Consider the following 144,179-nt stretch of genomic DNA (forward strand, 5'->3'; position numbering starts at 1 on the left):
ACTGGAGTGGATTGGGATGAAAAGTACTGGGAGTACTTACTACAAAGATTCACTAAGGTGCAAGTTCAGCATTGACTTAGACACTTCAAGCAACACAGTGACTCTAAATGGACAAAATATGGAGCCTGAAGACACTGCTGTTATTGTCCTCCAGAGGCACAAGGCAAAGACCCAATCCTTTCATAACTTGTTAGATCTGTTTTATTATTATTTTATTAATTTTCTTTTATTATGTATTATGAAAAAACCAATTTCAGTCTAATGATACAGTAATCTGTTCCTTTATATTCAATGAAAGAGAAAAAAACTGAATTAAAAAATTTGAAAAATCGGCTATTTTATATAACTACAAACTGTGTTCTGTTACATTGTGCCGTCTGCAGCAGAGACACCCTACAGTAAATGGACAGAATATTCAGCCTGAAAACTGTGTATTACAGGGCCAGCGTCAGAAAAAAAAGCTCTAAGACTGCTAACAAATTCCTGTTTTTTTGTGTCTCTTTATTTATTTTTTTATAAATACTTGGCAATGACTCTATTGTGAGTTTGTAAGTATTGATAAAGCCCTAAAATAAAATGCCAGTACATGAAACTGAATTCAGTTATCAATCATGTTATAAAGTGATTAATTTATGACATAAAATGATTTCATTAAAATAATATTTTAGTTTTGGAGCTTGTATTTATTTATTATTTCGTACATTTTAATCTATAAACCAATAAAATGCAAATTATGCAAAGTACTTATTTATATACAGAAATATAGAACATAACATTTACATGTACAGTAAATGTTATAACATTTTTTTCAAATGAAAAAAAGTGTTTTTTTTCTTTCAGTTTTATTAGCAATTAAATCAAACTTTGTCACGTTGTATGGATTCAACATACAGAGTCGAGCAAGATCATAACCTCTGAAGTTCTCCTCTTCCTCTCATATTGATGTCTGCACTGTAGACTGGGCAGAAACAAATGGCTTCCACAATGTTTAGAAATTATATTTGGCTTGCTTTTCTCATTTTTATTTATTCCAGCCTGCATAAGCCAAAGAGGCAGAGTTCAGGACATGTCAATAACTTGTCACAAGGACAAGTTTAAATTTTTCTTTTAAAATTCAGTTTTTAATGAGCCTCAGAGTTATTTTTTAAGATTGTTTTTGTTTTTCATCTATAAAAAATGTTAAAAACACAGTCTCTATTACTGCTTGAACAATCAGTATATCTCTAATAATGTATCAGCGTCCATCTGTATGCAAAGTAAGCTCCCCCACAGGCTTGATATAATGCTGCAGGTTGCAAAAGAAGAACAGAAGCTCCTGGGAGATCACCTTCAGCACCAACATGTTCTCTGTAGCTCTTCTGCTGCTGCTGGCTGCTGGATCCTGTGAGTCTCACTGAACACAAACACTGACAGCATGAACACTACACACTTTTAATTTAAATGCATTCAACACATTTTCTTCACAGGTGTAAACTGCGAGCAGCTGACACAGTCACCCTCTGTTATACTGCAGCCAGGTCAGCGTCTGACCATCACCTGTCAGGTCTCTTATTCTCTTAGCTGGTGGACAGGCTGGATCAGACAGCCTGCAGGGAAAGGACTGGAGTGGATTGGTGTGAAAAGTACTGGGAGCTCTTACTATAAAGATTCACTAAAGAGCAAGTTCAGCATTGACTTAGACACTTCAAGCAACACAGTGACTCTAAATGGTCAGAACATGCAGCCTGAAGACTCTGCTGTGTATTACTGTGCCAGAGACTCACAGTAACACAAACTGTTAGGAACCCTGAACAAAAACCTGTCAGGGCCTGAACAACTGTAGCATGAAGCCACCAGAGGTGGAGTTCTAAGACCATGAATGAAACTTAACTTCATCTTCTAAGAAACTTCTTCTGCTTGTTGTCTCATAACTGTTAAAATATGATGGGTTTAAATTACGCCTAACGGATCAAGTGCTTTTATTGTCATTTCAACCATGTGCGGTGGTACAGTACACAGTGAAGTGAGACAGTGATCCTTCAAGGCCATGGTGCCACATATAACAGACACGCAGCACATGACTACGTGAAATGCAAGTGTGCAAAAATTGCAAAAAAGAAACAAAAACATGAATAAAATAATTGAAAAACAAAGCTCAGAGACTCATTTTCTTTACTTCTGTAATTCAAGATACAATCAGTTCTCAGATACAATTTGAGATTATAGCACCAACTACTGTATAGTCCAATAACATCACACTACATACAATACTTTCAGCAGTCACTTTATTAGGTACACCTGTTCAACTGTCGTGACGGTCCTGGGTCGGTGACCCAGTGTTTTCTGTTTTGTGTTATTAATCCTTGATTTCATGATGTGTTATTGTTAGTCTGTTGGTTTTGGTTTCTGTCTCAAGTATTCCTAGCTCCTCGGTGCTTTAGTATTTTCCGAGTTCTAGTTCTTAGGGTTTGGTTCTGTGTTCCCTCTGTTCAGTGTTGAGACTGTGTCTCTGTCCCTCTCATATCCTTCCTGTTTTATTTTAATAGTCCTGCTCTGTGTCAGCTTCGGTCCCCCATCTTGTCTGCCTAATTAGTTCTAAAATGCACTTTTAGTTGAAAAGTGCATTTTTGAGGAATCATAAACAGTGACACTGTGTGTGTCATGTCTGAGTGTATTTTATTATGGGACAGCAGTGAAAGAGTTCAGGGGGATTTTGACACTGTTACAAGAACTGTCTGCATTCCCACCACATTATACGATATATAACTGTCACCTCCCTGCTCTCTGAAACAGGGTAATCAACCATTTATTAATGTCAGATAGGCTATTTGTGCATTCAAAATATATCTGTAGCTCAGTATGGTGGAAAAACCTATTATGAGAGGGAATTCCTGGGCCTGGCAAAATTGACAAATAGGTGAGTTTGTGTAATGAAAAATGCCTTAACTGTTTTGACGACTGCATTAAGAGCAGTGAGAATGACATGATGCAGAATATAAGACAGGGAATACATGATTAACCACCACTGTACACGGAGCAGAGACAAATGGCCTTGACAATGAATCATCCTGAATTCGTGGCTGATTTTCTTATCATTTATATTTACTAGGCCGGTAAGGGAAGTGCAGTTGTTTTACTAACATTGTTGTGAAAGTGAAATGATAAGCTTGGAAAACAGTCACTAGTTATTCTTGTTTGACTGCAGGTACTGAGAGCCAAACACTGACTGAGTCTGAATCTGTGATTAAAAGGCCTGGAGAACCACACAGACTGAGCTGTACATACTCAGGGTTTAGCAGCGATATTCATGTTGTTTGGATCAGACAGGCAGCTGGGAAAGGACTGGAATGGATTGTTTTCATCTGGAGCGACAATAGTGGAAGCTTCTATTGTGAGTCAGTCAGAGGCCGGTTTAGCATCTCCAGAGACAACAGCAGAAAGCAGGTGTATCTGCAGATGAACAGCCTGACAACTGAGGATTCAGCTGTTTATTACTGTGCTCGAGAGTCACAGTGACACAAGAGAAAGAAATTTTGCACAAAAGCTAATCACACTAAGTCAAACACTGCTTGATTGCTGCTCAAGTTATAGACAATACATTTAACTCAATTCTCACACTCAGAAATACAGTAAAGCTGGTTTTGTGAAGCCTTTGTGTTGTAAAGTTTTACAATAAATAGTTTTTTGGTGGATGTTTACATTTAAATATTGTTATCTGCCATGTCTGAATTTTTCCAGAAAAATAAATCCAACACTATGTGTTTTTAAATAATATTTCCTTTTAATTGTACTAACATTGTTTCTTACTACTATACTGAATGCCACAGTGTGATCTTTTTCCTCTTATAATCTGTCAGCATCCATCTGTATGCAAATCAAACTTCCTCACAGGCTGATATAAAGTCTGATATCATGCTGTCAGTCACAGAAGAAGATGAGAAGCTCCCGTCAGATCATATTTAGTACCAACATGTTCTCTGTAGCTCTGCTGCTGCTGCTGGCTGCTCGATCCTGTGAGTCTCACTGAACAGAAACACTATGATCACAGCAGACTGATTCTTACTGTTACTACATTAAACATGTTTTCTCCACAGGTGTGAAGTGTGCACAGCTGACACAGCCAGCCTCTGTGATTGTGCAGCCAGGTCAGCGTCTGACCATCACCTGTCAGGTCTCTTATTCTCTGAGTGGCGACTGGACAGCTTGGATCAGACAGCCTGCAGGGAAAGGACTGGAGTGGATTGGGATGAAATACACTGGGGACTCTCGCTATAAAGATTCACTAAAGAGCAAGTTCAGCATTCAGTTAGATACTTCAAGCAAGACAGTTACTCTAAATGGACAGAATATGCAACCTGAAGACACTGCTGTGTATTACTGTGCCAGAGAGTCACAGTAACACAAAGCATCACCAAACCTGAACAAAAACCTCTCAGTGGCTGAGTAGTTGTAGCATGAAGCCACCAGAGGAGGAGCTGTAAGACCACTAAAGAATTGATGGGTGATTTTACTCAAAAAAAATAAATTGGGAAATTCCTTACTGGTCACTTTTTTTTCTTTTTTTTTTGCCTGTCCCGTTTGGCTCTTTTGCCATCAGAATTATTGTCTAAAGGCGAAGAAAGATGCCCAACGGATTACTTGAAGTAACCAAGATGAGTGTTGAAGGCTGTCTTCCATTCATCTTCCTCCCTTATCCTCACCAGATGATAAGCATTGCACAGGTCCAGCTTAGTGAAGACGGAGACTCTCTGAAGCAGTTCAAAGGCAGATGTTAGCAAAGACAGTGGGTACTTGTTTCTCACATTTATCTTATTAAGACCCCGATAGTCAATACAAGGCCTTAAACTCTTATCTTTCTTTTCTACAAAGAAAAACCCAGCCACAAGAGGAGAGGAAGATGTATCTTTCCATTGCCTCACGTTCAGGTTGAGAAATACTGTATAAACGGCTTGTAGGAAGAGTGCCGGGGAGGAGGTCAATACCACAGTCATAAGGTCTGTGAGGGGGCAACAAAGATGCACGGTCTTTACTAAACACCTCCAGGAGATCATGATAGGGCTTTGGAGTTGACGTCACGCCGCAATGCATTGTGGGAGCGCAGCTCCATTTTCGGGGTCTACGAATCAAAACAAACACACTGTGTTGGAACGACGACGACAAGAAACATGCTTATGGGTGGCTGTAGCTCAGGTGGCAGAGCAGGTCAGCCACTAATCAGAAGGTCGGTGGTTCGATCCCAGGCTGCATCCTGGCTGCATGCCAAATATCCTTGGGCAAGATACTAACCCCGTGTTTGCCTACTGGTGGTGGTCAGAGGGCCCGGTGGCACCTGTGTCCGGCAGCCTCGCCTCTGTCAGTGCGCCCCAGGGCAGCTGTGGCTACAATGTAGCTTGCCATCGCCAGTGTGTGAATGTGTGTGTGAATGGGTGAATGACTGAATGTAGTGTAAAGCGCTTTGGGGTCCTATGGACTAGAAAAGTGCTATACAAATGCAGGCCATTTACCATTTACCATTTAAAAGCAGCTCAAAAGAAAACGGACGGTATAGAGACCGATTGCGTCCAGAGGCGAAGCAGCGGTACTTGAAAAAAAATAGAGTGCATCGCAAATCTGGACCCATATGAAATACGGCAGTGGAGTAAAGACCCAGACGACTTACCGCCACTGTCCTACCCCGATATCTTCACGTATCTTGTTTGTGGAGTAAGCGCTTACACAGCGAACCAGTTTCGTAATTACAAGTCACTGGAGGCGCACATCCAATTTACAAATGGCTGGGTGCAAGATTTGGCTATTTTCAAGCCGCCAAACTCTGAGTACGTCGTCAAAGTAAGTCAGCTGGAGTGCATCGAGTGAAATAGCCATTTTCCACCCCCCACCATAATTAATGTTACACATTTATCATTGAACTGCTAAAATATCGTTATCATATTATATGCCCATAATTGTAAAGTACATGCAAATTAACACATTGATAATCGGGTAAATTATTAACGCCAATTTGTGTCCTTCCTGTCTCATTTCATTTATTGTCTTTACATCAACCAATCAAGTCACTCCATTCTATGTTTGATCGCAATTTCTATAACTTCCGAGACCACCAACGATAATATTATTCAGCTATAAAGTGTGATGTGAACATATTTAGAACTTACTGGAATGAAAATGTCTTGAGCACACCAACTGATATCTGGAGACGTAACAGAACTTGATATCAGCTCGTCTCACGGCTTCTATCCAGGCTAGACGCCTTCGTTTGGTAATATCCGATACATGAGCTCCTTCATGTTGCTTCCAGGTTGGGAAAGCATAAAAAGACAATCGAAACTTATTCCCGTGCCGGTCGTAAGATCGAACATTGCAGCCGACCACACAGCAAGTACGAACCATGGCTATGCTTTCGCTCCTTACTTAGACCCCCAAAATGGCAGATCGGGCCAAAATCCTTTCCACGCCCACCCCCGTGACATCACGCTCCAAAGCCCTATAGATGGGAGGGGCGGAGGAGAGATCAGGAGAATCAGGGGCAGAGCCTGGATCTGAAGAACTTATAGGCGATATAGCGACCTTTAAGCAGGTCATGTGAAACCCCTCCCCCCACCCCGAAACCTTAGCTGTCTTCCAATCTAGTGTGGGATTGTGTTGTTGCAACCAAGGAAATCCTAATACCAATGGCGTGAGCGGAGCTTTAAACACAAACAAGTGCAGGGTCTTGGAATGATTGCCGGAGAGTGTTAAAGAAATAGGCTCAGTGATATGGGTGACGTCAGGGAGGCGTTGCCCATTGAGTGCCGTAACTTTAAGTCTGTGAGGAAGGAGCTCAGTTGGAAGGTTTAATCGGCGGGCTAAAGCTGCATCAATAAAACTTTGCTCTGCTCCGGAGTCAATTAAGGCACGGAGCGCGTGAGAAGTCGAACACACAGTGATTTTTGCGGGGATTAAAAGGTGTGAGGGAGAATCTCTACAAGAAAGTTTGCCCACCTGTACTCCCCTCTCTACTGGCGGGCAGAGAGAGTTGAGTTAAAAAGCCTGTACACTTTTCCAATCCACCAGAAAAAGGCTCGGGGGTTGGGAACGGTTGTGCAGGAAGCGCCGGTGGTGCTGGTTGTGAAAGATTTGCAAAAGAGAAGATTGCGGGATGTACTTAGCAACGTTGTGCCCTGGGCCAGTGCCGGAGTGAGAGCTGCCAGCTGTTGGTTGATATGCTGCAACATTTGCTCGTGCTGTACCAGCATGACTTCAGGCGAAACGGCAGGCTGATCTGGCTGTGGCATGAATTCCAAGTCCGCTGAGTCCATACTGGCTGGATCGTTCTGTTACGGTCACCGGGGGGACTCAAACGCAGGACTCCTTGCTTAAAGGAAGAACAGAGGGTTTTTATTTACAAACACCAGGTGAAATGTGTAACAGTGACTCAGTGCTATATACAAGCGTGCGGGGATCAAGCCTCCAGGGAATCCACGGGGAAAAGCAGGGGAACACTCTCACTCCTCTTCAGTCTCTCTTGGCATCTCACCAGTCATTTACTCCTCTCTCGCACCAGAAACTCCGTAGGGAACAAGGGCAGGTCCAGAGGTCTGTACACAGGGAAACAAAAGTGTTAGCACAAAAAGCTGAAACGCGGGAACTAGACTGTAGTGTCTAAGCCAGGATTTCACTGACACAGGTCAAGCAATGATCCAGCGAAGAGCAGTCTCGCTTCTTCCCTTTAGTAGAGGCCAGTTAATGAGACGCAGGTGTTGATCATCTCCCAGGTATGTAGGCCAAAGGTGGGAGCCCACAATGAACTCCGCCCAGGCAACAGAGGGAGAGAGGGAGAAAGGGAGAAAGAGAGGGAGAGGAGGAAAAAAAAAGAACACAAAGCAAAACTTCTCAGGCAGATCTGTCGGACCGTGACACTTTTATACTCAGCTCTCTCTTCACCACAACAGACTGGTGCAGCGTCCGCTTCACTGCGGCCGCTGCACCAATCTGTCTGTCGATCTCCGGCTCCCTTCTCCCATCACTCATGAACAAGACCCCGAGATACTTAAACTCCTCCACTTGGGGCAGGAACTCATTCCTGAATCAGAGTGGGCACTCCACCCTAAGCTGTTTAAGTTCCTTAAACAGCTGTACAAAATCCAGTAGTCTTTATCCTGTCTACATGTATCTGATAATCAGTTGTATATTTTAGTTTTTCTCATTTTCTGAATTTTTGTACAAAATAATACACAATAAATTATTTGTCCCAATTTTTAGTCAGTGTAAAAATGACATATTTAAAAACATTCAACATTGTAGATTGTTGTTGCGTGAGTTATCTACTGAGGGATGTATTTGTGTTACATCGTCTCCTTTTATAACCTGTAGAGTGACAAATTTCCAAAGACAAGAAGAGAGAGCAGCTAAATTGGGTCTTAATGGTACTGCAAACTGTGTAACTCAAAAAACTTTCAGGCAGTGTTTTAAAACTCACACATGATTCAGAAAAATAAACTGCATGTGGCATAAACGCTAATCACACTTGGCAATCTTTCTTCTGTAAAAAACTTCACATCAGATTTACAGAATAATTTATCAGAGCAGATATTAGATCAGATACTGACAGTGGCTGCTAGAATTACACTAAGAAAAGAGCAACAGTGAATAATTCATATGCTTTACACACCTGCTTAAAATATAGTAAACAAAAAAAAAGCATTAAAAGTTCTTATTATTAGATAAATACAGGCCAATCCACATCCACAGCGCTGGGATCAGCAGCTTATGTGATACCAAAAATGCAAAATGTTAGCTTTTAAAACTGGTTGCATTTTAGTCTATTATAGCAAGATTTGAGAACTAAAATATTTGGAAAATTGATAAGAAAATATGGATGTGGTGCACATGCAAACTGATATGAGAAATTTAAATCTGCACTTTGTTTCTCTTACTGGCATAACCACACCTCACACCTGCTGTTTGTGATGCTCCGTTGCTCTTTGCATTCTTTCACTTCTGTGTTTTGGTACTTTTTTGAGACCTGGTTGTTACTCAATGCTTCCGCTTGCTGCTTGCCCTGATCACTCTGCCTTATCATGCATAACAACTGTGCAACAGACTTCCTGCCCTATTTTCGCCTTGCTGAACAACACTAAACAATGTAAAAGTACAACTCTAACATAACTTAATAACAACTGAAAGAGTTCTGCATTTACCAGAATCTGAAGGTATGTATAACTTAGATAAGATTAATGTTTTTCCTTGTTGTGTTCACACATGATATTTATAATGAGTTATGTAAATCAAACTAATCTCTTCTTTATTTCAGTGCCATGGATTGTGTCGCCAAACATCACATTGTACCCAGTCTCGGACTGGGAATTTGGAATCTCACCAGTAAGGCTCATCTGCTAAATGGCTTTTTTCCAGACAAACTGGGTTTGGAGTGGTTTTGGGACAAATCACCACTGAGTCAAAACAAGAAGCCAAGCAGAACGAAGCTACAAAGTGAAGGGACAGAGCAGAAAACCTTCAGCCTGAGCAGCAAACTCTCAGTGTGGGGACAAGGATCAACTTTTACCTGCAAAGCTAATCACAATTATACTGAATATAAGAAGACAATAAGCATTTGTCACAGTGAGTATGTACAGCTACTGTCTCAAAGCCCATATTCAACATGCACATTTGCAGGAATATGTAAAGCAAATTAAAAACAGTCTTAAGATAAAGTTTATTAATTAGCATGTTTTTCTTTAATTCCACAGAAATTCACCTTTCATTCATGTGGAGATTCCCAAGTTTAAGACTTTAGCGTCAGACTCTAATGTGCAAGGAACATGTTGGGTCCACACTAATTTTGATGCCATGATTTCCTGGCTGATTAATGGAGCGCCACAAACAGCTAATAAGAGTAAAACACAACTCTTATTATAAGTTAAAAAAAAATTTGAGTTGGTGGAAGAAAGTAAAGCATTTAACATGCAGAGGAGAGTAAACGTGTGTCACATCTGCTGAGAAGACTATAAATATTGCAGGTAAAATGATATTAAGATCACAGGAAATTCAGGCATCTTATGACCAAAGAGGACCTAATTAATATTTTTGCTTTTTTTTTAAAATTATCCTCCAGTTCAAACTCCATAGAAATCAGGATCTTGCCCAGATCTGCTGAAGGGAAAAACTGTCCTCATGTGACCTCTACATCACCTTACAAGTCAATGGTGATTAAAGTTAAAAAAAAAAGAAAAAAAAAAGATTTTCCTGAAGGCTGAAGGCGCTGGCCTCCTTTTAATCAGCAGTCAATTCACAGTCCCTCAGACGTACTGGAAGAAAGACAGAAACTTTACCTGCAAAGTCAATAAGTTTATAGTCAAACTCTACCAGCTATATTTTTGGTAACAAGCTACTCTTGCTTCCCTTTTAGGCAGCTGATTTAACTTTGTTGATTTATACTTTAATAGTTTCTGTTAAATAGATTAATTGATGCCCTGATTTGTCTCACTTTAGTGCAGCTTCTTCTGGTCCAAAGTACTAAAAATCAAGAATGTGGGATACTGTTTGTCCACGATTTGCACAGCCCAGCGCGCGCTCCCGACCAGTGTTGGTCAAGTTACTTGAAAAAAGTAATCAGTAACTAATTACTGATTACTTCCCCCAAAAAGTAATCCCGTTACTTTACTGATTACTTATTTTCAAAAGTAATTAATTACTTAGTTACTTAGTTACTTTTTAAAAACACGATTTACAACCTGAAGAGGTGATAAAGCGATAGATCTGTCAGCCCAATTCTACTTTTTCTGCATAATCCATCATACAAAATGTAATCAAATGGAAAAGTCTCTTTTTTTTTAAACTTATTTTATCAGTTTTAATCTTTTAACTTTATGCATCAAGCAAAAATTTAATTATATGCAACATTCTCTGACTTGAATAAATTAGTTTAACATTGAAACCTATTTTCTACACATTCCAGCACATAAAATAAAATATTTTTTGTGTTTACACTCACTCTTTCAAATAGATGCAAGTAAAACACAGCAGAAAATAAATAAAGTCAAAGACTCAGCGGTCCTGTTGCTCTATTTTCACCTGTAAAGCAGGAGTAGGGTAGGCGGAGGGTTACCCTGGTGCAGGTGTGCCGCGGTCAGTTGAAGAATCCGCGAGTTTCTCTGTGAGTTTCCCATTATGTCGTAGTGCACTTGGTGCTTGCTTGGAAGTTTAGGGGTTTTTTTCGCTGTAAAAAGAAGTTTTCTTCCCACGCACGTGGATGCTAATGTTTTTGTCACTTTTTATGGAATCAAACTTAAAGTAAGGTCAGTACTTCCACGCTTTAAACGCTGCACGCTCATACTCTCTCCCACACGCCATATATTATCCATTGTTGATCTGCATACAGCTGTTGTCACTAACGGCGCACTCGCTTACGTCACTGTCGTGAGACATTCTCGCAAAAAATCACGGTTTTAGTAACGCAGTAACGCAGCGTTCCTACGGGAAAGTAACGGTAATCTAATTACCGTTTTTGAATAGTAATCCCTTACTTTACTCGTTACTTGAAAAAAGTAATCAGATTACAGTAACGCGTTACAAGTAACACGTTACTGTAATCTGATTACTTTTTTACAAGTACAAGTTACAAGTACAAGTTACAAGTAACGCGTTACTGCCCATCTCTGCTCCCGACACAGGGAAAACCAATTCTGCAGGGGAGACCTACCTTGGCACTTGTGCAGGTGAAACCAAAGGGAAGATATGCTTCACCCTCATTGTTTTTTTTTTTTTATCATCACCACCTTATATGGTATAATAGTTGCATTGATTAAGATAAGTGCCTGTCATTTGATTGTTTAAAAGTAAGATTCCAGTCCAATTTTTAAATTATACTGGCCATTTTTACTATAATAATAATAATAATAATAATAATAATAATAATAATAAACACCATGTTTATCCTTCAGAAAATTGCTTCGTGCTCCAAGATATTGTAATTCTCAGATTTTCCACAAGAGTGAGACAAAGCTCCATGTGCAGAAGCAGCAATATAGTTTCCACCTCTAAGTAAAAAAAAACTACTCATGTAGTGATTTCAAGATGCCGATAAATGTGTTGGTATGCCAGCGGTGTTATGAAGAGGTGCAGTCATTTGAAAGCACAAAGACTGTTGTTGTAACTCTTCTTCTTTGCAAACACATGTAGTGTCCTTGTAAATCTGTACACTCCCTGTCTTTGAATGAATTGCATTTGTGTACTTTGGGGGTTTAGAGGAATTCACAACTGGCAGGGAGAGCACTAAACACACTAAAGCTTACTATTGGCAACCTCTGAAGTGATCTGTTGTGCATTCAGACTATCCCATATTTTCACGTTAACAAAAACACATTTATTAACATCGGAAATATCAGTATTTAATACACTACCAGGACACACCTTCTCATTTAATGCTTTTTCTTTATTTTCATGACTATTCACATTGTAGATTCTCACTGAAGGCATCATAACTATGAATGAACACATATGAATGACCTGACGTCCTGCCTCGTCCTTGCCGTAGCATTTGTGCTGTACCTCATCGATTGCTTTTTTGCTTCCCCCTGAGTTCCTGTGCTGCTCACTATTTCACCATGTACCAGGACACACTGATTGATGGTGAGTTAATGATACTTAACATTTTATCTGTCTCACTCGTTCCTCTCTGTTATCATCTCATCAAATGTTACAGGTCAGAGTATGGAGTCCATTCCTTCCAGTCAGAGAAAAGGCCTGGGGAGACTCTCAGTTTCTCCTGTAGAGGATCAGGCTTCAGTTTTCATTGCTGTGTTATCTGGTCTTATCTGATCTGGGACAGAGAACCTGCAGGAAAACCACTGGAATTGATTGTGAGCATCTTTTTCAACTTCCAGCAGAAATAGTTATGCAAGCAGCTTGAGAGGACGTATAGAAATCAGCAGAGATGATAGCAACAGCATGGTGTATTTGATTTGGTTTGATTCCAATTTGAGGCCAGAGGATTCTGCTATTTATTACTGTGCTAAAGAGAAACACAGTGGTTAAAGCAGCTGAAGAGGCTTTACAAAAACATCCTGCCATCTACTTTTAGAAGATCCCAAAGGAAGCTGTTGTTCCTCAAAAACAGGGACACCGGCTGATGAGATAATTGTAAGAAATTTCTTTAATAAAAGAGATGATAATGGTAATAAGAAACATTATTTAGAAAAAAAGCAAATATTGAAAATAATGGACATGGATTAAAAAAAAAAAGATTGCCACCTATCAGACGTTTATTAAAAGTTTTAAATAAAAATATTTTTAATAACAACAGAAGCTCCCATGCTATCACCTTGAGTGCCAACCTGTTGTCTGTAGCTCTGCTGCTGCTGGATCCTGTGACTCTCACTGAAGTCGAGACACTAACAGCAAGATCACAGCACATTAAGTGTTACTGTTATTACAGTGATATTCAATGTTTTTTCAAAAACATTTAAATGTGAAAAGTTGCCACAGCTTGCCTCTTCAAATGTGCAACTCACTGAATACTGAAAACAACATTTACTGAAAAAAAAGGGAACTTTTTTGGCACGGGTCTAACTGTATATCTTTGTGAATTTAGAATAAGATTTGAAATGTCAGTTTTATCTTTTATTTCCTGTTTATGTTTATTTTCTGTTTATTTTTTGAATACAAGAAATCAATTAAAGAATGTCTGAACTGATTTGACAAAACCACTTTTTTTTTACAATTCTTTATATCTCTTCAGATCTCTTATAATCTGTCAGCATGCATCTATATGCAAAGCAAACCTCCTGACAGTCGACTATAAAGACTTGAAATCATGCCACCCGTTAAAACAGAAGAAGAAAGGTTCCCATCAGATTATCTTGAGTACCAAAATGTTCTCTGTGGCTCTGCTGCTCCTGCTGGCTGCTGGATCCTGTGAGTCTCACTGATAAAAAATCACTGACAGAATGATCACAGCATACTGACTGTTACTGTTAAATAAAACATGTTTTCTCCACAGGTGTGAAGTGTGAACAGCTGACACAGCCAGAGTTTGTGACTGTGCAGCCAGGTCAGCATCTGACCATCACCTGTCAGGTCTCTTATTCTCTAAGCAGCTGGAGGACAGCTTGGATCAGACAGCCTGCAGGGAAAGGACTGGAGTGGATTGGAGGTGCACATTATGGACACAACACACATTACAAAGATTCACTAAAGAACAAGTTCACCATCAACTTAGACACTTCAAGCAAGACAGTGACTCTAAATGGACAGAATATGCAGCCTGGAGACACTGCTGTGTATTACTGTGCCAGAGGGTCACAGTAATACAAAACATCAGTGGAGCTGAACACAAACCCCTCAGAGCTTCAACATGTGTAACATCCTCCACCAGTACAGGAGCCCCCAGACTACAGAACACTGTTATCTGCTGCATGTCTCTGTTTAGCACTGGAGATTGCCATGATAATATATATTTTTTGAAGTTATAGTTATGAATAAAGTTTTACATTTTCAACCTTAGTAACTTGCTCAATTTGACATTTTTTTCTGTAATTAAGTGACAATAATATATTTTGATACTCATTTATATGATAAGTTTTTCCAGCTAAACCTTTGTGTAAAACCACCTGTAATGAAGGTTAGAATTTGTTGGTTTTCATTATTTGCAAAACTAAAATAATACAAATATGTAATGATCACTAAGCAGGCAGGACTCATGCTAAAGTTCACTGAATTTATTTAAAGTGAATTAAAATACAAACTAAAGCTTGGCCCTAATGAAGGTCCCAGTAGGACAGGGCTGACTTTTCCACAAATCCACACTGATACAGATTCTCTCATAAAAACACCAAATAGCTCTCCTCTCCTTAGCAGAAATTTTGAGGAGGACAAAGGTCTAGGAGCCAAGTTTTGCTAACCGATGCAATGCAATGATCCAGCAAAGACTGATGATCTGACGTTACATCAAGTAGTGGCTGCAGAGAAGTACATGAGGAACAGGTGTGTGCACGGATAACCTGAGATGTGTCCCACCTCCACACAAAAGCAGCACAAAGGATAGAAAGAGAGAAAATAGAGCGAACTGAGGACAAAGCAATATTCATGAAATATGCACATTATCTAAGTCATCACAGGGGTACATGTGAGAAGCCTACTGTTTATTGTTTAAGATAAGATAAGATAAAATAAGACTTTATTTATCCCACAACGGGGAAATTTTTGCGTCACCTCAGCTCAGGTACAGATATCAGATGGAAATACAAAAATACAAATACGTACACTCAATGAAAAAAAGTAAGATAATACACTATATACAATGGTAGCATACACAGTATGTGATTATGGATATAGTTGGAAATATGGAAGACATAAACTATATAGCTTGATATAGCTATTGTACCACTACTATTCCTATTTATAGACATGTACACACACACATGTATACACTAAATAGACATATGTATACATATACATACATATATACCTGCACATGTCCATACACATAGAAGGTCCATTATGCATGAAGTGGTGACCGTGGATGTTCACAGTGTCCAGTGACTTATGACATTGTGATTGAGGAGTTATAGAGTCTAACTGCTGTTGGGATGAATGATCTGCGAAAGCGCTCCTTCCTGCAGCGAGGGTGTTTCAGTCTCTGACTAAAGGAGCTGCTCAGCCCACTCACATACTCATGCAGTGGGTGATGTGGGTTGTTCATGATGGATGTCAGCTTTACTAACATCCTCCCCTCACCAAAGTTTAGTCAAAGTTTTACAAATAAAAACATGTTTTTAATTTAATTTAAAAAAAAACTATAAAATATACAGTAAAATTATATCTGTCACTTCCCATATATTTGTCCTCCCATTGATATCCTGATATTAATCTTCAGGCTTTGCAGTTTGCATGTTTTCTCTGTTTCAATCATCAGAAAAGATGCAAAAGTTAATGACCCTGTGTTTCTGGCTGCCTGGAAATTAGGTTGGGCCATCTGGCTTTTTAAAAGAAATCTTAAGGGCACTTCAGATACAATGTGACGACAGCACTGTTGTGCCCAGAAACCCATTATGTCCAGTGGCTTGCTCCTCATCATTCTACTTATCCTAGTAGAAAAAAGGAATGACAGGGACCGGCTGAAGATCATAGCAGAAAAAACCCCAAAATAAATTATGTACTACATGCTGAACAGGGCAGCTAGTGCAACAAACATTTCAGGTCATTTACTCAAACTAGCAGTCTGGGCAGCACGCTCTACTTTTTATATAAAGCTATTATAACATATCATTCTATTCATCTGTTAGTAGCTAAAAATATTTACTAAGTTCTTTATATACGGCTGAGTTTACTTTGTAGGAGGAGTCTATGTAAAACTGATACCTTCAGTAGATTTATATATCTTGGTTCTCAATCTACCAGAGACACTGCAGACTAGACAAAGACATTTGACCTTAACAATGATCAGAAAAGTTTATTTTGCTATTTTACTGATTTTGTTTTTTTTCTTGACTGGTAAGGACGTTTTTACATTTTTTGTTCAAATTAATTGTTATGAAGTAAACTTTTTGGAATAATAAGCCATTAACATTTCTGTAGGTTCTGAGGGTCAAACACTGACTGAGTCTGAATCAGTGATTAAAAGGCCTGGAGACTCCCACAGACTGACCTGTACATACTCAGGGTTCAGTGGTGATTATAGTAATGCTTGGATCAGACAGGCTGCTGGAAAAGGACTGGAGTGGATTGCTTGGATCAGCAGTGGCAGCAGCAGCTGGTACTCTCAGTCATTCAGAGGCCGCTTTACCATCTCCAGAGACAACAGCAGAAAGCAGGTGTATCTGCAGATGAACAGCTTGACGATTGAAGATTCAGCTGTTTATTATTGTACTCGAGAGTCACAGTGACACAAGAGGAAGAAATGCTCTACAAAAAGTCAGCCCATCAAAAGATGGAACAATTTGTTGCCAGCTGTTTTTCCCCTTAAAGTTACAGAAATTACAGTTAAGTTATCGAAAGATGTAATAACACTGCCTCAATGGGAAATGCTTTTATGATGTCTTGTCTTAATTTAATTTTTTATCAATTAAAAAAAAACAAAGACAAAGACATATTAAAATCTAAATTTCTGTTTTAAATAATTGTCTTTTAATTATGCCCAAACCAATACTACAGTACAACCACAAGGCCATTCATTCTCTCTTATAATCGGTCATTGTCCTTCTGTACAGAAAGCAAAGCTCCTCACACACTGATATAAAGATTAATATCAGCCTGGTGCAGGAGAAAATGAGAAGTTTTGGGTTATCACCCTCAGTACAAGTTCTCTGTAGCTCTGATGGCACTGTTGGATCCAAAGAGTCTCACTGAGGCAATGACAGTATGATAAAAATACATGGTTTTATTGTATTGTTTTATTATATTAGGGATCCTGCAGGGACAGAACTGGATTGATAATACAAATTATACTGCACAAGGACAAGTTGACTATCATCTTAGACACTTAAACCAGGACGTGTATTACTGTGCCAGAGAGTCACAGTAATACAAACCATCAGTATAGCTGAATGAAAAATCCCTCAGAGCCTCAACACTGGTAAGTGTTAATAACTCAATAGGTCAGTCATGACAAAACAAGAAAATGTCCATAACTAGGTCACAATAATTTATGACAATGACAAAAAATAATTCAATGTCACATCCCTAATCAAATTCCCACTCCCTCACTGTGATATCCTGATACAAATCTTCATGCAGTTTATAGCAGCACAAAACATCCAAACTCCACTTGTTGTTTGCAGGTTAATCCATATTTCTATTTCATCCTGTCCCTTGTAATCTGTATTAAAAATGAGCTTCCTCACAGACACATATAAGAACTTGACATGGTGAATTTTGTTGAACCAGAACAAGAGAAGCTTCCAGAAGATCACTTTCAGCACCAACATGTTCTCTGTAGCTCTGCTGCTGGATCCTGTGAGTCTCACTGAAAAGAACCACTGACATCATGGATGCTACGCACTGTTACTTTATGTACAATTAACTACAGTGTGAACAGTTGACACAGCCAGCCTCTGTGACTCTGCAGCCAGGTCAGCGTCTGACCATCACCTGTCAGGTCTCTTATTTGCTGAGCTACCACACAGCTTGGATAAAAAAAAAAAAAAAACCCTGCAGGGACAGGACTGGATATTCTGCAGACTGCAGATTCATACTACAAAGATCCACTGAAGAATAATTTCAGTATCGAATTTAAAAACTTCAAACAAGAAAGTGACTTGAAAATTAACCAGATTTGCAGACTGAAGTCACTGGTGTGTATTACCATAGCGCCAGAGAGACACAGCCCATCAGCTTAACAAACCCCCTCAGTTGTAGCATCAAACTACCAGAGGAGGAGCCCTCAGATCATGAATGAATTCAAGATTATTTTTCTCTGGAAGTCAGTTTGTTGATAAATTCTCCAAGGTGAGTCTGTAAGCACATCTTATAATAATAATGATAATGACGATAAAATGTCACAAAATTAAAATAATTTCAATGAGAAATTTAAATATAGTGAGATTAAATGATGCTTGTTGATTTGAGGTTTTGTTTGAAATCTCACCATCTTCACTTTTTCAAAGAATTTGTCTCTTTTGAAAGACAGATAACTTGTTTTTAGGTTGAGATAGAAATTATTTAATGAATTAATATAATATATCTGTAAAGAGAAATCATCATCATCCACAGACCTCCAAAAACCTGTGCAGATACTCAAAATGCAGACCAAAGTTTTTCATGAAATACTTCATCATCCTTTTTTTTTTGCTTCCACAGAAATCATTAAAATATCTATAATATTAATTACAAAACTGGAGCACTGCAGTTAATGTTCCCATGACTCTTCATTTATGTGTTATCCAATATTTTTATTACTCATATGATCATGTTTGTGTTTTATAAGTATTAATCAATAATCGTCATTAATCTTCACCTTGACCTGTTCTATTGATATAATCAGTGGCTGACTTTAAAACAGATTTATATATTACATATCCTAACTACATGGCTAATTGTGACTGGTCTTAAAAATTGTGAGGTGAATGCAAAACCACAATATTTTTGCATGCTGCTCCTCCTCTATAAATCTGACTTCAGAGAAGATGACAGGAAGCTAAGGACACACAGTTTGACAGTATGGACTACAGCACCGGTCCCCAACCTTTTTTGCGCCACGGACCGGTTTATGTCCGACAATATTTTCACGGACCGGCCTTTAAGGTGTCGCGGATAAATACAACAAAATAAAACTAGCACCGGTACCGAAAAAAAGAAGATTTATTCATAACACACGTGAAAAGAACCAGGAAAACCGAGTTAACGATAAAAATGATAACAAAATAACGCTAAAAACCGATAAAAACCCTGAAAACCATGCATTTCACACCCGAGCCTCAACTCTCGCGGCCCGGAACCAAACAACTGGGGGTTGGGGACCGCTGGACTACAGGACAGGACTGCTGCTGTTAACTATCTGCTGGGCAGGTGAAAATACTCATAGACCTGATATTACACAACATTTGTTTCTCTCAACAAACTATTTAACTCAGTGTGATTTGGTGCTGTTGACAGGTGTTGTTGGTCAGACTCTGATTGAGTCTAAACCAGTCATTAAAAGGCCTGGTGAATCCCACAGACTGACCTGTACAGGCTCTGGATTCACATTCAGCAGCTACCCTATGAACTGGGTCAGACAGGCTCCTGGAAAAGGCCAGGAGTGGATCGCTTTTGTACACACAAGCAGTTCTCATTTCTATTACTCCCAGTCAGTCCAGGGTCGATTTACTATTTCCAGAGATGACTCCAGCAGTAAAGTCTATCTACAGATGAACAATCTGAAGACTGAGGACACAGCAGTTTATTACTGTGCCCGACAGACACAGTGAGAAACAATAACAGGAGAGTCATACAAAAACTACTTCCTCTATTTACCAATAACGTGGAATACTGAATTTTATCAAAAAAGGTGGCATTTTCTTTAGAAATGCGAGATGAAATTTTCCTCAATGTACTCTGATGCTAAGTGGTAATACACATGTCGCATACAATGCTATTCTGTATTAAACAACATTTTCAGAATCAAAAAGTTATTAATGAGCAGCTATGGCAAAACTCTAACTGTGTATCTTCATGAATGTGCAAAGAGTTTTGAAATTTTCCAGTTAAAAATAAAGTAAAATACTGTCCACTTCTGTTTTGCAGTATTTATATATTAAATAAATATTTTTTTAAAACTTTATTTAAAGTCAAATTGATATAAAATTCAGGGAAAGCACAAAAATTTAAATTTTTTAGATTGAATTGCAAAATGTTTCAAGGGGAGTGTTTTTTTGTTCTTCTAATCCAGGGGTGTCAAACTCAAATACACAGTGGGCCAAAATTCAAAACTGGAACAAAGTCGCGGGCTAACATTAATATTTATTGAAAAAAAAAAATCTTCCTCCAGATACAAGAATGAATCTTTTCTTATGGACTCAAATACGTTTTGCTGGAAAACTGAATATGGAACAAGCAAAGCTTAATACTAAACAATATATATATTAGCTGTATAATACCGGTAGGCCAGCTCTAATAGTAATTTGGTATGGCTTCGCGGGCCAAATGTAATTAGGCTGCGGGCCAAATTTGGCCCGCGGGCCAGAGTTTGACACCTATGTTCTAATCCATTGCAGGTTTATAGAAACCTGGCCTGTATTAATACACCAAGACAATGAAACACTCTTGATATATAAAACATTTTCTAGAAACATTTTTTAGAAAGATAAACTGAAATTAAAGGACAAAAAACATTGCATTAGATAAAATGTATTTCATATGAGGAAGCTGCAGATTAATTTACATTTTTAAGTTATTTTATATAAAACAAGATGTTAAAATAGATCCACTTCTTAGAAAACATCTCATTTGATTAATTGCACATTCAGGATTACCATTTTTAACAATAATTCATTTGAAGTTGTGTGTGTGGCTTTCTGATAAATAGGTCCCTCCCTGGCAATGTGATAGTGACACAGTTTGTTGCTGAGAAAAGCAAGTTATAGCCAGGCCATCTGGTGTGCACTTATGCCTGTGGTGTGCTATCAAATACTGTACATTTGTGTGTTCAATAGAAATAAAGAATAATAAAGCAAATCATTGAAAAAAATGACAAAGTGCATGAAGAGCACATTGGAAAGCACTACTAGCTGTATAAAACACAATGGTATGAAAATTGTGTATGAATGATTGTCTTGAAAAAATGGTCAGTTTTATATTTGAAAATTAGAATTTGCTTTAAAATTACAAACAATATATATAAAACTCACAGAAAACTGGCAAAGTGTACATGTTCAATTTTTAAATTTTTTTACTTTGTCAAACAGGAGTATTTTTTCCAGGGAGGAGGAGTCAATGCAAAACTCATATATTAACTAACTTTATAAGTGTTCAAGCCTAAGTCAGGGACCCAACCTCATATAGACACACCAGACTGGGCAAAGACAACTGACTTTAACAATGACCAAACCTGTTCATTTAGTTATTTTCCTGATTCTGTTTTGTTTCTTGGCTGGTAAGGACATATAAGGACATACATTTTGCTGAGCAAATTATATGATATTAAGAAATGTGAAAACTAATGAGTTGTTGACATTTGTGTAGGTACTGAGGGTCAAACACTGACAGAGTCTGAACCAGTGGTTAAAAGGCCTGGACAATCCCACAGACTGACCTGTACATACTCAGGGTTCAGTGGTGATGACAGTTATGCTTGGATCAGACAGGCTGCTGGAAAAAGACTGGAATGGATTGCTTTTATCAACCCTAGCAGTGACACTGCCCACTCTCAGTCATTGAGAGGCCGCTTTACCATCTCCAGAGACAACAGCAGAAAGCAGGTGTATCTGCAGATGAACAGCTTGACAACTGGGGACTCTGCTGTTTATTATTGTGCTAGATACGCAGTGACACAAGAGGAAGAAACTCTGTACAAAAACTCAGCACATCACAAAAGGAACAATTTACTTTATGCTGTTCACAATGACAGTAATGAACTGCAGTTCAACATCATTAACACAAGAAGAAACAACAAAGGCACAAGGATCTGCAAAATATTTAACAGTATCAATTGGGATTAGTAATCAGTTTAATAATCTATTTCAAATATTTACTGAAATTACAGTCTTATTTAGTTTTCAGTCCACATGTTCTAATCTTTAATAGTATCTTTTTTAATGATATTTCTGAATTACGCCAAAATACAACAGAGAAAAGAGTATGTTGTTTTTCAGACTCTCCAACTTTAAACCAGAGGACTATTCTGTGCACAGTATTACTATGTCTGATACACACATTTGTAAGAGGAAATGTTGAAGATATACAAAAACTCAATCAGTTCCTTTGTTGTTTAAAAAGTACGGCTCTAAATATGAATGTACAAATGCAAACTAAGAGGGAGCAGCTGGTGTTGTGGTTTGTGGTCTTCTGTTCCTTATTGTCAATACAATGTTATTTTCTTTAATATGCATACAGGTACACACAACAACAGCTCATCATATAGTTTATGAATTCCTGTTTCCATCACTCTGAACGGTCCTACATACTCAAAAGAGTCAAAAGAGATTCAGAATCTCAAGAGTTTCTTTTCCTGGTTAATATCAGTACAAAAATTCTTTCTGAGCAGAAAAAACAGACAAAAAACCCCATAAATGCTTTAATAAATGTAATAGACCACCACCCAGTGTAAGGTTTATGACACAGCTACCCTAAAGTACTTATAATAATATATATTTTTTAAATGTTGTTAATTACTGATCTTATCCATGTAGTTTTTAAATTATGTTTTATTTAAAAATAGCAAAAAAAAGAAATCACATTATTATATTTTATTAAGATGTTAAATTACAGATATTTATTTCCTAAATTGAAAAAAAAAACAAAACTTTTTTTGGTTGACTGTTAAGCTTGATTAATTTCTGACATTTCTGACAGAGGAGTCATGTGTACCAGCTATTTCCAAAAAACAGGTTTTTGACAGATTTATAATTTTTTTTTATGACAAGTGCTGTAATAAATATTTTAAGCACTGTAGTATTGATTTCTTTATAATGATAGCCTGAATACTTGCTGAATGCTAAATTTCTGTGACCTGGAGTGTGGTTCTCTTTGAGGAGGAACACATGCAAAATTATATCTTCCATCTTTGAATATGTGTCACAGGATAAAAAAACAAGGACTACATGATTGAATCACACCAATGTGGACTGGGCAGAGACAAATGGCTCCTACAATGAACCGTTTGATGGCTGTTTTTCTTATCCTGTCAGTTTACTGGGTTGGTAAGGACAGAAGTATTTCTTTTACAAACATTATGACTCAATGACAAATTATATGCTTGAAATACAAAGGCTAATTATGTTTTTATCTGCAGGTACTGAGGGTCAAACATTGACTGAGTCTGAATCAGTGATTAAACAGCCTGGACAATCCCACAGACTGACCTGTACATACTCAGGGTTCAGTGGTGATAACAGTTATGCTTGGATCAGACAGGCTGCTGGAAAAGGACTAGAATGGATTGCTTGGATCCGATATGATGGTGGTAGCATCTACTACTCTCAGTCATTCAGAGGCCGGTTTACCATCTCCAGAGACAACAGCAGAAAGCAGGTGTATCTGCAGATGAACAGCCTGACAACTGAGGATTCAGCTGTTTATTATTGTGCTCGAGAGCCACAGTGATACAAGAGGAAGAAACTCTGTACAAAAACTCAGCACATCACAAAAGGAACAATTTACTTTCTTCTGTTCACATTTATAGTAATGAACTGCAGTTCAATCTCATTAACACAAGAAGAAACAACAAAGGCACAAGAATCTCCAAAATATTTAACAATATCTGTTGGGATTAGTCATCAATTTGATAATCTATTTCAAATATTTACTATAAATTGCATTCAGCATCTTGTTTAGTTTTCAGACCACATGCATTAATCTTTAATAGTATCTTTCTTAAACATACACTTATTTATCATTACTTATTGCTGCCTGCAGGGAAAGGACTGGTATGGATCTGAATATAATCCTGGTGATTCATTCAGCAAAGATTTAGCAAAAATAAGTTTAGCCTCAACTTAGACTCTTCCAGCAAAGCACTGACTGCAAGTGGACAGATTGTGCAGACTGAAGACACTGCTGTGTATTACTGTGGAAGAGAACCACAGCATCAAAACATCCATAGAGTTGAACAAAAACCCCCTCAGTGCCTAAACAGTTATAACATGAAGCCACCAGAGGAGGAGCCCTCAGACAACTGATGAATTTAAGATATTACATTAATCAAGTGATTTTATCATGTAACTCAATGTGAGTTACATAATGCTAGAAGAATGACTGATGTGAAAATACGTGAGTCAGTAGATATTCCTTTATTATATTTCACTTTGACATCTACAAACTAAAACTCTGCACAGATACTTTGGGGCTACTGTGTTTACCTCTGATTGTTATTAAATAAGCAAACTCAGAATATGTCTGCGGGTGTTTTTATTGTTGTTGTTATTGTTTACTAGCTGTCAGAAATCCCATTTAAAGATAATTTTAACAGACTTTGCACTGTTTAGAAAACAGGTTAAATAACATAGTTAAGACTAAAATTATTGACATTTTAACAAGTTTATTGTACCTTTGCTGTTACACCCTATCTTGATTGTGATGATCCATTTATAAGCAGTATGTTTGTCACTGTTATGTTGTCATGTTATATTACAGTCATAGCTGGACTGGCCATCGGGCATACCGGCGATTTTTTGTTTTTATGGGCCGATGGATTTTTTTTTTAGGAAGGGTATATATAATGAAAGGTGTTGGATTGGCCAATTGGTCATGATCGACTCTGGGCTGGACCAATTACAGCCGAGGAGGCTGGATGCACCCTCCCCCTTGTTTAGCAATCACGTGATTTTCGCGCATTGCATGCCGGGAACTCGTGGCAAAACAATTCAAGTACCGCATCAAATGCATTTGCAGCACCGCAAAACGTTCATTCTCCGGTTCCAATACCTTCTTGTTTTTTCTTTGCCGCACAAAAAAGGAATGTACTAAACAAAAGGAGAACAATGCCGGTCCGTACAAAGACAGACTCGACGAAAAGACAAAGAAAAGATACGAGGAAAAAATCCAAGGAGTGAAAGTGTCAGACCCTTACGAGCACACAGAGTGGACAAAAGACGTCAGTGTGCTGCCCAACTTTCACCACGCTCAGATTTATAATCATACGGTTCTTGGAGTGAGTGCATGCACTCTTGAAGTTTAGTAACTTCAGGTCACTGCAACAAGCCCAGGTACAGTTTACCGATGGATGGGTACAGGACCTTGAAATGCACCGTGTAGAACGAAAGACCATCGTACGAACAAAGGTAAGTTTACCAGTCTCACAAATCGTCGTCATAAATACACATTCGTTAACCGTTTATTAATATAACCTTTGAGCTCAACGGTAATTAATTAGTAGTGGAAATAATTTCTGGTAGCATTACAGAAATGTAGCAATGACAATAATATTGTATGTTGTAATCGTACTGGGCAATTAGTGATACAAAAAACCTGTTTTATCCTGTGAATAAAAGTATATGGTTTTGTCAATGTACCATGGTAATAACAGAAGCGAAACGCAATATTGTGTCAGGACAATTCACTATTTATGCACAATAAATAAAGGAGCATAGCGCGACAATTTCTGTTCAGCGCCAGACTTGCTTGTAACCTATATCACCAATTATGTTAAGAAAAATGACGTATTAACTACTACAAAACTCTGACCTTTGTGGGAATGCTTGGAGCAGACTAACATGTGAGCTGAAGTGTTCTGAGACGTTATATTTGGTATATCCAGACCATCCGTCGGCTCTTACTTCGGAAACATGGCTTAAAAAAATTCTCTTCAACAACGTAATCCGATAAAAAAAAAAAAGATCTCTTTACCCGTCGGCTTCCCGTGGCTGTCATGCGACCGGCTATTGCAGTTAATAATACAACAGCTTCTTGCCATTTTTTGGGGGTTTTTTTTATCGCTGTGTAACTGAGTTTAATTGAACGCCTGCGTGCGCTAGTACCTCTTGCCACAAGTTCCCAGAATCCTTTGCGGTTTTACCCCTGAATGACGTCACATTTTCAATCTTTATCCTGGTGGGCCGGTCTGTAGTCAAAATGCCCGGGCCGATTTTTTGTCCCAGTCCAGCCCTGATTACAGTTCAAACAAGTGTGTATCACATGCCTGTAGTGTGAAGTGGAAGTCTAGTTGTGTAATTATGCAATATTGAGAAAATATAGATGTTTGTTTAAAGAACAGTTTTTGTTTCTTGTTTTGGCGCTTTTAACATTTTAGATATTTTTAGTAAAATTTTAAAGATTTTCAAAATGCACATATCATTGACAGTCGCTGAGAGCAGGTTAACCAGCGAATATTTATAAGAGTAATTTGATTAAATGACAAACAGTTTAAACTGTTTAAATCTAAACATAAAAATAAACACTGTGTGATAAATTAAGATCTGATAACTGTAAAGATTTCAGGAACTGAAAATATAACTTTATTGCATGCAACCAATGTACATATTTTTTCATGTTCTTGATAACTTGATAGCAGAGGATTTTATTGTTTATTACTGTGCTGGAGACTCACAGCGTCACAGGAGTGAGAAACACCATTTTCTCACAGAAGTTACAGAGATTACATTTAACTCATCAACATACTGGACGATTCAGAAAAGCTGCTTTACTGGAAGATTGTTTTTGTGAAGACTGTCTTCTCCAGTTTTACATTAAATATTTTGTCTGTCCATGTGTACATGCAAATGTGACTATTTTCATCGGCCTTGTCTAAACAGAGTTTTTAAGGAATGAAAAACACATCAAACTTTATATTTGTGTTATAAATAATATTTTTATTGGAATTATCTCCATTTTTAAATTGTTAATACTGATTGCCACAGTGTGATCTCTTATAATCTATGTGTAAAGCAAACGTCCTGACACTCTGCTATAAAGACTTGAAATCATGGTGTCAGTTAAAGCATAAGAAAAGTTCTCATCAGATTATCTTGAGTACCAAAATGTTCTCTGTGGCTCTGCTGCTCCTGCTGGCTGCTGGATCCTGTGGGTCTCACTGGAAAAAATCACTGACAGAATGATCACAGCAAACTGACTGTTGCTGTTACATAAAACATGTTTTCTCTACAGGTGTGAAGTGTGAGCAGCTGACACAGCCAGCCTCTGTAAATGTGCAGCCAGGTCAGCATCTGACCATCACCTGTCAGGTGTCTTATTCTTTTAGCAGCTATTGGACAGCTTGGATCAGACAGCCTGCAGGGAAAGGACTGGAGTGGATTGGGGTGAAAAGTACTGGGAGCTCTCACTACAAAGATTCACTAAAGAGCAAGTTCAGCATTGACTTGGACACTTCAAGCAACACAGTGACTGTAAATGGACAGAATATAGAGCCTGAAGACACTGCTGTATTACTGTGCCAGAGAGTCACAGTAACACATAACATCAGCAGACCTGAACAAAAGCCCCTCACTGCATGCACACATTTGAAACATGAAGCCACCGGAGAAGGAGCTCCAAGACCAATAATGAATTGAAGGGTCTATTTACTCAAAACAAAAAAAGAAAAAAAATTGGAAATTCCTTATTGTGTTGCTATTCTTGATCGAGGTAGTCGTAGCAACAAACATTTTATTTATTTTGTTTTATTATTTGTTATGAAAAACAAATTTTACAATCTAATGATACAGTAATTTTCTTTTCCTTCAGATTCAATGCAATACAAAAACAGAATAGAAAAATGATTCAAAAGAATCTGTGCTATTTTATATAAATGCAAACTGTGTTCTGTTATGTTGTGTATTTATGGAGTCTGCAGCAGAGAGACCCTACAGTAAATGGACAGAATATTCAGCCCGAATACACTGCTGTGTATTACAGGGCCACAGTCACATTCACAGAAAGAAAAATCTCTAAGACTCTAATAAATTCCTGTTGTTTCTGTTTATTTTTTAAAACTCCTTAGCAAGAACCTTTTTGTGAGTTTGTAAGTATCGATAAAGCTCTGAAATAAAAGGCCTGTACATGAAACTGAATTCACTGATCAATGTTGTTATAAACTGATTAATTTATGACATAAAATACTTTTGTTAAAAAAATATTTTGGTTTGCGAGCTTGTATTTATTTATTATATTGTACACTTTAATCTATAAACCAATAAGTTGTGCAAAGTACTTGTTTATATACAGAGATATAGAACGTAACATTTACATGTACATTAAATATTATAACATTTTTTTAAATAACAAAAAGTGTTTTTTTCTTTCAATTTTATTAGCAATCAAATCAGACTTTGTCATGTTGTATGGATTCAACGTACAGAGTCAAGCAAGGTCGTAACTACTGAAGTTCTCCTCTTCCTCTAATATTGATGTCTGCACTGTAGACTGGGCAGAGACAAATGGCTTAAACAATGATCAGAAATTATATTTGGCTTGCTTTTCTCATTCTTATTCCAGCAGCCAAAAGGCAAAGAGGCAGAGTTCACCCTGGAGAGGTCAATAATCTGTCACGGGGCAAGTTGTAATTCTCCTTTTAAAATTCAGGTTTTGATGAATGAAATACCCTTCAACCTCAGAGTTATTTTTTAAGATTGTTTTTGTTTTTCTTCTTTTAAAAATGTTAAAAACACAGTCTCTATTACTGCTTGAACAATCAATGTATCTCTAATCATGTATCAGCGTCCATCTGTATGCAAAGTAAGCTCCCCCACAGACTTGATATAATGCTGCAGGTTGCAAAAGAAGAATAGAAGCTCCTGGAAGATCACCTTCAGCACCAACATGTTCTCTGTAGCTCTGCTGCTGCTGCTGGCTGCTGGATCCTGTGAGTCTTACTGAACACAAACACTGACAGCATGAAAACTACACACTTTTAATTTGACTGCATTCAATGCGTTTTTTTCCACAGGTGTAAACTGTGAGCAGCTGACACAGTCACCCTCTGTTATACTGCAGCCAGGTCAGCGCCTGACCATCACCTGTCAGGTCTCTTATTCTCTTGGCTCCTGGACAGCTTGGATCAGACAGCCTGCAGGGAAAGGACTGGAGTGGATTGGGATGAAAGGTACTGGGAGCTCTTACTATAAAGATTCACTAAAGAGCAAGTTCAGCATTGACTTGGACACATCAAGCAAGACAGTGACTGTAAATGGTCAGAACATGCAGCCTGAAGACTCTGCTGTGTATTACTGTGCCAGAGTCTCACAGTAACACAAACTGTTAAGACCCCTGAACAAAAACCTCTCAGGGCCTGAACAACTGTAGCATGAAGCCACCAGAGGAGGAGCTCTAAGACCATGAATGAATTTAAGATGTTTTTCTAAGAAACTTACTCTTGTTGTGGTCTCATAACTGTTTAAATATGGTGGGTTTAAATGATGAGTAACAAACACTTGAATAAAATAATTGGGTGAACAAAACTTAAAGACTCCTTGTCTTTACTTCTGTTATTCAAGGTAATCAATAATTAATCAATGCTCAGATATAATGTGAGATTATAGCAACAGCTACGGTTTAGTCCAATAACATCACATAAAGTGCATTAAGCAGCCATTTTATTAGGTGTTTTAGAAACTGCTGATCTGCCATGAATGGTCTGAAAAAGAGAAAATATTCAGTGAGTGGCAGGAGAAAAGGCCTCGCTGATGTCAGAGGTCAGAGGAAAATTTCCAGACATCTTTGAGCCGAAATCAACAGTAACTCAAATAACCACTCAATACAACCAAGATATGCAGAAGAACATCTGAACCTTTCAGCAGATGAGCAACAGCAGAAGATTTGTTGCAGTTAAACCTGTTCTGAGAACATCTGTTTATATTTGCTTTAAATTGAAGAGCAATTTCACTGCTGCTGTTGACTGTGTGTTATTGTATATACTCTCTCATACATATTTGAAAATAGTTTGAAGTAATTTGACTGAAAACATTAAAAATGCTGGACAGGAAAGTGAGAGCTCTAGAGTTCTAACTGATAAAAGTACAGCTGTTTTGATGAGTTGTGCGAGCAGTATGAACAGAAACAAAAGGAGTGTGTCTAAAAGCACTCTGATGTTACTTCTACTAATAAAGAGTATTGAGAATGTTTTTGTTCTTTTCTGGGTCAAATGCGACTGTTATCTGTTCAGATGGATTTTAGATCTATGATTTTGGGTCAAACAAAGGAAATCTGCATCTGTAAGGAATATTAAGCAGTGTGCGAGTCATGTCTGAGTGTGCGTACACAAATACAGCTTTGTGTACGTAGCTGAATGTTTAGTGAAAATTATAAATAAAAAAAACAAATGAAAATAAGATCATGTAGTTTTATTTCATATTTAAAAAAAATGTTTAAAGAGACGTAGCCACATAAAAATAAATTAAAAATAACTGGTATAACTGGGTACAGTATTCTGTGTTTGTCTGATATCAGACAAACACTGAAAAACAATCTCTCAGAAGAGATCCTTGATCTTAAGGTTTTTATTTTCTCGTTAAGCCAGCTTATTAAAAATTTTATGAATGGTTGACCTGAGGAAAAAGTATAGTTTCTGCAGTCAGAAGGTTGGCCTGAATAATTCAAAATGTGGAGTGTTGACTTGAAGGAGAGGATGTGTGTTTGTCTTTGAGGAGGAGGAGCTGATGCAAACTATGATCTCTACCATGTTTAAAGACATGATGCAGAATATAAGACAGGGAATACATGATTAACCACCACTGTACACGGAGCAGAGACAAATGGCCTTGGCAATGAATCATCCGATGTTTATGGTTGTTTTTCTGATCCTTTCAATTTACTGGGCTGGTAAGGAAAGTGCAGTCGTTTTATTAACATTGTTGTGAAAGTGAAATGATATGCTTGGAAAACAGTCACTAATTATTCTTGTTTGTCTGCAGGTACTGAGAGCCAAACACTGACAGAGTCTGAATCAGTGGTTAAAAGGCCTGGAGACTCCCACAGACTGACCTGTACATACTCAGGGTTTGGTGGTGATATTCATGCTGCTTGGATCAGACAGGCTGCTGGAAAAGGACTAGAATGGATTGCTTGGATCTACTCTGATGGTAGTGACATCTCCTACTCTCAGTCAGTCAGAGGCCGGTTTACCATCTCCAGAGACAACAGCAGAAAGCAGCTGTATCTGCAGATGAACAGCCTGACAACTGAGGATTCAGCTGTTTATTATTGTGCTGGAGAGTCACAGTGACACAAGAGGAAGAAACGCTGTACAAAAACTCAGCACATCAAACCAAGTTAGAAAAACAAAACAATGCTCAGTTTGCTTTCTGCAGTTCACTTTGAAAAATTATTAAAGATCAGCGCACCGAAAGAAAGAAATAATACGGGATTATCAGGACCTCATATCATTAAATATTGTATCTTGTGTGTGCTCATTTGATCTATGTTATTTTATAACATAATAATAATAATATAATCAGAACTAATGTTGGGAGTTACAATTTTCTTTTGCATACACCAAAACATTTTTAGAACTGCCAGTTTTAAAATTTGAATTTGAAATTTGTCAGCAAACTTCCTCACTCACTGTTATATTTATCCTAAACAAGTGTTGTTAAACCTAAATAAATTCTCCCTGTTCACTGAAACATTTATTAATGATTTCTTGATAAATGTTCAATCATCCAGGTTAGGAAATCCCCAAAAGTTGTTTCTGTTCATCTGGACGTAACATTTTCAGTGGGAGAAACTCATCAGAGTGACATCTTCAGTCTCAGCTGACTGCAGGTTTTCCCAACCTTATAAACAGTACATTTGCACAATGACTCAAACTAGCACCACTGATAAACAATGAGCTCTGAGATCAGTTTCTTCATCATTTATATGGAAATAGTCATTCACTTTGACCAACAACCACTGACCAAAGACCATGGATGAGTGACGAAACGTTTGTCATCCATGGTCCACTGAAAACGCAATGTCCAGATGAACAGAATCAACTTTTTGGGATTTATAATGATTAATCATTATTTATTAATGTCAGAGGTCAGACTATTTACACCGTTTTAACAGATATGTAGATCAAAATCAGGTAGACATTTTGTAATAACAGAAACTTATTATGGGACCTTGGTCAAAGTTTGAATGGTATGAACAGTTTATAAGGGTTTAAACTAATATTTACTTGAACATTTTATAGCATATTAGAATAATTCATTTCTGTTTCCTGTGGAATTGATGCAAAAGCCTGATTTATTTCTTTTCTACTTATCTGACTTCAGTAAAGTTGACAGCGAGTTAAGGACATGCAGTTTAACAGTATGGACTACAGGACAGGACTGCTGCTGTTAACTATCTGCTGGGCTGGTGGTTAAGAATACGTAGCCACATAAATATCAATAATGTTAAAGATCCATGCTACATATTTTCTGAAATCAAAAGTGTTGTTTTTATGAAAAAAAAAAATCAAACTCAGTCATACTGTGCGAGTTTAATTACAGGACTTTGTTTTATCACATCCAGTGATTCTTTTCCTTCTCCCTTTTAGGAGAAAGTGAATGATTAATCTTAATGATATTTTATACTGGGACTGTCAAGCAGTGTGTCTGTAGTGCTGTTAGGTTTTCTTTGCAAATCCTTACAGCACTTGGGTGATACAGTGTGTGTGTACTAATACCCTGCTCCAGTCCTGCTGCTGGTGAGCCCGATGGTTGTTCCTTACTCACACTCACCTCAGAGGAGGCTCATAGGTCCACATGTTTCCAATAGGATAGCAACTCAGTTGGATTTGTTTAAGTTTTGATACATTTCTGTTTTAACACTCAAATTCTTAACCCCTTAATGCCCAGTGTATCATATTCGATTCATACAGTTTTTGTGTTTTTGTGTTTTTGAGACATGTACATCATCAGTGCGTTTCCTCCCCCAAATAAAAATCTAAATAAATTTCACATTTTAAAGCAAAAAACTGCACAAAACAACGCTGGATGTAGCAAATATGATACAAAATAAAATTCATATGTTTTTTTTAAATATATTTATTTTTTTATTGCAAATTCTGTAGTCATGAATGCAAAGTTTCTTTTTGTGTTGAAACTATGACGTCTCTTACTGTGATAGTCATCAAACCTGTAGTTTCCTGTGTGCCCAGGTGTCACTGTTGCAACAAAGGTTCACAGTTCTCCTGCTTCTTTCAGTTTTAACTCTGGACCAAAACACTCGGATGTAACAGAAAACGTCCATCTAACTTCTCAGTGTGGGATTTCTTGGAGGCGAAAGTAATTGATCATCAATCACCAGCCACAGAGAGCTTTCACTTCATATATATTTCAAACTTTTGCATCTGAAATCCAAATGATCTTACTTAGCTAATGTACTTTAAGATTTTGTTTATTTATTTACAGGACAATGAAAAAATGAAAATACTGCAAATGGACTTAAATATATGATATTCAGTAACTGAACTTAACTAGTTGCTTTTGTCGTAGATTTTTGTGTTAATAAAGTCTGCAACCAGTTGTGGTGAAGCTATTTTATTACTGCATGCAGCAGAGCAAACACACACATCAAAACATCACGGTTATACAGTCATAAGAGCGCTAACCTTGGGGCGTCACAGTGTCCCTTTTATAACATCACACAAACTCTCTGTATGTCTCACCCAGGCTGCTGCTGGACAGGGAAGACTCCCACTATCATTTCCCAGATGCTGGCCTTCCTGAGAGTTCATCATTCTGAGTGATAGTGAAACATCCTTAGGCTTTGCTAAGCTGTTTTTCAGCAGGTCATACTGACACATACTTCATGTAAGCAAACAAAGGTTATGCAAAAATCCTACAGTGAAGTTATTGTAACGATGGTTAAGTGTTATTGTACATGTTGGTTATCTTTGCACACTGTTGTTGTTCTTTTAAGATTCATGTTTGGTTGTGCTGCAGGAAGTAGGGAGGGTGGTGTGGAGGAAGGGGAGGGGGGACCTGGGTTCTGTTGTTGTGTGGGTGCCAGGCTGAAGAGAGGTGTAACACGAGGGCGCTCTCCCCTGAGTTAGCAACCCGCTTGCTTGTGCCGAATAAACGGACAAACTGAGACCCAACCGTCTGGTTCTTGAGAACGTTACATTGGTGTCAGAAGTGAAGGAAGAAAAAAGAACCCCTGAACGCCCGACACCCTGTTGCTGGCGACGCTTGCCGTTACGAGACGAGGATGTTGCCGGGCAAGATTAAGAAGGAGACGGAGGAGAGGGAGGTTCGTCCGCGCTCGCCCGCCCATGGAGTGAGGGAAACGGCGCTGCGGCTGTCTGCCGAGGCTGGATTTTCTCCAGGTTTGACTAGGCTCGGGAACTGTTCGCACAGCGGCCGCGATTCCGGCGGGAAGGAGTCGACCTCGCTTGGCGCGCCGTCACGTGATGTAAACAAACATGGCGGCGCCCAGCAAGCTGCAGCGAATATAAAAACGCCTAAGTTCAGCGGCAAGACGCCATGGGAAGTGTTTATCGCACAGTTCGAGCTGTTAGCTGTTGCAGCTGGCTGGTCTGAGGAACATAAAGCTCTCCAGTTGGCTTTGTGCCTGTGTGAGGATGCAGCTGCATGCCTGCTGCTGCTAACCGGGGAGCAGAGGGGAGATTATAATGCTCTGGTCGGAGCACTTCAGAGGCGCTTCGGGCAGTATAACCAACCAGTGCTGCTGAGGTCGGAGTTCCACAACAGACGCAGATTGCCAGGTGAGCCCCTCCGCATTTTGGCCCATGAAGTCGAGTGCCTTTGCCGGAGGGCGTATGACAGCATGCCACCATCAGTGCAGGCGGAGTTAGCTCGGGACCAGTTCCTGCAGGCCCTGAGCCCTAAAGAGCTCCGTATGCAAACTCAGCTTGCTCGTCCGGCCACACTCAGTGCAGCCCTAGAGCTAGCGTTGGAGAGGGAGATGCTTGCGGGATCCTCTGGGGGCGCTGATGACGCACACGTGGTGAGGGCTGTGTCAGCACCTGTGGAACAGACGGAGACGCCAGCGGGCCTGTGCAGTTTGGTGCAGGCGGCTTCGCTGCAGTCGCCTTCCCCTCGGGCTGGCCCACACCGCCGACCGCAGAGCTGCTGGGGATGTGGACAAGTCGGACACCTCATCAGGCAGTGCCCCAAGCTTGCAACGGTTCAGGGAAACGCCCATGGGCCCGTGTAGGCGGGAGTACACGGGCCTGGGAGAACGACATCCCCACTCCACCGCCACCCCCACCTGTTGCGGCCATCGCTGTGGGCTGGACCCAGGTTGGCGGCTTTTGCCATGTTCCAGTGACGATTGCGGGGGTGTCCTGTACGGCCCTGCTGGACACGGGGTCCAATGCAACGCTGGTCCGACCCGATGTTGTCCCACCCGGAGCTGCTGTGCAACCGACTAATGTGCAACTTAAGACTGTGACCGGTGATCTGGCCCCAATGAGAGGGAGGGGAGTGTTCCAGTTCAAGGTGGGGGACCTCGGTGTGTCTTATGCTGCCTGGGTGGCTGACGTGCAGGACGCCTGCATCCTTGGGCTGGATTTTTTACGAGCCATTGGTGGTGTACTGGACTTAGGCAAAGGCTTCCTCGCACTCCCTGATGGGAAGAAGGTGCCGCTTATTCCCCCCCCGGTCTGCACAGCATCTGCCGCGGCGTCCACCTCCACCGCAGAGACCCCTGCATACCCGCCAGCAGAACAGCGAGCGGAGGAGGAGGAGAGGCTCTCAGCAGTGAGGAGTATCTGGTCAAAGAACTGTGAGGGGCTGACTCCACAGCAGCAAGAGAGTCTATGGCAGGTACTAAAAGAGTTTAGTGACATTTTTGCCCTGAAAGAAAGTGATGTTGGCTTGACACACTTGGTAGAGCACGTCATTGAGACCGGGGATGCCCAGCCTATTAAAGTGCGCCCCCGCCGCCTGCCCCTGGCTCATCAGGAGGCTGCAGACAGAGAGTTGTGTGAAATGATGAAGGCGGGCATCATAGAGCCATCTGATAGCCCGTGGGCCTCCGCGGTGGTGATGGTGCCTAAGAAAAAAAGTCCTAGGATGCGTTTCTGTGTGGACTACAGACCACTCAACAAAGTGACGAAGAAGGACTCTTACCCCCTTCCCAGGATTGATGAGTCTCTCGACTTAGTAGCCGGGTCCTCCTGGTTCTCCACCCTGGACCTGCGGAGTGGCTACTGGCAGGTGCCACTGTCCCCGGAATCCAGACCGAAGACAGCCTTCTGCACTAACAGGGGACTATGGCAGTTCAAAGTCCTGAGCTTTGGTCTTTGCAATGCTCCTGCGACCTTCGAGAGGCTTATGGACAGTGTGCTGGCTGGCGTCCCACGGCAACGGTGTCTGGTTTACCTGGATGACCTTCTAGTGCACGGGAGCTCCTTTGATGCTGCCCTGGATGCCCTGAGACAAGTGTTGGAGAGGGTGGCAGCTGCAGGCCTGAAGCTGCACCCCGACAAGTGCCACTTCATGAGGAGGGAGGTGGAGTTTCTGGGCCACAAGCTGGGTCGTGAGGGCATCAGCACGTTGGAGGAAAAAATTCACACCATTACCGAGTGGCCCACACCAGCAGACCAGAAACAGCTCAAAAGCTTCCTAGGGCTGGCGTCTTATTACAGGAGGTTTGTGAAGGGCTTTTCCTCCATAGCCGCACCACTCTTCCACCTGCTGCAGAAGGACCGTGACTTCATCTGGACCCGGGACTGTCAGCAGGCGTTCGACACCCTCCGCAGATCGCTGACAGAGTCTCCAGTCCTTGCCCCCCCTGACCCCACCCTGCCTTTTGTCCTGGACACTGACGCAAGTAATGTGGGGCTGGGAGCTGTGTTGTCGCAGGTTGGGCCGGAAGGTGAGAAGGTGGTGGCGTACTTCAGTCGGGTCCTGAACAGGAGTGAGCGGCGCTACTGTGTCACACGACGAGAGCTGCTGGCTGTGGTGGCAGGGGTGAGACACTTTAAGTACTACCTGTGCGGCACAGCATTTGTTATCAGAACTGATCATGCTGCCCTTCAGTGGCTGATGTCTTTCAGGGAGCCAGAGGGACAGGTGGCTCGCTGGCTGGAGGAGCTCCAAGCCTTCAATTTCACTGTGGAGCACAGAGCAGGGACGCACCATTCTAACGCAGACGCCCTCTCTCGCCGCCCATGTGCTGCAGCTGGCTGCCGTTACTGTGAGAAGCGAGAGGAAATAGAGCGGGAACTCACGACAATAGACGGAGCAGCACAGCTCGCCTGCAGGGCTCTTCTGGTGGTGGATGCAGCAGAGTGGAGGGTACGGCAGGAACAAGACACGGACCTGCTGCCGGTCCTGCAGTGGCTGGAGAAGGGGGAGCAACCCCTTTGGGATGAGGTCACTGGGTTTTCCATCTGTACCAGGGGGCTATGGGCCAAGTTTGCAGCTCTCAGGCTGAAGGAGGGGGTGTTGGAGCGTGCCTGGAAGGATCCTGCCACGGGGGAGGAGAGGTGGCAGGTTGTGGTGCCAAGGTCGCTGAGGTCAGCTGTGCTGGAAGCCTGCCATGGGAGCACTGGCTCCGGCCACTTTGGGGTCTCCAAGACTCTCCGCCGCCTCCGCCAGGGCTATTACTGGGGTCAACAGCGGAGGGACGTGGAGGACTTTTGCCGCAGCTGTGATGCATGTTCCTCACACAAAGGGCCACAGGACCAGTCCCGGGCTCAGCTTCAGCAGCAACCAGCAGGAGCCCCAATGGAGCGAGTAGCTGTGGACGTCATGGGCCCATTTCCTCGCACAGACAGAGGAAACCGCTATGTTCTTGTGGCCATGGACTATTTTACCAAGTGGCCGGAAGCATACGCCATCCCAGATCAGGAGGCTGAGACGGTCGCTGATGTATTAGTGGAGGGGATGTTCAGCCGCTTTGGAACAGCAGAGACCCTCCACAGTGACCAGGGGCGTAACTTTGAGTCCAAGGTATTTGCTGCCATGTGTGAACGCCTTGGGACTAAGAAAACCCGCACCACCCCACTTCACCCCCAAAGCGATGGGCTGGTGGAAAGGTTTAACAGGACGCTGGCCCAGCAGCTAGCCATCCTTACCTCAGAACACCAACGGGACTGGGATTACCATCTTCCCCTTACCCTCATGGCCTACAGGTCGGCAGTACAGGACTCCACCCAATGTACGCCTGCCCTGCTCATGTTAGGGAGAGAGCTGAGAACTCCTGCAGAGTTGGCTTTTGGGAAGCCCCCGGACGCGCCAGAAGCACCACCAGGCCGGGACTACGCAAGGAAGCTGCAGGACCGGCTGGATTCTGCACATTCCTACGCCCGGGAGCAGCTGGCGAAGGCAGGCCTGCGCCAAAAGAGGAATTATGACATCACCACTAAGGGGAGGCACTTCCGTGCTGGGGAGCTGGTGTGGGTCTACAGCCCAAAGAGAAAGAAGGGACGGTGTCCTAAACTGGATAGCAGCTGGGTGGGGCCTTGCAGCGTCCTAGAGCGAGTGGGGGAGGTTGTTTACAGGGTGCAGTTGCCTCCTAGGGGGAGGATAGTAGCGCTGCACAGAGACCGGATGGCCCCCTACAGAGGGCAGTCCCTCCCCTCCTTTCCAGAGGGACGTGTACAGAGCGTCCATGACCCTGCTCAGAGGGACCCCCGACCGGGGCTGCGTTCCCCTCCCTCGGACTCTCCACCCCAAAGCCCCGAAGCTCCGCGTCCACCTCAGGGGCTCAGGAGGTCAAGGAGGGAACGTAGGCTACCACCCCGCCTCAGAGACTGTGTCGTTCCCTCGGGGACGAGGAACTTATTGCTGGGGGGGCAGTGTAACGATGGTTAAGTGTTATTGTACATGTTGGTTATCTTTGCACACTGTTGTTGTTCTTTTAAGATTCATGTTTGGTTGTGCTGCAGGAAGTAGGGAGGGTGGTGTGGAGGAAGGGGAGGGGGGACCTGGGTTCTGTTGTTGTGTGGGTGCCAGGCTGAAGAGAGGTGTAACACGAGGGCGCTCTCCCCTGAGTTAGCAACCCGCTTGCTTGTGCCGAATAAACGGACAAACTGAGACCCAACCGTCTGGTTCTTGAGAACGTTACATTATAAACACCTAAATGTAAATGTGAGGGTTAACTAGATTTTTCCCCATTACACTTTCCAGAGCAAATTTAAGTATTGAAATAAGTTGTGAAAAAAGGTATTATGACCTTTTAATTAGTTAGGAAACATGGTATTTTATTAGTTATTTAGGCAACTATCAGTTAGTTTGACTGGCTTGAAGTTGTGTTTTTCATGTCCGGAAATGATTTTATTTCTCTTTGGCTTCACCAGTTTGTTAAAAGGAACTTTAAGGGCTCTTTATGGCACTGTTGTGCCCTTGAAACCAAGATTTCCAGTAGCTACTGCTGCACATAAATGGTTTACAGCTGAGTCCCCATATTACACACAAGTGCTGCAGTAGAAATAATGAATTACAGGGACTGGCTCCATATAATGCACACAAATACTATCAGCATGTTGCCAGTGGAACATAAATTTTGGGTCATATACAACACAGCACATACCTCTTTCTATGTAAAGGAGTGGCTTGGCTGCTAAATGCTTAAATCCTGTACTGTCATTAGTAGTCACACAAAAACTTGGGCAACTTTCTTTGAATACTTCTGAGTTTGAGATCTTAAAAAAAGACCTTTGGTATGAAACAAGTCTTTTGATGTAATTCAAGTTTTAATATTTGAAAATTTATGTATTATAAAGTAAAAATAAACTATAATCAAAAACAAGAAAATGATACTTTTCTGTTTTTTCAAGTTTTTACTTTGAGAAAACTGGTATTTGTCAGTGAGGAGGAGGAGTCGATGCAAATCCAATTTTTCAGTTCATTTATATATGTTGAAGAGTAAGTGTGGTGACTCAATCTAATAGACAAGCTTTTGACTGGACAACAACTTTCACGACTTTAACAATGATCACATCTGTTTATTTAGTTATTTTACAGATACTATGTTGTTTCTTGGCTGGTAAGGACACATTTTGTTGAACATTTAAACTGACAAAACAAAAAGTGATTGAACTAAAAAGTTAACATTTCTTTAGGTACTGAAGGTCAAACGCTGACTGAGTCTGAACCAGTGGTTAAAAGGCCCGGAGACTCCCACAGACTGACCTGTACATACTCAGGGTTCAGTAGTGATTATGCTACTGCTTGGATCAGACAGGCTGCTGGAAAAGGACTGGAGTGGATTGCTTATGTCAGCAGTGGCAGTAGCAGCATCTACTACTCTCAGTCAGTCAGAGGCCGGTTTACCATCTCCAGAGACAACAGCAGAAAGCAGGTGTATCTGCAGATGAACAGTCTGACGACTGAGGATTCTGCTGTTTATTATTGTGCTCGAGAGCCACAGTGACACAAGAGGAAGCAACGCTGTACAAAAACTCAGCCAAGTCAGAATTTGCTTTCATGTCCAGCACATTAAAAACAACAACAACAACAAAGATCAAACAGCTTCATCAAGAACTTTGAAGATTAATTCTGTTTTCCTATTTTTAAGTGGAAATTTTTAAATTAATTTTGTATGATTGTGTTAAAAGTTTTAAAGAAGTCATAAAAAAATCCTCTGAAAACTGTTAGTCTTTTAAAAGTTTCTTTTTTCTATTTTATACATCCGTCGGTATGCAAAATAAACTTCCTTCCAGACTAACATAAAGACTTTATTTAATACACTTGGTTGCAACAGAAGGAGATTAGCTCCCTGTAGAAAACTGTAGCTCTGCTGCTGGATGCTGTGAGTCTCATTGAGCACAAACACTGACAGCATGGACACTACACATGGTTACTTGTATTAGAACTGTGTTTAGCATGACCTAAACAAAAACACACGTAAAATGTGCTTGAACAGTTATACCATGAAATCACCAGAGGGAGAGCTCTAAGACCATGAATGAATTGTAGATTGTTTTTATGATATCATCTTATGTGACTTTTAGTGTCTTTTGTGTTCATGATATCGTCAGTTTAAATTATGCCCCATGAATTAAAACGTTATAGCACGAAACCACCAAAAAGAGGAGGAGACTGCAAAACTGCTAATGTCACTTGATATATACAGCAGCACAAAACACAAAGACTCAACATACACTCTGCAGACTGAACAACAACAACAACAACTGTTACAATGATCAGACCTTTTTATTTAATATTTTTTCTTTTTCTGTTTTATTTCTTGGCTGGTAAGGACAAACAAATTAATTGGAAAAATAAAACTATGTGAGGAAAATTTTATTACACTAATGAAATCTTAACACTTTTAGGTACTGAAGGTCAAACACTGACTGAGTCTGAATCAGTGGTCAAAAGGCCTGGAGACTCCCACACACTGACCTGTACATACTCAGGACTTGGCGGTGATATTGCTGCAGCTTGGGTCAGACAGGCTGCTGGAAAACGTCAGGAATGGATTGCTTTGATCTACAGTGATAGTATCACCTTCAACTCTCAGTCATTCAGAGGCCGGTTTACCATCTCCAGAGACAACAGCAGAAAGCAGGTGTATCTGCAGATGAGCAGTTTAACAACTGAGGATTCAGCTGTTTATTATTGTGCTCGAGAGCCACAGTGACACAAGAGGAAGAAACTCAGTACAAAAACCCATCAAACTACGTCAAACACTGATTTCAGGTTTTTTTCCCCAAAATTACAGAAAATACATTTAACTCAATCCTCACACTCAGAAATGCAATAAAGTTGGTTTTGTGAAGCATTTGTGTTGTATAGTTCTTTTTTTTTTTTTTTTGGTGGATTTTTACATGTAAATATTGTTATCTTCCGTGTCTGAATTGAGAGTTGAAGGACTTTTGTTTTTAAGAAAAATAAATCCAACACTATATTTGTTTTTAAATAATATTTCCTTTTAATTGCACTAAAATTGTTTCTTACTACTTATACTAAATGCCACAGTGTGATCTGTTTTCTCTTATAATCTGTCAGCATCCATTTGTATGCAAATCAAACTTCCTCACAGGCTGATATAAAGTCTGATATCATGCTGTCAGTCACAGAAGAAGATGAGAAGCTCCCATCAGAGCATCTTTAGTACCATCTGGCTGCTGGATCCTGTGAGTCTAACTGAACAGAAGCACTATGATCACTATGAACAGAAAGACTATTGTTACAGTCTGCAATGTTTTCTCCACAGGTGTGAAATGTGCACAGCTGACACAGCCAGCCTCTGTGATTGTGCAGCCAGGTCAGCGTCTGACCATCACCTGTCAGGTCTCTTATTCTCTTGGCTACTGGACAGCTTGGATCAGACAGCCTGCAGGGAAAGGACTGGAGTGGATTGTGATGAAATACACTGGGGACTCTCGCTATAAAGATTCACTAAAGAGCAAGTTCAGCATTGACTTGGACACTTCAAGCAACACAGTGACTCTAAATGGACAGAATATGCAGCCTGAAGACTCTGCTGTGTATTACTGTGCCCGATACCACAGTAACACAAAACATCAGCAAACCTGAACAAATTGAAGTGTCTTTATTCAAAAAAATTAATAAATGGGGAAATTCCTTAGTGGATCACAATTCTTGATCGAGGTAGTTGTAGCAAGAAATTAAGCTCACGGCAGTTCAGCATCAGTTTACCATGACCAAAGGAAACAACAGAAAGCAGCTGTATCTGCAGATGAGCAGCTTGACATCAGAGGATTCTGCTGTTTATTATTGTCCTCAAGAGACACAAAGCAAAGACCCTATCCTTTCAACTTTTTAAAAAATTATCTTTTAATATTTTTAGGGCTCTCAAAATTAACATGATAATCACGATTAATGCGATTAAAATTAAATTAATTTTAATTATTAAATTAAAAAAATTTACGCAATCAACCCATCTGGAGCACAGAAAGGACAAACTTTGGACAAACTGCCCGAAATGTGTTTACAGAGACATTTCAGGAATTTTGGGTCATTTGTGATGGACACATTAACGTTGACAGCCATAATATTTTATTAATATTATTATTATTATTATTATTATTATTATTATTATTATTATTATTATTATTATTATTATTATTATTGAAAAAAAATTCACGGTCTAATGATACAGTAATTTGTTCCTTCAGAGCCCACATGGAATTTCATGGAATATTTTGATTCTTAGTAACTGTTACTGTCAGGAATACATATTTTGTGGGTCACATAGAGTATCACCCTTTAAGAACAGTACATGCGTATGGCCTGAACATTGTGATGCCCACATCCACTAAGTCATTTTTGGAATATTTTACACAGGGAGATAAACAGGGGAATTAGTTTAGAAGAATTTGTGGGAAACCACTATCCAACAGTTGTGTAGTAGACTCAGAATGACAAGACAAAACATTATCACCGATAACTTTTTCTCCTCTTGCCCAGTGTGTCCTGGAGACACTATAACTCGGAGTCTACAATAGGTCAAGGCAGACATTCTTGCTCTGATCAAGGCTTCTGAGGTTTACAGCATAGAGTTTAAATTTACTGGCAGCCTTACTATGGTCAGCTATATCAGGAAGAAAGGACTGGCTATTGTACTTCTGAAAACAATGTATCACAGCAAAATGGTGGATGATATTTACGTGTGTTGCCAAATATAACACAAGAACTACATGAATGCTTTACACAACTATAGACCAGGCAGAGAGACATGACTCTTAAATGACCTGTCCTCATTTTATGTTTTATTTTCTTATATTCTCAGTTTACTGGGTTGGTAAGAAAAGAACATTTCTTTTTGCAAACACAAACATTTCTAGTCTCCTGTAAGAGTTGACATCCAGTCAAAACTTTTAGCACACCTCAATGTTTCCAGTTTGTTAATGAAAATTATGCAGTTTAATGTCTTATTGCACTCTGAAATGAAAGCATAGTACAAATAAGCAATTTATTTATTTATTATTTATTTCATAAGCAAATAAATGAATAAATAAATAAAGTCATGGGATCAATTAATTGGCCAAAATGTATTCTAAACTTTTAAATCATCAACGTAGCCACTTTTGGCAGATATAACAGCTAAACATACCTGTAGCATTCTTTCTACAATAGAAATCAAATATTCTTCAGGAAGTTCTTCCCATATCTGTTGCAGAAGTTCCCATAAATGTTTGGCACTTGTAGCTTTTCTTTCAATCTTCTGTCCAGTTCATACCAAACCTTAATGGGATTTAAGTCTGGAGACTGTGTTGGCCTCTCCATGTTTTCAAGCTTACTAGTTTGGTCTTTTTTCCTGAGGTAGTTCTGCCATAGGTTGGACTTATGTTTTGGGTTCAGTTCAGTTCAGTTCATTTTTATTTCAAACATTTCAAACATGTGCCTTCACAATCATTACAAAATATCATTCCATTATTTGTTTGAAAAGGAGTAGGCTGAAGTATTTACTTATTTGTCCCTACCCCCTCAAGTTTTACCTCTCATTCATTTAATTTTTTTTTGTCTTAAATTAAACAAACAACATATGAAACATATGAAGTAAAACAAAACATAACATACATAAATCAAAAACAAGAAATTAGCAAGCCCCACCACAGTATAGTTTCTTTCATATGAAAAATACAGAATGTGTATATTTGCAGATACACAAGTTATGGAAAAACAACAAACCAAAACAAAACAAAAAAACAAAAAAACAAAAAAGAACCGCAACACCATTACCAGCAACATTACCGTCCTGGGTTAACCCCGTTTTCTTCATTCTTATACTTATTTAAAATTAGGTTTTTATATTTTACTTTAAACTGTTTTATGTTTTGACTGTCTTTTATTTCTTCTGTTAGACTGTTCCATAATTTAACTCCTGCAATTGAGATAGACATAGTTCTTAAAGTTGTTCTAGCACTTTGTATTTTTAAATTCCATTTCCCTCTTAAGTTATACCCACCTTCTCTTTCTATGAACAATTTACAGATTTCTTTGGGAAGCAATTTATTTCTTACTTTATACATTATTTGCGCTGTTTTAAGCTTCACCAAGTCTTGGAATTTAATAGCTTGCATTTTGACAAAGAGTGCATTTGTATGGTCCCTGTACCCTACATTATTTATTAATCTAATGGCCCTTTTCTGTATTATAGTTATTGTTTGTGTGTTACTTTTGTATGTGTTTCCCCAGACCTCTACACAGTAGCTCATATATGGCAGTAGTAAAGCACAGTATAAAATGTGCAGTGCTTTCTGATCCAACATATGCTTTGCTTTCCCCAGGACGGCAATGCCCCGTGCCAATTTCCCCCGAACATAAGTAATGTGTGGCTTCCAACAGAGCTTGTGGTCGATGATCACCCCAAGAAATTTTATTTCATTTACTCTTTCTAAATATACATTGTCAACACATATTTCTACTTCGATGTTTTTCTTTTGGTTTCCAAACAACATAAATTTGGTTTTATCGAGATTCAATGATAATTTATTTATATCAAACCACTTCTTTAATATCGTTAATTCCTGTGTGATCATCCCCAAAACCTGTGGGTCATTATCTTGCTGTTAGATGAACCCCTGACCAACTAGGCGTATACCAGAGGGTATTGCATGGTGCTTCAGAATGCCGTGGTAGCCATTATGGTTCAGGTTGCATCTCACTGTGTACAAGTCACCTGGATCCAGCAAAACTGCCTCTGACCATCCACACCTCCTTCTCTATGTTTGACAGCTGATTCCACTGTGGAACCATCCTGTCTTTTCAAAGGCGTACAAAGAGCTTGCCTGATGATCCAAAGATTTTAAATTTTCATTAATCACTCCATAATACATTCTTCCAATCTTCAGTAGTCCAATGGTGATGTTTAATGGCCCAGGTAAGCCTCTTTGTCTTATTATGATGGCTTAGCAACTGCTTTTTTGCTTCAACATGTCCTGTCAAACCTGCAGCTCGAAGACTTCTCTTCACAGTTGAAATTGAAACTTGTTTACGATTGTAGTGAAGTAGATTCTGGGGTAGGATTTTACATGATGTCCACAAATGCACCACTAACATCCACACCTTCCCAGTTGACAATTAGCAGGCTTATAAGAAACAGCTGCGCTTCACTACCAGAAGGAGGCATTTGGCAGTCTTGTTCATCCAAGGTGGCTGAGAGCATTAGGCAGCTAAGCGCTGCAGATCTCTCCAGGAAAGCTACTCAGTTTAGTATTGCCCTTTAGAGAGTGGTTTGCACTATACTGCTGCTGTCTTGTTTGTTATGCAATGCTTTTTTAACGAATAGTAGTTTGGGGTGTATTTGTTTTATGTAGATCTTTTACTAATTTGTTTAACGTTTTATGCTTTCTTTTATTGCTTTAGTGGAGGTGCGGCCGCTTGTCGAGGGGCTAGGCACTTGAGGTGGAATCCCCTCCCCAATGCATGCGAGTGTACACACCGGGCATAGGTAGATTGCACCATTTAGAGTTTAGTGTGAGTGAGGTCTGCAGTAAATTCACACGGGTGAGTAATTGGTGGCATCCTTGGGCAGTCCTCCAGTAGGTTGCCTCCTCAAGTGGCCGGTCTCCACTATTTTGTTTAGTTATTCTTTTAACATGTTGTGATTGTTTTTAAGGTAGCATTGTCAGAATCAGAATCAGAATCGTGTTTATTGGCCAAGTATATGTGCAGACACATACAGGGAATTTGGTTCCGGTAGATGGTGGCTCTCAAGCACAGCAATGTAAATCTCTCTCTCTCTCACACACACACACACACACACACGTGTCTATATATACACATACATACACAAAGCTATGTAAACCAACTATAAATAACGAATCTAAACTTATATACATAAAATACAGAAATGAATGAGGTGGAATGAATACTACAAAATGTACATAAGGTGCAGTTGCAGTCTGGCAGTGGGAGCAGTGTGACAGGTCAACTGTTAAGAAGGGAGATGGCGAGGGGAAAGAAGCTGTTCCTGTGTCGGGTGGTCCTGGTCTGCAGGCTTCTGTACCGTCTGCCAGAGGGCAGCAGATCAAAAAGTCTGTGTGCAGGGTGTGAGGGGTCTGCGATGATTTTCCCTGCCCGTTTCCTGGTTCTTGAGAGGTACAGATCCTGGATGGAGGGCAGGGGGGTGCCGATGATCCTTTCTGCTGCCCGTACAGTCCGCTGCAGTCTGCTCCTGTCCTGTTTAGTGGCTGCTCCATACCAGACTGTGATGGAGGAGCACAGGACAGACTCAATGACCGCAGTGTAGAACTGGATCAGCAGCTCCTGTGGAAGACTGTACTTCCCCAGTTGTCTCAGGAAGTACATTGTGGTAGGGAGTCTGGTCGTTTTGTTAATAGTTTTTTAATTATCTATTTTGCTGTCTCAACCCTTCTACCTTAGGTGCCTTTTTGATTTTATAATTCTGTTTTTAGTAGTAGTTCTTAATAAACTTTAATTTGTAAAATTCATCTGTCTCACCTCTGCCGTTAATAACGAGTCTGTGGGCTTTGGTAGTCAATGCAACACTTACATTGGCTAGAGAAGTCTCTCCTGAGGTGTAATGCCCTCCCCCAGGTAGCGTTGTCAACATCTTAGTTACCGTCCCCGGTTATTCCTCTATCGCGACACCACAATCTGGCGTTGTGTCGCCAGGATATTTTCAGGCAGAGATCTGTTGCATGTCTTTGTTTTGTTTTGTTTTTGGGGTTAAATCTGTTCGGTTTGTCTGGTTATTGTAGTGCAGCGGCAAGACAGCAGCAGCGGCGGCGGGACGGACTTCTGGTTTTTTAGTAAGTGATATTTAAATACTCTGGTTTATTATGGAGGAAGAGCTCGCACAGTTACGAGACTTGGTAGCTCAGGGGCAAGCAGAAAATCGGTGGATGCGGCAAGAGCGAGGATCGGAGCTACCTGGCACCAGTGTTGCTGCTACAGGTTCATCCACCAATGGGCATTGTGCTGTTTCAGCTCCCAGTGCCCATGGTTCAACGGTAAGACTGGTATAGGTATTGCCGAATGGGTGGAAGAGGTGCAGGCCTGTTTGAGGGTACGGCATCTTTCACCAGCCGACAAAGCCCTTTTCATCTAGAAGGCGAGCCCAGAGAAGAGATTAAATATCGGCTTTCAGAGGAGAAAGACAATCCCGAAAAGATTTTGACTATTTTACAGGAACTGTAGATGTACTAAGTCATATGTCTCTCTGCAGGAAGAGTTCTTTTCAAGACGACAGCAGGAGGGAGAAACATTGCAAGAGTTTTCGCATGCTCTTATGTGCCTCATGGATAGAGTTGTAAAACAGTCCCCTCATGTTCTGCTGAACAAAGATGTGTTGCTTAGAGACCAATTTGTTGAAAATGTGCTTGATTGTTTCTTACGCAGAGAATTAAAACAGTATGTCCGCAGCCACCCTACTGCCACCTTGATGGATGTTTGTCGTGAGGCTATATTATGGGAGCATGGAGGTATGCCAGGGGGTGGGAGGGATAGACGTTACTTGGTTCCCCCGGCACTAGGCTTTCAACCTACTGTCCAGGAGGTCCCTTTTAGAGGTAGTCTGGCAACATGTTTTTACTCTCTGCTCATATATCTCTGACTCATTCTGAGGGTCAAACTCTGCTGCTGGCTAGCTAAAATATAGCTATGGGAAGAGGGGAAAAAAACAATGTAGAAAAGCTCACATCAAACCAACTCTTTTCTTTCTGTCATTCACAGGATCAACAGCACATATAAAGAAACAATGAAACAACTTTGAACATAAAGTTTTTGGTTGTCTTATTTTTAATTTAAATGTTTAAATTTGCATTGTATATTTGTTATAAAAATGTACAATAAGTATAATGTGTTGTTGTTGTTGTTGTTTTTTTTATTTTTTATTTATATAATACATCCCTCCACATGCAAAATATACTTCTTGCCAAGCACATACAAAGACTTCATATACATGTACTGTTGGCTGCAAGAGAGAGAAGCTTTGACCCAGTGGCCTTCAACATCAGCATATCCTCACAGCCTCATAGTCTCACTGAAAGCATGGACAGAATATGCAGCTTAAAGACGATGCTGTGTATTATTGTGCCAGAGAGTCACAGCATCATAAAACCATTAGGAGACCTGAACAAATACCCTTTATTGGCTGAGCAGCTGTTTCGAACAGCTGTTTCTTCAGTTCACCAGAGGAGGCGCTCCAAGACCATAAATGAATTCTGAAACTCTGTGACATTTTTTTTTTCCTAAGATGAATCTTAAAGCTGATCCTTAAAATGTCGCAAAACAAAACTGAAATCACTCATAAGTTTAAATTATGCACTACATTTCAAACAAGAAAAAAGGAGGCATTTGCCTGCTGGAGTAAAATCAATTTTTTCTAATATTAGGCTTGATAAAAGAAACAGGTGTTAAGTTGCACTGGTGAAAACTTAAATAACCTTTTTATAGATATTTAACAGAATACTTAAGATGTTTACATGTTAGAAAAAATTCTCTTGGGAAAAAAAAAGCTATTTGCATAAATCTCCTGCAGCTCCGTGTCTTTGACAGATGTTTGGAAACAGACTAATATAAAGTTTTATACTTCTGTTAAACAGAACTCATTTTTATTTACTTTGTTCATACTTTACAGTAAAATGAACCATTATCATAAACACAAACACTGATGCTTCACAAAAATCTGACAAAACCTAAAGGTGCCAGTAGATCAGCATTTAGAAAACTTTAAACAAAAAGACACACATGTATACTGTAGTTTTGAATTCCTGATTTCCTGGCTTCCAAAAACAAATGCTTAAACATGATGTACTATTGAAGGGAGTAACAAGTATAATTTTTACTATTTACTATAATTTTTACTATTATACTATACTAACAAATAAATAAATAGCTTGGGGAGTCTTACCTGAAAACATTTGCTTAACAAGTAAAACGTCAAATAATAATGCAATGAAATGATCAGTACTACAAGTTACAGTGTGGTTCTGTATTTGAGGGAGGAGCTGATGCAAAACTGTGTTCTAGTTTATCTTTACATAAAACAGAGTAAATCATTGATGTACCCACTGTAGACTGAGCAGAGATAAATGGCTTTCATCATGATCAGACCTTGTATTTGGTTCACTTTTCTCATTCTTTTAGTGAACTGGGCTGGTAAGGATTATAGATTTACTGTTACTGATGAAAACACATGAAATGTCTGCATCATTGTATCTATTGAGCTGGGGTTTTTTTGTAGGTACTGAAGGTCAAACACTGACTGAGTCTGAATCAGTCATTAAAAGACCTGGAGACTCCCACAGACTGACCTGTACGTACTCAGGGTTCAGTAGCGATTACTGGAACGCTTGGATCAGACAAGCTGCTGGAAAAGGACTGGAATGGATATCTGCTATCAGTGATAGCAGTACCTACATCTACTACTCTCAGTCAGTCCAAGGCAGATTTACCATCTCCAGAGACAACAGCAGAAAGCAGGTGTATCTGCAGATGAACAGTTTGACAACTGAGGATTCAGCTGTTTATTATTGCGCTCGAGAGTCACAGTGACACAAGAGGAAGAAACGCTGTACAAAAACTCAAAAAAAACAAAAATGAATAAATAAAAAAGCTAAATTTTATTTTCTGCAATTCACATTTACAATTTATTAAACATACACACACTGAAAGGAACAATAAATGTGCCTTACCAGGAACGGTGAACCCTAAATATTGTATTCATGTATTTGTAAGTGTAAATGTTATAATTTGCTTTTTCTTTATGTTACATAACATAACAGCTTATGTTGTGTATTAAAGTGCATGCACCACTGATTTGTTGCAACACATTTATATAATTTTATATAACATTTGTATAATAACAGACACATTTATGGGGGGATTACTGACATTGGTGAAGTTAGCCAGAGCCTGGATATCATACTAAATTGTCTTTAACTCCTAACTGACTGAGGACCACAGTGATACAAGATGAGAAACTCAAAAAACTCAGCACGTCAAGTTAAAATCAGAAATTCTCATTTACAGAGGATATGAATAGGAAGTCATCCAAGGTAATCCAGTAAAACATTTACCCAAGCCATAGAAACGTAACCATTACTTTACCACCCAAACCTATGAGAGGTGGTGGTATAAAACATGAAAGGGGATTAAATATCCAATATTCAATCATAATTCAGTACATTGAATTCAGCCCTTTTATTGGTATGGTGAATGTTATTGCCTCAGTTTTTTGTTTGAAAGACACTTAAAGGCAAAAAAAAGAAAGAAAAAGAAACAAGCCAAAACTATATTATATATTCAGCCATTATCTGAATTTACATCTGTAACTATTACATGAACATAAATCATTAACATATAAAGAAGTTCTGTGAGATGAACAATTTGGTATTTGGTATTTTTGAACATATATTTGCTTGGCTGATTTTCCATTCACACAAGTTCATCATGTTCTCTCTTGCTTACAGGTTTTGGACCCTGGGAGAAGCTTTTAAGTGCATTCAATCTAATAAACACTATAAAAACAACTGAATAATCAGCTGAATTGTAGAGAAAAATCTTTTTCCACAGTATTGACCTCATCCAGTCAGAATCAGTGGTTGTACAGCCTGGACAGGCTTTAACATGCCTGGTTATTCATGGACTGATCAGAAATAATGAAGAAAAATGAATGAACTAGATTTTGGTTCATTATGGAGGATGAGACTTTCACAAGGCTTTGAAGAAAAAGTGCAACTACCACACATATACTTCAAATAGTACAATGACATTCACAGTGGTAAAATTGCAGTCTGAAGACACAGCTGTTTATTTCTGTGTATGCGGCCCCTCAGTGTTACCAGACATCCATAAACCTACACAAATATGCAGTACATGAGACTAAGCCACCAACAATTAATAATAAAAACACAGGCTAATGCATAAATTAATATATTTTCATTCTGTTCATTAAAAAAACAAAAAACGTGTTGACATATTTTAGTTGTTAGATGTCTTAAAAGCAGTTTTCATCTTTTTCATATGTTTTTGTTTTGTCTCATTTGACATGTCTGTGAAATTAGAAAATGCGTTTCAGTGGATTTAAGCTAATTGTTATTAATGTATGTTGTACTTCTTTGATTACTTTTATTTTCTTGTCTTTTTTGTCTTCTCTCAGGGTATTACTGATAAAATCCATGTTTTACATATTTTACAGATTTGTATCATTATTAGTCAAGTTAAATAAACAGTTTAATCATAATTTAATGAATCAGTTTATTTTCTTTTTCTTGCACACTGTACATAATGATTTTCTCTCTCACATGGGAGGAGTCAATGTAAAACTTGAGGTCTTAAGTGTACTTATCTGACTGCTGGGAACAGTGGACTCACAGTTTAACATGATGGACTGCAGGACAGGACTGCTGCTTCTAGCTGTCTTCTGGGCAGGTGATAAGTCCAACAGATCTTTTATTAATATAGTATATCTTTAGCCTTTTTCAACATTTTTGATATGTTTCACAATTTTTTTGGTTTTCCTTGACAGGTGTTGATGGTCAAACTTTAACAGAATCTGAACCAGCAGTTAAAAGACCTGGAGATTCCCACAGACTGACATGTACAGCTTCTGGATTCTCATTCAGCAGCTTTGAAATGAACTGGGTCAGACAGGCTCCTGGAAAAGGACTGGAGTGGGTTGCTTATATCAATAGTGGTGGTAGCACCAAATACTACTCTCAGTCAGTACAAGGCCGGTTTACCATCTCCAGAGACAACAGCAGAGAGCAGCTGTATCTGCAGATGAACAGTCTGAAGACTGAAGATTCTGCTGTTTATTACTGTGTTAGAGAAGCACAGTAACAAAAAAGAAATGCTGTACAAAAACCCATCACGACAAACTAAGTCAAAATTTGCTTTTCGGTGACAGAAATTAAATTTAACTTATGAACAAACTCAAAGATAAAATCAATTTGCATTATTGGTGTTTAATAAATATTTGCATTTGTTTTTGTGAACATTATCACCTTTCTTGTTTGAAATGTGTTTTTAAGGAATGGAAAAACAAACAAACAAACAAAACCCAAAATGCTATGTTTCTTTTTATGGTTGCAAAAAAATTTGTCTTTGCTAATAATACTCTAAGTCCAAGGAAAATCTGTATTTCAGTTCCATTAAATTCAGTTCAATTTTATTTATATAGTCCCAAATCATAACAACAGGTACCTCAAGGCACTTTATATTGTAAGGTAAAGAATCTACAAAGGAGGAAGGCATGACAAAGGCACACTATGAAAGAGAGCCAGAGATTAACAATAACTAATTATTAAATGCAGAGTGATGTTTAAACACATAGAGTGTAAAGAGGTAATTGAAGAAGAAACACTCAGTGCATCATGGGAAGCCAGTTGCAGCATAACTTAGGGAGGATTCAGGGTCACCTGATCCAGCCTTAACTATAAACTTTGTCAAAAGGAAAGTTTTAAGCATAATCTTAAAAGCAGAGAGGGTATCTGTCTCCTGAAACCAAGTTCAAAGTTTGTTCCAAGAGGGGCCTGCAAGGTGAATGCTGTGCCTCCTATTCTATTTTTAAATAAACTATGAACCAAAAATATCCAGCAGTCTGAGCATGAAGTCAGGAGAATCCCACACACTGACATGTACAACCTCTGGATTCACATTTAGCAGCTATTATATGGGCTGGATCAGACAAAAGGGCTGGAGTGGGTTTCCACTATTGATAGTGGCAGTAGCAGTAAATTCTACTCTCAGTCAGTTCAAGACCGGTTTGCCATCTCCAGAGACAACAGCAGGCAGCAGCTGTATCTGCAGATGAACAGTCTGAACACTGAAGATTCTGCTGTTTATTATTACACTCGACACTCACATTGACTAAAGGTGGTACAGCAGCTTTACAAAAACCTTCACAATTTTCGTAAATTATGGCAATCTTTACTTTGTCATTATGGACTTGGTCAAGGTGTTAGCTTTGGACAGGCTACAAAGTATTCTGTGAAGAATAAATCTGATATTAAAAAAAAAAGATTTCTGTTTCTCTTCTTCTGATGAAACTCACTTTGTCTGTCTTGTTTAAATGCCCATATTCATCGACAAGCTCACGTCTAAAAACACAAGATGTTTAGACTTAAAGATAATTTCCGGTTACAAGATGAGCTTCCCAACCCCCTGAAACACGGTCACACTTAATGCAAATTAATTCAGAATTCTAAAAGCTGATCCTCATAATATGGAGAGTTTAAAAATATGCCTGATGATTTAGAAATGCATAGAAAATTTTTTTTTTGTGTGTTTCATTTTTCAATCTTAAGCTCGGAGACTCATTCTTTTCACTTTCAACTCAATGTAACATTCTTTTAAAGATTCACCATGGTCATCTACAAATATTACAGTTTAATTGAGTGTGAGTTGATCCTCTTGACATGTTTTGATGGTCTCTGACAGAATCTGAATTAATGGTAAAGAAAAAAAAAGGTCTGGAAAATAACACAAAATGAACCTGTACATTCTCTTACTCTAAGTCTATCATCTCCAGAGATGACTCTGACAGGAGTTTGCCTGCTGGAGTAAAATATATTTTTTGTAATATTAAGCTTGGTAATTGAAACAGATTGTCATTTGGTAGAAACTTCACTTTAAATACAGTCAGAACAAAGAGCATTCAACAGCTCATCCCTGAACCCCCCCCCCCCAGAGAGCGAGAGAGTGTACAACCTTTATGTCTGTGAAGGTTCTCAGTCATTCAGGTAGACGTAGTCTATAGGGAGCTTGGAAAGAGAAGCATCTGGACTTCTTTAAGTTTCCTTGAAGATTGGTGGAGAGTCACAGATTTTAAGCCCTATGGGAGTGTCCCTAAGAGGGTCATGGGTCCCCTATTGATCTTCTACCTAATCACACAAGCCAAGGTGTGAAAACGGGTGTGGGTCAGAATCAGCCAAGGTTTCGGGTGAACCCATTGTGAAACCTTGCCCTACCCTATCATGTGATTTACTGAGTTCAAATGGCCCAGGATGGGAGTGGGTGTTAAGGCGTCTGGGAAGGAATCTCAAAACTGGATTATATAGATGGCAGACAGTTGGTGTCGTAAACCATCAACTGTCTGCAATCAAAGATGGTTGTTCACAGTGCACATAGATCACTTCTTTCACTCCTCTTTCAAACCATCTGTCTTCTATGTCCAAAACAGAGAACAGAGAAGACAGATGATAATCACATGATGGGGTGATTATCAAAAATTCCAAAGCAGGTGTATCTGCAGATGAATAACTTGACAACTTCTGATTCTGCTGTTTATCACTGTGCCTGTGACCCAAAGTGACACAAGAGGAACAAACTCTTTACAAAATTTGATTCAGAGAAATTAATTGCTATTGAACTTCAGCAACACTATGAAAGAAACAATAAATGTGCAAGGATCTGCAACACATTTAACAGAATTCATTAAGCTCAGACTAATTGGAATAATTTTTCATACATAATTTGCTCGTTGTTCCACCATAGTATGCACTGTAAATTGTGCAGATGCAGTTAAGTCCTTAAGGATTTGGATTACCTTTTGGTTCCAAATACTTCTGGACTTATCTGTACCTGCACAATACAGACACTAATTATTACTGTTTGTCTGTAGGTACTGAGGGTCAAACACTGACTGAGTCTGTACTAGTGATCTCACAGACTGACCTGTACATACGCAGGGTTCAGTGGTGATTATAATAATGCTTGGATCAGACAGGCTACTGGAATGGACTGTTAAAGTTGTTAGTGTAGGAAACAAAATTTTATCACAGTTTTTATACACTTTGCTATTAGTATTTATTTAGAAGATTTTTTACATGTTTCTGTGATACATTGAAGATTCAACACTCATTTTTTGGTTAAACAAAGGTATTGGGGAAAAAAAAGATGCACTGTACAAGTGGTGAAATGAATAAAACCAGCACCTGTTTATTTATAAGTTTAGTATCAATAAGCAGAAATGGAAAAGTGTATTCCTCTTTGAGGAGGAGGAGCTGATGCAAACTGATCTGCCATATTTGAATATTTTTGTAGACTATAACACAGAGACTATATGACGGACATACACCACTATAGGTTTGTCATAGAAAGGGCTTTGATCATGGATCGACATGAGTTCATGGCTGTTGTTCTCATCCTGTCAATTAACTGGGCTGGTAAGGATAGGACAGTGCTATTAGAAATAATTTAATACAAAGAAAAATGACATGTTTTAAATACAGAAGCTAATAATGTGATTGTCTGTAGGTACTGAGGGTCAAACACTGACTGAATCTGGACCAGTAGTCAAAAGGCCAGGAGACTCCCACAGACTGACCTGTACATACTCAGGGTTCAGTGGCAATATTTATGCAGTTTGGATCAGACAAGCTGCTGGAAAAGGACTGGAGTGGATTGCTAGAATCAGTGATGATAGCAACTATATCTCTTACTCTCAGTCAGTCAGAGGCCGCTTCACCATCTCCAGAGACAACAGCAGAAAGCAGGTGTATCTGCAGATGAGCAGTTTGACAACTGAGGATTCAGCTGTTTATTATTGCGCTCGAGAGCCACAGTGACACAAGAGGAAGAAACTGTGTACAAAAACTCAGCCCAAGTTAAAATGGGAAATTTACATTCACAGAAAGGAGCTGTAATTTAACATGTTCAGTAAAGTCATAGAAACAAAAAAATTTGTATGAATGATGGACACACTTATTCTCTCCTTGCTGCTCTCTTTATGCCCTGTGAGCGATTTTGTAGCTGTTTATAGTGATGCCAGTGGAAGTGTGAGGACATATAAGGTCACCAAAGGTAACAGACCCAGTACGATCTATCACACTCATGGCCAGAGGAGTCTGTATTTTCCAAACTGTGAACTTTGCATATCTCTCCCCTTGACATGAGATTTTAACACAATGGGAACTCCTTCATTGTCTTTTTTCAACATGCAGGGTAGTCCAATAAAATCGTGCATCTTAACCCAAACCAAGAGCTATTCACAACATAACCATCATCGCCTGTCAGAGACTGGCTGCCAAAAAATCACCAGCAGGAATCAATACAGTCAGTCCAGCCCTTTTTATTGTTATTGTGAATTTTGCCTCACAGTACCTTTGTTGGTTGGTAGAACATAAAAACATAAAATCAGAAGCAGGTTTGATTTATCAGGAATCATAACTGCTCAGTGAACACAAAATAACAAATATTCAACATACAAAGAAGTGTTTAAAGCTGTGATTTAAGCTCCACCTTTCTAATCAGCTGAGTGACTTTGATTATGTATATAACAGTATGGATTAGAAAGAGTGCACAGGAGACTTTCATAAATACACATTGAACATGAAACGCAGCCACCAACACACTTCATAACTGGGGCATAGCCATGAATTTAAATGTATTTACCCTCAAATTATAAAGTAAATAAATAAATGATAAAAAAAAATGTGTTTGTCATTGTTTTACATGCCTGTGTTTAATCTATTTCAATAAACACATAATATAATGAATCAATAACTTTTCACACACACACACACACACACACACACACACACACACACACACACACACACACACACACACACACACACACACCCATCCTGCACATATTTTTTTTCTCTTAATCTCATGGGAGAATTCAATGTAAAACTTGTGGTATTGACTCTATTTATCTAACTTCTGGGGGGAGTGTGCACACAGAGTAACATGATGGACAGCAGTACAGGACTACTGCTTTTAACTGTCTTCTGGGCAGGTAAAGAGTCTAAAATATCTCATTTTAATATAGTTTATCTTTAACCTTTTTCAGCATTTTTGATATATTTCACAAAATCCATTCTTGTGTAATTGACAGGTGTTGATGGTCAGACTCTGACAGAATCTGAACCAGTCATTAAAAGACCTGGAGAATCCCACACACTGACATGTACAGCCTCTGGATTCACATTCAGAGACTACTATATGGCTTGGGTCAGACAGGCTCCTGGAAAAGGACTGGAGTGGGTTGGTTATATCAGTAGTGGTGGTGGTAGCACCAAACACTACTCTCAGTCAGTCAGAGGCCGGTTCACCATCTCCAGAGACAACAGCAGACAGCAGCTGTATCTGCAGATGAACAGTCTGAGGACTGAAGATTCTGCTGTTTATTATTGTACTCGAGACTCACAGTGATGCAAAAGGGAGAAATGCTACACAAAAACCCAGCACATTAAACTAAGTCAAAATTAGATTATCAGTGACAGAAATTAAATTTAATTTATGAACAAACACAGAGACAAAAAACAAAAAAAACTGTTGTTGGGAAAGGGCTAATGATTGTTTTCATTTGTATTTGGGAAAACCAGAGTCTGGTTTGTTTGAAATATGTTTTTCAGAAATTGAAAAACAAGAAAAAAACAAATAATAAACAAAAACACTATATTTCTCTTTATGGTATCAGTGTTTTTGCTTAGATTACTCCATGTGGCAGGAAAATCCATGTTTCTCTTATAATCATGTCTACATTCAAACTGGGCTAATTACAGACTGAAATAAAGACTCATATGAAACCCTCAATTACATCAGAAGAGGAGAAGCTTCCATCTGAAGCTGTTGCTGCTGGCTGCAGGACACTGTAAACGCTTTTATGGCATTTACACCAACCATGTATTTTTTCACAGGTGCAGAGTTTGAAGAGGTGAGACAGCCAGCCTCTCTGACTGTGCAGACAGGTCAACCTCTGAGTACTCAACATCAAACATGTTTTCTATGATGATTAGTAAGAGGAAAAATATTCTGGGATCATAAATCATTAATTCTACTCGAGTAATTCTCTCATTACTTGCGAATGCTAATTTTGTTTCCACATGTTTCTAGACATATGATAATGCATGCAATACCATAGCTGAACTTCTAGCAGTGAAAGAGCCAGAGGCACCTTGTGTAACATGCTGATATAATAGCACAGGGCTATTGTTTCATGTTATAATCACATTTATTTTTAAAATCGTACAAAACGCTGTAACAGAAATGAGCACTCTTTTCTCATACAAATCTTTAGTCTGTGGAGTGGAGTGCCGAGTGGTCCTGTGTATTGTGTGGAGAGCAAGAGGGCGCATCTTCAGCCTCAGAGTGATGAACATAGTCATGTTTCTGCTGCCACTCTTCAAAAAAAAACTGTGGTAATAATGTAATTTTAAAGACCTCAGGCTATTAATATGTCACATGATAAATATGGTGATCTGTACTGGAGGTCAAATTCCAAATCAATCTGAATGCAATACCTGAAGATGTTCTATGTTTTGTTTTATAAGTCACAATAACAGAAAGCACCAGAGCTGAATTATACAAAAAAGTATCAGCAACTAACCACCACACATGCCAAGAGAAACTTGAACCACATTTTTATATTATATATCTCACATTTCGTCGAAAGTTTTGTTTGAAATTTTCTGTCACACCAATCACAGCTGAAAATAGACTACTGTATTAATATGGTGTTATTTTTGTGCCAGTATTCTGAGCACACATAAAAAGATTTTGAGCGCATGTAAAAAGAAAAGCATTTTAAGGAGAAAATTATTTTGAGCGAAGAAAAGCTTAATTTGAGCCAACAAAATTCATTGCTGCGTGCATAAAATGTATTTCAGTGTTTGCTATTATTCATATACACACACTAACAGCCCGTCTCGCTCAGTTTTTGCATTTGCTCTTTCTCAGATCTCTGTGGACCTGCTCGCAGTGTGTTGCTTCCGCTCTCAACATAGCGCGAATGGTTGTCTGGCCTTGGGACAGACTGGCGACCTGTCCAGGGTGTACCCCGCCTCTCTCCCTATGACAGCTGGGATAGGCTCCAGCGCCCCCGCGACCCTGACCCTATTTTGAATTTCACCCGTCATATCCCCCGATGTAAAATGTTCTGTTCTTATTTAAACAGCTGACTCAGAATTAAATCTAAGATTAAAAACATTTAAATTCAGGAGCAAACATTTTCACCGGGAGCAAAAACAGCATGTTAATATGTAGAGATCCTGAAGGCTGCTCCAAAAATGATCAGATTATATGTTAAATATTTGTTCAATTCTCTTCCAAAACCCAGCTGTCTATTGTAAGTTTTGAGTGTCTACTAAAGTAAAAATAAAAGCATTCAAACATCTCACCTGTTTGTTAATATTCAGGCATACATGTATACTACTTTTATTAATAGAGAGATTAAGCTTGTGTTTCTGTCATGTATTGTGCTTAACTGTATGAAGCTTATTAGACATTATGAAACAGATGATACGTAAAAGTGAATTTTGCCAAATTGCTTTAGATACTTTTTGAAATTAAAAAAGTTGTTTTTAAAAATGTTTTTTACGTGCGCTCAGAATACTGGCAAAAAATAACGCCATATATAAAACAAAATGAGGCAACACTGTGCAAATTAATGCATATTTAAATGCAGTTTCCCCCCTCCCTGTCAGGAGGAGTCATGCAAAACCTAGATGTTTCCCCCTTCTACTTATCTGACCACCAAAGAACAGTGGACACAGATCAACATGATGGAGTATTTGAAAGGACTACTAATTTTATTTATCTGCTGGGCAGGTGAAAACATTCTAACATAACACATGCTGGTCTTTTTTTCCATCAACCTATTTATGTTATTTATGTTCTTTAAAAAAATAAAAATTCTCTTGACAGGTGTTGATGGTCAGACTCTGACACAATCTGAACCTGTGGTTAAAAGGCCTGGAGAATCCCACACACTGACATGTACAGCCTCTGGATTCTCATTCAGTGGCTACTGGATGGGCTGGGTCAGACAGGCTCCTGGAAAAGGACTGGAGTGGGTTGCTACTCTTGATAGTGGCAGTGGTAGCACCAAATACTACTCTCAGTCAGTCAGAGGCCGGTTCACCATCTCCAGAGACAACAGCAGACAGCAGCTGTAGCTCCAGATGAACAGTCTGAGGACTGAAGATTCTGCTGTTTATTATTGTGCTCGAGAGCCACAGTAACTGAAGGTAGTTAAGCAGCTGTACAAAAACCAAAAATGTACCTTCACAATTGTAATAAAGCAGGAATATTCAACTAAAAGCTAAAGAGGTCCAGTGAGACATTTTGTTGATACAAAGGTCCCTAATGATCATAATTATTTATTGTCTAATTATTTAGTGTGATATATAAATAACACACCTGAGTGTCAAATGAAATTAAATCAGTACAATTCAAAAAAAAAACTTATGACAAGAAATTTGACAAATAATTCAAAACCTCAAGCACCATAGAACTGAACATATATGTATGACTGCTGAAAATTCCCACCATTGAAAGGTGAAACTTGTGCATGTTCAAATGAAGTGCTTAACTTCAGGGAAGCTTCATGCGAGAAGCTTCTTCATTTCTAACTGAAGAACTGAAGAAGCTTCATGTATGAGAGGTGAAACGTCTTCAAGAAACCTAAAGAAGTCCAGACGCTTTTCTTTCTAAGCTCTTTAGACTACAAAGACCTGAATGACTGAGAACCTTGACAGACATGTTACATATTGATATTTCTTAACCAGGCAACAGTGTACGTGTGACTTTCATCAAGCAGGGTGCAGTTTTCCATTTCTTCCTGAGAGATATATGCAAAATTTGTTTTAGCTGTTTTCTCTTCTTTTTTAATTGTTCCTTTTTCTAGGGTGGGATGACCGTACACTACACATGTTTAAAGATGTAAAAAAAAAAGAAATATGTAAATAAATTTGAATTTATTTTGGATCTTGAAACACATACAGGAATGAACGCCATGTAAAAACTCCATAAAAATTTCAATAAAAATTTTTACCATCAAGGAGAAGAAAAGTTTTCTCACTGATTAAATTCATTGGTTAAACTAAACCTCACAGAGAGCCTTAATTTAATAATAAAGATGGCATTGGGTTTCTGCCTTCTGCCTGATTTAATAATGTATTTATATATTTACTGGTTATTGTATTTTATCATGAGCTTTTATATTAATTTATATATTTACATAACACAATAAAGACATATTAGGTTTTGCTTCCTGTGAGGAGGAGTTAAGACTAAACCCAAATGTCTTTCACCTATATATATATATATCAGTACAGAAAGTTTGACAGACAGCAGCTGGCACACAGTTTACCAGTATGGGCTACAGACAGTAGTACTGATTTTGACGATCTGCTTTGCAGGTGAAATAGATTCTATTATTACGCTGATTTTAGATCTGAATCCAGCACATTTAATCAGGTTTTTTTAAATTCTCTTTATAGGTGTTGATGGTCAAACCCTGACTGAATCTGAACCCGCAGTTAAAAAGCCTGGAGAATCCCACACACTGACCTGTACGACCTCTGGATTCACATTCAGCAGCTACGCTATGGACTGGGTCAGACAGGCTCCAGGAAAAGGACTGGAGTGGATCGCTTTTATACACACAGGCAGTTCTGAAATCTATTACTCCCAGTCAGTCCAGGGTAGATTCACCATCTCCAGAGATGACTCCAGCAGTAAACTCTATCTACAGATGAACAATCTGAAGACTGAGGACACAGCAGTTTATTACTGTGCCCGAGACAACACAGTGAGAGAAAATAATAGGAGAGTCATACATAAACTTCCTCTTTTACAGCAACGGGGAGCAGAAGAGAAAAGATTACTTAAGCTTTAGAAATAATGTTGTTTATCATGAAATTATCTTTGTACTTGTGTATTCTGTGGTTTAAAATATCTACATATTGCAAAAATTATAATATCTCAAAATGATTAATTGATTTAATTAAAAAAAATTCATTCATTGCCTATTGTCAAAGGATCATTCTTTATGAAAGAAAGAAGATCAATCAGTACATTTCGTTTTTTAAAGACTTTTAACTCTTTAATGCTATGAGTGCTGACTCAGCTATAAAAACTTTATCACTGACGTCATGCCAACACATCAGTTTGAACATAAACCATGTTTCCTGTACCTCTGTTACTGTTTTGGGGGGCCTGGATTTGAGTCTGTCTGGCCACAGTTGTTCTTTTTTAGTAAATTTTGATATCTTGCAACAAACAATTTTCTTGTTTTTAACGATGTGAAGTGTGAACATCTGACACAGTTATCCTCTGTCTCTGTGTATCCGACCATCACTTGTCAGGTCTCTTATTCTGTTAGTAACTATCACACAGCCTGGATCAGACAGCCTGCAGGGAAAAGGACTGGAGTTTTTTCAAAGTGCATGTTTTGGATCCATGACATACTACAAAGAATAATTAAAGAACAAGTTCAGTTTGGACTTACAGTCTTCCAGCAACACAGTGACTCTAAATGGACAAAATATGCACCTGAGCATGCTGCTGTGTATTATTGTGCCAGACACTGACAGTAACACAAATCATCAGCAGGTTTGAACAAAACCCCTTAAAGTCTGAACACTTGGAACATGAAACCACCAGAGGAGGTGCCCCAAGACCACTAATGACTTCAGGACCAGACCAAGTCTCTTTAATTACTGTATAAAGCATTCTTGATGTGGAATCATATAAAACAGATAAATGATTATATTCATAATAGAAGGCATACATTGTTTTGTAACTTGTTCATTTATTGACAGTCTGTGAGCTGTTAGTGTCCAAAGATTTTTTTTTTTTTTTCATAATAATTTTTATTAATTTGGCATATTGAGGAAAATATCTGTGACTGAAATATATGAGCATTTTGAACAAAATGATTTGAAAATACTGGCAGTTTAGTTTGCCTTTAATCACTCTAACAAGATTAATAGAACATGCATTCTAATAATGGATTTAAAAAAATTTGTTGTTTTTTTTAATTCGGAGGGTTCATCTTTTTGAATGCATTAAACTCTTTTATTTAAACTTTTAAATCAACAGTAATTGATATTTTACTAAATAGTCTTATCATCAGCATCCTCCTTATTATTCTTAACAAAATTCATTGTAATATATTAATAAAAGCAAAATGTATTTTAGGACTATGGGATTTCCAGTCATAAGTAAGGTCTGCAAAATAAACAAATCAATTTAACTTAGCAAGCGCGTCATGTGCTGGATTAATTCTATGCAAATTCTGTGGCCTTTCCTTTAACACAGCTATAAAAATTTGACAGCAAACCGTCAGTTTGCTTCACAGCAGATCAGTTACAACATAAAACATGTTTTCTGTGGCTCTGCTGCTGCTTTTGGCTACTGGATCCTGTAAGTCTCTGTAGACTTTTCAGTGGTTAATTCTTTTGTGGTACAAATTTCTTATAAAACATGTTTATTTTTCTTTTAACAGGTGTGCAATGTGAACAGCTGACACAACCAGCTTATGTGACTAAGCAGCCAGGCCAGCATCTGTCTATCAGCTGTCAGGTCTCTTATTCTATGGGCGGCTACTACACAGCCTGGATCAGACAGCCTGCAGGGAAAGGACTGGAGTGGATTGGTAGCAAATATACTGGAGCTTCATACTACAAAGATTCACTGAAGAGCAAGTTTAGTATAGACTTAGACTCTTCCAGCAACACAGTTACTCTAAATGGACAGAATATGCAGCCTGAAGACACTGCTGTGTATTACTGTGCCAGAGAGCCATAGTAACACAAACCATCAGCAGACCTGAACAAAAACCCCACAATGCCTGAGCAGCTGGTTTGAGAGACAGTATACAAAAACATGTACTGGACTGGAGTGGATTGCTTACATCAGTGGTGGTGGTAGCTATATCCACTATTCTCAGTCAGTCAAAGGCCGGTTTACCATCTCCAGAGACAACAGCAGGCAGCAGGTGTATCTGCAGATGAACAGTTTGAATAATGAAGACTCTGCTGTGTATTATTGTGCTCGACACTCACAGTGACACAGGAGGGAAAACACACTGTACAAAAACCCCTAACACCCATGTCAAGTGGAGTCCTTGCTTTATAGCCTCTTCCTATTCATGACTCAAAGCAAACTTCCCAACAGTCTATTATGAAGCCTTGATATCACGCTGTCAGTTGCATCAGAACAGAAGCTTCCATGAGAAAATGAAAAGCAGCATTGCATTAAAAAAATAGTATTTACATAAATTTAGAAAAGTAAAGATCCTGGGGCCCACCTTTGTATAGAGGGAGCAAGAAAGACGGAAAAGACTAGAGGATCAGCAATTTAAAAATATGGTAAACACACTGGAGAACTTTAGAAAGTATCCTACAGCAATCCACAGTTTTTTGCTAATTAACGGCAACTCTTCCCGTCAAGTAGTGGATAAAAGAAGATGTTTTTGGGTACTTTAGGTGCTCCCTCATTTCCCAAGTTGTCACCACAGTGGATGATGGGGAGGAGTCCATGCAAAACAGACATCTTTAAAATCATTACTGTATATGTTGCAGAGCAAAGGCGAGGGACTCAATCTGATAGACAAACTGTAAAGTGGAAGTTAACTGACTTTTACAATGATCAAATCTGTTTATTTAATTGTTTTTCTCTTTGTGTTTTCTACCTTGTCTGGTAAGGATATAAAAAGCTGTTGGATAAGAAGACATACTGTATGCATACAAATGATTGTGCTAATGAGCTGTTTCTGTAGGTACTGAGGGTCAAACACTGACTGAGTCTGAACCAGTGGTTAAAAGGCCTGGAGACTCCCACAGACTGACCTGTACATACTCAGGGTTCAATTATAATATTGATGGTGTTTGGGTCAGACAGGCTGCTGGAAAAGGACTGGAATGGATCGCTTATATCAGCAGGAGCAGTGCCATCTTCTACTCTCAGTCATTCAGAGGCCGCTTTACCATCTCCAGAGACAACAGCAGAAAGCAGGTGTATCTGCAGATGAACAGCTTAACAGCTGAGGATTCTGCTGTTTACTACTGTGCAGAACAGCCACAGTGACACAAGAGGGAGAAACACTATACAATAACTTAACTTGCCAGGTGTACTTTTGCATCTTTTCTGTGATTTCACATGTTCACTTTTTTTTTCAACTGCAAATTTTCTTACCAATAATATCACAAGTCTTGACTCTTAACACCACACCGAGTATTAAAACAATTAGGTAATAAAAAATAAACTAAAAAAGCTAAGCAGTTACTTTTCATATCAGTCTTCAGAAAGCTTCTTATTAATTTTAAATATAAAAATAGAAAAAGTGCTCCCATATGAAGGCGTAGTGGTCAGCACTGTTGCCTCATAGCAAGAAAGTCCTAGTTTCAAATCCATCATCTTGCTTGCATGTTCTCTCCGTATCCATGTGGGTACTTCAGCTTCCTCACTTCAAGTCACCTTTGACATCAGCCATGTTCTCTGTATGTATGATCCATCTGCTGGCAGTTGGACTCTGTGAGGAGCTGCATATGAATAATAAATATAGAAAAAATGCTAAATATTGAGATGAATGACGCATAACCCACAGTGATGCAAACCACACACTAACCTGCACAAATACCCAGCAATCATAAAAATTAATCATGGCTCTTCATTCTTAAATTCTCATGAACATGGTAATATTATTACTATTATTATGTTATTACTTTTTTCCAATCTCTGAATGTTTTTATTGTTAATATATATAGTCTTAGTGTGAGTCAAACATCTCTTCAACTCGAAAAGCCTGCTTATAATATGTCCCTTTAAATAAACTCACACTGGCAATATTCTGCAAAGCACTGATGTATTTATTGCCAATATTATCTGGTGTAGGTTATAGAGGGAGTGTTGGACTGAACATCTTCATGTTCATTATATATCTGTGCTGCTATATTAATAAAACTTTTCAACACATTTGTTCACATGGAAAAATGAAGTGCAATGTGTCAGGACTATTTCAGCTGTTTGTGCATGAATGAAATGGATCCCACAGTGCATCCTGTTTAAAATATTGCTAAGCTGCCCCAAGTGCCTTGTACAAGCTTTATTTCCTACTAAAATATTACTGCAAACAGGCAAAGCAATACTAAACCCAAACAGTAAAAAGTGCAATTTTTGCAGATCTGCAACCTCTGAAAGAATTAATATATTTCCTGTGAAAATGCAGGAAATAATGTCTTTCTGCAAAGCTTTCACCATGTTTGTTTAAGGCTGGAAGACATAACAATAATGTGCTGAAAAAAAAAATAAGGACAGGATGTACCTACTCATATTTCTGTTGCTATATTTATGAATCTTATGGTCCTGAAATGAATCAAGTGCCTTTTGAAATAATAGATAATTAGTTAAATTGTGTAATTAAGAGGCACTTATAATATATTTCTGAATCTGACAAATGACTGAATTAGTCAGTTTTGTCAAGAAAATAGCAGACATATTTTTAAAACCACAGGTGCACAGATGTGTTATAAGAAAAAAAAACAAGAGATTAAACTTTCCTTTGGATTTGAAAATTTGAATGAGTAATAAGGTACAACAAATGCTAAGCAAAGATGAGTCCTGGCAAGTTTATATCACACTATTATATTATAGCAGATTTTTCTTTTGGCTCTAACTGTACCAACACTGGTGCCTCTTGTGTTTGATTCTATGCAAACTCGGTGTCCTTCCTCGCTACTCAGCCATAAAAACTCCTCACATCTTTGGGGTGGAGATACCAGAACATCACCCTCAACATAAACCATGTTTTCTGTAGCTCTTCTGCTGCTGTTGGCAGCTGGATCTCGTGAGTCCCTTTTTATTTGTCAAACTCAATAGTTTATCATTAACGGCTTTACCTAATCATCTGTTAAAAATAATATTTTCTATTTACAGGTGTAAAGTGTGAGCAGTTGACACAGCCAGCCTCTGTGACAGTGCAGCCAGGCCACCGTCTGACCATCACCTGTCAGATCTCTTATTCTCTTAGCAGCTATTGGACAGGCTGGATCAGGCAGCCTGCAGGGAAAGGACTGGAGTGGATTGGTTCCAGATATACTGGAGGCTCTGCTTACAAAGACTCACTAAAGAACAAGTTCAGCATTGACTTAGACACTTCAAGCAAGACAGTGACTTTAAATGGACAGAATATGCAGCCTGAAGACACTGCTGTGTATTACTGTGCGAGAGATACACATTAACACAAACCATGAGCAGACCTGAACAAAAACCCCTCCGAGCCTGATCACTTATGAAGCTGCCAGAGGAGGAGCTCTAGGATCACAAATGATTGCTCAACATGGTTGAAGGAAAAAGGAAAATCTAAAAATGCTATGGTCCATATGTTCTTATCAACAAATCAAACTTTGTTCCTTTTATTCTACACGGATTTCGCTTTCATATATCATGTTTGAAAGTACTATGAAGTCAGGTTTTAGATCTTTGCACAGCAGATAAACTCCTCTAAATGAAACCAGCAACTTAAAACTTCTTTTGTTATTATCTCTAGTGACATTTCACTTTTGTAGGTGCATTTTTGAGAAATATTTAATTTAAAAGTTTTGTATTACATAGAATAAAGGTTACCCTTTAGAGTTAAATGATAAGAGACTGCTGAGCTTGTGGTGTATTGTTGATTTTGAGAGTGTTATTGGCATAAATACCTACCTTCTATGTATAACCATGAATTAACAGTTTTTTGTCATTTTAAGGAGGAGTTGATGCAAAACTGATACCTGTGATGTATTTATATATGGTGGATTGCACAGACTTCTAATGTTATGGTCTGTTGTGTGGCAAGATGATTGTGGACCCAGATCAGGACTCAGCAGACAGACTTGAACTCTAACACAGCTTTATTTGCTGGTTACAGGCAGATTGCACTAATGAGCTGTTACCATGTCTTTAGGTATTGATGGTCAAACATTGACTCAGTCTGGGCCAGTGATTAATCAACAAATCGGTCCTTAAGTTGACCAAAAACCCCAAAGACCTAAAACTTATCACTGATTTCAGCAGGAGGAAGTCCGACCTTCAGCCCATCTTCATCATTGGGAAGTGTGTGGAGAGGCTGACCAGCTTCAAATTCCTGGTTTCTGAGGATCCTCACGAGGATCAACCTAAATTTGAAGCTGCTGACCATCTTCTACCACTTCTCCACTGAGAGTGTGCTGACGTATTGCATCTCTGTGTTGTTGTCAAGCTCCACTATGGCACACAATAAGCCACTAAGAAGGGTCATTAACAATACCAGAACATCACTGGACACCTGAAGGACCTCTATAGCACTTGCTGTCTGTAAAGGGCACAGAGCATTTTGCAGACGTGAACACTCGTGATCTTATACATGATATATTTGTAATTATGATCATAAATTAAAGAAATTCAGCAAACAATAAACTTAAATAATCTTGTATGAAAAAACGAAAAGACAAATACAAATCGCTACCATATTTTCTGGGACTGTCATGTTATTAAAACTTATTGGAAGGGAATACATGCAGCAACACAAGAGACATTTGGAAGATATTTACCTTTGGAAAGTAAAACTCTATTTTTTGGACTTATGGCAGAAGGATGGACAAAGAACGATAAATACTTGTTTAATATTTTACTGGCAGCAGGCAAAAAAGCCATCACAAAAAAATGGCTTTCTTCAGAGAGCCCAACTATGAACATGTGGATGAACATCACAATGGACATTTACAGAATGGAGAAAATGACAGCAGATGTGAAATACAAGAGGGACCTGTTTGTATCACGATGGAAGAAATGGATGGACTACATTAAAAAAACGCAGGCCAGTTTTTGCTTTTGCTTTAGATTTTGACTTTGTTAACTACTAGAAGACTAGAGGAAATATTAGGGACATTAATGGAAACAAAAACAAACTCCCTATATTTATTTATTTATTTTTCTTTCCTTTTTCTTTTTCCTTATGTATTTTTTATTTGTTTTGTTTGTTGTTTCCTGTTTCGCTTCTTTTTCTTTTCTTCTTCTTCTTTCATTCTTGTGGATGTTTTGGTTGTTTGAATGTAGAGAAAAGAAAGGAAAAAAGATGTATGTACTGATGGATGGCTGAAGTTGATGGTATTGTGTGGTGATTCTAGAATGTCAATAAAAAACAAACCAAAAAAAACAAACCAAAAAACGGAAAGACAGCACACTTAACAAAACTGAAGTAAATTAAACTTCAGTTGCATGTTTAAAGTCATATCACTGGCTTGTGACGAAGCACTTTGTGACAGTAGTGAATCAAAGACATAAATCATATGGCTAATATTCAATTTGCATTTATTCACTATCATAATAAGAGCATTATGGGGCAGGAGTTGAAGATCTAAAAGAAACAGTAACAGTGCTGGAGGAATATACTTAGAAATACTTACTATGAGGAGGAGCCAATGCAAAACCTAAATGTAATCCAGCACTTCTTATGTGACTGGAGAGAGGACGACAGACACTTCAACATGATGGGCTGTAACATGAGACTGTTGCTTTTAACTGTTTGGTGCACAGGTGAGAAAATATCCTCTGTCTTTTAAAATTTGCCAGCTTGCAGAAAATCACAATTTTCTTATTTTTCTACCAGGTGCTTGTGCCCAGACTTTAACAGAATCTGAACCAGCCATTAAAAGGCCTGGACAATCACACACATTGACCTGTACAGCCTCTGGATTAACACTGAGCAGCAACTATATGGCATGGATCAGACAGCCTCTTGGAAAAGGACTGGAGTGGATTGCCTGGCACGATAGCGGCAGTGGTAGCAGGAGATTCTACTCCCAGTCAGTCCAAGGTCGCTTCACCATCTCCAGAGACGACAGCAGACAGCTGTTGTTGCTGCAGATGAACAACCTGAAGACTGAAGATTCTGCTGTTTATTATTGCGCTCGAGAGCCACAGTGATTAAAGCTGTTTTAGTTCCTGTACAAAATCCTCTAGCTTTCCACAGTTCATTTTTACTTATTAATATAGATAAATGTGTCTTGTGTAGTTGCATAATGTAGTATACAAGTACACACACACACACACACACACACACACACACACACACACACACACACACACACACACACACACACACACCATAAACATTCAAACCACCTCCAAACTTGTGTGAAATGTAAAATGATTACTTATCCTGTGTCCCTTACAATACACTCACATTGATAAGATTTGGCACACTGTTACTTTACCTGCAGCTGTTTGTGGCTTGACCAAATCATGTATGTTATTTAGCCTGAAAATAGCATATATAAATTAATTTATACATAAATTAATATTATAACTTATTCATACCAACTTGGTTCCTGTGTTTATCAGTTTTCCCAATAGGTTTGTTGCCTTATAAATACAGACACTGAAGTGCATTAGCACAATACGGCTGTCTGTGCACTAAATAACATAAGTATTAAAGGCATAAAGTGCCTTGATTGAGCTTTACCTTTGGACATGATAATTAATCTACTAAAATATTACAGTTTTTATTGCAAATTCTGTGTTACAGGGCAAATTTAAATAATGCAAAAAGCTGTTCCTGATATCACAGGATAAATAATTAAATGCTGCAGCACATTCTTCATGCATATGTTTCAGTCAAGTAAACAGCAAACATGATTTCAAAAAATCAGCAGTACAGTGATCCTTTCCATAAAAAAGCAATTAGACTTTATTTTTTCTGTATTTTCATGAGGTAATATGGTTAAACAAATTTTAGGCAAATGTGATCTTGTAGCAAGTTTGGCAGATAGTATAGTGACTGCGCTACTTGCTCTAGTTTACAAGCACGTGTTTTGTTCTATGCAAACATCACTCAGCTTCCTCGCTACTCAGTCATAAAAACTGCACACATTTTTAGGTGGAGATACCAGAACATCAGTCTCAATTAAACCATGTTTTCTGTAGCTCTGTTGCTGCTGTTGGCAGGTGGATCATGTGAGTCTCCTATATTTGCCATATTCATCAGATTATCTGTAACAACACAATTTAATCACATGTTAAAAATAACCTTTTCCTTCTTGCAGGTGTACAGTGTGAGCAGTTGACACAGAAAGCCTCTGAGACTGTACAGCCAGGTCAACGTCTGACCATCACCTGTCAGGTTTCCTATTCTGTGACCGGTCGCTGGACAGCTTGGATCAGACAGCCTGCAGGAAAAGGACTGGAGTGGATTGGAAGCAGAGTTGGTGCAACTTTAGCTTATAAAGATTCACTAAAAAACAAGTTCAGTATCAGCTTAGACTCTTCCAGCAACACCGTGACTCTGACTGGACAGAATATGCAGCCAGAAGACACTGCAGTGTATTACTGTGCCAGAGACCCACAATAACACAAAACATCACTAGAGCTGAACAAAAACTGCACTCTGCCTGAACATCAGTAAAAGCACCACAGGAGGTGCTCTAAGACCACTAATGATTTTAAAGAGCATCCTCACTCTAACAAGATTTACCGTATATGAACTGATTGCTTCATAGTTGTCTCTTCATGTAATGAAAAAAGAAACAACAACAACAATACTACTACTACCACCAATTATACAGTTAATTACAATTATACCATTTTTTTCAGAAGGGTGGAGGGTCATTAACTAAAAAAGTATGCAAATGGAAGCTCAACTGATGTGTATTCTCAACATAACATATTATTAGTATATATAAAAGTCATTTTTTCACAGTACAATTGAACACGGAAAACAACAACAAAATATTGTTGTATAAAAATAAAATCTGTGTGAATGTGCTTTTGGTTTGGCCCATTTTGTGAATGCACTGAATACAATAATTTTTTTATCAGTAAACCAGCATAATGATCCACGTTCCTGTTTGTCTTTTCCATATTTGGAAATAAGCAAGAAGATTTCTTCACTCAATGAGAGATGTAGTTGTTCATCTTCTGAAGAAGTATTTTCAAGCCTTCAGGCAAGCTTGAGGCCTAAACTGTGCACTTGACTTGTAGTTAGTCTCCATAGTGTTCTTTCTATGCTATCAACAACATGAAGAGTGCATGATAGAGGATGATGATAATGAGATAATACAATAGAACCAATATCATAGCAAAAAAAATAAGCATGTGTCATTGGGGTCAGGAGCAGAAAGAACAGTAAATAAAAGATAAAGAAAGCAATAAATAAATAAATACAATTCTATTCATATCCTGAATGCTGTATCATAGATTGCAGAGAGAATTGCTGCTTGTAGCTTTTGTTGGGCAGATGATGATTTTCCCTGATCTTTAGTTAACATGCCCTTATTTTCTTTGGAGAACAATTCATTTGATTTATTTTTTTTTCTTTTCTTATTAATGTCTTTACAGGTGTTGATGGTCAGACTCTGACAGACTCTGAACTGGTGGTTAAAAGGCCCAGTGAGTCTCATACAAAAGTGTGTTGTAATTTTGCAAGACGAGTGAATGTGCACTCAGTTTGAATACTGGAGACACTGATAGCAGAAATTGTAAAAAAGAGATAACATTTATAAACATTAACATTATGTCTATTATTTGTTTTTACTGAACAGAAACTTGGTCTCAAGCCTCAGGAAGTGGCAAATCAAAATGGTTCACTTAATCAAACAGATCACATATTTATTTCTTTATTTGTTACTGAAGTGATGTCCAAAACTGTCACTCAATTTAAAGTTTATGCAAACATTTACTTACATGTAGCATCCACTCCAGTTTCTCCAGTTAATATGTGGCGCTCAGTTAAAGTGAGTTCACATGAGTCTAGTTACCTAATGTGAGGAGGAGTCAATGCAAAACTTACATACCTTACACATGTACTTATGTGACTGCAGGGAGCATAACAGAGAGCAGAAGTCACAAAGTTTAACACAATGGACTGCAGGACGGGGCTGCTGCTATTAGCTATCTGCTGGACAGGTGAAGATCTACAAGATTTACTCATCAATAAAATTCTGATAAACATAAAGGAACTGATTATTATTCAATTCTGTTTTTACAGGTATTGATGGTCAGACTCTGACACAGTCTGAACCCGTTGTTAAAAAACCTGGAGAGTCTCACAGGCTCACCTGTACCACCTCTGGACTCTCATTTAGTAGCTGGTGGATGGCCTGGATCAGACAGGCTCCTGGGAAAGGACTGGAGTGGATTGCAACTGAGGCTAATGGAGGCACCAACTACTACTCTCAGTCAGTACGAGGCAGGTTTACTGCCTCCAGAGACAACAGCAGAGAACAGCTGTTTTTGCAGATGAACAACTTGAAGACTGAAGATTCTGCTGTGTATTATTGTGCTCGAGACTCACAGTGACTGGAACTAGTTGAACAGCTGAACAAAATCCTCCAGTGATCCTCAGACATTTTTCACTCATATGTGCTTGTGCATGTGATTTTGTTTTGTGTTTTTTTTTTTACTTACAAATCCATTTTCATTTTTTCTTTGTTCATAAGACTTTGACAGGCTGATTAAAAGATCCAGATAATCTCACAAACTGTCTACTGACTTCAAGCTTACACAAAGTACTTAAGTGTGAGCTACTGAGTTTCTGCTGATTGTGTTTAATCCATGGCCCTTCAATTAAGATGTACAACAGCAAAGGAATTACCAAAGAGGTCTCTTCTATTTATTTCTTGTCAGCAGCTGTTTATCTCATATGATGCTAAATTGAATATTACACTGGATATCACATAATACATAACATACAAAGATATATTTATTGAATAAATTATTCTACAAATTTGTTAGAAATCCTGCCATAAGCCTGGGGTTCTGGTGAACCTCCCATAATGCATCAATAACTTCTCTTCCTCTCTTTTTGTATTACATGCTGCTTTTACAAGTTAATATTTTTTCCAGTATTTTTCCTTGTCTTTGTTCTTTTCTTTTTGATATTCTTTTTGCACTTAATTGAGTAGTGGAGCAGTGATGAAGTCTGCTGCACCCCAACATGAGACATATGGTTACCTGGTCACACACCATGGTAAATTTGCACCCTAATATTTCAAATTAATATGCAAACCAAGTGACTTCCTGTGACACAGATATAAAGGAGTCACTTAAAGTGAAACAGTGATCAGAAGGTCATACAGTCAGCTTCAATCAAAAAACATGTTTCCCCATTGCTGTTGGCAGCTGGATGCCGCAAGTCACTGTAAATTCATAACCTGTAAATGTGCAGCTTTTCTTTTAAAATAAAATTCAATCATTTGTACTGCTTTATATCCACCTTTTTACAGATGTAACATGTGCAGAGTTGACACAGCCAGCCTCTGAGACTCTGCAGCCAGGCCACAGTAACATAAACCATCAACGAACCTGGACAAAAACGCCTCACAGTCTGTTTTAATAAAAAGCTTCCAGAACTGGAGCTCTCAGACCACTATCCTGTTCACTTCCACTTTCAGCTGACAAGTTGGCTTTTAGCATATGTATTTAGTATAGGTATTGTTGTATTGTAAGTTTTATTATTAGAAAAATTAGAATTTTCAATTTTTCCCTGATTTTTACTTTAAAAGAGTGGTATTCAGTTTTAGGTACTGAGGTTCTCAGTCTGAATCAGTGGTTAAAATGTCTGGAGACTCCCACAGACTGACCTGTACATACTCAGGGTTTAGTGGTGATATTAGTGCTGCTTGGATCAGACAGCCTGCCTGAATAGTCTTGCTAGACATGTACTGCAGTCATGAACTGGCTGTGTGGAGGCAGATGAGGACCCAAACGCAAAACTCACGGAGACAAAAAGCTGAACTCAAAATCATTGCTTTATTGCAGGCTTCACAAAGAAACAGAACTAAACTGGGAATGCTAACTGAGGACCGAGGGAACACAGAAAGACACACAGGTTCGGGAGGAGACATTGACGACGCGACACCGAACTGAACTGAGGGAGACATGCACATAAATACACAGAGGGTTAACGAGGGAAGTGGGAGCACACGGGGAACACAGCTGACAAGGATAATCATAACGAGACACGGCAGGAGTAACACAACACTGACGGGAGACTGTCAAAGTAAAACAGGAAGTACACAGAGTTGCAGACAGGAGGAGAGAGAGAGACAGGAGAGCACAGGAATAGCGGGCTGGGGAAACATGGAATAAAACACAAGGAGGGGAGACGAAGGCTCACAGATACAGAGGGGCACACAGGGGGTAAAAGTCACAAGGGGTAAATCAAATAAGGAACAACTTAACAGAGCAACCCAGGAACCGTGGCCAGAATAAAGAACAAAATACAAAAATACATGAAAACTAAGAATGCTGGGCCAACATGGCCCAGGATCATGACAACTGCAGTTGGTTGCAAGAGATACAGAAGCTTTGACGATGAATTTCAATATCAACATGTTCTCGCTGAACATAAACACTGAAAGCATGGACAGAGTGTTCATGTCTTTAGAACTGGACTCGATTTTTCATGTTTATCACAATCTCACAGTATCCTGTCAGGTCTCTTATTCTCTGAGTATTGTTCATTATGACATCTCCTGTCTTTGATTTTATTTACATTTTATTTTAAAAGAGAGAAGTGCGAATATTGAAAATAAAACTGGACAACTTTAGTTGCTCCTTAATTAATTTTTAATTTTCCAGTGCTTTTTGTTAATCCTGATTGTGGATTAGAAATATCATCATAACTGCTGTTAACTATTTGCTTGGGAGTTGACAGCATTAATAATTCTTGATATTAAAGTTTAATTTAGTGTGATTTGATGCTCTTGACATGTTTTTATGGTCTCTGACAAAATCTGAATCAGTGGTAAAAAGACCTGGAAAATATCTAGAATGAACCTGTACATGCTCCAGATTCACATTCAGCAGCTATAATATGAACTGATACACATTGGCACTGCTGAAAGTCCCAGTTCATCCAGGGTAGGTCCATCATCTCCAGAGATGACTCCAACAGTTTGTCTGCTGGAGTAAAATCTATTTTTTTGTAATATTAAGCTTGATAAATGAAACAGATGTTAAGTGGCATTTAGCAGAAACCTCACTATCCTTTTATAAATATTTACATATGACAGTAAACAATCCTCCTTCAAGAAATTTAGTTCAAAAACTCAGCCGATCAAAATGATATTCGCATTAATCACCTGCAGTTCAATCTCTTTGACAATCTCTTTGGAGACAGACTAATAGAAAGATTTATGCGCATGCTGAACAGAATTAATTTTTATTTACTTTGCTCATACTTTACAGTAAAATGAACAATAATCATAAACACAGAAACTCTGATGCTTAAACAAATGTTTCAACACAATGTACTTTTCTAAATGAGTATCAAGAAGGATTTTATGATCAAAGAAAAAAGAAAAGAAAAAAATGTAGAACTATAAGGATAGGACTGTCTTACCTGAACACAATTAGTTAACAAATAAATACATTTCAAATAATAATGTAATAAAATGATCAGTACTACAAGCTACAGTGTGGGAGGAGCTGATGCAAAACTGTTCTAGTTTATCTTTACATAAGTGTTAGAGAGTTTAAGACAGAGTGTAAATCATTGATGTACCCACTGTAGACTGCAGAGATAAATGGCTTTCATCATGTTCAGACTTCATATGTGGTTCACTTTTCTCATTCTTTTAATGAACTGGGCTGGTAAGCATTATACGTTTACTTTTACTAATGAAAACACATAAAATGTCTGCATCATTGTATCTAATGAGCTATTTGCTTGTAGGTACTGAAGGTCAAACACTGACTGAGTCTGAATCAGTGGTTAAAAGGCCTGGAGACTCCCACAGACTGACCTGTACATACTCAGGGTTCAGCAGCGATTACTGGAACGCTTGGATCAGACAAGCTGCTGGAAAAGGACTGGAATGGGTTGCTACTATCAGTGGTGACAGTAGCAGCATCTACTACTCTCAGTCAGTCAGAGGCCGGTTCACCATCTCCAGAGACAACAGCAGAAAGCAGGTGTATCTGCAGATGAACAGCTTGACGACTGAGGATTCTGCCGTTTATTATTGTGCTCGAGAGTCACAGTGACACAAAAGGAAGTAACGCTGTACAAAAACCCATGAAAGTCAAACACTGCTTTCAACTTTCAACATTACTTGTCCAGAGACTCACATAAAAGAAGCATCAGTAGAGTTGAAAAAGAACCCCTCAGTGCCTGAATAGGAAAAAAATCTAAATCATACAGTATGAGTTGCACATAAAGGATTTAATTTAGTCACATCCAATGATTTTTCCCCTTCACCCTTTTCGGAGGGTGAATGCTAATCTTAATGATGCTTTATACTGTGTGAACTGATGGTTTTCTTTCACAAATCCTTACAGCACTTTGGGGGCACAGTGTGTGTGTGTACCAGCGCTCATTCCACTCTTTGCTGGACTGATAAGCGCTATTGTTCTTCCTTACTTCCAATCACCTCAAAGGAGGTATGCTCACATGTTCTCAAGAGGACTCAATTGAATTTGTTAAAGTCTTAATAATTTGTAATGATAATAATAATACTGGATTGCATTAATATAGCGCTTTTTGAGACCCTCAAACTGCTTTACAATTCCACTATTCATTCACTCTCACATTCACACAATGGTGGAGGCAAGTTACAGTTGTTTCATTTTCTTTCTTTTTTTTTTTTTTGCCTGTCCCGTTTGGATCTTTGGCCATCAGAATTATTGTCTGAAGGCCAAGAAAGATGCCTAGCGGATTTACTTTACCAAGTGGATCATCATGGCCTTGCCATATTGGTTCAATTGATTGACCTTTATTATTATTATGTATTTATTTTATTTTATTTTCGATTGTTACAGACGGGGCAGACATGACTGGGGGATAGGAAAGGAAGAAAGAAACAATGAAAGAAAGAGAGGGAGAGAAAGAAAAAAGAGGGGAGAAGAGATAGTGAGAAAGGGGGGAAGAAAAAAAATCACCTGGATTACCTGTCAAGAGAAGAAAAAATAGAAGAGAAAACAAACAAAAAAGAGCAACATAATAAACACAAAACTGTCACAATAAACTAGCTAACAGTAGATAACAGTAGATACTAAATATTAAATGTTATTGTGCAGCACGCAAGATCGACAGCGCACAATGTGCTTTGAGGTAGCAGCCAAGAAAAGTGTAGTTTGTGTCTGTGAACACCTGTGTGTACACCTGTGTACCCAAGAACCCAAGGAGGACCATTAACCATGCCGCCCTCCTGGGAAGAGCTGAGGACAGCCCCAGACGAGGGGTGTTAGGTTTGTAGCATAAACCTATTCTCTGGAACGTTCAAGACAATTCTACTACACATCAAAGCAAGACACAAGTCGGCAAAGTTTTTTGTATTGCTCGTGCACGAGGGAGAGACCTGTGACAAGCGTCGTTCCTTCGCTTGACCCCAGTTGCTCTCGTCTGCTCCCTCGTAACACTGCTCTTTATTGCGATTATGCATAGGTTCATTAACCTATGATGTCTTACGTGGACGTACATGTGAACAAAGAATACCAGTCTGTGCATAGTGTAGGTGTGTGTGTGTGTGTGTGTGTGTGTGTGTGTGTGTGTGTGTGTCAAGATGTGACCCTGTGAATGACTCCCCCAAAGCTGGAGCCAGGAGTCCAGCGGTCCACCTAAACAACAGGCACTTATAGTTAAACAGATACAGAGTAGGTGTCCTCCCATAGCATAAATCAGTAAGAGAAGGTACGACCTCTCTCAAAACCTTAAGATGTGTGTGTATGCCAGAGTGCTCTGGGAGGCACACAGAGTCTTTGCAGACTGCTAAGGATCAGACCTCTATCATTATGCAATCGATTATAAAACTCTAAGCATATATGAGTACATATTTCTAAGCATAAATGACAATTCACAATATAAACCTAACAAGGGGTCACCCAGGAGCCACGGTGCAGAGGCCAAAGGGGGCTGCTGTGACTTGCCCGCGGGCTCTGCTGGCAGCCAGCTGTGCCAGAGAGGACCGAGCCCCAGGCCCAGAGGCCAGAGGCCTGAGGGCCCCCCACCCCCCGGAAGGGGCCCAACCGGGTCACAGGCTCCAGGCCCTGCCAAGCGGCCACCAGGAGTGAGCCGGTACATACATGAGCGCCCAGCCCCAGACACCAAGAACCATCAACGCACCGATGTCTGAGGGCATCAGCCTGGGTGCGATATCACTGCAAAGTTTGAAATAGACACGCACTTGCAAGTGCTGCAGTAGAAATAAAGAATGACAGGGACTGGGTCCATACATATAATGCACACAAATATAAACCTTGTACTACTTCTTTTAAATAGTTTGGAGTTTGAGATCTTTCCTAAAAACACAGATGGATAGAGCATAGGTCCTGTGATATGAAAAAGTCTCTTGATGTATTGTAAGTTTTAACATTTGAAAATTTCTGTATTATAAAGTAAAAAGAGACTATAATAAGGTCACTGAAAAAATGATACTTCTCTATTTTTTCACCTTAACGTGGTCTTTGCGTGTCTTAGTGACCATAAAAGCTAGACCAGCAGAAGCTTAGCCTTCAGGTGGGACACCCAAGTTGGTCAGGTCTTAAGGTAGAGGCCTGACAAAGTGCAAACCAATTACATGACAAAAACTGTTACCCAGAGTAGGACTGCCATAATTAGTCGACTAGTCATGATTACGTCGTCTATCAAAATCGTCAACGACTAATTTAATAGTTGGCGCGTTGTTTGAAGCTTTGTAAGATCCTGAAAGACGCAGGAATAAGTAGCAAGTAAATCATTAAAGCGAGTAAATCGGTTTGACTGAGATTAAAGTTTCACACAGCTGAAAAAATGTCAAACAGAAAACTGATTAAACAGAAGCGTGAGATGGTAAAGAATTTACTCCAGTGTCCTGTTACATTTTAGATAGCAAGGAGCAGACGACTGAGTTTATTAAACTCCAACGAGACAATCTGCAAATTTCATTAAAAGTTTAATAAACTACCATCTTGTCTTTATTTCTAGTTAGCACATACCTTTTTAGTTAGCACATACTTCAAGCTGTAAGCTAATGATAGTTATATAAAAGCAGATACATGCTGGTGCAATAAGATGTTCGTTTTACGTCCAATGGATGCATGATCTGATTAGTCGACTAATCGCAAAAATAATCGGCGACTAGTCGACTATCAAAATAATCGTTTGTGGAACTCTGAATCCAGAGCACCCCACACAGCCCCCACACCTTTCTCGCCTGCATTGCCACCTTGTGCCCCCTTTACATTTCTGTCTGCCCCCTCATATATGCCTGTCTAGAACTGGCCCGGAGTACAAGGACAGTTTACCATCTCCAGAGACAACAGCAGATAGGAGGTGTATTTGCAGATGAACAGTCTGAGGACTGAGGATTCTGCTGTTTATTCAGGTGAAGGCAGTTTTCCATCTCCAGAAAAACAACAGACATGTGCAGATGAACAGTGTAAAGAATGACTGACTGAAGCTGTTTGTACAAAATCTTAGAGTCATCCTCTCTATATGACAGACATTTATCAAGTGCTATCTTTAATTTTACTTTTAAAGTAATTTTAATATATAAAACAATGTCAATTTTAAGAATGTTTTAGTATATCTGACATGTTAATGTCATAATATTCTACACTTTTCATTACAAATGTATTGTTCCATTAATTATTATTTATTTTGAAGTAACTAAAACAGAGCCATCTTTCATCTTTTATGGAATACAGTATTCAAATATCCATCTCCATGTTTTAATTGTACCAGAATGTGAAGAATTCTAAATTTAGTATTTGCTAAATCAATTTGTTTGTCACGTTTTTATTTATTTTTTGTTCATAACATGTTAAAAACAGTACAATTAGAATAATATTGGTGATAAAATTATAACCAGTGATATCACAATACTCAGTGACATTTGGTTGTGAACAGTTTTTGATTTCAGTTTTTGATTTCTGCAGATTTCTGCAGATTTTTGCACATTTTAAATGTGAATTTAAAATGTGCAAAATGATAACTGTTTAAAAACCACTCATAATAAGTACTTTTGGGTAAAATGATCTACCACTGGTTTATCCCAGCAAGCCAGAGCATTAGTAAGCAATTATAAGGTTTTAAGATTTTTGAAATAATACCAAAACATGTAAAATTTATATTATTTAATATTCTTTTTAATTACTAGATGGTCTACAAAAAGAAGAAAAAAAGCACTTTAATGTATCAATCCACTGATCCTTAATACAAAATCCTTAATACTATATTGTTTTCAGATATATTAAAGGCAATGAAACAATCAGTTGTTTCACTACTGTTATACTGAATTGTGAAATAAAAATGTACCTATGTAGGTCTAAGTAGGTGCATAACAGACGTAACACGCACACTCTTTGATTGGCTCCAGTTAGACCAGCTATGATGTGTATGATCCTATGCAAACTCATAGGTTTTCTCTCTTACTGGGTTATAAAAACTTTACATCAGATTGTGAAGCAGAGTTCACAACACAACAGACACCAAACAATATGTTGTCTGTAGCTCTGCTAGTGTTCTTAGCTGCTGGATGTGAGTCTCTGTAGATTTGTTATATCCAGCATTTCTTCCTTGTGTTATAATTTACAACAACACGTCTTTTTTCAACAGGTGTCAAGTGTGAACAGCTGACACAACCAGACTCTTTGAGTGTGCTTTTAGGTCACCCTCTGACCATCACCTGTAAGGTGTCTTATTCCGTGCACAGCTATTGGACTCACTGGAATAGACAGGCTCCAGGAAAAGGACTAGAGTGGATTGGAAGAGCAGCTTTTGGAAGCACACCTCACTACAGTCCTTTACTCAGAAACAAGTTCAGCATTTCCACCGACTCCTCCAGGAACACAGTGATTCTAACTGGACAGAATGTGCAAATTGAAGAGAGTGCTGTGTATTACTGTGCCAGAGACTCACAGTGACACAAAACACTAGTGGACTTGAACAAAAACCATTCAGTGTCTAAACAGCTCTAACATTAACAAACCACAGGAGGAGCTCTTGGACCACTGATGCTTTCAAGTTGTCATCAGTGTTAAAGGAAGTAACTGTATATATGGCAGTGATGCACTACTCACAATATTAAAAAACATGCTTCAGTTAAGATGAGCATAGTACGTGATTTGACTGAAGACTTCAACAATCTTGAGACAAATATGTTTTAATGCACTTCTATGTAGAAACAACTACAATCATTCATTAATCCAGACATGACTGGAACATCTGTGTGGCTGGTTGATTTGTGTTCTCTTTACGGTAGCAACTACTTGTTGATAATCTAATTTAAAATAGGGGATCAGAAGAAAAAAAGGATGAACACTATATCCTTTCTGTGGGGAGGAGTTAATGCAAAACTTGGATGGTTTTAAAGAATACTCTTGTGACTGAAGTGTGAATGACAGGAGTGAACTCACAGTTTAACATAATGGACATATCGGCCAGACTGCTGATTATCTTACTGTTCTGGGGAGGTATAGTTTCAGTCATTTTGAGCTGAATTTCTTTTAATGATTTTCCAACTCACAGCAGGTGACAATGTTCTTGTTTGTTTTGACAGGTGTTGATGGTCAGACTCTGACAGAATCTGAACCAGTCATTACAAGGCCTGGAGAGTCCCACAGACTGACCTGCACAGCCTCTGGATTCACATTTAGCAGCTATGATATGCACTGGGTCAGACAGACTCCTGGGAAAGTACTGGAATGGGTTGCCGAAGTTAGTGCTGGTAGTAGCAAATACTACTCTCAGTTAGTCCTAGGCCGGTTTACCATCTCCAGAGACAACAGCAGACAGCAGGTGTATCTGCAGATGAACAGCCTGAAGACTGAAGACTCTGCTGTTTATTATTGTGCTCGAGACTCACAGTGACACAAGAGGAAGAAACACTGTACAAAAACTCAGAAAACCAAAAATGAATAAATAAAAAAAGCTAAATTTTATTCTTCAATTCACATTTACAAACTGAAGTTCCTTGAACAGTACAAAATCCAATAGTCTTTATCCTGTTTACATGTATCTGATAATCAATGTTTGGTATAGTAGAGAAAATTATGTATTTTAGTTTTTCTCATTTTCAGAACTTTTGTAAATATTAATACACGATAATTTCTTCATCCCAACTTTTAGTTAGTGTAAAAATGAGATATTCAAGAAGATTCAACATTGTAGACTGTTGTTGCGTGAGTTATCTACTGAGGGATGTATTTGTGTTACATCGTCTCCTTTTATAACCTGTAGAGTGACAAATTTCCAAAGACAAGAAGCGAGAGCAGCTAAATTGGGTCTTAATGGTAGTGCAAACAGAGGAATGGTTAGGACCACAGCGATCCACTGTGTAACTCAAAAAACTTTCAGACCGTGGTTTAAAACTCACACATGATTCAGAAAAATAAACTGCATGTGGCATAAACGCTAATCACACTTGGCAATCTTTCTTCTGTAAAAAACTTCACATCAGATTTACAGAAGAATTTATCAGAGCAGATATTAGATCAGATGTTGACAGTGGCTGCTAGAATAACACTGAGAAAAGAGCAACAGTGAATAATTCATATGCTTTACACAGCTGCTTAAAATATAGTAGACAAAAAAAAAAGCATTAAAAGTTGTTATTATTAGATAAATACAGGCCAACCCACATCCACAGCGCTGGGATCAGCAGCCCATGTGATACCAAAAATGCAAAATGTTAGCTTTTAAAAGTGGTTGCATTTTAGTCTATTATTACAAGATTTGAGAACTAAAATCTTTGGCAAATTGATAAGAAAATATGGATGTGGTACACATGCAAACTGATATGAGAAATTTAAATGTGCACTTTGTTTCTCTTACTGGCATAACCACACCTCACACCTGCTGTTTGTGATGCTCCGTTGCTCTTTGCATTCTTTCACTTCTGTGTTTTGGTACTTTTTTGAGACCTGGTTGTTACTCAATGCTTCCGCTTGCTGCTTGCCCTGATCACTCTGCCTTATCATGCATAACAACTGTGCAACAGACTTCCTGCCCTATTTTCGCCTTGCTGAACAACACTAAACAATGTAAAAGTACAACTCTAACATAACTTAATGACAACTGAAATTGAAGAGTTCTGCATTTACCAGAATCTGAAGGTATGTATAACTTAGATAAGATTAATGTTTTTCCTTGTTGTGTTCACACATGATATTTAGAATGAGTTATGTAAATCAAACTAATCTCTTCTTTATTTCAGTGCCATGGATTGTGTCGCCAAACATCACATTGTACCCAGTTTCGGACTGGGAATTTGGAATCTCACCAGTAAGGCTCATCTGCTAAATGGCTTTTTTTCCAGACGAACTGGCTTTGGAGTGGTTTTAGGACAAATCACCACTGAGTCAAAACAAGAAGCCAAGCAGAACGAAGCTACAAAGTGAAGGGACAGAGCAGAAAACCTTCAGCCTGAGCAGCAAACTCTCAGTGTGGGGACAAGGATCAACTTTTACCTGCAAAGCTAATCACAATTATACTGAATATAAGAAGACAATAAGCATTTGTCACAGTGAGTATGTACAGCTACTGTCTCAAAGCACATATTCAACATGCACATTTGCAGGAATATCTTGAACAAATTAAGAACAGTCTTAAGATAAAGTTTATTAATTAGCATGTTTTTCTTTAATTCCACAGAAATTCACCTGTCATTCATGTGGAGATTCCCAAGTTTAAGACTTAAGCGTCAGACTCTAATGTGCAAGGAACATGTCGGGTCCACACTCATTTTGATGCCATGATTTCCTGGCTGATTAATGGAGCGCCACGAATGAAAAAAATGTGCAGAGAGTAAAACACAACTGGAAGCAAGTAAAGCATTTAACATGCAGAGGAGAGCAAACTCTACCATCTATATTTTTGGTAAAAGCTACTCTTGCTTCCCTTTATGGTTTCTGTTAAATAGATTAATTCATGCCCTGATTTGTCTCACTTTAGTGGAGCTTCTTCTGGTCAAAAGTAAGGAGTCAAGATCACAGACACTCTTATGCTCTGGATGGGTCTTCAATGATCATATTAGATGGTTTAACGAGTCTCAGCAAAGATCAACAACCACTGATATCAGCATGAGTGTAGATGGACATGCTGGAGTGACCAGCCAACTTATAATTGATCACTCTGAGTGGGAAACAGGAAAGATCTTTTCTTGCACAGTATCTGACAGATCTCTGAATAAAAATATCACAAGAAATGTCAGTCTCTGTACAGGTAAAGTGAAAACACTATTATTGTGATACACATTAAGAATTGTTTTGTTTTGGGGTTTTTTTTTTAGTACCTCCATCATCCTCACAGCTAGTTGGGGTTCATGTTCAGGGACCATCATCACTGTAGCAGCCTGAGAACAAAGGACCCGTGACTGTTACCTGTCTTCTGGTTGCCCCTAGTCTTAAAGATTTCTCCATCACCTGGAAATCAGCTGGCAACAAAATTCCTGACTGTTATGTCCTAACTAATCCTGCAGTGAGTTACAACAATGGGACAGAGACTCAACAGAGCTTCCTTAATGTGTCAGCAGAAAATTGGGATGCAGATAAACAAGGGTTTTGTGAAGGAAAACATCCATGTTCCAATCAGGGCAATGAAGACCATATAAGCAAAACCAGAGGTAATGTTAGAAATGTAACAAATTGATTACAGCTCTTTCTAAACTTCATGTTCCTCTGGTTGTGACTATATTTTTATGGTTCTGTCCCTTTAGTGTTTTTCAAGACCTTTGTGTGCCAACAGTGAAGACAATGCAACCAACTGCCTCTGAAGTTTCAGTGTCTGACATCCTAACGCTTATTTGCCTAGTGTCTGGAGTTTTCCATGCAAACATCATAGTGCACTGGGAAGAAGATGGCCAGACTCTCCCATCCATGCATGACGTTAACAGTCCTCAATGGAAATACTCAGGGAGCAGCTCTTACTCTGTGAGCAGCAGACTAAACATATTCAAAACTGAAGACAAAAGGTCTACGTATTCCTGTGTTGTCACACATGAGTCATCTGAAGCACTTGTTGAAGCCACCATAACTGATGTGTTTGGTGAGCTGCTGTTTAGCATTTAACATTAATCTTTTATTTCCATTATATTAATTTTAACAAAACTGATTAAAATGATTAACTGATTACTGAAACTGTAATGCACATCTTTCCAGCCTCAGTGATCTACAGCCAACCATCTGCCTACTTGCTTCAGGGCTCTAATGAACTTGTGTGCCTGGTTTTTGGCTTCAGTTCTGTATCCATTAACATCACTGGGTTTCCAAATGGACACACAGAACTGCTGAACTACAACACTAGTGACTCCAAAGATGCCCAGATGGAAAGTTCAGTGTCCAGAGCCACCTTGACCTGTCCCAAGTAAAAGAAGTGTGATTTATTTGATGATATTGAGCATGCTGATATGAGCTGAGGAAAGCTGGAATGTGGTTTTCACCCTCATTGGTTTTTTCATCATCACCACCTTATATGGTATCATAGCTACATTGATTAAGATAAGCGCCTGTCATTTGATTGTTTAAAAGTAAGATTCCAGTCCAATTTTTAAATTATACTGTGCATTTTTACTATAATAATAATAATAATAATAATAATAATAATAATAATAATAATAATAAACACCATGTTTATCCTTCAGAAAATTGCTTCGTGCTCCAAGATATTGTAATTCTCAGATTTTCCACAAGAGTGAGACAAAGCTCCATGTGCAGAAGCAGCAATATAGTTTCCACCTCTAAGTAAAAAAAAACTACTAATGTTGTGATTTTAAGATGCCGATAAATGTGTTGGTATGCCAGTGGTGTTATGAAGAGGTGCAGTCATTTGAAAGCACAAAGACTGTTGTTGTAACTCTTCTTCTTTGCAAACATATGTAGTGTCCTTGTATATCTGTACACTCCCTGTCTTTGAATGAATTGCATTTGTGTACTTGAGGTTTAGAGGAATTCACAAGTGGCAGGGAGAGCACTAAACACACTAAAGCTTACTATTGGCAACCTCTGAAGTGATCTGTTGCACTTTCAGACTATCCCATATTTTCACGTTAACAAAAACACATTTATTAACATCGGAAATATCAGTATTTAATACACTACCAGGACACACCTTCTCATTTAATGCTTTTTCTTTATTTTCATGACTATTCACATTGTAGATTCTCACTGAAGGCATCATAACTATGAATGAACACATATGAATGACCTGACGTCCTGCCTCGTCCTTGCCGTAGCATTTGTGCTGTACCTCATCGATTGCTTTTTTGCTTCCCCCTGAGTTCCTGTGCTGCTCACTATTTCACCATGTACCAGGACACACTGATTGATGGTGAGTTAATGATACTTTTATCTGTCTATCATTTTATCTGTCTCACTTGTTTCTCTCTGTTTTCATCTCCTCAGCTGTTACAGGTCAGAGTATGGAGTCCATTCCTTCCAATCCTGTCGTAAAAAGGCCTGGAGAGACTCTCAGTTTCTCCTGTAAAGGATCTGGTTTCACAGTTAGTTGCTGTACTATGGATTGTATAAAACAACAACCAGGAAATGAACTGGAATGGATAGGAGAAGGCTTTTTATCTTCCAGCAGAAACAGATACATGAGCTGTTTGAGTGGACATATAGAATTACCGAAGACAACAGCAACAGTATGACATATCTGAGACTTCCATCCTAAAACCAGAAAACTCTGTTGTGTATTACTGTGTGAAAGACAAACAATGGTTTAAGTAATGACATAAGCTTTACAAAAACCTTCAGCCATACAGTTTCACAAGAACCTACAGGGGGCAACAGATGATCAAACTATGTTGTTCAACTCACTGTCACAATAACACCTGTGTTTATCCTCTATGAATGCTTTTAAAATATAAAAAAGACTTTTGATTATAATGAAAAATAATATGGAAAATATCATTCAAAAACACTGAAACACCATTTTTAAGAGGGATACAAAAATAGATAGACACATTGGCACATTCAAGAATCCTTGTATAATTTTCCAAATTATGCATTCACACAATATGTTTGTAGGAGCATCCTCTGTGAATCAGAGCTTCTTCCTGAGTTAATAATAGATGCATATTATATTAACACAATTTTAAGTGAGAGTCCTCTTGTGAGAGGGCTCTCAGAGTCCTTCTCAATATGCAAAGTGAACTTCCTGACAGTCTGCTATTAAGACGTGAAATCATGGCACCGGTTACAGAAGAAGATGAGACGTTCTAATCAGATCAACTTCAGTACCAACATGTTCTCTTTAGCTCTGCTGCTGCTGGCTGCTGGATCCTGTGAGTCTCACTGAGGAACTCACACTATGATAAAAATACAGTGACTGCTACACTGTTTCAATATTCCACATGTTTTCCTCCTCAGGTGTAAAGTGTGAACAGCTGACACAGCCAGCCTCTGTGAATGTGCATCCAGGGGATCGTCTGACCATAACCTGTCAGACCTCTTATTCTCTTAGCAGCGCTCGAACATTTTGGATCAGACAACCTGCAGGAAAAGAACTGGAGTGCATTGGTAGTGTACATGTTGGACACAGCACACGGTACAAAGACTCACTACAGAACAAGTTTAGTATCGACATAGACTCTTCCAACAGGACCGTGACTCTGATCGGACAGAATGTGCAGCCTGAAGACTCAGCTGTGTATTATTGTGCCAGAGAACCACCCACAGTAACACAAAGCATCATGAGACCTGAACAAAAACCCCTCAGTGACTGAACACACGAAGCCACAAGAGGGTGATCCCTCAGAGCAACAATGATTTCAGATCAGCACAATAAGAAGAAATAAGATGTCACTTAAAAATCAACAGGATGTAATTAAATGAGTCATAATAAGTTTAATATAATAACCATAAAAGTCTAAACGATCCTTCTGTTGGTCTATTCTCATTCTTAAAACACAGGCTTTTTACAGACTGATTACTCACACATGGTGTACCTTGCCTCTTGCTGGATGACCCCAAGTTAGTAAAGTAGTTGAAAATTTTAATGCATGGATAACAAAATAAACTAAACAACAAAAGCAAAACATTTTATTTTTTGTTTTGTAATCCCGTATTGTTAATTAAATCATTTAACTTCACTTCTGTCCCAGATAGCATTTTTTCCAACATAATAGAAGATAACACGAGACTGAACTCACTGTTATGCTTTATCAAAAATGTGTCTTTGTCTGCTTTATATGTGTGTGTGTGTGTGTGTGTGTGTGTACTACATCGCATCTTCAACCTTCTTTTTTAACCTTTTTTAAAGATGTATTTGAATAATATTTAAGCCTGACATTTTAGTCCCTCCCTAATAAAATTTAGATGGCTTACTTCTGTCCTCGTAGGGCCTGGCTGTCATCTTGTCTAATGGGAAGCACTTCCTTCACAACTTCACTTTCAAGATGATGCTCAGACTCTCTGCTCTGGTGACAGTGCTCTGTCTACCCTGTAAGTCATATAATTTTATAACTGACTCATTATTTATTTATTTATTTATTTATTTATTTATTTATTTATTTATTTTCTGTTAATTTATGAAGTGACTATTTTCTCCCAGTTTCACTCATCTCACTGGTTCTTTCCAGGTTTAAATGGTCAGGCTTTGGAGTCCATTCCCTCCACGTCAGTGTTGAAAAAGCCTCAGGAAGCCTTCAGTCTTTCCTGTAGAGGGTCTGGTTTTGACTTTGGCCAGTATGGAATGCACTGGATCAGACAACCAGCAGGAAAGACACTAGAATGGATGGGAGCAATCTGGTATGATGCAAGTAAAACCATTTATGCCAGCAGTGTGCAAGGACGTATAGAAATCACCAGAGACAACAGCAACAGCATGGTGCATCTGAGCCTTTCCAGCCTAAAGCCAGAGGACTCTGCTGTGTATTACTGTGCTAGAGAGCCACAGTAACACAACCCTTCACTAGAGCTGAACAAAAACCCCTCACTGAACAGTTCTAACATGAAACCACCAGAGGAGGAGCTCTCAGACCACTGATGATTTCAGATCAGCATAATAAGTCAATACATAACATTGAAACATAATCTCGAAACAAAGGTGATTATTAATTCCAGTTCTCATAAACATTATTTCTCACAGACGAAGGTTACTTTTCTTAATCCCTCTTCTTTTCTTCAACAACCAAAAACATATTCTGGTATACATAACCCTCAAAGTAAACCACATTGCTGTATGTTTCTTCGAAAGCATAAAAAATATGAAAGTGTTGCATAGTTTAGTAGTTACAAGTTCATGAGTCCATGTTTACAAACAAAGCAAAAGAATGCAATTTAATGCTTTTTTTGATTAAAAAAAAGCAAATGAAAAATATTTCAGTCAGCTATTTTAGAGGCCCAAGGACTTTGCAACCTGGTCTTCTATTGTGTGCCTTTCTATATTCTATATTCCTGCTGTTTGTATATATCTCTCATGTTTTTTTATTTATTTCTGCTATCTTACTATTTATATTTTATACCTGCATAGTTGGTGTGGAGCACAATTTTGTTGTGCATGTACAATGACAATAAAGGACTGTTATATTCTTTTTTGTAGCTCTTCGTTTTATACTGATTTGATATTCAGCATTTGACACCCAGCCTCTATTTCAGGCTTTAATTTATTTGTGCTTTTTATCCAATTTAATTTATTGCTTTACAGTACAACTGTACATCCCTCATGAGTTGTGGATAAAGATATAATTTTCCCTTTTTTGCAAGTTGCCATTCTTCTAAGGGATAAAACCTAGAGTTTTAAATCTAAAACACATTGAAGTGTGCAAAAAATTACTCATACTCTATATGCATTCAAGCAGTAAAGACTGAACAACACTGCAGAAAATAAAACACCTCAACCAATCACATAAATGTACAGGTTAAATTTGCCATGTGAAACACCCAAATTTAAATTTTAATGTTGATTCATGTGTTTTTTTTTTAATCTTTAAATCTTAAGTATGTAATGCATATGTAGCATATATATCCTTAAGACTTCACAAGTAATGCTAGCAATCAGTATGCTTACCATTTATTCCATTTCATGTGTATTATTCACAACAAAGCCAAATAAAAATGTAAATTAACTTTCTCTTTCATTACTACTCCTGTTGTTTTAATTTTAATGAACCCTAATGAAATACACATTTTGTCGTTACACTACACATATGATAAACCAGCTATATTAAACATCATTAAGTACTAAAAGCTACAATTAAACTAAAGAATAACTATCTTTTTGAACCCCTCCCTTTTCTGATATCATGATGCAAATCTTCATCCCGTGCTGGTCTTTTATATTGCATAGAGCACCAGAAATCACATCTCCACCAGGATGATGAATACACTCACTCCCCTGCTCATTGTTCTCTCTCTGCCCTGTAAGTTGTCTCGATTCTTATTTTTCTCATATCAAAAAAAACATCAAGTCATACTCATTTGTGGCCCCATTACAACTTTCCAGGTGTCTCACTTGTTCCTCTCTTCTTTCATCTCATCAGGTGTTACAGGTCAGAGCATGGAGTCCATTCCTTCCAGTCCAGTAGTGAAAAAGCCTGGAGACACTCTTAGTCTCTCCTGTAGAGGATCAGGCTTCAGTTTTGGTTGCTGTGTTATGATCTGGGTCAGAGAACCTGCAGGAAAACCACTGGAATTGATCGGGAGCGGCTTCTCAACTTCCAGCAGAAACAGTTATGCAAGCAGTTTGAGAGGACGTGTAGAAATCAGCAGAGATGACAGCAACAGCATGGTGTATTTGAGGTTGTCCAATTTGAGGCCAGAGGATTCTGCTATTTATTACTGTGCCAAAGAGAAACACAGTGGTTGATGCAGCTGAAGAGGCTTTACAAAAACATCCTGCCATCTATTTTTAGAAGAACCCAAAGGAAGCAGTTGTTCATCAAAAACAGGGACACCGGCTGATAAGACAGTTGTAAGAAATTTCTTTTTAAAAAAGATGATAATGATAATAATAAAACATTATTATTATTATTATTTTTAAACGTATGTTTATTTGTTTTTTCAACAGTATCAACACCAACATAAAATGAACGTATGGCAGTCATTAAAATAATAATAATAATAACAACACTAATAATAATAATAATAATAATAATAAGAATAATAGTAATAACAATAATTGAAGCGTTAATCCTAAAAGGTTCCAAATAAATGCATAGTTAAATAAATTAAATTAAACCATACAAATAAATACAATTTAAAAAAAAAAAAAATCATAATATAGGTTACATAGTATATTCCCAACAGCAAGTCAGACATTATTCATTATCTAGTTATCTTATTCACTCACCCCCCCCCCCCCCCCCCCCACATCCCCACTCCTCAGTAGATCCAAAAATATCTTCCAGATGTTGTAAAATTCAGAAGCCTTCTTTCTAACAATATAGGTCAGTTTCTCAAGAGCTAAACTCGATGTTAAGTTATTTAACCAGTGGTCAAAAGAGGGCCAACCAACATTCTTCCAGCATAAGGCGATATAGCGTTTGGCCTGTAGCAAACAAAGATCGACCATTTTTCTTTCCTCACAAGACAGAGTACAGTCATCTGGATACAAGCCTAAAATGCATAACTTAGGGTAAAGCGGTACAGGAGAAGTTGTGATCTGAGAGATATATTTTAACACAGAGCTCCAAAATTTTTGGATCTCTTCACATTTCCACAGGCAGTGATATAGTGTACCCTGATGCCTATTACACTTATAGCATAGATCAATTATATTAGGATCAAATTTATTTAATTGTACAGGGGATATGCATGTTCGCATTATCCAATTAAATTGTATCATTCTTTTTTTTTTTTTTTTTTTTTTTTAACATGTTCTTTATTTCTTTTTTTTTTTTTTCTTTTTTTTTTTTTTTTTTTGGCCTGTCCCGTTTAGCTCTTTTGCCATCAGAATTGTTGTCTAAAGGCAAAGAAAGATGCCCAACGGATTTACTTTTCCAAACTGACCATCCCAGCCTTGCCGTAATGGTCCATTTGATTCACCTTTTATTGTTTATTTTATTTTCACTTACTGAATACGGGACAGACTTGACTGGGGGAAAGAAGGGGAGAAAGAAAGAGGGAAAGAGAAACAGCTGAGAAGAGGGACGGGGGAGAAGGGCAAAAGACAAAAACCAACAGAACGGGCAGAGAAAAAAAATGCATATATCAATCACCTGGATCACCTGCTGAGAAAGAAAAAAGAAAGCAAGCAGAAGAGAACAAGAGTAATAGAATAAACAACATCACAATGATATATGGGAATATGACAGTAAATACTAAATGTTAAACATTATTGTGCAGCACATAAGATCAACAGAACACAGTGTGCTTTGAGGTAGGAGCCAAAAAGGGTGTAGTTTGTGGGTGTGATCACCCGTGTGTACACCTGTGAGCATGGACGCGCTTGTTTTTTGTTTTTTTAAAAGGTTCCTTCATGTAATAATCTGCTAGAGGGTGTGGGGGGGCCACAGCCCCGTCCTCCAGGGCGTGAAGCAGGTGTGGGGGAGATCAAAACTCCAGACATCCAGAGGCCCCCAGAACACAAGAGACCAAGGAAGACCAACAGAGGGGCAGCTGCGCCACTGTCCCGGAAAGAGCTGAGGAGAGTCCCAGATGAGGGCTCACTCAGCAGCCGCGGAGCAGAAGCCAGGGGGAGTTGCAGTGACGCGCCCGTGAGCTCCGCCGGCAGCCAGCTGCGCCTGAGTGACCGAGCCCCAGGCCGAGAGGCCGGGGGCACCCCACCTCCGAAGTGGCCCGAGCGAGCCCCAGGCTCCAGGCCCCGATAAGCGGCCGCCAAGGAGTGAGCCGGTGTGTACCTGGACGCCCATCCCCGGACACAAAGAACCACCAACGCACCGATGTCTGAGGGGGTCCGCCACTGGCAGGGGAAGTGGTGGTAGGGGGAGATAGGCCTCCAAACCTTGGAGGGCCTGAGATGTCCCCAGAGAGGTGGCGCCTGACACCCAACCTGACATATAGACACAGACATACAGGCACACACAGATACAAACATCCATTCCCACCCTCATGCTCTCATATGCACTTACTCCACACTCAACCAACGTGGAGACAGACATAAAGAGACGTTGTACACACGATCACACTCCCCAAGCGTACTCTACAAACCGGGTCTAGGTGCCCCCGCCCCTGGAGGGGGGAACTGCACCCAGACCCAGGTGGTGTTTCCCTTTTCCCTGCGGTGGGGGGAGGCAGACCGCCCCGACTCCGCAGCAGCAGGAAGGCTCCACACTCCAGACCGCAGTCGGACGGCCAACTCCTCCTCCTAGCCCCCCTGCTCCAGCAGGTCGCAGAGAACGGGGGTGAGAGAAGACTCCGAACCTCCCTCCACCCGCTCATTGTAATGTTGATGCATGTGTGTTCTAAGGTGCATTTAAAACCCAGGAGGGCTTGGAGCTACCTGCCAGAGAGCAGCAGGTAAGCGCATGGTCCCTCCTGCTAGCCCTCAATGTCTACGTGTATTTAAAATTGAGAGGTGGGCAACGATGCCAGGGGTGGGGTGTACACCCTGATGGTACTTTGGACTCCGTGTATCGTGCCCACCCCCAAGATCCTATATGTATGTGTAATGAGAGTGTAATGTGAATGTCTAAGTTGTGGGATAAAATTGAGGCAGAGGCAGCCAGAAGGGGACAGAGGGGGGGGGGGGGGGGGGGTAGCCTCCTCTGCACCCTGGTGACATACCCCTACTCCAAGGCCCTGCATGTGTGGGTGGTTGTGGTGGAGCGGGAAGAGGGAGGCAGCTGGAGATGGGGAGGGAAAATTGTATCATTCTCAAACGAGTGTTAATGGTTTGAGTGTGTGTTTTTGAACATATTTTACCCCATTCAGTATATGAAATATCTTCTTGTAAGTCACTAATCCACTCCCGTCTTTTACTATCAGAGTTATCCTTATGGTTTTCAACTAACGTGCTACAAAACTGGGACACCAGTCTTTTACCAAAACAGTTTTTTGTAACATGAGTTTCTAGGATGGAGAGTGAGGGTTGGTGCACTGAATTGTTTAAGTGTGCCAGAATAAAACTTCTAAGTTGCAGATACTTAAAAAAGTGTTTCTGCAGTAAATCAAACTTTGCCCTTAATTCACTGAATGACATTAGAGAATATTCCTCATATACGTCCTGTAGTTTCGCAATGCCCTTGTTCAGCCAAGCTTTAAAGCCCATGTCATTCTTAGCCGGGGCAAAGAGTTCATTACCCCAAATTGGGGAGAAACAGGACAACCCAGGAGAGTCATTCAACATTTTTTGTACTTCATGCCAAACAACAACAGTGTTTTTTACAAAGGGATTAGTAGTAATTTTCTTTTAAGTTTTAAAGGGTGCTGAGTATAAATAGCTATTTAACGACAGACCCTTTGAGGACATTCTTTCAGTTGCTAACCAGGGAAGGGAAATATCGTTTGAAAACCAAAACATAGTGGTCCTCAGCTGAGCAGCAAATATTGAAAATAATGGACATAGATTAAAAAAAAAAGATTGCCACCTATCAGACGTTTATTAAAAGTTTTAAATAAAAATATTTTTAATAACAACAGAAGTTCCCATGCTATCACCTTGAGTGCCAACCTGTTGTCTGTAGCTCTGCTGCTGCTGGATCCTGTGACTCTCACTGAAGTCGAGACACTAACAGCAAGATCACAGCACATTAAGTGTTACTGTTATTACAGTGATATTCAATGTTTTTTCAAAAACATTTAAATGTGAAAAGTTGCCACAGCTTTCCTCTTGAAATATGCAACTCACTGAATACTGAAAACAACATTTACTGAAAAAAAAGAACTTTTGTGGCATGGGTCTAACTGTATATCTTTGTGAATAAAGAATAAGATTTGAAATGTCAGTTTTATCTTTTATTTTCTGTTTATGAACGCCCACATAAATGTGGGTTGTAAAACATATATTTGAATAAAAGAAATCAATTATAGAAGTTCTGAACTGCTATGAAAAAACAATTTTTTTTTACAATTCTTTATACTATAATTAAATTATTTTATGTATATGATATAAAATGAAAGCTTAGACAGATGGATTCATCTTTTTTTTAGCTTTCAGTGTGTATCAAAAGTGTTTAGAAAACAAAATCTGCAAATTCAACACTTAATTAAATAAGACAATAAATAAGACATAAGCTGAATTTTTTTTTTTCCTTTTTAGTTCATATAAACCTCCACTGTTTTAAATAGTTTAGGTGTGTAAATGTATGTGCGAATGGGTGGATGACTGGTTGCGTAAAGCGCTTTGGGGTTCTTAGGGACTAAGTAAAGCGCTATACAAATACAGGCCATTTACCATTTAAGCACTAATTAAGCACAATAATGTAACACCTTTTTTGAACAACCCATTTTCCATAGTTCCATTTCATTGGAAAACACCTAGCAATGACCCACATTTTTCTGCAGTCAGAAACATATTTAACTTAAGGGTTGCCTGATATATGAGAGTTATTTTTACAGGTGGAAACTTCAGTAACCTTTCTGCTATAACATGTTTGTATCCATGTATGCAAATTGCACTTCCTCACAGTCTCCTATAAGAGTTGAGATCATGCCATCAGTGACACAAAGGAGGCAACATGTTCTCTGTAGCTGTGCTCCTGCTGCTGCTGGTTTTTGGAACCTGTGAGTCTCAATACGGAAAAGACAGAATATGATTATAAGATTCTGCCGAAGCACAGATTCAGTATTCAACATGTTTTCTCCACAGGTGTAAAATGTGAGCAGTTGATACAGACAGCATCTGTGACTGTGCAGCCAGGTCAGCGTCTGACCATCACCTGTCAGGTGTCTTATTCTCTAAGCAGCTATCGGACAGCTTGGATCAGACAGGCAGGGAAAGGACTGGAGTGGATTGGAGATGCACATTATGGACACAACACATACTACAAAGATTCACTAAAGAACAAGTTCACCAGCAACTTAGACACTTCAAGCAAGACAGTGACTTTAAATGGACAGAATATGCAGCCTGAAGACACTGCTGTGTATTACTGTGCGAGAATGCCACAGTAATACAAAGCATCAGTGGAGCTGAACAAAAACCCATCAGAGCTTCAACATGTGTAAAATCCTCCACCAGTAGAGGAGCTCCCAGACTACAGAACACTGTTATCTGCTGCATGTCGCTGTTTAGCACTGGAGATTGCCATGATAATATATATTCTTTTAAAGTTATAGTTATAGAGAAAGTTTAAAATTTTATATTTCCAATTCAACCTTAATAACCTGCTAAATTTTTGCCATTTTGTTTCTGGAATTAAGTGACAATAATATATTTTGATACTCATTTATATGATAAGTTTTAAAAAGTTCTTAAAGTTCATTAAAAGTTCTTCCAGCTTTGTGTTAAACCACCTGTAATGAAGGTTAGAATTGGTTGTTTTTCATTATTTGCAAAAAAAAAAAAAAAAAAAGGCAGGACTCATGCTGAAGTTCAGTGAATTTATTTAAAGCGAATTCAAATACAAACAAAAGCTTGGCACTTTTCCACAAATCCACGCTGATACACAGATTCTCTCCTAAAAACACCAAATAGCTCTCCTCTCTTTAGCAGAAATTTTGAGATGGACAAAGGTCTAGGAGCCAAGTTTTGCTGACCGATGCAATGCAATGATCCAGCAAAGACTGACGGTCTGACATTACATCAAGTAGTGGCTGCAAAGAAGTGCATAAGGAACAGGTGTGTGCACGGATAACCTGAGATGTGTCCTGTATAATTATGATATTATTTTATGCCATGTTATACCCCTAATTAAAGATTGTGAATTATTATGTAGTTTTAGTTTGCATTATTCTCCTGAATTAGAAGAAGCTGATAACTATTGCATTAGTTAAACTGATTTGCATTACATTAAATTGCTGACTTGTTGTGAATGAATGATATTGTTTTATGATGCATTATATTGCTGAGTTATAAGAAATACTGTTCGCAGAAGGTTATTGTCTAATTTGTCTGAGTAGAAGAGAACAGAGTGTGCTGGAGTTTTCTGCCCCATTTCAGCAGGAGCAGATAAACAGGGAGCCAAGGTCGTAGCTTAGGCGCTGTGTGAGAGAGAGCATGTGAATGTTTAGGCTTTTTATGATAAGGTGGAGGCACCAGAGGTTATAAAAGTTTGAGCAATGCTCCACCATTTTGAGATTTTGAGGCTGTCTGCATCAGTGTCCATCTCCCACGTGTGTGATCATTAAATCATCGTTTGACTCAACCCGGCCGGACCAGTGTTGTGATTGTGGTTTTTTCTCTTGTCTCCATCCCCAATATTTTGAACCTTAACAGTCCCAAGTCCACACAAAAATAGCATAAAGGATAGAAAGAGAGAACATAGAGAACTGAGGACAAAGCAATATTCCTGAAATATTCACATTATATAAGTCAAAAAAAGTCATCATGAGGGTAGATGAGAGAAGGCTAATGTTTATTGTTTAGTCAAAGTTTTACAGATAAAACATGTTTTAGATTTAATTAAACAAAAATAAATAAATAAACGGTAAACTTATATTTGTCACTTCCTCCCAATGATATCCTGATATTAATCTTCAGGCTTTGCAGTTTGCATGTTTTCTCTGTTTCAATCATCAGAAAAGATGCCAAAGTTAATGACCCTGTGTTTCTGGCTGCCTGGATATCAGGTTGTGCCCTCTGGCCTCTTAAAAGAAATCTTAAGGGCACTTCAGATACAATGTGACGACAGTACTGCTGTGCCCAGAAACCCATTATGTCCAGTGGCTTGCTCCTCATCATTCTACTTATCCTAGTAGGAAAAAGGAATGACAGGGACCGGCTGAAGATCATAGCAGAAAAACCCCCAAAATAAATTATGTGCTACATGCTGAACAGGGCAGCCAGTGCAACAAACATTTCAGGTCATTTACTCAAACTAGCAGTCTGGGCAGCACGCTCTACTTTTTATATAAAGCTATTATAACGTATCATTCTATTCATCTGTTAGTAGCTAAAAATATTTACTAAGTTCTTTATATACTGCTGAGTTTACTTCGTAGGAGGAGTCTATGTAAAACTGATACCTTCAGCAGATTTATATATCTTGGTACTCAATCTACCAGAGACACTGCAGACTAGACAAAGACATCTGACCTTTACAATGATCAGAAAAGTTTATTTTGCTATTTTACTGATTTTATTTTATTTTTTCTTGACTGGTAAGGACGTTTTTACATTTTTTGTTCAAATTAATTGTTATGAAGTAAACTTTTTGGAATAATAAGCCATTAACATTTCTGTAGGTTCTGAGGGTCAAACACTGACTGAGTCTGAATCAGTGGTTAAAAGGCCTGGAGACTCCCACAGACTGATCTGTACATACTCAGGGTTCAGTGGTGATTATAGTAATGCTTGGATCAGACAGGCTGCTGGAAAAGGACTGGAGTGGATTGCTTGGATCAGCAGTGGCAGCAGCAGCTGGTACTCTCAGTCAGTCAGAGGCCGCTTTACCATCTCCAGAGACAACAGCAGAAAGCAGGTGTATCTGCAGATGAACAGCTTGACGATTGAAGATTCAGCTGTTTATTATTGTGCTCGAGAGTCACAGTGACACAAGAGGAAGAAATGCTCTACAAAAAGTCAGCCCATCAAAAGATGGAACAATTTGTTGCCAGCTGTTTTTCCCCTTAAAGTTACAGAAATTACAGTTAAGTTATCGAAAGATGTAATAACACTGCCTCAATGGGAAATGCTTTTATGATGTCTTGTCTTAATTTAATTTTTTATCAATTAAAAAAAAACAAAGACAAAGACATATTAAAATCTAAATTTCTGTTTTAAACAATTTTCTTTTAATTATGCCCAAACCAATACTACAGTAGAACCACAAGGCCATTCATTCTCCCTTATAATCGGTCATTGTCCTTCTGTACAGAAAGCAAAGCTCCTCACACACCGATATAAAGATTAATATCAGCCTGGTGCAGGAGAAAATGAGAAGTTTTGGGTTATCACCCTCAGTACAAGTTCTCTGTAGCTCTGATGGCACTGTTGGATCCAAAGAGTCTCACTGAGGCAATGACAGTATGATAAAAATACATGGTTTTATTGTATTGTTTTATTATATTAGGGATCCTGCAGGGACAGAACTGGATTGATAATACAAATTATACTGCACAAGGACAAGTTGACTATCATCTTAGACACTTAAACCAGGACGTGTATTACTGTGCCAGAGAGTCACAGTAATACAAACCATCAGTATAGCTGAATGAAAAATCCCTCAGAGCCTCAACACTGGTAAGTGTTAATAACTCAATAGGTCAGTCATGACAAAACAAGAAAATGTCCATAACTAGGTCACAATAATGAAAATGACAAAATAATTCAATGTCACATCCCTAATCAAATTCCCACTCCCTCACTGTGACATCCTGATACAAATCTTCATGCAGTTTATAGCAGCACAAAACATCCAAACTCCACTTGTTGCTTGCAGGTTAATCCATATTTCTATTTCATCCTGTCCCTTGTAATCTGTATTAAAAATAAGCTTCCTCACAGACACATATAAGAACTTGACATGGTGAATTTTGTTGAACCAGAACAAGAGAAGCTTCCAGAAGATCACTTTCAGCACCAACATGTTCTCTGTAGCTCTGCTGCTGGATCCTGTGAGTCTCACTGAAAAGAAACACTGACATCATGGATGCTACGCACTGTTACTTTATGTACAATTAAATACAGTGTGAACAGTTGACACAGCCAGCCTCTGTGACTCTGCAGCCAGGTCAGCATCTGACCATCACCTGTCAGGTCTCTTATACGCCTTTGATGCTTGTTTCCTGCGGGGGAACACAGAGGGTCTGTGTGCTGCGCTGTAATGGTAGCGCTGTGCAGGGCAGCTGCTGTGTTCGCTTCGGATTACTCCTCACCCCCCACCCAATCCTGTGGCTTGTCATGTCTTTCACAATGTTGTGCTGTGGACATTTATGTGCATTTTGTGCAGAGGAGTTTTTTTGTTTCCTGTTCTCATGCTGTCCTACCATGGAAGCACGGCATGAGTAGAGGTCTCTTTTTTTCCTCTTGTACTTTCCCATTGTAGTGTACATTTCAGTGTTTTTCTGTAACGCTAACGATCTCCGACTTGTATCCCCATGTAATGTCTGTGTTGTGTGTGTAAGGTCGGGGGGGGGGGGGGTGTCCCCATTTCACTTCAGGGCAACCTGCATGTGGCGAATAAAGCTTTGATTGATTATTTGCTGAACTACCACAAGGCTTGGATTAAAAAAAAAACCCTGCAGGGAAAGGACAGGATATTCTGCAGACTGCAGATTCATACTACAAAGATCCACTAAAGAATAATTTCAAACAAGAAAGTGACTTGAAAATTAACCAGATTTGCAGACTGAAGTCACTGGTGTGTATTAACATTGAGCCAGAGAGACACAGCCCATCAGCATAGCTTAACAAACCCCCTCAGTTGTAGCATCAAACTACCAGAGGAGGAGCCCTCAGATCATGAATGAATTCAAGATTATTTTTCTCTGGAAGTCAGTTTGTTGATAAATTCTCCAAGGTGAGTCTGTAAGCACATCTTATAATAATAATGATAATGATGATAAAATGTCACAGAATTAAAATAATTTCAATGAGAAATTTAAATATAGTGAGATTAAATGATGCTTGTTGATTTGAGGTTTTGTTTGAAATCTCACCATCTTCACTTTTTCAAAGAATTTGTCTCTTTTGAAAGACAGATAACTTGTTTTTAGGTTGAGATAGAAATTATTTAATGAATTGATATAATATATCTGTAAAGAGAAATCATCATCATCCACAGACCTCCAAAAACCTGTGCAGATACTCAAAATGCAGTTTTGTTTCTCTTGAAATACTTCATCATCCTTTTTTTGCTTCCAAAAAAATAATTTTAACATCTATAATATTAATTATAAAACTGGAGTACTGCAATTAATGTTCCCATAACTCTTCATTTATGTGTTATCCAGTATTTTTATTACTCATATGATCATGTTTGTGTTTTATAAGTATTAATCAAAAAACGTCATTAAGAAAATTGACAATAGTATCTTCACCTTAACCTGTTTTATTGATATAATCAGTGGCTGACTTTAAAACAGATTTATATTTTACATATCCTAACTATATGGCTAATTGTGACTGGTCTTAAAAAAATGTGGGATGAATGCAAAACCACAATACTTTTGCATGCTGCTCCTCCTCTATAAATCTGACTTCAGAGAAGATGACAGGAAGCTAAGGACACACAGTTTGACAGTATGGACTACAGGACAGGACTGCTGCTGTTAACTATCTGCTGGGCAGGTGAAAACACTCATAGACCTGATATTACACAACATTTGTTTCTCTCAACAAACTATTTAACTCAGTGTGATTTGGTGCTGTTGACAGGTGTTGATGGTCAGACTCTGATTGAGTCTAAACCAGTCATTAAAAGGCCTGGAGTATCCCACAGACTGACCTGTACAGGCTCTGGATTCACATTCAGCAGCTACCCTATGAACTGGGTCAGACAGGCTCCAGGAAAAGGACTGGAGTGGATCGCTTTTGTACACACACGCAGTTCTCATTTCTTTTACTCCCAGTCAGTCCAGGGTAGATTTACTATTTCCAGAGATGACTCCAGCAGTAAAGTCTATCTACAGATGAACAATCTGAAGACTGAGGACACAGCAGTTTATTACTGTGCCCGACAGACACAGTGAGACACAGCAACTGGAGAGTCATACAAAAACTACTTCCTCTATTTGCCAACAACACAAGGAATACTGAATTATATCAAAAAAGGTGGCATTTTATTTAGAAATGCAAGATGAAATTTTCCTCAATTACTCTAATGCTAAGTGGTAATACACATGTCACATACTCATACTCTCAAATTTTTCTGTTTGTAAACAAAAAATGTGAAGAAAAAGACTCTGGAAGATGAATTAAATAAGTGATAGTGATTGTGATAGTGTTTTTGGACAGTAAGAAAAAGTGCTATACAGTGCTATATAATATATTCTAATATATTGCAAGTTTATAGAAACCTGTGCTGTTTTAACTGATTATACACTGAGACAATGAAACATACTTGATATATAAGTAGATATATTTTCTAAAGTTGCTTTGTGCCACTGTGCTGAGATCACAGGCACTACGGAGCTGACTATTTTATTTACATTTTTTAAATAATTTTATACAAAACAAGCTATTAAAATAGAGTCATTTATTAGAAAACATCTCATTTGATTTATTAAACACCGAGCAATACAATTTTAACAACGATTCATTGGAGGCTGTGCATGTGGCTTTCTGATAATAGGTCCCTCTGGCTTTCCTAACAAATGAGAAATTAAGGTCCCTTCCTGACAATGTGACACAGTTTGTTGCTGAGAAAAGCAAAGTTATAGCCAAGCCATCTGAGGCACACTTACACCTGTGGTGTTGTCAAATACTGCACATTTGTGTGTTCAATAGAAATAAAGACTATTAAAGGAAATCTGTGCCAAAAAGAGTACATAAAGAGCCCAGTGGCCAGCACTGCTAGCAGTATAAGACATAATGTTCTGAAAATAGTGTGGGAATGATTGTCTTGAAAAAAATGGTCAGTTTTAATATTTGAACATTCTAATTTCCTTTAAAATTAATTTAATTTAATACATTAAAAAAAGAATCAAAAATTGGCAAAATGTTTATTATCATTTTTTAGTTTTTTTACTTTGTCAAAGAGCAAAATTTTTGCTGAGGAGGAGGAGTCAATGCAAAACTCCTGTATTAACTAACTTTATATGCGTTCAAGCCTAAGTCAGGGATTCAACCTCATATAGACACAGCAGACTGGGCAAAGACAACTGACTTTAACAATGACCAAACCTGTTCATTTAGTTATTTTCCTGATTCTGTTTTGTTTCTTGGCTGGTAAGGACATACATTTTGCTGAACAAATGAAATGATATGAAGAAATGTGATAACTAATGAGTTGTTAACACTTCTGTAGGTACTGAGGGTCAAACACTGACAGAGTCTGAACCAGTGGTTAAAAGGCCTGGAGACTCCCACAGACTGACCTGTACATACTCAGGGTTCAGTTATGATATTGCTGCAGCTTGGATCAGACAGGCTGCTGGGAAAGGACTGGAGTGGATTTCTTGGATCGAGAGTGGCAGTGGCAGTAGCAAGTACTACTCTCAGTCAGTCCAAGGCCGGTTTACCATCTCCAGAGACAACAGCAGAAAGCAGGTGTATCTGCAGATGAGCAGCTTGACAACTGAGGATTCAGCTGTTTATTACTGTGCTCGAGAGTCACAGTGACACAAGAGGAAGAAACTCTGTACAAAAACTCAGCACATCAAACTAAATCTAAATTTACATTCAGCTTTTCTTCCCCAAAGGGGAACCAGCATTGATTTTTGTGGAGCCTTTGTCCATATGTATGGTAAATCACTTTTTTCTGCACATGCTGATCTGCTGCCAGGGCAAACAGATCAGACCTCAGGCTTAGTTATCTCTGTCCCATCTCCCTGTACGCACAGTCCTGATCAGTTCCACTGATATTTGAAGAAGGAGGTAAGTGAAAAACATTTTGTCTAAAAGTGTCTAACTGCAGGCTAATTGCCCTTGGTAAAGGTATTTTATTCTATACATTATTTACCCCATTTTATATACAAAATGTGAATTTAAATTTACCTACAGACAAAAATCAATGTTTAAACGCACACACACACACACACACACACACACACACACACACACACACACACGCACGCACACACACACACACACACACACACACACACACACACACACCTACACGCACGCGCGCGCACGCACGCACACACGCACGCACACACACACACACACACACCCCGTTCAGCTATCTTAGTGAGGACGTTCATTGATATAATGCTTTCCCTAGCCCCTTACCCTGACCATAACCATTAAAAATGAATGCCTGACCCTAACCCTTACCCTAAACCTAACCAGAGCCTGATTGTAACCCTGACACTAAAACCACATTTTGAGCCTCAAAAAGGCCTTCAAACTTGTGAGGATCGGTGTGTGTCCTCACAAGTTGGTTCTCGCAAGTATAGTAGAATGTAGATTTTGGTCCTCTCAAAGATAGCTAGGTAGGAACACACACACACACACACACACACACACACACACACACACACACACACACACACACACACGTATGTATGTTTGCCTGGCAGCACCCCTGCTCCTCAGTGCCTGAACAATTACGGGAAGTCATCAGAGGAGGAGCCCTCAGACCACAGATGATTACAGTACCAGGCCACTAACACAAACAGTCTGTGTTCTATGCCACTCTGTAGCACTAGTTTTAATTTTATAGGTAATAAAGCAGTACTAACTGAATTACAATTTAAGGTACAGTATACAATTCAACTTTAATAGCTCAAAGCTCAATTGTTGACAAAAAAAAAAAAAACTTTTATCTGTAATTAAGTCCTAGTAACATATGACATGTATATTTGAAGCATTTGAACTAAGCTTCTACTTAAAAATCATCCTGTAACTGAGTTTTGAATTGGTTTTATTTCTATTTTTGGAAACAAATCAATGCAGTGTTCATGAAATAAAAGTATTATCTCCATTATCGCCACTGTTTAGTAAAAGATAATTCATTTTGATTTAATATTAGATTTCACAATTAAGGACACTTTGTCACATTCTCACTCTCTCCAAATGATATTCTGATACAAACCTTCAGGCTCTGCAGTTTGTGCATTCTCTGTCTTTTTTCTGGGTTTTTATCTGCCTTCAGAAAAGATGCTGAGTTAATGGTGTCTAAGGCACTGTCTCAGAACAGATCCTTCATCAAAAGATGCATAAATATAAATCTATGCAAGGTGGTAAGCTAGTGAATTGAGGAGAAAAAGATAATAAATAATTTTTGTGCATTTTTAATGTTAGCCTGGATAATTCAAATTCTGTTCTGTTTGGGGAGGAGCCGATGTTCGCTAACATGTTTAAGTACGTGATGAAGAATATAAGCCGGTGACTACATGATTAGCCACCCATGTACACAGAGCAGAGACAAATGGCTTTAACAATGAATCGTTGTAATTTTATGGTTGTTTTTCTCACCCTTTCAATTTGCTGGGCTGGTAAGAACGGCACAGTCCTTTTACATTATTATTATAAAACAATACAGAAGTTAATTGTTTCTGTTTGTTTGTAGGTATCAAGTGTCAAACACTGACTCAGTCTGAACCAGTGGTAAAAAGTCCTGGAGAATCCCACAGACTGACCTGTACATACTCAGGTTTCAGTGGTCATTCTGCTACTGTTTGGATCAGACAAGCTGCTGGAAAAGGACTGGAGTGGATTGCCTTCATCTGGGGTGAGAGTAGTGGCAGCTTCTACTCTCAGTCAGTCCAAGGCCGGTTTACCATCTCCAGAGACAACAGCAGACAGCAGGTGTATCTGGAGATGAACAGCTTGACAGTTGAGGATTCTGCTGTTTATTATTGTGCTCGACAACCACAGTGACACAAGAGGAAGAAATGTTGTACAAAAACTCAAGACATCGAACCAAGTCTGTTGTTACACAGTCACACAAACACCAGACATTACACACTGTTACTTTAAGAGCTTACAGACCTCTCATCACTTTAAGAAACTCAAGTTAAACAGTTCCCCCTCCGTGGTCCATGCTGCAACGGCCAGCCCTTTTGCTGTTCCTTACTCCCCACTGACCTTAGAGGAGCTACTGAGGTTTATATAGTATCTATGCATTATCTTCTCATGCGCAATTGTTCAGTCAAAAACTTTTTTCTTTTTCTTTTTAAATCACATCTCCTGCCAAGTCTTTTTTTTTTAATCATCCCCTTTAATTTCAACTATTCATATCATCCTTACAGTCTACTTCTCAAGCACTAGTCAGAAGTTTACTGTTGTCCACTAAGAATTTCATTCAACAAAGCACAACAAATATTAGTAGTAACTCGATCAATTGGAGCAATTATAATTCACAATAAAAACTACACTACCATACCGTTGTGCCCAGAAACCCATTATTTCCAATGAGAATGTGGGCCACACAAACAATGTGCATGCACATTTTCTAGTTGTTTTTTTTTTTTTTTACTTTGTAAAACACTAGTATTGTTTGCAGTAAAGGAGTTAATGCAGAGCTCATATGCATTCTAATACACACACTGCAAACTGTACAAAGAAAACTGAATTTAAAAATGACCAGATCTGTGCATTTAGTTATTTTCCTGATTCTCTTTTGTTTCTTGGCTGGTAAGGACATAGATTTCTGTTAACAAATTAAACGATATGAAGAAATGTGATAATTAATGAGCTATTAACATTTCTGTAGGTACTGAGGGTCAAACACTGACAGAGTCTGAGTCAGTGGTTAAAAGGCCTGGAGACTCCCACACACTGACCTGTACATACTCAGGGTTTGGCTATGATATTGGTGCAGCTTGGATCAGACAGGCTGCTGAAAAAGGACTGGAGTGGATTGCTTGGATCTATGATACTAGAAGTAGCACCCACTACTCTCAGTCAGTCAGAGGCTGGTTTACCATCTGCAGAGACAACAGCAGAAAGCAGCTATATCTGTAGATGAGAATCTTGACAACTGAGGATTCTGCTGTTTATTACTGTGCTCGAGAGTCACAGTGACACAAGTGGAAGAAACTCTGTGCAAAAACTCACGACATTAAAATAATATTTACACAAATTACCTGCATTTAAATGTATTTTAAAAGAACAAAGAATGGAAAGTTTAATTTATACTTGTATGTTAAGCATATTTTATTTTGATGTACTTTGTTCGTCCTCACAGTCAAATGAACCATAATCATAAACACAGAAACTCTGATGCTTTACAAAAACTTGGCAAAACCCTAAAGTAGGAATAGATCAGCATTTAGACAAACAAACAGACACACATGAAAGAAAGTATGTCGGAGTTTTCAGTTTATGACTTTCTGGTTTCCAAAAACAAATTCTTCAAAATAATGTACTTTTCTAAATGAGTATCAAGTAGGATTTTATCATAAAAGAAAAAAATAAAAAAATTTAAAAAAATAAATTACGTAACTATAGCGGATAAGACTGTTTTACCTGAACACAAATGCTGGCCTGGGGCAATGGCCTGGAGAACATCCAGAATGAACCTGTACATGCTCTGGATTCAGCAGATACAATATGAACTGATACACACTGGCACTACAGATTTCTGTTAGTCCAAGTTCATCCAGGGTAGGTCCATCATCTCCAGAGATGACTCCAACAGTTTGCCTGCTGGAGTAAAATCTATTTTTTTGTAATATTAAGCTTGATAAATGAAACAGATGTTAAGTGGAATTGAGCACAAGCCTAACTATCCTTTTATAAATATTTAACAAGATATTTATGGCAGAAAACAATCCTCTTTCAATTTAGATCATAAAACTCAGCCAAACTGATATTTGCATAAATCACCTGCAGTTCAATCTCTTTGGAAACAGAAATTTTAGAAATATTTATGTGTATGCTAAACAGAATTCATTTACTCCGTTCATACTTTACAGTTAAATGAACAATAATCATAAACACAGAAACTCTGATGCTTAAACAAATGCTTCAACATGTACTTTCCCAAATGAGTATCAAGAAGGATTTTATGATCAAAGAAAAAATAAAATAAAAAATGTAGAATTATAAGGATAGGACTGTCTTACCTGAACACAATTACTTAACAAGTAAATACATTTCAAATAATAATGAAATGAAATGATCAGTACTACAAGCTACAGCATGGTTCTGTATTTGAGGGAGGAGCTGATGCAAAACTGTTCTAGTTTATCTTTACATAAATGTTAGAGAGTTTAAGACAGAGAGTAAATCATTGATGTACCCACTGTAGACTGCAGAGATAAATGGCTTTCATCATGTTCAGACTTCATATGTGGTTCACTTTTCTTATTCTTTTAATGAACTGGGCTGGTAAGCATTATACGTTTACTTTTACTAATGAAAACACATAAAATGTCTGCATCATTGTATCTAATGAACTGTTTGTCTGTAGGTACTGAAGGTCAAACACTGACTGAGTCTGAATCAGTGGTTAAAAGGCCTGGAGACTCCCACAGACTGACCTGTACATACTCAGGGTTCAGTAGCGATTACTGGAACGCTTGGATCAGACAAGCTGCTGGAAAAGGACTGGAATGGGTTGCTACTATCAGTGGTAGCAGTAGCAGCATCTACTACTCTGAGTCAGTCAGAGGCCGGTTCACCATCTCCAGAGACAACAGCAGAAAGCAGGTGTATCTGCAGATGAACAGCTTGACGACTGAGGATTCTGCCGTTTATTATTGTGCTCGAGAGTCACAGTGACACAAGAGGAAGTAACGCTGTACAAAAACCCATGAAAGTCAAACACTGCTTTCAACTTTCAACATTACTTTTCCAGAGACTCACATAAAAGAAGCATCAGTAGAGTTGAAAAAGAACCCCTCAGTGCTTGAACAGGAAACAAATCTAAATCATACAGTATGAGTTGCACATAAAGGATTTAATTTGGTCACATCCAATGATTTTTCCCCTTCACCCTTTTCGGAGGGTGAATGCTAATCTTAATGATGCTTTATACTGTGTGAACTGATGGTTTTCTTTCACAAATCCTTACAGCACTTTGGGGGCACAGTGTGTGTGTGTGTGTGTGTGTGTGTGGACCAGCGCTCCATTCCACTCTTTGCTGGACTGATAAGCGCTATTGTTCTTCCTTAATTCCACTACCCTCATAGGAGGTATGCTCACATGTTTTCAAGAGTGACTCAGTTGAATTTGTTAAAGTCTTAATTAATTTGTTTCATATTCTTTACTCATAAAAGCAACCTTCCTTTTTCTGCCAAACCTGTGAAGTCTCTCACTGCTACACTGCAGTGATATCAGGTTGTGCAACAACCACACCCAGAAAACTATAGGTTGGATGACTACTGTGTTTGAAGTTTGAAATAGACACGCACTTGCAAATGCTGCAGTAGAAATAAAGAATGACAGTGACTGGGTCCATACATATAATGCACACAAACACAAACCTTGTGCTACTTTTTTTTGAATACTTTGGATTTTGAGTTTGGACTTCTCTATTTTTTTTTCAGATTTTCACTTTGTGTTTATTGTTGAGGAGGAGGAGTCAATGCAAAACTCATACTTGATTTATATATGTTGAACAGTAAGGGTCATGACTCAGTCTAGTCACACTGCTGACTAGACAAAGACATATTACTTTGACAATGATCAAATCTCTTTATTTAGTTATTTTACAGATTCTGTTTTGTTTTTTCTTAGTTGGTAAGGAAATGCATTTTCTTTGACACTGAAACTGATATAAAGAAAAGTGATTCTACTAATGAGTTAGCATTTCTGTAGGTTCTGAGGGTCAAGCACTGACTGAGTCTGGACCCGCTGTAAAAAGACCTGGAGACTAGGGTGAGGTGGTAATATAAGTGCTGCTTGGATCAGACAGGCTGCTGAACAAAGGACTGGAGTGGATTGCTTGGATCCGCTATGATGGTAATGAAATCACCACCTATATACCACCACCAGAGACAACAGCAGACAGCAGGTGTATCTGCAGATGAACAGTTTGATTACTGAGAATTCTCCTGTTTATTATTGTGCTCGAGAGCCACAGTGATGCAAGAGGGAGAAACTGTGTACAAAAACTCAGTGCATCAAAAACAGGAACAATTTGCTGCCAGCTATCTTTTTCCTTTTAAAGTTACAGAAATTTCATTTAAGTTAGCGACAGATGTAATAAAACTCCATTCATGGGAAATGCTTTTGTGACATCTTGTCTGAATGGAATTTTTGATGAATTAAAAAAAACAAAGACACATTTAAATATAAATTTCTGTTTTAAATATTTTCTTTTAATTATGCCTAATCCAACAGCCATAAGGCCTTTCATTCTCTCTTATAATTAGTCATTGTGTATCTGTATGGAAAGCAAAGCTCCCCACAGATTAATATAAAGATTAATATCAGCCTGGTGCAGGAGAAAATGAGAAGTTTCGGGTTATCACCCTCATGTTCTCAGCTGGCACTGTTGGATCCTAATAGTCTCACTGAGGCAATGAAAGTATGATAAAAATTCATGCAGATTATATTGTATTTCTTGTTTTATCGTAACAGAGACCCTATAAGGACAGAACTGGAGTGGATTGAAAATACAAATTATACTGCACATGTTCACTATCAACTCAGACAGTTCAAACAAAACAGAATATGCATCCTGAAGACACTGCTATGTATTACTGTTCCAGAGAGTCACAGTAATACATCCTGATACAAATCTTCATGCAGTTTATAGCAACACAAAACACCCAAACTCCACTTATTACTTGCAGGTTAATCCATATTTCTATTTTATTCTGTCAGCTTCAATCTGTATTAAAAAATAAACTCCCTCCCAGACAGATATATAGGACTTAACTTATTGCATTTTGTTGAAACAGAACAATCGAAGATTCCAGAATTCCGTCCTGTGAGTCTCTCTGAAAAGAACCACTGACATCATGGATGCTACGCACTGTTACTTTAAGTACAATTAAATGTAGTGTGAACAGTTGACACAGCCAGCCTCTGTGACTCTGCAGCCAAGTCAGCATCTGATCATCACCTGTCAGGTCTCTTATTTGCTGAACTACCACACAGCTTGGATAAAAAAAGGACAGGATATTCTGCAGACTGCAGATTCATACTACAAAGATTTACTGAAGAATAATTTCAGTATTGATTTAGAAACTTCAAACAAGAAAGTGACTTGAAAATTGACCAGATTTCCAGACTGAAGTCACTGGTGTGTATTACCAGAGAGCCAGAGACACGCGGCCCATCAGCATAGCTTAACAAAACCCCCTCAGTTGTAGCTGTTAAGATGTATCTGTCCCACTGCGCAAGTGACCAGTGAAGGGGGGCATGGCTACGCGCGGACAGGAAGGGGAAGGAGGAGTTTTTGGGGGGTCGGTTTTGCTCTTGGGTGGAGGAACGAAAGAAGGCAACCATTAAAGTGGGAGTTAACATACCAGTTGGATACCATACCATTGGACTAACAGTAGCATCAAACTACCAGAGGAGGAGCCCTCAGAACATGAATGAATTCAAGATTATTTTTCTCTGGAAGTCAGTTTGTTGTAAAATTCTCAATGATGCGTCTATAAGCAGACCTTATAATAAAAATGATAATGATGATAAAATGTCACAGAAATAATTACAATGAGGAATTTAAATATAGTGACCTTAAATTGTGCTTGTTGATTTGGGGTTGTTTTTTAAATGAGAGATGGAAGCTCAGAGACTCACTCTCTTTACTGTTTCGAGGAACTGGTCTTTTTTTGAAAGACGGATAACTTTTTTGCTATGATGAGATAGAAATTATTTAATGAATTAATATAATATGCAGACCATAGTTTCTCATTAAGAACTTAATCGACCTTTTTTTTCTTCCACAAAAAAATTATTAATAAAAGTCATTAAGAAAATTGACAATAGTATCTTCACCTTCACCATTTCTATTGATATAAACGAATGGCTGATTTTAAAACAGATTTATATATTACTTGTACTAACTATATGGCTAATTGTGACTGGTCTTAAAAGATTGTGGGGTGGCGTTAATGCAAAAACAAAATATTTTTGCATGCTGCTCCTCCTCTATAAATCTGACTTCAGAGAAGATGACAGGAAGCTAAGGACACACAGTTTGACAGTATGGACTACAGGACAGGACTGCTGCTGTTAACTATCTGCTGGGCAGGTGAAAACACTCATAGACCTGATATTACACAACATTTATTTCTCTCAACAAACTATTTAACTTAGTGTGATTTGATGCTGTTGACAGGTGTTGATGGTCAGACTCTGACTGCGTCTGAACCAGCAGTTAAAAGGCCCGGAGAATCCCACAGACTGACCTGTACAGGCTCTGGATTCACATTCAGCAGCTACCCTATGAACTGGGTCAGACAGGCTCCTGGAAAAGGACTGGAGTGGATCGCATTTATACACACATATAGTACTCATATTTATTACTCCCAGTCAGTCCAGGGTAGATTTACTATTTCCAGAGATGACTCCAGCAGTAAAGTCTATCTACAGATGAACAATCTGAAGACTGAGGACACAGCAGTTTATTACTGTGCCCGAAGAGACACAGTGAGAAACAATAACAGGAGAGTCATACAAAAAGTACTTCCTCTATTTGCCAACAACACAAGGAATACTGAATTATATCAAAAAAGGTGCCATTTTTTTTTAGAAATGCAAAATGAAATTTTCCTCAATGTACTGCAATGCAAAGTGGTAATACACATTCACATACAATGCTATTCTGTGTTTATTTATGAGCAGCTATGGCAAAAATCGAACTGTGTATCTTCATGAATGTGCAAAGAGTTTTGACAGTTCTGACAACTTGTCAGTTAAAAATAAAGTAAAATACTGTCCACTACTGTATTGCAGTATTTATATATTAAATATATATATATATTTTTTTAAACTTTATTTGAAGTCAAATTGTTATAAAATTTAGGGAAAGCACAGAAAAGTGAATTTCTCCTTTTTTTCAGATTTTTCTGTGTGTAAACAAAAAAGTGTGAAAAAAAAGACACTGAAAGATTAATTAAACAAGTGAGTAAAGCTTTTTTGTTATACTGTTTTTGAACAAAAAGTCTTATAAACTACCAAATGTCAATTTGAGTTTTTGTTTTTCATCATTTTTTTTTACCTCTTAAGACTCTTTCATGGGATGTATTTTTAATTTCTCTTTGCTATTTGGGCTGATTGGGACCCAATGAACTTAAAAATAAAGAATTACCAGATTATTATTTTTTTTTTTACCTGATTTTTGTTTCTGAGAAAAATGAGATCCACCTATGAAGACATTCGTTTTACATTTTGATAGAACAGTGGCAGTATGATGTCCTAGTAAGTGGATATCAGGCCGTTGTAGAGCAATATTTTGTATTTTGGTCTAGACAACCCAAAAGGCAGCTGGCTAGTGTAGTGGTAAGACTACACAAGTTCTATTACCAACTGGTATCCAGTAAGGGTCCTGGCTAGACTGCAGTTCACTGCATGTTCACTATATGTTGTACTGTATATGTGACAAATACAATTTGTATTTATTAATTTTATTTAAAATGTGATGCCCACTTACATGGACACCAGGTCCTAGGAGGATTAAGATTAATGTGCAAAATGTTTCATGTTTTTTTTCACTGTTTTTTGTTCTTCTAAGCTATTGCAGGTTTATAGAAAACTACACTGTATCAATACACTGAGACAATGAAACACTTGTGATATATAAAACATTTCCTAAAGTTGGATTTCACAGATTTTCACAAAATAAACTGAAACTAAAGGACAAAAAACATTTTGATTCATTTGAAGTTGTTTTTGTCGCTTTCCTATAATAGGTCCCTCTGGCTTTCCCAGCTTACAAATGGGAAATTAAGGTCCCTCCCTGGCAATGTGATAGTGGAACAGTTTGTTGTTGAGAAAAACCAAGTTATAGCCAAGCCATGTGGGGTGCACTTATGTCTGTGGTGTGCTGTCAAATACTGTACATTTGTGTGTTTGATAGAAATAAAGAATAATAAAGGAAAACATTGAAAACAATGATGAAGTGCATAAAGAGCACATTGGCCAGCACTACTAGCTGTATAAGACAAAATTGTATGAAAATAGTGTGCAAATGATTGTAATGGTCAGTTTTAATATTTAAAAATTCAAATTTCCTTTAAAATTATGAACAATATTTATAAAAATGACACAGAAAACTGGCAAATTGCACACATTGATTTTTTTGTTTTTTTCTTAACTTTGTCAAACAGCAATATTTTTTTCCAGTGAGGAGGAGGAGTCAATGCAAAACACATATATTAACTAACTTTATATGTGTTCAAGCCTAAGTCAGGGACCCAACCTCATATAGACACAGCAGACTGGGCAAAGACAACTGACTTTAACAATGACCAAACCTCTTCATTTAGTTATTTTCCTGATCCTGTTTTGTTTCTTTACTGGTAAGGACATACATTTTGTTGAACAAATTACATGATATGAAGAAATGTGATAACTAAGGAATTGCTGACATTTGTGTAGGTACTGAGGGTCAAACACTGACAGAGTCTGAACCAGTGGTTAAAAGGCCTGGAGACTCCCACACACTGACCTGTACATACTCAGGGTTTGGTTATGATGCTGGTGTAGCTTGAATCAGACAGGCTGCTGGAAAAGGACTGGAGTGGATTGCTTGGATTGACAGTTACAGTGGCAGTAGCAAATACTACTCACAGTCAGTCCAAGGCCGGTTTACCATCTCCAGAGATAACAGCAGAAAGCAGGTGTATCTGCAGATGAGCAGCCTGACGACTGAGGATTCTGCTGTTTATTATTGTGCTCGATACTCACAGTGACACAAGAGGAAGAAATGCTGTACAAAAACTTAACACATTAAACTAAATCTAAATTTTACTTTTCTTACCCAAAGGTACAAAAATTACATTTAACTCATCAACTCACAAACATATCATCTGCTTCACTGGGAATTGTTTTTGGCATAAGTGTAAACATCTCTGTGTTTTCATCTGCCTTGCTGTCAGTTTTTAACAAATAACAAACACATCAAACTTTATTTTGTATTTTGAATAATAATTTTCTTTTAATTATGCCAAAACTATTGTTTAGTACCAGTACTCATTGCCACAGGGTTGACAATTTTTTCTTATAATTTGTCAGCATCTGTCTGCATCCATAGAAACTTTCGTGACACAGTCATATAACCACTAAGATCATGGTCATCAGTTCATCAGTAGAAGAAAGCGATACCTTAGGGTTAGTGTTATCACCCTCAGTGTATGTTCTCACTGAGGCAGACACACTCAGAATATTGCCACTACACATTAACTGTTACTGTAATTTATTTGACCGTTTCCTCAAACTGTGAACAATGACCACAGCCAGACTTTATGACGTGCAGCCAGGTCTTCTGTCCATCACCTGCAGTGTCAGACACCTGAAGTGTGTCTTCTTCTGTGTCTTCTTCTACCACCTGTCAAACAATTTAGGCCTTACTTTTATTAAACACCTTGAATTAAAGCTGAAAGTTTGCATGCCAATCACATCTTGCTTGACTGATTTAACATCACTGGTGTATATGTAGCTTGACGACTGAGGATTCTGCCGTTTGGTTTTACGCTCAAGACTTCCAGTGACACTGTTACGTCCCTCTGCAGCCCCTAATCTCCTCAATGTTTTCAGCTGGTGCTAATTGGCCACACCTAGTCAGGTGTGGATAAAAGCATACCTGAGGCAAGCTTCCAGGGAGCTCACTTGTCTTTGCCTTGGTGGCACCAGCCATTTTAGCCAACCTGGTAACCTCTTCTCACTAACGCTCTGGTATTCATCTTTTTTTTTTTTTTATGTTGCAGCTTTTGAGCTGGGTCATAACAGACGCATAAAGGACAAATGTTGTACAGAAACCCAGTGCAAGTCAATATCTGCTTTCTACATTTCAATTTTCAAAAAGTAATCAAATTTCATCATTGCTGTTTATTATTGTGTTTCTGAATTAAGGTAAGATAAAACAGAGAAAACAATATGTTGTTTATCAGACTGTCCAACTTTAAGCCAGGGGACTCTTTTATGTACAGTGTTACTGTGTTAGATACACACGTAGGTACAAGGAAATGTTGACGCTATACAAAAACTCAAGACTAATTTTTTTAAAATTATTTTTTATTTAAAATCAGTAAAAAACAAAGAGAAAATCACATTATGTTTTATTAAGATGCTTAGTTACAGATATTTATTTCCTGAAGTGAAAAAAAAAACTTTTATTGGTTGACTGTTAAGCTTGATTAATTTCTGACTTTTCTGACAGAGGTTACGTCACCAGCTATTTCCAAAAAAACAGGTTTTTGAAAGACTTATAACATTTTTATGACAAGTGCTGTAATAAATCTTTTAAGCACTGTAGTATTGATTTCTTTATAATGATAGCCGGAATACTTGCCGAATGCTAAATTTCTGTGACCTGGAGTGTGGTTCTCTTTGAGGAGGAACACATGCAAAATTATATCCTCCATCTTTGAATATGTGTCACAGGATAAAAAACAAGGACTACATGATTGAATCACACGAATGTGGACTGGGCAGAGACAAATGGCTCCTATAATGAACCATCCAGCGTTGACGGCTGTTTTTCCTGTCCTGTCAGTTTACTGGGTTGGTAAGGACAGAAGTATTTCTTTTACAAACATTATGACTCGATGACAAATTATATGCTTGAAATACAAAGGCTAATAATGTTTTTATCTGCAGGTACTGAGGGTCAAACATTGACTGAGTCTGAACCAGTGGTTAAACAGCCTGGACAATCCCACACACTGACCTGTACATACTCAGGGTTCGGTGGTGATATTTATGCTGCTTGGATCAGACAAACTGCTGGAAAAGGACTAGAATGGATTGCTTATATCAACCCTGGCAGTAGCAGCATCTACTACTCTCAGTCAGTCAGAGGCCGCATCACCATCTCCAGAGACAACAGCAGAAAGCAGGTGTATCTGCAGATGAACAGTCTGAGGACTGAAGATTCTGCTGTTTATTATTGTGCTGGAGAGTCACAGTGACACAAGAGGAAGAAACTCTGTACAAAAACTCAGCACATCACAAAGAACAATTTACTTTCTGCTGTTCACATTTATAGTAATGAACTGCAAGTCAACATCATTAACACAAGACGACACAACAAAGGCACAGAGATCTGCAAAAAAATCCCAACAGATATTAGTCATCAATTTGATCATCTATTTCAAAAAATTACTATAAATTGCACTCTATTCTTTAGCTTTCAGACCACATGCATTGATCTTTAATATTACCTTTTTTAAAGATAGACTTATTTATCATTACTTATTGCAGCCTGCAGGGAAAGGACTGGTATGGATCTGAATATAATCCTGGTGATTTATTCAGCAAAAATTCAGTAAAGAATAAGTTTCGCATCAACTTAGACTCTTCCAGCAAACCACTAACTGCAAGTGGACAGATTGTGCAGACTGAAGACACTGCTGTGTATTACTGTGGAAGAGAACCACAGCATCAAAACATCTGTAGAGTTGAACAAAACCCCCTCAGTGCCTAAACAGTTATAACATGAAGCCACCAGAGGAGGAGCCCTCAGACCACTGATGAATTTAAGCTATTACATTAATCAAGTGATTTTACAATGTGAGTTAAATTGCTAGAAGAATGATGAGTGATGTAAAAATCAAGTCAGTAGATATTCCTTTATTGTATTTCACTTTAACATAAAACTTTGCACAGATACTTTGTGGCCACTGTGTTTACCTCAGATTGTTATTAAATAAGCAAACATCAGATTTTGTCTGAGGGTGTTTTTATTGTTGTTGTCTTTGTTGTATTTTTTTAGTAGCTGTCAGAAGGCCGAGTTAAAAAACAACAACGGCTATTTTAACTGACTTGGCACTGTATAAAAAACAGGTTAAATAATATGGTAAATAATATAATTTATTTTTTTATTCAGTCAGAAGCTAACTTCCACCTAGGCTAATATAAATAAAATATATTTATATTATAATGTTTTAATAATAGAATATATACATTTACGGAAGAAGAGATACGTCTAGTTTTGTAACTGTGCAATATTGAGAAAATATAGATGCTTGTTTAAAGAACTATAACATTTTAGAGATTTTTAGTAAACTTTTAAAGATTTACAAAATGCAAGTATCACTGACAGTCATTGAGAGCAGGTTGACCAGCAAGTATTTATAAGACTAATATGCAAATGGGCAGCACGGTGGCACGGTGGTTAGCACTGTTGCCGCACAGCAAGAAGGTCCTGAGTTCAATTCCAACATCAGGCCAGGGTCTTTCTGTGTGGAGTTTGCATGTTCTCCCCGTGTCTGCGTGGGTTCCCTCCGGGTACTCCGGCTTCCTCCCACTGTCCAAAGACATGCAGCTTGTGGGGATAGGTTAATTGGATAATCCAAATTGTCACTAGGTGTGAATGTGCAAATGAATGTGAGTGCAAATGGTTGTCTGTCCCTGTGTGTTGGCCCTGCGACAGACTGGCGACCTGTCCAGGGTGTACCCCGCCTCTCGCCCTATGACAGCTGGGATAGGCTCCAGCACCCCCCGCGACCCTGAAAAGGATAAACGGAAGCGAATGGATATGCAAACGTGTTAAAAAGCAGTTTATATAACTGAATATCCAATTGTCAAAATTAAATAATTATGGTGCATTAACATAAGGTGACTAAAAGCATTCATATAAAAAAGTTTAAATGTAACCATAAACACTGTGTGTTAAATTAAGATGTGATAAATGTAAAGTTTTCAGGAACTAAAGATATAAAAATATTTTTACTATCAAAATTGTACCGTTTTAACACAGAATATATAAACTTTATTGCATGAAACCAATGTACATATTTTTTCGTGGTCTTGATAACTTGATAGCAGGATTTTATTGTTTATTATTGTGCCTGAGACTGACAGTGTCACAGGAGTGAGAAAAAATATTTTTTCACATAAGTTAGAGAGATTACATTTAAGTCATCAACATAGTCAAAGATTCAGTAAAGCTGCTTCACTGGGAGATTGTTTTTGTAAAATTATTTTTGAATAAAAAACACATCAAACTTTATATTTTTGTTTTAAATAATATCGTTATTTTAATTAGTTTTTTTAAAATTGTAAATACTGATTGCCGCAGTGTGATCTCTTATAGCCAAATATAACACATTTCCCACGTGTGGGACTAATAAAGGTTATCTTATCTTATAATCTGTCAGCATCCATCTATATGCAAAGCAAACTTCCTGACAGTTGAGTATAAAGACTTGAAATCATGGTGTCAGTTAAAGCAGAAGAAGAAAAGTTCTCATCAGATTATCCTGAGTACCAAAATGTTCTCTGTGGCTCTGCTGCTCCTGCTGGCTGCTGGATCCTGTGAGTCTCACTGGAAAAAAAAACACTGACATTATGATCACAGCATACTGACTGTTGCTGTTACATAAAACATGTTTTTTCCACAGGTGTGAAGTGTGAGCAGCTGACACAGCCAGTCTCTGTAAATGTGCAGCCAGGTCAGCGTCTGACCATCACCTGTCAGGTCTCTTATTCTCTGGGCAGCTGGAGGACAGCTTGGATCAGACAGCCTGCAGGGAAAGGACTGGAGTGGATTGGGGTGAAATATACTGGAGATTCATTTTACAAAGATTCACTAAAGAACAAGTTTAGTATTGACTTAGACACTTCAAGCAAGGCAGTGACTCTAAATGGACAGAATATGCAGCCTGAAGACACTGCTGTGTATTACTGTGCCAGAGAGTCACAGTAGCAGAAACCATCAGCAGACCTTTACAAAAACTCTTCAACGTCTGAATAGTTGTAACATGAAGACACCAGAGGAGGAGCCTTTAGACCATTTATGGTTTTGGAGTGGTTAAATAACAAAAGGCTTGTATACTTTCTATAACAATGAAAACTTGAAAAACAAAAATAAAGAAAATATTAAAATTACACTAATTTTATTCAAAAACAATTTAGAAAATTCTGATATATGCTACACCCATAACTTAACTTGCTATGTGTAAGATTAATCAAACTCGCTTGTGCCCAACATAAAGACATAACATAAACAACTATAATGCAAGTTTGTAATGAAATGTCTTCAAATTAGAACTTAAGATAAGATTAGTTGTTATAACTTCAATGAAGTTTGAGTTTATAAAGCTCCATAGATGTCATTAAAATAAAAAAGTGTGCATGCTTCAAAGCCTCTTATTCTATATTATTCCATTTTATGAAATTAACAAACAAAAATGTGTGCTGCATAATATTAGCAGTGTAAGAGCACATATTCCAGTGTTCCCAAATAATAGCAAAAGATTACAGTAGAAGAATAAGATGAACACATACGCAGACATGCTGCAGTTCATGAATTTCTACAAAAAATGCAACATGATGAAAATCATGAGTGCTACTGACTATTTTGCATGAGCTAAGGTGTGGTCCTCTAACAGATGGAGGAACTGATACAAGGTTAACTTTTCCCTAATTAATTTTCCCTAATAATTAAATATTTGTTTGTAGGTACTGTTAAATCCTAACTGAGTGTGAATCAGTGGTCAAAACGCCTGAAGAATCCCAGAGACTGATGGGTATAAAGTGAGAGTTTGACAGTCATTACTGGAACCCTTGAATCAGACATGCTCCTATAGTGCAGTGCTACTCTGATTGAAATGAATATTACTCTCATCTTCATAGACAGCAGACAGAAATTCAGTCACACTGTCTTAATAATTGTTCATTTGAATCATTAGAAAATTCTGCATCGCAATTATTTATAGTACATGGTTATATTACTGACAAATGTCATTTATACATTTTCCAGCTTTTGCTTCTCACTTTGTGAAAAAGAGTTTTTTGTTTTTTGTTGAGTAGGAGGAGCCAATGCAAAACTTATATGGCCAATGCCTTCAAATGTTCATCTGCAGAGTAAAAGTCACAGAATGCAGAGTGGACAACAACAATGACTTTTACAATGATCAGACCAAACTGTGTAGTTGTCTCTCTTATTTTTTTTTCTACCTTGGCTGGTAAGGATACATAAATCTGTTGGACAAACAAACATTTTTCTAATGAAAATGTGATCACAACAATAAGTTAATATTTCTGTAGGTACTGAGGGTCAAACACTGACAGAGTCTGAATCAGTGGTTAAAAGGCCTGGAGACTCCCACACACTGACGTGTACATACTCAGGGTTCAGCAGTGATATTCATGCTGCTTGGATCAGACAAGCTGCTGGAAAAGGACTGGAATGGATCGCCTATCGCAGCAGTGGCAGTAGCTATATCTACTACTCTCAGTCAGTCAGAGGCCGCTTCACCATCACCAGAGACAACAGCAGAAAGCAGGTGTATCTGCAGATGAACAGCTTGACGACTGAGGACTCAGCTGTTTATTATTGTGCTCGAGAGCCACAGTGACACAAGAGAACGAAACTCTGTACAAAAACTTAACACCCCAGGTCAAACCAAAACTATTCTTTTCTTTACTTCATTATCATATACATTCAGAAAAAAGCTGTATTTAAAAGCCATGTTCTCATATAATAAATATTATCAACACTTCATTGATTTGAAATTTATTGTTAACCTGAGTTTTACTGATTCACTGTTTCTTTATTCAGTGAATAAAAAAGTTACTAACACATTCCAATAATATATTGACATTAACAGTGGTGAAACTGCATCCTGAAGACACTGTCTATTACTGTGTATGTGGCACTGTTACCAACCATCAACAGACACGCACAGATGAAACGTATCCACTGACACAGGAAAAAAAATAACCAAACACAAAAAAATAAACACACCAAAAAATGATAATTAGATATTTTAGATTGTAGATATTTTAATTGCAGATGTCTGTTTTCGTCGTGTTTCAACAGTTTAATGGTGTTTTTCTTTTCTTTTGTCACCCCCTTTTTTAGGATATCACAATTCATGCCAGGTGCAATTTTCCAGTCAACTGGGGTGCATTTCTTCATACATTAATCAAGCATGTACTTTCATGGACTGTCAGAAAAAAAAATAACAGGAAAGGCAATTTTGGATAGTTAAATGACTTAATTGAAAATGTTTTAATGTAGAACTGTTTAATAAACATTAACATATTATTTTTTTCCCCAAGTAATAGCTTTCAAAATGACAGTGAAAAATGCAGTATTTTACAATGACCTGATTTTTAACATGAAAATAAACTTCTCAGTGGTAGACATTGTTGGGGTACTTGTACCGCACCCTATAATGATGTCTTTGTAGTTTACTACTGTTTTGGTGACTTGCACTTTGTTTGAAACATCAGAGGCCTCATCTCCAGCCTCTGGATGATGAATGAACTCACTTTTCTGGTTGTTTTCTGTCTGTCCTGTGAGTTCTGCAGCTTCTTGCTATGTTTTTAGCCTCAAGAGTTGTTCAAGTAATTCCAGACGACATCCTTGCTGACCATATCATTCTTCCATGGCCCGTCTCTCCTTTTATGTCATCCGGTATTACAGGTCAGATGCTGGAGATGCTGAAGAGACTTTGAATCACTCCTGTATATGATCTGGATTAACATTTAGTTGCTGCAACATGCACGGATCAGACACCATTCAGCAAAAGCACTGGAATAGTTGGGGGCGTATTTATAATGACGCCAGTGGAACTGCCTGTTCTAGCAGAATAGGCACAGAGGACGAACAGAAATCACCAGTGATAACAGCAACAGCCTGGTGTATCTGTGACAATCAAACCTAAAGTCAGAGGACTCTGAGGTGTATTACTGTACCAGATACACATAGTAATCAAAGTAATTTGCCTGGCTGTACACAAACTCCACAGAAAATGTATTTTACATTGACCTAAAGGTGGGACTGCAACAGTTGACTTTGTGTCGTGTTTCTCATGGCCATCCATCTAATGCACAGTCCACACTGCAATAGCCGCACCCTACACCCATTTCTTAAGTTAAAATATTTAACACATAATCTTCATCCTTTAAAACTGGTTAATGAAGTAAAACGATATAATACATTATTTTTTACAGGAATGTTTAATATTTGTTTATTGTTATTTTTTTCCTCTGTGATAAAGTTGTTTACACAGGGTTTATAGTTACATAAATGCCCGATGAAGATAAACCATCAACACATTTAAGTGACACAAATTGTTTAACACAAACAATCAAGTAGTATTATATTATTAATACACACAATCACAATCACACACACTCAGACACACATTAAAAGCAGTGGTTGATGTTTTACAGGTCTCTGTTTTGTCAGTGTATAAACAAATGTATATTTCCACAACACAATAATTAAAAACAAACAGAGACACAAAAACAGTATTTTTCTTTCCAATAGGAGGAGTCAGTGTAAAACATTTCCATCTCACCTCTACTATTTATCTTTCTGTTACTGACATATTTCATATGATGTTATCTTGCTTGTATTAACAGGTGCTGATGGCCATGCTCCAGCAGACTCTGAACCAATAATTAAAAGGCCTGGAGAATCTCACAGATTGACATATACAGCCTCTGGATTCACATTCAGTGGCTACTGGATGGCCTGGATGAGAGAGGCTCCTGGAAAAGGACTGGAGTGGATTGGTTTCAGTAGCCCTGATGGTACTAGACAATACTACTCGCAGTCAGTTCAAGACCGGTTCACCATCTCCAGAGACAACAACAGACAGCAGCTGTATCTGCAGATGAACAGTCTGAAAACGGAAGATTCTGCTCTTTATTATTGTGCTCGGGAGCCACAGTGACTGAAGTAGTTTAAGTAGCTGTACTGAACTTATTCTTTGACTAAATGCTTAGTGTTTATGTACATATTAGTGCTGTCAATAGATTAAAAAATTAATCTCACAATTTTCTGTAAGTAATTGCGATTAATTGCAATTACTTGATCAATAGCCTGGTTGCAATTACATTTTTTCAACTTTATATTTAAGCTTGTAACTGACATTTATGCAATGCAATGAAATAAATGCAGAATAAACACAAAGAATGTATGCTTAAATTCAAAGAGAATTTGAATAGCTTTCTTCAATCTTAGCACAGGTCCTCTCCTGTTATATACAACTTTTTTAAAAACCTATATACTAATAGGTAAGTGTACACTAATATATAATATATATTAGTGCTGTCAAGCAATTAAAATGTTTAATCAGATTCATCACATGGTTACCGTGGATTAATTTTAATTTTTCATGATTAAATATTATTTATTTTTATTCTTTATTAATAGCATTTTACTTTGCAAGAGCAAACTGACTCGAGAAAAAAGGGAAAATATACACACTTAACATGTTTATTGAACATCTTGAACATTCATGTTAACAAAAAAACTCTGTAAACATGTATCCACTCATTCTGTCACACTTGGTGAGGCACGTAAAGTCCTTGAAACGAGGAACCATAGCTATGTAAAGCGCGTGTTCTCAACCATATTAATAGGTCTGCAGTTTGTTGCAATCCACTTGGTAATTGTGTCAGTCGATATGTCCGAGGTAGTCTTACTGAGTCCCTGATGCTCTGTGAGTTTGTGGCAAGCTGGGTGACGTGTTAGCCAAAGTGCTAGCAGCATGCCCGACTAACGTATGCTTCGTGTCAATGTGATATTTTAAGCTGGAAGTGCTTCAGTGAAAAGAAAATTCCTTCTTGCACAATGTGCATAACACTTTATGTCGGTCGACTGTTCCATCTTGTTATTTTTTTAATACTCAAATTTCCCATTGAGAGGGCCAATGTGCGTTTATCATCTTCCATATTGATTTGATTGGTTCAGCTGCCTGTCACTACCAGATCAACTGCCCATTTGTGCATGTGCAACGGCAACTCTACTTGGACAAACTGCCCGAAATGCATTGGCAGATTTTGAGTCATTCTGCACTCCAGATGCGTTAATTGCATAAAAAAATGTAATCGCAATGATTGATTGATTGATTAATTAATTTGCATTAACGGGTTAATTTTGACAGCACTAGTGTATATCTATCGATCTATAGATCTATATCTATATATATCTATATCTATATCTATATATATATATATATATATATATATATATATATATATATATATATATTAGGGGTGCAACGATATTCGTATCGATATTGAACCGTTCGATACAGTGCTTTCGGTTCGGTACGCATATGTATCGAACAATACAATTTTTTTCAATTTTTTTCTTTTTCAATTTTTTTTTTTTTTTTTTTTTTTGTGTCCCGTTTGGATCTATAGCCATCAGAATTGTTGTCTTGAGGCCAAGAAAGATGCCAAGAGGATTTATTTTAAGTGGATCATCATATTGGTCCATTTGATTGACCTTTATTATAATTATGAATTTATTTTATTTTCAGTTGCAAACGGGACAGACATGACTGTGGGATAGGACAGGGGGAAAGAATGAAAGAAAGAGAGGGAGAGAAAGAAAGAAAACCAAAGGGGAGAAAAAAAAAAGAACAATACAAAATTTGGCGGAGTAGTCGAACGCAGATTCACTGAGCACTCAACACAGACAGCATGGTCAGAAGGAAGAGCGCAGGGCAAGCTAGCGAGACAGAAGTGGACCTCCCCACCCTCATTCAGATCTGGCGTTTGGAATTATTTTGGTTTTCATGTGACGTATGACCCTGAAGGTAAGCGAGTCATGGACTAAAGTAAAACAGTATGTTGGATGTGCCATGCAATGCTCAATTACATGGGTGGGAGCTAGTGTGTTAGCGCAGTTAGCTCGTTAACGTGTTGGCCGTCTAGCCCCTCTGTATAGGGTAGCTCGTTAACGGAGATTTGCCGTGTTGTGGCGTTAAGGTTATTTCAACGAGATTAACCTGAAAGCACTAGTGGGAACACAATGAATATGACTGCACATTTACACCGACATCATCCTAGTGCAAAGACAAAAACAACAAGCATGCATGCTACAAACTTTAGCCGAGTCATTTAGACAGCTGTTAGCACAGGATTCTCCTTATGGAGACCTGATATGTTTAATATGCTGCTGAGAATATAGCCCAGAAGAAGCGGATAGTATAGCTTTTATTTTGGAAAGAGACATTTCTCTGTAATAAACTCTCTTTTCCAAAGATGAGTGATTCCTCAATCAGATACAGGGCTCGCAATATCGCTAGCCCGACGTCCCGGGGCTATCTCTCCCCTGCCTGTCGGGCTATTGTAGGAAGGAAAAATATATGTCAATGCTTTTGCATTCTTTCAGAAATGTAGCTGGGTAATTATGTCATTGGGTGAGCCCCTGTCAATATGTGACATATTGAAATCGTGTTTGAATTTGCGCTTGTTTTTTTGCTTTCACTTTGCAATCGCGCGAACTGTGTATAGAGAGCGACAGCACTGATCTGTGAGTGATGATAATTTGTGCACCAATTCCTCTGACATCGTCTTATTAATTGTTAGCTTACTATGCAAACATGACAAGTGAAATCTCCCGCAGCTTAAACATGTGAGAGGTTGATCGCGCAGAGAATCGCTGAGCTTATGTGAGTGCGGCAGGATATATATTTCACTACGATGACCTGGATGATTGAGAACCTTCACAGACAGATATATATTTTAGTTCTGCTGAGCCAAATAAGACAGGTCAGGGTGAAGAAGTGACAGCCAAAGAAAAGCTTACCACAAAACGGAGAAGTTATGACAAATCAGACTATAAGGCAAAAAGAAAGTGCAGCTTTATGGTTTCATGGACAAAAGAATTTCTGTGGCTGCAATATGACGAGCTAAAAAACAACACGCACAAGGGTTAGGGTTAAATTTAAAAACTGTACTTTTGTGTTAAAATATATATTTATAATTTTAATAAATGACAAATTAAAAAGGCATGAACATTTTTTTTTGTATCGAAAAAATATCGAACCGTGACACCAAAGTATCGAACCGAACCGAACCGTGAATTTTGTGTATCGTTGCACCCCTAATATATATATATATATATATATATATATATATATATATATATATATATATACATACATATACATAGTTAAATATGAACATAATATTACCGTTACATATTGTTATACAGATACTATGATACAGATACTAGGTTTAGATAGTACTAAACATTAGAGAATTTTAAATGTTCATGTATAAGGAAATCACTGGTTACAAATTGCCAACCATTCAAGAGATTTAGCAGAAATGAACAGATTTTTAATGTCAGAGAAAGAAATGATCAGCACTCATCGATCCACTCATTTTTTTTTTGTTTCAGTAGAATCTTTTTTCTTATTTTTATTTTTCTTAGTTTTTTATACTTTACAGACAGTTTCTAACATGTCTCAAATGATTCAAACAGTGAAAAGATGGAACAGAAAATGTTTGAACTGCATTGTAATCTTTGCTTTCTCTATAAGGACTTGGTCAAGTTGTTAGCTATCCAGTCTTTAAGCAGTGTTGCCAACTTAGCAACTTTGTCGCTATATTTAGCGAGTTTTCAGACCCTCTTCCTATCCAGGAAGGATATAAAGCATCTGAGGAATCAGTCCTTAAAAATAGGTCTCAAAACTGTTTTGAATTTGAGGTTTTAGCTTGACTAACACTGATCATTTGTATCTTTAATGCCATGCAAAATTATCAGCTATAAAAACCTCACCACTGACATCAGGCCATTCACGATACGCCACGCTGGATATAAATCATGTTTTCTGTAGCTCTGCTCCTGTTGTTGGCAGCTGGAAGTGAGTCTCTGTGGATTTATCACTGTCATCAGTTTTTCTTTTTCTGTGAATGTTGAAAGATTGTAACAATTTTCTTTTGTTGTTGTTGTTTTTTATCAGGTGTGAAGTGCGAACAGCTATCTCAGCCAGACACTGTGACTGTCCAGCCAGGTCAGAGTCTGACCATCACATGTCGGGTCTCTTATTCTGTTGGTAACCATCACACAGCTTGGATCAGACAGCCTGAAGGGAAAGAACTGGAATTTATTCAAAGTGCACGTGTTGGATACAGCACAATCTACAAAGATTCACTAAAGAACAAGTTCAGTATCAACTTGGACTCTTCCAGCAACACAGTGACTCTAAATGGACAAAATGTGCAGCTTGAGGACACGGCTGTGTATTACTGTGCCAGAGACTCACAGTAACATAAACCATCAGCAAACCTGAACAAAAACATAGTGAAGCCCTAACATTTGTAACATGAAGCCGCCAGAGGAGGCGCTGTCAGTCCATTAATGATTTCAAAACATTCAAGACCATTCATTGATAAAATTGCCAATAATTAGTATTTTTGATCAAACTGAATGTCCATGCTCAAGATGACCTTGATCTTGATCTAATTTTAATCTATAATATTGTGATATTAAAATAACTGACTTTGATCTGCAATTTAGTGGCAACAAAATATAACTTGGTATATAAAATCAATAAAATCATCCTGTTTGTTTGCTGTTTGTTTGCCCCGACCAAACCGAAGTTAAGAACTCTTTATTTTACTTGTTTGTAACTGTAAGAGTAATTACATTTTCCTGAAACATTTCAATGATCTAAATCATAACAGCATTACAAATGTAGGTACAAATGTAATTTAAAAAATTAAATACTGAAGTGTTGCAAAGGCAATAGTGTGTTTTAAGGCACTGATAGTGGATATAGAGACAGTGCTTTTTATTAAATGAATTTAAATAGAGCAGCTTGAGTTAACAACAACATAATTTTAAGTCTTTAGATTTCAAAATGAAAATATGAAAATGCAATTTTTTCAAAACGTCTGAGTGACTGACTCTGCTGGGCTATTTTCCACTCCCACCCAGTGATATTCTGATGCAAATCTTTAGTCTGTGCAGAGTACTTCTATAATTCTGACTTGTCTTGTATTTTATGTGCAGCATGAGCGGTCACATCTCCAGCCTCAAAATGATGAATGTAGTCACTCTGCTGCTGGTTGCTCATTTTCTGCCCAGTAAGTTTTGCTTTTTGCTTTGTCTCTATAAGACATTCTTAAATCACATTCCAGCTGTGATCCATAATACATGCCAGATAACTGTCTCAGTTTGTTTTTAGACTCTTCAATTCTTAAATCTCATCAGGTGTTACAGGTCAGAGTATGGAATCCATTCCTTCTAGTACAGTAGTGAAAAGACCCGGGGAGACTCTGAGTCTTTCCTGCAGGGGATCTGGCTTTTCATTTAGTTGCTGCAGTATGCACTGGAATCGACAACCTGCAGGAAAAGCGTTGGAATGGTTGGGGCGCGTTCATAGCTCTGGCAGTGGAACTGACTATTCAAGCAGTCTGCGAGGATGAATAGAAATCACCAGAGATAACAGCAACAGCATGACCTATCTGAGACTATCAAACCTAAAGCCAGAGGACTCTGCAGTGTATTCAAAGTGGTAATCAGAACACTCGGTGCAGTTACCCCCAAGCTAGGCGAGTGGCTCCAGCAGATCCCAGGAACAACATCTGAGATCTCTGTCCAGAAGACATGAGACTGCTACAGAAGAGGCTGTCGTCCGTATTTTTTACATGGTTCCTGATTCACATTATAGTGACATATACTAAACACAATAAATTATATACAGTAATATAAACAACTATCTGATTGAAAATTACAGCAGATAAATTAGTTACAGGTGATTACTTTTGCATTAGCCATTGCATTGATGGAGGAGGTGATGTATTCTGGGTAATGTCACAGCCGGGGGCTGACTGGCTTTATTGAACTAGCTGTAGAAAATGTGCTACGATTCTTTTCATAGTTGGCATATTTTTAAAATTTTAACTTTTCATTCAGCTACAGTTTTAACATATTTGTCCATTTTCTCTAAATACAGTAAAAATCAGTGATGTAAGTTTATGTGTTAAGATTCACTTTTTTTAATAACGATTTTTTAACGATCCTGAAGATACAATGATTCTCTGTACAGTACTGGCTTCTCATTTAATTGCTGCAGTATGCATTGGATCAGACAGCCTGCAGGAAAAGACTGGAATGGTTGCGTCGTGTTTATAGTGATGCTAGTGGCACTGACTATTCCAGCAGAGATAAGAGCAACAGCATGACTTATATGAGACTATCAAACCTAAAGCCAGAAGTCTCTGCAGTATATTACTGTGCAATGTTTAAAGTGCACTGACAGGCTGTACAAAAACTCCACAGAAAATGTTTTTGCTAAGACCTGTGGGTGGCAGTAGAATAGGAAGCCACTAACTGTGCAATATATGGCAGTGGGTAAAACACACAAACACTAGTAGATACAAAATGTGATGTGTTTGGTGTTTTATTATTATTTTTATTTCTTGGTGTTTTTAGGGCCATACATGTTGTTATTAGTTAAGAATATTATCCTAAAATCTATCAATAATATTGATAGATAAAAAAGCCTTTAAAAAACGTCATTATCTTAAACTCACTGTCAAGGTGTTTCTAAATCCGAACACGGTATCCACAGTGGTGATATTCTTTTTCCCACATCCATTCTTTTTCTCTCTTTCATGAGAGTAGTCAATGTAAAACTTCAGGTGTAGATTGTACATATCTGATGGCTCGGGACAGTGGATTCAATTTCCATAATAGGACTGGTGTACTTACAGTTTTTGCCCGTTGCTTGAACACATTTGGCAAAACGTCGCTCATTGTGCCAAAACTCTAAACACAAGTAAACACGACACAACACTGGGAAATATACCATACACATCTGTGCCAAAATGAAACTCCACTCCCAAAACCTAAACTCTGCTGTCAAAACCTAACATTCCTCTGTCAAAATGTAACTCTGTTGACAAAATGACACATACTTGCATCATATGCAAACACTTACAGATCAGGGGGAACACACTAGTCTTCTTTACATAAAACACTGCAGTCCTTGATTTCCATTGTGTATTCAGAAGGCACATTTACAGGAGACACATTTCCAAACAACCAAAAACGCAAATAGACCTACTCAATAGTGTACATCGCAGTACCATGAATTCAGATAAAGCAAAAAAAAAAAAAAACCACAACACAATAATACTGCAATAGAAAAAACACTATACTGTAAACACAAAAAACCATGACAATTGTGCATAAGTGGGCTCATGGATCCCGCCGTCTGTTGGGGTCTGGCCACAGGACCTCATCAACATCGCAAGCAGTGTCCTCTCCTGCTGGGCACCGGGGAAAATATCCTCTTGCATGTCGAAACCATCCATGGATTGCTGTCACCTGAATGTCGCCGCAGGCCTGTTCCATTGCCTGCAGAAGAGGCATGCGGGCATGTGGTTGGCGGTCATATACACGTCATCTCCAAGCCTAAAAAAACCCTCAATAGGGTTTAAAAATGGTGAGTAAGGGGGCAAGTATACCACTTCAAATTGATTGTGGTTGGAGAACCAGGCCTGGACCAGAGCAGCCCGATGGAAACTGACATGATCCCATATCACCACAAACCTGGGCTGATCTGCTCTGTTCTGTACAACTATATCATGGAGAGCATCTAGAAATGTGAGTATGTGTTGGCTATTGTATGGACCTAGTATTGCATGATGGTGCAGAAGCCCTCGAAGGCATATGGCGGCACATAATGTGATGTTTCCCCCGCGCTGCCCTGGGACGTGCACAATTGCCCTTTGGCCAATTACATTACGACCCCGTCGTCTTGTTTTGCTCAGGTCGAATCCAGCTTCATCAATGAAAATGTATTCATGAGGCTGTGCAGTTCCATCCATGGCCGAGATTCTCTGAAAAAAAAGGGGAACATGTCACTGTACTACAGTGCTACACATACGGCACCCTCACCCCATCACACAGGTACCTGTGTAGCTCTCAGAATAGATCCATGTGGTACTGATATGGTACATATTCAGCTGCTACTGGACTTCACCAATACTCTATTGTAAATGTAAGGGACAGTTACACGTACCCGTACATATTCAGCTCGAAGTCCTTTGACCCTGTCACTGTTCCTCTCGAATGGGACTCTGTAGAGCTGCTTCATGGTGATGCTGAGTTTACCCAAGATGCGTCTGATGGTGGTGATGCTCACATGGTTTATGTTGCTGAACACTCGCCTGTCTGCAAGTATTTTCCGTCGTAGCTGGTCGTCGTAGCTGCCCTCACTAGGTCCACAACGGGAAGTTCCTGCTGTTGTGTGAACAGGCGTTGCCGTCCTCCCCCAGAAGGTCTTCGGGTCATTCTGGAGGAATACAACCACATATTGTCATCGGTTTGCTTATTTTTCTTACAGTACTTTACTGTATGTACTGTGTCATCCACTGTACAACACTGTACTTCAATATAAGGAATCAGCCACTTTGGCTGCAAAAGGAGCATTAGCACCCCGTACACTTGATATGGTAATGTGATATACTGTAGAACAGTGCTATGAAACCATCTGAGTAGAGCAGAAGGTATGGAGGTGAAGACATACCTGTTTTCTAGTCGGAATGTTCGTATTACAGATGGCACTGTGAAGCGGCTTAGATGTGGGTGGACTCTCTGCCCAGCTTCCCTCATAGTCAGGCCATGGTTGATGACATGGTCCACCAAAGTTGCTCTTATTTCATCAGAAATATGGGTCCGTTCATGGCCTCTTCGGCCTTCTCCTCCTCTTCCTCCTCCTCCTCTACCTCTTCCTCTTCCTCTTGCTCTCCCTCCATCCATGCTTGCAAAGTTCTTGAAATGGCTACGCTGAGGGCTTTTTGTAGTTGGCTAATTGGTGTTCGGTTTTGCAAGTAAGTGCCTTCAGGTGTGTATTTGAGTGGTTGCAATTATCCGATGTGTTTTGTATTTTGGATACATGTGTTTTCCGAATGGCACCCTGAGATTTCATTTTGTGAGCGAAGTGTCTTATGTATGAAATAGAGTGTAGCATGCAGGACCATGTGTGTTGCATAAAGGGGTAGGTGTGTTGCATAAAGGAGTAGGAGTGTTGCATAATTGGTACTGGGGTGCAAAGCAGCGCTTTTGTTTAAGGTATGGGTACATGTGTTTGAGGTATGGTAACAAAAGCTTCACGTTGTGTTACTTTAGTCTGAGCATGGGTTTATAGTGTTCAAGCAACGGGCAAAAACTGTAAAACATTTATAAAATCCTCCTGGTTATTAATATGTCACACTTTAATGATGGTGAATCTTTGACAGAAAAATACAGTAAATGTTGAATAAGACAAACTGCAAGAATAATAAAACATGAAATTAACCACTTTTGTTGCCATTACTACTATTACCATTCCTACTAATACTGCTACTACTACTTACAATATTAATAATTTTTAATTAAAAATAAGCTGCTCATTTATATTTGAAGTGAAAGTTAAGTGTAACAAAGTGTTAATAATAGTAAATGGATTGCAAATAAAGTGGGATCAGGAAACACCTGATGTTTTTACATGCGTCACTGGTTTCCATTTTGTCAACAAATTTCTATTCCCAAAACATGAATAATTAAAGAAAAACAAAAACAGAATGAGTCAATGTAAATCAGCTTTACCGTATCACCTCCACTTATCTGACTGCTTTGAACAGTGAACTCACAATTGAACATGATGGACTGCAGGACAGGACTGTTGCTTCTAACTATATTCTGTGCAGGTGAAGAGTCTTACTGATCTTGATTAAGTTTATTTTTATCTCACTGACATATTTCACTTGACGTTTTCTTTTTTCACATAATTTTTTATCGTTTGGCTTAACAGGCATTGATGGACAGACTCTGACAGAATCTGAACCAGTGGTTAAAAGACCTGGAGAGTCTCACACATTGACATGTACAGCCTCTGGGTTCACATTCAGAGACTACCAGATGGCTTGGGTCAGACAGGCTACTGGGAAAGGACTGGAGTGGATTGCTTTATTAAGTAGCCCAAGTGGTAGTGATAAATATTACTCGCAGTCAGTCCAAGGTCAGTTTACCATCTCCAGAGACAACAACAAACAGCAGGTGTATCTGCAGATGAGCAGCTTGGCGACTGCTGATTCTGCTGTTTATTATTGTGCGCGACGCACACAGTGACAGAGGTTGTTATAGCAGCTGTACAAAATCTTACTGTACTCATCTTTCAACCTTAGCATTAAGCATCATTGGTATAATTTTATTATCTATTGTATGTATTATGTTATAAATATTCAAGTACAACATTTGTATTTCACAGACATTTCAATAAGTTTTTGATATTCTTTGTGTTATATATTCTATAAAACTGTCACGGTTCTGGGTCAGTTTGACCCAGTATTTTGAGTTGTCATGTTTTTGCAGGTTTAGTTTAGTTCCATGTGTCATTTTCTGTCTGTCTCTCTATGTCGAGTCTGCGTCTTAGTGTGATGGTGTCTTGTTCCTGTTTTATTGTGAAGGTCTGCGTCTCATGTGAGTGTGTTCAGCTTTACCTCTGTCTCGTCTTGTTGATTATTCCCAGCTGTGTCCACCACCTGTGTGTAATTCCCCTGTGTGTCTCTGTGTGTATTTAAGTCGTGTCCTCTGTCATTGTAGTTGCTGGTCTGTCTGTGTTTCCACCCTGCGTCATCTGTGTGTTTCCCTGCCGTCACCATCTTGTACCGTCGTCCACCTTGCTTCATGTTTGAGTTCCGGTTTGTATTCAGTAGTTTAGTTGTCTCCAGTCTAGTTTAGTTCGTGCTCCATTTGCTGTTTGTCTATATTTATTTCGTGTCCAATAAACCACCTTCACTCCTCCACTACTGCCTGCGATTGGATTCTCATTTATTATTTTTATACGGCTCATCTCACTCGCCGTGACAGTGCGGACCAGCCAGATATGGATCCAGCGGCAGTCAACCCACCCAGGGAGCTTCAGGAGGCCGTTATTGACTCTGCTTCTAAATTAATTTACCAGTTGTTAGAGCATGAGGGAGAAGCCTCTCTTTACTCTGTGGAAGCCAACCTACAACACCTTATGTCCGGTTATCCCTGGCTATTGGACTCTCTGCATCCGCTCGTGCAGAATTTCGTTCTCCACGAGCTTCACCTACACCCCCCTGCCGCTACCGCTCGCCTGCTCGCTTCAACGGAGGACGTGCTGTCCGAACCGCCGGACGAGGGATTACCCGGCCTGTCGGAGCCGTCTCCGAGAAAGAAGCAACGTTTGCGCCGTCGGCGTGGCACCCCACAGCCGGATGTCGGGACATGTAAACAATCGGCTGTGGTGACTGAGAGGGACACTTTTTCTGCTGCGTCGGACTCTGTGACTGTTGTTTCTGGAGCTATTTTTTGTGTGTCTTCTGGAGATAACAATAATTTTTCTGTCTCATCCATGGCCACTGCTTCAAAGACTGTTTCTCCTGAGCCCACGCTCTGTGTTAATGACTGTTTCCATTCTGTTTCCAAGCCTGGTATTATGAATTTAGACAATGAAAATGTTTGGGACCCTTTTTCACCTGCACTGATTCATTCAGGGGAAGTTGTAAACCTCACCGAAGCAGTTTTTTCTGATCATGTTCTCCCATCCACACTTTCACCACAGTTTAACGTTGGGTCTGCAATTCAGTTAACGGTTCAGTCAGCAGCCGCGCTGCCCTCAGTTCAGTCAGCAGCCGCGCTGCCCTCCGTTCAGTCAGCCACTCCACCACTCATTACGACTCCACTACAATCGTCTCCGCTACCTGTAGGTCAGTCTGTAGCCGCTTCGCTGCCTATTGCTCTGTCGCCACCAGTTCAGCTGTCTGCCCGCTCATTTACTCAGCCACCATCCTCACTGTCTCATTCAAAGGAGGGAACACACTTCACCACAATATCTGCTGGTTCTCTTAAGCTGGCCATGTCAGAGACAGTTGCTCCCTCTAGGGCCTCCCCAGAGGCTGGGTGTCAGTCACCAGCCAACTCTGGACCCCTAGAGGTCAAGACGCCAGCGCCAGCAGCCTCACCGGAGAACTCACCAGAACAGTCTCAGCTCTCAGCACCCCCTGAGAGTTCAAGTGAGTTCACCCGTCCTCCTCCGTCCTCTGCTGAGTGTATTGGGGAACACTTTCAGCCCTCTGAGGACTGCATCCCACTGTTTCTGCCTGAGTCTAGCCACTGTGCTGCTCAGTCCCAGCCAGTGTCCACACTGGCGGAGGTCTCCGTACCTGCTGCTTTAGTGTCTGTTTCCACTGGAGGGCCAGAGGAGCCCGTCCAGTCTCAAGCCATGTTTGCTGGGGGTTCAGGTGAACCCAGCCAGCGTCCTGCCTCGTCGGCTGGAGGGCCCGAGGAGCCCATCCTGCCTCAAGTGTCGTCAGCTGGGGTTTGGGAGAACCCAGCCAGCCTCAAGTGTCGTCAGCTGGGGGTTCGGGAGAACCCAGCCAGCCTCAAGTGTCGTCAGCTGGGGGTTCGGGAGAACCCAGCCAGCCTCAAGTGTCGTCAGCTGGGGGTTTGGGAGAACCCAGCCAGCCTCAAGTGTCGTCAGCTGGGGGTTTGGGAGAACCCAGCCAGCCTCAAGTGTCGTCAGCTGGGGGTTCGGGAGAACCCAGCCAGCCTCAAGTGTCGTCAGCTGGGGGTTTGGGAGAACCCAGCCAGCCTCAAGTGTCGTCTGCTGGAGGGCCCGAGTCGCCCGTCCAGCCTCAAGTGTCGTCAGCTGGAGGGCCCGAGTCGCCCGTCCAGCCTCAAGTGTCGTCTGCTGGAGGGCCCGAGTCGCCCATCCAGCTTCAAGCCAAGTCAGCTGGTGGGTCCGAGGAGCCCACCCAGCACCACGCCTCGTCTGCTGGGGGTCCTGGAGGACCCAGCAAGCACATCCTCAAGTCTGCTGACGGTCTGGGGAAGTTTGTTCAGCCATCACCTGCTGAATCATCCCCTGTGACTTCTACACCGTTGCCTGCATCCACATCACCTCCTGCAGCATCACCGCCTGCAGCCTCACCACTGTCTGGTCCCGCTGCCGGCAGGTTCCGCAGCCGTCCTGCTGCCGTCAGGTTCCGCAGCCGTCCCGCTGCCGTCAGGTCCAGCCTCCGTGTCTTCGTCCACGCCTGGTCCAGCCTCAGCTCCGCCTTCGTCCTCGTCTGGTCCAGCCTCAGCTCCGCCTTCGTCCTCGTCTGGTCCTGCCTCGTCTGGTCATGCGGTTGCCACACCGCCGTCAGAGCCAGCTCGACCTGTTCCGCTTCGCCTCTGCCGGCCATTTTCCAGGCCTCTAAGTTGGCATCATGGCCATTGTGGACGGCCTCCGGAAAGAGGCCGTCCACAATTGTGTATTTGGACTCTTGTGCTCCTTGTCTTTTGTTTCGGACCCTCCTTCCTGGACCCTCTCCGCCTGCCCTGGTCTGGTGCTCTGTTTTTTTTGTACCCCCCCTCCAAGGGCTGGCTCCTTGGAGGGGGGGTACTGTCACGGTTCTGGGTCAGTTTGACCCAGTATTTTGAGTTGTCATGTTTTTGCAGGTTTAGTTTAGTTCCATGTGTCATTTTCTGTCTGTCTCTCTATGTCGAGTCTGCGTCTTAGTGTGATGGTGTCTTGTTCCTGTTTTATTGTGAAGGTCTGCGTCTCATGTGAGTGTGTTCAGTTTTACCTCTGTCTCGTCTTGTTGATTATTCCCAGCTGTGTCCACCACCTGTGTGTAATTCCCCTGTGTTTCTCTGTGTGTATTTAAGTTGTGTCCTCTGTCATTGTAGTTGCTGGTCCGTCTGTGTTTCCACCCTGTGTCATCTGTGTGTTTCCCTGCCGTCACCATCTTGTACCGTCGTCCACCTTGCTTCATGTTTGAGTTCCGGTTTGTATTCAGTAGTTTAGTTGTCTCCAGTCTAGTTTAGTTCGTGCTCCATTTGCTGTTTGTCTATATTTATTTCGTGTCCAATAAACCACCTTCACTCCTCCACTACTGCCTGCGATTGGATTCTCATTTATTATTTTTATACGGCTCATCTCACTCGCCGTGACAAAAACAGAGTTATGTAGGTATATGTCTAATTATATGAAAATCATACACATATTACACACAAGTCCTAAAAGCTCTTCCCACATCACTTAAAGGTCACCACCAGGTCATCACTGGGCTAACATGGAGTGACAGAAATCCTCACATTCTCACATCCACACACAAAATGATACTTGGCAAGAGGCAGAGTGTGGGGATCATGATATGCTATTATATTGGTTGCAGTCAAATAGTCTGGGATTGTAACTAAACAACTCACATTTAAAATAACCATCAGAGCCTGCACTTGTAACTTGAAACCACCAAAGGAGGAGCTCTAAGACCATGCATTATTTTAAGACAGCAATGCAATCTTTGCAAGTACTGTATCAAGCATAAATTTGGAAAACTGTATTTTGTACCAACTTGGCAAAAAATAAGGAACCCACAATATCAGAAAGAAACACCAACAATCATGTGACAACAATCATACCTCAAAATAATGAGAATCCACCACAAAGTATACATCTGATCAACTTAAGATAATTCATTCCTCTTTCCTCCCTAATTAAAAACAAACAAACATTTTTACAGGTTAGCAAAAGGAACGCATTTCTTTAAGTTTAGTAGTTTAAAAAAGAGCTGTAGGGTTTTTGTAGGGTTAAACAGTTAGATCAAATTACCCTTTCTTGTACTATACCTTGTTTTAACCAGCAGTTTGTCCCACATAAAATAATTGTAATTATTATTTTTTGTATTATAGACATGAATTTTTTTAACCTGATTGCTAGTTTCATGAGTTAAAGGGTTCTTGCAGATTACTCTAGCCTTAAAAAATTAATCCTTTTGGTCTATTTTTCAAAATTTTACCTGAGAGCTGCTGATAATGGGTGTTGCTGAAGGAGGAGTGTTTGTGCAAACCTTCAGATGAAGCAGACATCTGGATGACTGAAAAGCAGTTTGAGCTGACTCCTCCCTGGCTCAGTCTATGCTCTGTTTGCCTACTGCGTGATACCATCAACAGAAGCTAAACAAAAAGCTCTGAAAGCCTTTGTAACATAAATACACCAGAGGAGGAGCCCTCAGACCACTAATAATTTGAAGAGCACATCAGTACAATTATAAGGTCTTCTTGTTTACTGTAAAATAACTGTTGATGTGGAAATAATATAAAAAAGATACATTATTATAGTGGTGATAGTCACATATGGTTTCATAACTCATTCATTTGTTGAAAAAAGTTTTTTCCATCCTAAATGCAGATATTTAACTAAATGTTAGAATATAAGTGATTTATTTTAGTCATTTACTTTCACCTGTAATTAGGTGACAAACTATGGTTTATGTTATTATTATTATATAATAACGGATGGATGAAAGCATTTGAAAAAAATCTGTTCCAAAGCATGCAGATGTTGCACCCTCAGAGTGTCATGATGCAGCTTTTGTTTTTTCATTTCCAACAATTCAGTTTTGGAGTTTACATGAAGCAGGCATGCCATCGCTAACCTATGTTCTCTATTGTCAAAAGTGTTTAAAAAATCTCCACAGAAAAAGCACTTGCAATAAACTAAAAGTGGTGAATGTCAATTATGTATGAACACATAGTATATTTGACTAAATTCTGCTAAAATATAGAAATATATTCTCTCAAGCTGCTGGAGCAATTTCAGGCTGATCAGGAATTTGTGCAGCAGAAAAAATGTTAAATTAGAAATTTGACTTACTTATTGTTAAAGTCTTTAACCATGTTTGGAAAACCTCAAAAAACTATCTTCTGGTCAAAATTCTTTGGCAAGATGGAAATAATTTGAAAAAATTCAAAATTGAAGTGGCTGATGGGATTTTTCCAAATTAATGTCTCCAGATTTCACTTAATGACACCCAGAGAGAAACCATTCAAGCACAGATAAACACCCACAGCTTTTGATGTGTGAGGTGACATAGGCAATGGCGATTACTACTGCACACTCATTTTTGTTTTTTGTTCCTGGCCCTCATGTTGTTACTATGTAAATAAAATAATAGGTTCTCACATCATGAATCATGAACACATGTAGACTGCTTTTCTTTGGGGTAGTGTAAAACTTTCTGATCTCACCTCTACTTATTTGACTGCTTGGAGCAGTGTGCACACAGTTTGACATGATGGACTGCATGACAGGGCTGCTGTTTTTAACTCTCTGCTGGGCAGGTGAAGAGTTTGATCTTGCTTTAATAAAGTTTTCTTTGTGTTATCGACATATTTCATATTCTGTTTTCTTTTTTGTAGGTGTTGACGGACAGACTTTGACAGAATCTGAACCAGTAATTAAAAGGCCTGGAGAATCTCACAGACTGACATGTACAGCCTCTGGATTCATATTCAGCGACTATGCGATGGTCTGGGTGAGACAGCCTCCTGGAAAAGCACTGGAGTGGATTGCTCATTTAACTAAACCAACTGGTAGCACTAAATCCTACTCTCAGTCAGTCCACGGTCGGTTTACGATCTCCAGAGACAATGACAAACAGCAGGTGTATCTAGAGATGAACAGCCTGAAGACTGAAGATTCTGCTGTTTATTATTGTGCTCGAAGGCCACAGTGACTGAAGTCATTTTAAAAGCTGTACAAAATCCTACTGTACTCATTTTTGAGCTCATTCTAAATATAGAAATATATTACTATTCAGGCACAACATTTACATTTCACGAGACTTTTATATTCTTCATATTAAATTCTTCATATTCAATGTGTAGATATACTATCTATCTATCTATCTATCTATCTATCTATCTATCTATCTATCTATCTATCTATCTATCTATCTATCTATCTATCTATCTATCTATCTATCTATCTATCTATCTAATAGATAGATTGATCGATCCTCAAGGTTGGCAACACAACATCTGACTTTAGTACTTCACCTGTTCACCCTTGGGTTTAATTTAACTTTAACTTTAAATTTGACACATCCTAGTTTTTATCTGTTCTTAAAAGTATGTTTTTATTTGTTCTTACAGTTGTGGTCAAAAGTACACACACATACATAATATGTGGCTCTACTGAGTGTCCCACTATTTCTAAAACTCAGATTTTTCTCTGATAGAGTGATTGGAACAGATACTTCTTTGTCACAAAAAACATTCATGAAGTTTGGTTATTTTATGACTTTATTATGGGTTAACAGAACAACAAAAAGTGATCACATCTGCTGGGTCAAAAATATACATACAGCAACATGAATTAGCAATTTTGGTGACTTAGAAAGTTGTCAGTGAACTGAGCTTCATAGCATGGCCTCTTAACTTCTTGTGAGTGATTATGAGTGACTACAACTGGTAACTTCTCTTAGGCCAGGTAAATATGGCTCATTGGATACAAATGCCCACAAACGCTAAAATGGGAAAGTCAAAGGAGCTCAGCATGGATCCGAAAAAGCGAATTATTGACTTGAACAAGTCAGGAAAGTCACTTGGTGCCATTTCAAAGCAGCTGCATGTCCCAAGAGCAACAGTGCAAACAATTGTTTGTAAGTATAAAGTGCATGGCACTGTTTCATCACTGCCAAGATCATTAAGAAAACGCAAGCTATCACCTGCTGCTGAGAGAAAATTGGTCAGGAGGGTAAAGAGTCAACCATGAATCACCAAAAAGCAGATCTGCCAAGAATTAAAAGCTGCTGGAACACAGGTGTCATTGTCCACAGTCAAATGTGTTTTGCATCTCCATGGACTGAGAGGCTGCCGTGCAAGAAGGTAGCCCTTGCTCCAAAAGCGGCACCTTAAGGCTCGACTGAAGTTTGCTGCTGATCACATGGACAAAGATAAAACCTTCTGGAGGAAAGTTCTGTGGTCAGACGAAACAAAAATCTAGCTTTTTGGCCACAATGCCCAGCAATATGTTTGGAGGAGAAAAGGTGAGGCCTTTAACCCCAAGAACACCATGCCTACAATCAAGCATGGTGGTGGGAGTATTATGCTGTGGGGCTGTTTTGTTGCCAATGGAACTGGTGCTTTACAGAGAGTAAATGGGATAATGAAGAAGGAGGATTACCTTCACATTCTTCAACATAACCTAAAATCATCAGCACGAAGGTTAGGTCTTGGGCGCAGTTGGGTGTTCCAACAGGACAATGACCCCAAACACACATCAAAAGTGGTAAAGGAATGGCTAAATCAGGCTAGAATAAGGGTTTTAGAATGGCCTTCCCAAAGTCCTGACTTAAACCCCATTGATAAGAAGAAACAAGTCCATGTCAGAAAGCCATCAAATTTAACTGAACTGCACCAATTCTGTCAAGAGGAATGGTCAAAGATTCAACCAGAAGCTTGTGGATGGCTACCAAAAGCGCCTAATTGAAGTGAAAATGGCTAAGGGACGTGTAACCAAATATTAGCACTGCTGTATGTATATTTTTGACCCAGTAGATGTGATCACTTTTTTCTGTTAACCCATAATAAAGTCATAAAAGAACCAAACTTCATGAATGTTTTTTGTGACAAAGAAGTATCTGTTCCAATCAGAGTTTTAGAAATAACGGGACACTCGGAGGAGTCATTATATTATATTCTTTACAAATGTATGTAAACTTTTGACCACAACTGTACACATGGTTTCAGTTCCTCAGCAAATTTGCTGCTTAAAGTATCTCTACACCTTTGTCTTCACACAGCTGGAAGACCTGAAGACATATTTTTTTAATGCAAAACTACATGCACCAACAAGAGGGCACCAAAGCAACAGGTTGCACTGTAACCCTAACTGTATAGATATAGACAATCAAATGCTTGTAAAAAAATAACAGTGCCAACTTTGACATAAAATAGAGGTGCACACCACTGATGTTGCCAAGACAAAGACAAAATCTTCATTTTCTTAATCCACATGTTATTATTGTTGGAAATTATATTTATTTAGGCTTTTTTTTCCAAGTATGTCCAGGATTGTTCTCATTCAGTCAAAGTAATAGTTGTACAGCCTGGACAGTCTAAAAGTCAGTCTAACCACAACTGGGTGAGGAGATGATGTTGCACCTGTTCTGTACTTTGGTATTTTAGAGGTTTACTGGCAAAAAACAACTTCTGGCTCTGTCTGAAAACTGTCCTAAAAAGTATAACTTTGAGTGAACCAAAGATATTTTTTCTGCTAAGGAGGAGGAGTCCATGCAAAACCGATATCTACAATATCCTCATATTGGTGTAGACCAAAGGTCAGAAGCTCAATCTAATACATACACACTGCAAACTGGACAAAGAAAACAGACTTTTACAATGACCAGATCTGCTTATTTGGTTGTTTCTT

At 38.8% G+C, this 144,179-nt stretch overlaps 2 pseudogenes and 2 gene segments (V, D, J or C); all 4 read left to right on the forward strand.

Moving 5' to 3' along the window:
- Nucleotides 1–3,913: 3,913 nt before the first annotated feature.
- On the forward strand, nucleotides 3,914–4,378 carry LOC146633509 (Ig heavy chain V region 5A pseudogene; annotated as a pseudogene).
- A 223-nt stretch (nucleotides 4,379–4,601) lies between these two features.
- Nucleotides 4,602–87,041, forward strand: LOC146633510 (uncharacterized; annotated as a pseudogene).
- Nucleotides 28,833–29,271, forward strand: LOC146633511 (immunoglobulin heavy variable 4-28-like). The segment is given in 2 exon segments: nucleotides 28,833–28,885; nucleotides 28,970–29,271. Coding segments are annotated over 2 exon segments (345 nt in total).
- A 2,873-nt stretch (nucleotides 87,042–89,914) lies between the features above and the next one.
- LOC146633512 (immunoglobulin heavy variable 3-33-like) lies at nucleotides 89,915–90,417 on the forward strand. The segment is given in 2 exon segments: nucleotides 89,915–89,960; nucleotides 90,098–90,417. Coding segments are annotated over 2 exon segments (366 nt in total).
- The last annotated feature ends 53,762 nt before the right edge of the window (nucleotides 90,418–144,179 follow it).

Source organism: Diplotaxodon limnothrissa, linkage group LG4, assembly GCF_057381915.1.
Source record: "Diplotaxodon limnothrissa isolate DT_005_m linkage group LG4, D_limnothrissa_male_GT1.1, whole genome shotgun sequence".
Lineage (NCBI taxonomy): Eukaryota > Metazoa > Chordata > Actinopteri > Cichliformes > Cichlidae > Diplotaxodon > Diplotaxodon limnothrissa.